We start from the raw sequence: 144,179 nt of genomic DNA on the forward strand, positions 1-144,179 counted from the left end.
ACCATCTGCATATCAGAGAAGACATTCAGGCTTTGGTTTTTTTAGGATTGGCTTATTTCACTTAGTATGATATTCTCCAGCTCCATCCATTTACTGGCAAAATCCATCATTTCATTCTTCTTTAAACCTGATTAATATTCCACTGTGTATATATACCACATTTTCTTTTTAATAATTGCAAATAATCAAAAACAAATGTTCACAGGGCATAGCAGCAAAACACCTGTAATCCCAAGGCTGAGGCAGGAGGATCACAACTTCAAAGCCAGCCTCAGCAAAAGCAAGGCACTAAGAAATTCAGTGAGACCACTGTCTCTAAATAAAATACAAAATAGGGCTGGGGATATGGCTAAGTTGTTGAGTGCCCCTGAGTTCAATTTCCATTACCCAAACAAACAAACAAACAAATTCAATAAAGTTCATCAACAAGAGAATAGATACATTGTTTATTTGTATAATATACTGTTATATGATGTGAAGAGTATGCCTATCAACAACAACCAAACAAGTTGTAAAATTACAAATATAATGTGAACCATTTACCAGATCTTAAAACTTGCTAACAAATGTTGTGCATTGCTTATCGATACATACATAATGAAAGTATAAAAGCATGTGTGGGAATAAATACAAATTAATGATAGCAGTTATCTCAGGCAGGGGAATAAGATCAGAAGGCATTATATGGAAGATATCAGCTCTACCTAAAGTGTTTTACTTCTCCTTGAAAAGTCAGAATAAAGTAGTTAAGATGTTAATGTTTAAATGAGTTGTGTGTGCTTACAAAAGAGTTGTGTTAGTCTCCATTCCCATGTGAAGTTCTAAATTATTATAGCCAGAAAATAAAAGAATATATAGGATTTCTCAGGCAGACACACTAGAGATATATGGTAGGAAAAGAGCAATATATGCAAATCCACAAACCCAGGAACTAGCTTCACTCCTTAAGGGAGCTGTAGATCATTTGGATTTGAGCCACTTATATTATAAGAAGCAGCTTGAAACTCACTGTCAAGGGCTGTGAGCAGGACAGGGCTGCTGGGGGAGTCAGGAGTGACAGATGGAAATAATTTCTCATATTAATGAAATGCAGCTTTAACCAAGGGGCATTCATTGGAAAGCTGTTGGATGGTTTTGAGCAGATACCCTTCTATTAGCCTTCTCTGGCCAATGTATAGAGAACAGTTGGAATAAGTTAAGAAAAAAAAACAGAGAGACTAGAATTAAAAGTAGGTGGGCCTGGGACAAGAGCTGAGGGATCATTTTAAATGCTCTGACAAGGATTTTACTAACGATTCATATTTCTCAAGAGTCACTGAAAACTGCTCACATCCAAAATAGAGTAGTAAAGATAAAAGTATCCTTTTGTTTATTTGGTCATCAGAAAAAAACAGCTGTCATTAAGAGCATTCCAGTTCAGAAGAGAGGAGGCTTTAATACTGCATCTTCTATCTAATCCTTTGGGTGCTTATTATAAATGAATTTTTACAATTCTTTTAATCCCACATGAATGGAAATTGATGCTTTTTATACACATAGGAGAGTATGCAGTGATAAGGAGAAGGTCTGTCACTCTCCTGTGAACTTATTATCTATTCCAGTGTCTATACCCACTGTACCAGCTTCATGCCTAAACATCAGAGGAAGAGAAGTTAAGCCTGGAAAATATAGCTTGTGTGTGTGTGTGTGTATGTGTGTGTGTGTGTGTGTGTGTGTGTGTGTGTGCGCGTGCGCGCATGCGCGCATGCATTTTTATTGTAACAAGGAATCTGTACACTTTGTTTAAAACTGAGCATCATCTTTCCAGTGAAAACAAAAAAGAGAATGTAAAAATGAGCAAAGTAACAATAGAGAATGTCAATTCCAAACAATATCCTACAGGTTCTGCCTCAGTAAACCTAGTGACAGCTAAATTACACTAGACATTATGGTAGCCCCTTAGTGCTAGTTCCACAGACTGCAGGCATCGTGAAAAATCAGACACTTTTAATGCCTCCACAATCACCTAGCAGAAACTGCATAGCTCCCTTAAAGGCTGATAAAGAAATCCTGTCACTCCTAATGAATTATCCACTGCATTGATATTTTCAGTGATTTGAAGTTGATTTTTTTGGTCTTCCTCTAAATGTCCTAACTGTAACAGAATACTAGTATTCTAGTATCTTCTGTGTTTGGAGCTTGGTAAAACAGAAAAGAAGAAAGTTATCTTTGGGCCCTCTCCCTCAGACACACTCGCATACAACCAGAACCCTGACCAAATCCCTATGCCGAAAAACAGCTTGAGTTCCCATCCTGCAGGTTAACCATCTCTCAAATGTTTCTAAATTTGATAAAGTGTATAAATCTACATATCAAAAAATCTCAGCAAGCCAGCAGCTTAGGAGGCAGAGGCAGGCCAGCAAAAGCAAGGTGCTCAGCAACTTAGTGAGACCCTGTCTCTAAATATAATACAAAATAGGGCTAGGGATGTGGCTCAGTGGTTGAGTGCCCCTGAGTTCAATCCCTGGTACAAAAAAAAAAAACCAAAAATCTCAGAAAACTTCAGGCAGGATAAACAAACAGAATAAAAACATTCCCAGACACATCATAACTAAATGAATGAAAATTTGGTGATAAACATAATCTGAAAAGAATCTCATTCCCACTCCTGATCTAATGCCAACTCCTCACAGTGCTCTGGATTCAATCCTCTCTTTCTTTCTCAGAAAACGTACTATTAAGAACTATGAAGTATCTGCTGGGGATATAGCTCAGTTGGTAGATTGCTTGCATAAGGCCCTGGGTTCAATCCCCAGCACCACACACACACAAAAAGTGCTCATTAAAAAAAAAAAAAAAGATCATGCGATCATGTAAAAAAAAAAAAAAAGGAACTATGAGGTTCTTGACAAGTTAATCTGCCACCATTTCATAGATCTTAGGTCAGAGACAAAGAACTTTATGACTTACAGCACAGAAGGCAACATGAACTTCATTTTTGAGTTGGCTACATAGTTCTCCAACCTAAGTGCTATGGGTGGGAAGTGATATAGAGATGGACCCAGATGGATGCTGTGCACAGTGGGTTTGTGTCACAGCTGAGGAACCCTGAGATTAGGAAACCCCAGTCTTTTAAATGGGCCACTAGCAAACATGCCCACCCTTTGCTCTGGAAGGAAATCTTATCCTGAATGGCAAACATATGTGCCCTCTAGTCTAAAGGGAGATGCCATCTCTATCTTTCAAGGCTGTTTCTATACAAATATCTCTGAAAAGGCAACCTGGAACAAAGCTCCCACAAAAGGTACAGAAATGCAAAAGGTCCATGGAGAATTGTCTCCCAGTACTTACCCTATAGCATCTCTTCTTTCTCCTGTATAATCAACAATGTTCCATAAACTGGATCCTATTTCATCACTCTGCAAATATCCTCATGCCTCTCCTAGCTAACTCTACTTCAGCACCATACATCTCCTTCCCCTTACAAACTCCTTGCAAGTTTCTTTATTATACCTTTATTATGTTTATTTAGGTTTTTTTTTTTTTGAAATGTGGTGCTGAGGATATGGAACCCAGTGCCTCACACATGCTAGGCAAGTGCTCTACCAATGAGCCACAACCCCAGCCCCTCACGTTTAAATTATACAAGTTAGCACCTTCTTCTCCATCTGTTTGATTCTCAATTCACTTCACTGCAACTTCTGTTTTCATCTCTTTATCAAAATAGATCCTGCTCAAGGTTCCCAAGGATCTCAATGTTTTTGTATCAAATAAACATTGGTCAGTCCTCTTCCAATGTCAGAAGAAGAAGTTCTTCTTGACTTTGCTTTGACATAGTTGACCAAATCATCCCTCTGGTTATGTTCTCTTCTCTTGCCATGGACATTGAACTTGGTTATGCAATTTGTGCTGTATCAAGATGCCTGGTCTAGGGTGTGATGGGATCAGAAATGTAGCCTGTAGCTGGACTGACCAATGCCCTGGTGTGGAGCTGAATCTTTCTAGAGGAAGGGGAAGCCTAATTCTTTTTGCAATGCCACTGTCTGCTGCCCAAGCCCTGCATCTATAGGAATGCCTCTGCCAGAGGAGATGTGTTTCTTTCTTTCTTTTTTTCCCTTCATACTTGGGATTGAACAGGATTACATCCCAAGTTTTTTTTTTTTTTTGAGCCAGGGTATAGGACTCAAATTTGCCATCCTCTGTCTCAGCTTCCCAAGAGTATGGAATTATAGTTGTGCACCATCTCACCTGCCTGGAGATGCCTTTTAAAAACTTGTCATCTAGAGAAGCACTTCTTTCTAATTCTCATAAAATCTAACGATGCCCTTGTCCTTTATGTCCTCTAGCTTTCCTCTTACTATTCTGTTTACATTTTTCTAGTCTCTCTACTTATTGATAGAAAATTATTACAGTAACCAGGATTTGGCCCTCCTCTGCATCCATCCTGGTCCTTTCCAACCCATTTTCCAAGCAGCAACTAGACTGATCCTCTCACCTCCTGCTTAAACTCCCAGAGTTCACATTGCTCTTAGGACAGAAAACAAAGTTTTTCACCTGGCCCCGCAGGCTCACCTTCTCTGGCCTGCCTTCCTCTCCAGCTTTATCTTCACTCTGCTCTTTGTGCTCATCCATGGGGGCCTCCTCAGGCTTCTTTCTGTTCCTGAATGCTAATTCCACCCATGTGGGTTTGCACACATGCTGGCCCTTGGTTATGCAATTTGTGCTGTGTCAAGATGCCTGGTCTAGGGATCACAAATGTAGCCTGCAGCTGGAATGACCAATGCCCTGGTGTGGCCACCACACCCCCTCATCTCCATCTAGTTGATGCCTAATTTCAAATACCTCAGGCCTTCTTTAACTGGATTAGGTTTTTATTTAAATGTGCTCATCTTTTTGTCTTTTAACACATTTATCCAAGTTTGTAATTACACTTTTATTAGTATGATTATCTTAACAAAAATCTGGCTTCTTGTTTGCTGGGCTATAAAGTCCCCCTAAATAATTTACCATTATAGTCTCAATGCCTGCCACATAGTGTTTTTTTTTTTTCCAGTGGGGTGGTAACCAGGTATTGAACTCAGAGGCACTTGAACACTGAGCCACACCCCCAGCTCTTTTCATATTTTATTTAGAGACTGGGTCTCGCTGAGTTAATTAAGTGCCTTCTTTTGTTGATGCTGGCTTTGAACTCACAATCCTGCCTCAGCCTCCCAAGCCACTGGGATTACAGGTATGTGCCACCATGCCCAGCTCACATAGTGTTTTAAAAAGTAACAGTTGTAAAAACAATAAGTAAACATAGAAGCATTCAGCAGGCTGGGGTTGTGGCTCAGCGGTAGAGCACTGGCCTTGCATGTGCAAGACCCTGGGTTCGATCCTCAGCACCACATATAAATAAATTAATAAAATAAAGGCATTGTGTCCAACTACAACTAAAAAATAAGTATTAAAAAATATAAGCATTCCAAAAATTATATTGTTTATTATCATTAGATCCTTGGGCAAATCATCTAATATTGGACTGCTGTTTGTAAAATGAAAGAAATAATATCTACTCATGGAACTACTATGAGAGTTAAGTAATCACAATTGAATTACATATGTGTATTACAAGAACATGTTTTAAATAATGACAGCTATTCCTGTCAACAAAAATAATGGTTTAAAGTCAAAATACAAATGATAAATTGAGAAAATATATTTGGAATACACATCACAGATAAAGAGCTGATATCCCTAACATATAAAGATCTTTTAAAATTGAAGACAAAAGGAAACCAAAAGTTCTATATAAAAAAGAGCAAAAGACATAAATATATCATTAATAAAAACACATAAAAATGGCCCTTAAGGGCTGGGGATGTGGCTCAAGCAGTAGCACACTGGCCTGGCATGCATGCGGCCTGGGTTCGATCCTCAGCACCACATACAAAGATGTTGTGTCCGCCGAAAACTGAAAAATAAATAAAATTCTCTCTCTCTCTCTCTCTCTTAAAAAAATGGCCCTTAAATATACAAAAGTATGTTCAACTTCACTTATTATAATAGAAATGTAAATAATTAAACCTCATTGAGATAGCAGTTCTTACCCATCAGATTACAAAATTCAAAAGCTTGACAATAAAAGCTTAGAAAGCTTGTGGAGCACAGACACTCTCATATGTTGCTGTGTAAAATGTTGAAAAGTAAAATGATATAAGCTCTAAGGAAAGGACTATGGTAATAGCTTTAAAAAATCTTTTAATTACTATATACACATTTATCTGGTGACCCAGAAAACAGCAACCTCACTTCTACGGATTTACCCTAAAGATATACTGCCAAAAATATGAAAATATACATGTAAAAGGTTCTTAATTGCAGCATCATTTGTAACTGGAAACCACATAAATGTCCAAACATAGGCCAGCTACTATTTCAACACACTATGGAACCACACAATGGAATGTGTATTTGATGGCCCATGCAGCTGTAAAAAACAATGAGGAAGATCTCTGTGAGGTGACATGGAGTGCACTCCCTAAGATACTGGTACTTGAAAGAAGTGCCAAAAAATCATGTAGAGCTTGTCTCCTTTTGTGTGAGAAAGAAGCTGGGGAAGGATACACATGGATCACTGAGCTTTACCAAAGAAACACAGGAAAGACAAACCAGAAAACCATGAAGTTGTTTACTCAGAGGACTGAGTAGAATGGGTGGAATTCCTAAAGAAATGCACTTCTCCGAGTGTGTTTTTTGTGCAGTTTTCACTTTTTGAATCATATTCATGTTCCACAGGCTTGAAGAGTAGAAGTAAGCCATTAAAGATGGGAAAGAGGGGTAGGGGGGACTAAAACTCAAAGTGAACTCATCCCTGAACTAGAAATAATAGCTGTGCCTAACTCACAAAGTTGTGGTAATATGAGTTAACAGATTAAGTGCTTAGAACAGTACTTAGTATAGGTAAGCCCTACACAAGCTAACATTGTTTCTATTATTGTGATTATAATAGGTACCTGAGAGCTCTCCACCCCCGCTCCCCAAGTGTTCTGTAAACCATTTCTACAAAGTTGCTACTCAAAAGTTTGGTCCTCCAATAGAGCATCAGCCTCATCCAGTAGCTTGTTGGAGATACCTGTCTCAGGCCCCAGATCAGACCTACTAAATCAAACAGGGCATTTTTAACGGGGTCTACAGGTGATTCATATGCTAGTTGTTTAAGACGTATTGAGCTACAGGACATGTATGTGACAAGGTAATCTCAAGTTAGCAAAGGCCAAGTGGCAAATGAAAGATACCAGAAATGCATGCCAAGGAGCTCAACTGCTCCTTAGTAATTCTCCCTGTTAGTATTTGTTCAGAGATGTTCAAAAAACTGGAGAAAAGCAAACTCATTTCTATACAAGCGCCCAGATGAAACAGTCGCTTCTGAGCACAGGACATGCAGTGCTCTCGAACCCTTGAAAACAGTGCCCTCTAGTGGTATACAGAAGGAATTTGCGGCCCCCTCTCTCTGAAATAGAGCACCTGGGGCTGAGTCTGGCCTCTGTTCTCTGCCGGTGAGGTACCCTGGTCATAAGTCATTGGTGTCTCTAGGCGGGGTTTTTGGTTTTAAAACAGGCTGCCAAATAGCTAGCTCATCACCTGTGTCACTACAGTGTTACACGCACAGAAATGCACAAAGCAGAAACAAAAAAGTGTTCCTTATAAGCCACATATAATTTTTGCAAAACGATAAAACCAGAAGAAAGTGTCTGAAATAGTTTTCTACCCTCACCTTCCTGGATCCTGGCACTTTGGCAGCAGTGCTCTCCTGAATCCCAGCTGTCAGAAACAAAACAGGCTGCTTCCTTCCTTCCTCTTTTCTTTCCCCTCTTTCTTCCTTTCCGTTCCTCGTCTTCCTTCTGTTTATATTCCTTTCTCCGGAGTAACAGGTTAATTAATTTACATTAAAAAACAAAAAATAAAGGGTTTTTTTTTTTTTTTTTTTTTTTGTAAATTCTAACTCGAATGCCTGCAAAGTAACCTATCAACCATTGCCTTGTTGCACGGTAGTCAGTACTTGTAAGTAAATTGTTAATCAAAGACAGCTCACCAAAGCATGTTTTAAAGGGAAAAAAAATGCATTTTTTTCCACTGAGTATTTTCTAAGTTTTAGAATGTCCCTATGCTTATATCTCCACAATGACTGTCTTTTTAAATGTTTGAATGTTTTCATTCAAATAATAAGCAATGGAGCAATGTTTTGCACTTGAATATTATTGCTCGCTTACTGCGTTTTCTTGAACCTGACCTCTAAATTTGCCTTTTACTCTTCACCCCAAGGCTACAGGAATCCCATCTTGAGAAATTCATGGGCGATGAAGGATGAAAGCAGGTCTCGCTCAGTAACTCCTCTTGGCCTGTAGACTAAAGTGTTCATTTCCAAGCACATCCTAGAAAGTTCTAGGAGACTCTGGGGAGCAGCCGAGCCCAAAGCCCCAGGGTCGGGCGGGGGGCGGCGGTGACGGCGGGCTCTGGGGCTGGCCTTCCGAGGGGCGGGCTGCACGCGGTCCCGGCTCCCAGGCGGGGCGGGACGGGCTCGGGTTACCCGGAGCGCTGCTGCGCGCCGCGCCTCCACTGACCGGCCGGCGCCTCCTCCGAGAGCCGCACAGGGAGGCAGCGGCGCGGCGTCCAGGCGGCAGCGGCGGCTCCGCCCAGGGCAGCCCCTGGCAGCGCCGGCCGGTGAGTGTGCGCGGGCGGCCGCGGGTCGGGGGAGCTCGCTAGGGTACCTCGGGCTCTGCGCCCTGGGGGGAACGGGCGCCGAGCGCTGACGCCACCGATGCCCACGCGACCTGGGCTCGGGCGGTCACCGCCTCTCCCAGGGGGTCTGTCCCTCTGCCTCGGACTTTACCTTCAGGCCTTTCTCACTCCTCTAAAACTAATAATAGCCCACAAATTTGGCTTGCCCACACCTTGCGGGGATAAAGTCTCAGGGTGTGCTTTCCCTTGCTTTCCCTAACTGGTTCCTTCACCCTCTGCAGAGAGATTTTTACTAGACGTTTGCCTCTCGAAGTCCCTTTGGTTCTAACCCAGCTCTTTGCTGTTTACAGTTTCGTGTTCATAATTTCTCATGCGCCCTGACCCTTGCTTCCAAAATATTGTCATACTTCATACTTGCCCTGCTGTGGCCAGAATCGAGTCCCTCTTAGTTCTAGCCTGTTTGTAACAAAATCCAATTTAACAAAACAAAAAACGTTCAGCGATTCCTTTAGCCTTCTCTCTGGAGCCCAGCGCTGCCTCGGGCTGTGTCAGAATGGGTTCTACTGGCATTTGACTGCCTGGGCAATCCACCGAGGGTAAACCGGTTTCGAGACCCGGCCCCTCCGCACATCACACAACACTGCTTGGCCCCTTGCTTCGACTAATCTGCTAAAAAAAAAATTTATGCCCTGAAAGTTGGTATTGGCTTCCTGCCTAAAAATTCATTGTTCTCCTTGTAGCAGGTGCTCTACCATAATAGTGGCTCCGAGTGTTTGAAGGTAGCAAAGGCCGTTATCAGGAAACCAATTTACTTGTATTGATTATGCCTGGTTGGGTACGCACTGGGGACCGGACCCCCAAGGAGACAAACCGGACATTCTCAATGAACTTAAAAAAACTGCAAGGATCTACTGCTGTGGAGAAGGCCACCACCAGATACACTGTGAGGAGGGGGAGATTCTTTTCCTGGTGTGATGAATACTGTGGGCTGATCTAGAGTCTAGATTTTTTTAAAAACTTAATGAAGACTCTTGTCAACAGCAGCAACAAAAATGGAAACGTTTGGAGGGGTTGCTGAGATTCTGCTTTATCTTATTTGAAAACTGGGAACAATGTGCATTATATTTAAACGTATTTACTAAAGTTAGCTTAGGGACTAACCCAGAATGAAAATGGAATGGGGTTTGAAATATGCAATAGGAAATGCACATTTCCTTTTGGAAATGAAATTTGAAAGACCTTTTTAAAATTTTCTTGTGGTGCTGGGAATTGAACTCAGGGCCTTACACCTTCTAGCACTACCTCTGTGCTGCAGCCCTAGCTGAGATACTTTTTGCCAGGTGATCTAATTGCTGTAGGGTAGTATTGTTTTGTACCAGAAGGGACAAGAGGGAGGAAAACGAAATTCAAACTAATTTGCATTAGAAAAAAAACTTAGGGTAAAGAATTCCTGGGTAAGGTTGCTATGGCTGATATCTTAAGTGCACTGTTGGAAAGTGTTCTAGTTTGTTAAGTAACACCTGAGGTCCCAGTTCTGTTGCATAGCATTTCTTTTTTCTCTCTCTCTTTAACTACTCTGAAACTATACAGAGTTACAGGTTCCTCATTAATTTATGAGCGATACCAAAAGAATTTACTCAATCCAGTAAGTATGTGAGTACTATCTGTGTAAAGGCCCGTGGCTAAGAACCGAAGATTGAAAGATTGGGGAAATTTCTAATTAAAACAGTGGGTTGATACAGGTTTGTAGCACCAGTTTGATTGAAAATCAAAATCAGTTGAGTTTTCATCTCATTTTCAATGCCTTGCATGCCTTCTGGTGGGTATTTTATTTTATAGTAGCAGCTAGTCTGCATTTTAGTTAATTCCAAAGTAAGCAGTTTTCTCAGAAATATAAATAAGAAGACACATCCATTTCTCCTGATGTTTGGATTACCATTAAATTAACACAGTTAAAATCAACAAGAAAAGTGGTGAAATGATGGTTTTCCTTTCTTTTGCTTTCAAACTAGTAAAATCTTATATGATGGAAGACAGAATAAACATGGATAACTTTAATCCTCTGGAACCTCCCAAACCATCTTTTATCTAAGTCCATTCTTTTGGAGAATGGACCCAATTTCATTGAATCTTTTAATTCTTCTTTTGGACAGTAATTACAGAGGACAATTTTATAAAATCTTTCATTTTAGATACCAAAAACGATGAATATTATTATCTACTGCTCAACTCAACCTTTGAAAACCAATTGTATTGTAGGGGACTTTGAGAGAGTTGACAGGTCTTTTTCAAAATCTAGCAAAAAGTAGGGATTTCATCTCCAGAAAAAAATGCACACCTATTCAAAATGTTGGACACCTTTCAAAGGATTCCTCATGTCAGCGTTAATAGATCTTGCTTTATAAGAGAGCAGATAGATAGAGGAAAATGAGAATGAAGAAGGATGTGGATAAATCCACAGAGTATTATTCTACTTACACATGAAATAAATACCTGGCCTCTTGTGTAAGTGTTCTGGACTATCTGTGAAAGACTAAAGACACTTTAATTATATTAATTTTTAATTGATATTTAATTGACATTTTAATTGATATTAAAAAGATCAGCTCTTTTTCTTGAATATTATACCATTCTCACTTTTTGTATTTTGTTGTTTTGAGTGCCAGGGATTGAACCCAGGGACACTCTACCACTGAGCTGCATCCCCAGCACTTTTTGTTTTTATTTTGAAAGTTTTTGCTAAGTTGCCCAGTTGGGCCTCAAACTTGTGATCCTCATGTCTCAGCCTCTGGAGTTGCAGGGATGTGCATCACTATACCTAGCTTTATTTTTTAATTTTTCTTGCTTTTCTCAAGAAAAGTGGTTCTAAGATTTGTTCCCATTACTGGTATCCTATTTAGGGGAACAGTTTCTCACACATGATTTTCTACCCTTGACTTACTAAGTATGGGAATGGTTGAATTAAAAAATCAAGGAGTCCATCTCCCTCAAACCATAGCAGTTCACCTTTAGGAAGATTTATTTGTCTATTTATTTATTCAATTTTTATTTATTTTGTAAGTATTAAAGTCTATGTAAACCACTGTGATAACAGTAGCTGTATCTTGGAGTGGGTTGGAATTAGGAATTAGAAATCAATGAATATTTAGGCATGACTTCTAAGAACAAACCAGCAGTTGCTGTGTTAACTCCCTTTCTTCTTTACCCAGGGGAGGAGTGAGCTGTCCCTTCAACTGTCAGCCCCACTAATCAAGGTTTCACTAAACTTCACTGAGCTCCCAGCTGGGGATTCTGTCCCCTGCCTCTTGTACTGCACATTGGTTCTGGGTAAGTAAAGAGCCTTCTGGAACTGGTAAAATGAGACAGTGGGACATAGGTAGTGACAAATTTAATCTAGAGCAAAGGGATCCTTAAATCTCCAGAGGTGTGGTTCATACACCACTATTTGGAAGAAAAATATAAAAGAGAATGCCAAAATCCTCATACCTTATCCTCACCTTTGAACTTAGGTCAGGATCAGCTTAACTTAGATATCAACCAGACTTGGCTGACCTTATTCTTGACTGGCAATTTGCGACTGGTAATCAAGTCTAGAATATTATTGGTAGATGTTTAAATTCATGGAGATCATGGCTTTCATCCAGGCCCTTCTAGGCATGGGTAGCTAGGCATATGATCTTGGGCAAGTCAATTAAATTCTTTGGACATTGGTTTTGCTATGTATAAAAGTAGGCTGGCAGCTGGGCGAGGTGGCGCACACCTGTAATCCCAGTGACTCAGGAGGCTGAGACAGGAGGATTGTAAGTTCAAAGCCAGCCTTAGCAATGGTGAGGCACTAAGCAACTCAGTGACACTCTGTCTCTAAAAAAAAGTAGGCTGACATATGGTACCTGTGTTTGTCAGCTACTAGTATGTAGGTAGGCCCATTATGTTTTCATCACTCGAAAGTTTATTTGGGAAAAAAAAAAAGATTTTGATTTAATTGGACTAAGGTAAGCCCAGACATCTTTTAAAAGTTCCTCCAGGAAATAATAATATCCAGTCAAGAATCAGAATCACTGGGTTAAATAATCACAAAGAACCAATTCTGAGATTCTGTAATCTTAGGACAGAAAGCAGACCCAAAAAAATCTGTTACATATTATCTCACCCTTGCATTACCTACACTCAGGGTAACCAAGCCTGAATTATGCCCTGTAAGCAGCAGTCCAGACCAAGACATTTCAGTGAATTCAGGGAAGGGACTGCTCCTTTTCACCACCCAGAGTGCTTTGAGTTTTCAGCTCCTGGTGCATTTTGATGGGCTGAATTAGATGTAACTCTGCCTATCTAAAATGATCCACTGTTCCAAAAGGCCCCCTGGCACGATTGCATCTCTTTTCTAGGTATCCATGCCAGTGTTTAATAGCCTCTTGAAATTGTCTCCTAGAAGTGATCTGTGACTTGTTGGGGTAGAGAAGAAAGGTGTCAACAAGGGATAAGGATGATCACCTTGATTGTAGCTGAAATGTGAGCTATTGAGGATCTCAATAGCTTCTCAAGTAATCAGACTATCGAGTTACCAAAACTGGGAGAGGGAAAAAAAAAGAGCACATTGTTTACTTACTTGTTCCGGGGACCTAATCTTGTTGCGGTTACATTGAAACCTCTATAGATGCTCATACTTAGAAAACTATTCTTGCTATAAAGATATAAGTTATTAAAGTGTTAATCCATGATCTTTGTCTTTCCTGCTCTTTGTTTCTCCTTCTACATATCTGAAAATACCTCAAAGGCATGTCAGAGAGAAGGACATGAGTTGACAAAAAATGGGAAGGATTAAGCCAGGGTAAGAGGCACGTGCATTACAGGAAATTATATTGAACTTCTCTTTGGGTTAATCCGCTACAAACTTGTTTTCAAGCTTTCTATGATGTAGGCAAATCATCATATCCTATTTGCTCTGTTGGTGAATGTGGGCTTCTGGCCCTTGATTCCTGCTTGTTCCCTGCAGTCTTCCATATGTGTGGAATGGTAGCTCCAAGGGTGAGCTGGTGGCCTCAAACACTTGATATAATCTAGTGTTCACCAATACCAGGGCCTGACTGAATACTAAATGATATTTTAGTATTAGTATTTGTTGGAGAATACTTTTTTCTGGAGTGGAAAGCTACCAGCAGTGGAGTTCTTTGCCTTTGTATCTCAGAGGAGCTGCCCATCCCTGATTTTAAAAATCCAGTGCATATCTACAGAACCAGCTCAGCCTCCACCTTGCCAGCCACCTAGAGCTGGTTTACCCAACGCCATTAAAAAAATGCATAAATAAAATTCTAGCATTGCATTGATTTTATGTCTTTCTCACTGATCATTGTTCCCAAAGATTTTATGGTATTGGCACATGCTGTTTTATGATTTCATAATTTATTCTTTACCTGCTTCTTAAAATGAATTAAGGTAGGAATAAAGGCACTAGGAAAAGATGGATTTGTCACCATAAACTTAACAATGATAACAATTTGCTAAACTCAAAGACTCATTAATATGTTTACATATAAACATTTGTTCTCCAATGCATCTATTTTTTTTTAATTTTTTAACTGCTTTTATTTTTTAAATATATGACAGCAGAATGTATCACAACTCTTATTACACATATAGAACACAATTTTTCATATCTCTGTTTATATATAAAGTATGTTCACACCAATTCATGTCTTCATGAATTGAATGAAGATGAATGAATTGGATGTGATGTCCATCACATTCCACCATCATTGTTAACACCCTGCCCCCTCCCTTCCCCTCCTACCTCTCTGCCCTATCTAGAGTTCCTCTATTCCTCCCATGCTCCCTCTCCCTACCCCACTATGAGTCAGTCACTTATATCAGAGAAAACATTCACCATTTGTTTTGGGGGGATTGGGTAACTTCACTTAGCATTATCTTCTACAAAGCCATCCATTTACCTGCAAATGCCATGATTTTATTCTCTTTTATTGCTGAGTAATATTCCATTGTGTATATATGCCACATTTTTTAATCCATTCATCTACTGATTTAGTTCCTCAAAACAATGAAATATAAAATAATGAGAAATGATAGAATTTCTGAACTAGTCCCTGTTTTATTGAGCACTCTTAACAATCTCCAAAGGTAGCAGGGTTTTTCATTTCTTCCTCTCTTTCCTTCTGCCTTGATTCATTCATTCATTCAACAAATATTTAATGAATTCTAATGTCATTTCCTGTAGCTTCCATTCTCATGAATGGAGGAGGGAAGACAAAAATAAAGAAATAAAATGTAATATAGGTTAGATGATGAAAATGCTAAGGCAAAGCTGGGGAAAAAGCGTGGTAGACTTGTAGTACAATTTTTTAATCAATGCTCACAGAAAGCTTCCTGTGAATAAGTGATATGGAGCTAGAACGGAGGTGGTAAAGGAAAAGATTATGAAGCTATCTGGGAGTAGAGTTCCAGACACAGCCCCTGAGTCAGGTGTACCTGACACAGTCAGAGAGCAGCAAGAGAGGTCCCTGTGGCTGGAGCCCAGGGACAAGGTGAGAGGTAGAGGGAAATTTTTTAAAGTCAGCCAAGAAAGGAGCAGTTGTGGACAGGAGTTTGGGAGGATGCTGAAGAGCATCTAGGGCCTTGTAGTGCCTTGTCAGTGACATTCTTTTTTTGTTTTGTTTTGTTTTCCTAAGTTCACAATGGACCTCTATTTAATTTATTTTTTATATGCAGTGCTGAGATTTGAACTCATTGCCTCACACATGCTAGGCAAGTGCACTGAGCCCCAGCCCCAGCCTGTCAGTGGGATTCCTAAGGGATGATAAGATAGGGTTTCCTGCTGTTTGATCAAAAATAATGGCAGCCCTGTGTTCTGTTCCCTCTGTGTTACTGCCTCTAAACATTCCCTTAGCTTTTATTTTCCCCCACCAAACTGGACTTTTCTCAGTATTTCCTTTGAAGTTCCTTTTCCCCCAGGACTGACTATGGAGTGGGCTCCACTCTCCCTTTTCTTCATTTCTTGTTCCCTGAAGATAAGGCTGGCCCTTCCTGTTTTAAGGAATGTGCTCCTAATTGCTAAAGAATAAAACCCATCAGGTTATTTCATGAGAGAAATTTAATGAATTTGTACAAATCATTCATACTGTAGAACAGACACACAGTGGTTGTGTTGTTGTTGCGTTGAGGTTAGCCTCTCTGTTTTGGGTCTGCACATTGTTTCCTTAAAAATCAGTATTCGTTTCCACCATTAAAGATTAAAAATGTTTTTGTAAAAGTGTAGTTTAAAGTTATCTTTAAAAACTGGATGTTCTGCCAACTGCCAGGTGTAGTGGCGCATGGCTGTAATCCCAGCAGCTCAGGAGGCTGAGGTAGGAGAATCATTAGTTCAAATCCAGCCTCAGCAACAGCAAGGTTGTTAAGGTGCTAAGCAACTCAGTGAGACCCTGTCTCTAAATAAAACACAAAATAGGGCTTGGGGATGTGACTCAGTGGTTGAGTGCCCCTGAGTTTAATCGCAAGTACCCCTCCCCCCCAAAAAAAACCACCTGGATGTTCTATATGAAGTTCTACAATAGGCATAACTAATACATGGTAATAGAAATTAGAACCATGGATGCCAGAAGTGTGGTAGGGATTGACAAGGTAAATTTCTGGGTGATAGGAATTCTACATATAGAAGCCAGAAAGGCACACACAGTAAGACTCATAAAACCATATGCAGATCTGTACAATTCACTCTATGTAAATGAACTTCAAGATAAAGAATGTTTTAATTTTTGAGTTAATAGTATTGTTAATTGACAAATAATAATTATATATATTTATGAAGTATGGTATCATGTTTCAATATATCCATACACTATGGAATGATGAAATCAATCTAATTAACCATCACCTCATTTACCTGTTATTTTGTATGGTGAGATATTTAAAATGTACTCTTTGTCCTTTTGAAGTACACATTACATTATTATTGGCTGTAGTCAACTTGCTGCACAACAGATCTCAAAACTTATTCCTCCTTTCCAACTGAAACTCTGTACTCTGTGATCAACTACTCCCCATTCTCTCTCCCTTTTCCACCTATCTCCTTGCCTCTGGTAACTGTCATTCTGCTCTCTATTTCTGCGAGTTCAGCCTTTTTAGATTCCATATGTAAGTGACATCAGTGGTATTTCTCTTTCTGTGCTTAGGTTATTTCACTTAGCATAATGTTCTTCAGATTAATCATGTTGTCACAAATGACAGGATTTCCTTCTTTTAAAGACTGAATAGTATTCCATTGTGTGTATATAGCACATTTTTTCTGTCTATTTATCTGCTGATGGACCTTATGTGGTTTCCATTTCTTCCATTTCATTTTATTGTTTCCATTATAAATAGTGCTACAAGAACACCCGAGGGTAGTATCCCTTCAACATGTTGATTTCAGTTCCTTTGGATAATGCTCAGAACTACCACTGGGTCATGTGGTAGTTCTAATCATAGTTTTTTTTTGTTTTGTTTTTTTAAGGAAATTCTATATTGTTTTCCATAATAGCTGTATTCATTTACATTCCTACTGACAATATTGCAAGATTGACTCTTACCCCACATTCTCATCAACGCTCATCTTTCTTTTTTATATATATAAAAATAATTCTAACAGATGTAAGGTGACATCTCACTGTGGTTTTAATTTGCATTTCTCTAATAATTAGTGATAATGAACATATTTTCATTTACCTATTGGCCATTCATGTGTCTTCTTTTGAGTATCCATTAGGGTCCTAAGCCCATTTTTAAATCATGCTTTTGGTTTTCTTGTTATTGAGTTCTTTGCGTTCTTACAGATTTTAGATATTAACCCCTTATTAGGTGTAGGTTTGCAAATATTATCTCCCATTCTGTGGGTTACATTCTACTGATGTCACCTATTTGTCTATTTCTGCTTTTATTGCCTGTGCTTTCAGGCTCATATCCCAAAATATCATCGTCCAGACCAATGTAATGAAATGTAATGAAACTTTTCCATGTATTTTCTTCTAGTACTTCTGTACTATTTTCTTCTAGTACTTCTGGGTCTTAAATTTAAGTCTTTCATCCATTCATTTTTATTTGATTTTTTTATTTGGTGTGATAAAAGAATCCAATCTCAGTCTTTTGCATGTAGATAACCAGTTTTCCCAACATCATTTATTGAAAAGACTATTTAAAGAAAAGATTAAATGGAGGCCTTACTCATATTCAGCAAGAGCTGAGTAGCACCTTTCTACTTTGGCTTGGCATATGCTTTCTAGATTGGCATAGACTCAACTGGTTCACTTCATGCATTTTCATTAACTACCTGACCCCTCATAGGTGGCATTGATTTGTGTTTCCTTCAGTAGATGCTTGGTGTTTGGTTTCAATTATTAATAAGAAGCAAATCCAAAGAGGCCTCACATATTTCATAGTAGAGAAAATAGACCTGTCTCTTGGTCAATATGTGGGTCATGCTACAAGGCATAACCCTTAATAACTTGAATCAGTTGAGAAACTCACCTGTATTTCCTTCTCAATTTTTGAGAATATTCAAATTCTTAAATTTTGGTCTGTGGATATAACTCCTACTTTGTGTACACATGCATGGTAGTGGGGATTGAATCCAAGACTTTGTACATGTTAGGCAAGCACTCTGCCACTGAGTTATATCCCTAACCCTTTTTAGTTTCTTTTGAGACATAATCTTGCTAAATTGCCCAGACTGGACTTGAATTTGTAATCCTCCTGCCTCAACCTCCTGAGTAACTGAGATTACGAGTGTGCACCACCACCTGTGGCTCATAATTCCCACTTGTCATTTCAAATGGCAAGGGTCTCCTGTATTTGCAGACTCCTCCTCTAAGAGGATAACAGAAAGTACCTGTTACTTTTGTTATCAGCACTTAACATAGTTTTATAATGTCAGTTTCTAAAATAATAGTATCTAATGTGGAAATCCTAGAATATGCAGATAAACAAAAATATAAAAGATCAGTACCTATAATACCACCATCAACACAGCTCCTGTTTGCCATTTTATGAAAAATTTTTTCAAATATTTCTTCATACATTTATATATTTCATGTTAAAAATATACGTGATGAATTGTAGCACCTGACTACCCAATGTAAAAATGGACCATAATAACAAATCAGGGGTCAAAGATAACAGAGTAAGCACAAACATTTGTTTTCTCTCTATCCCAGAACTCCATTTAAATGGCTAAAAAATTATACAAGAATGGAAAACTCTGAAGACAATGATATAGGAAAATGTCTAGAAGTAAGTTAGTGATGAAACATAACCAAGAATTAGTGCAAGAAAGACCATGGGTAACTAATTAGAACCAATTTAAAAATTTAAATAAATAAGAAAGACCATGGGGTTGCAAGTGATCTTATAAAAAGAACACCAGAGAAGTGGTGAACATGAGATTGGCAGAGGCAGAGGACATGCATGACCAGCCAGGTCTGAAGGCAGAGAGGTGAATGGAGAGTCTTCCTGGATTAGTTATAGTGAACAAGGGCTTCTGATTGTTGACTGTAGGATATAGTTGTGCTTTGATATCCATGAGGATTGGTTCCAACCTTCCCCAATGGTTACCAAAATCCATGGATGCCCAAGCTCCTTATATAAAATGGCATAGTATTTGCATACAGCCTACACAATCCTCCCAAATGCTTTAACTAAGCTCTATAGTACTTATAATATCCTCTTTTTTTCTTTCCCAGTTGAGACATTCTGAGCTGTGAAACAGATCTCTCTAGGAGGACACAGATTATAGCCAGGGTTGTAGACCTCAGAAATACTTGAGAAATCTCTCTTTACTGTGTATCTTTCTAATCTACAGGAGTTATGGTTGCCAGAGTTAGCAAAGAAAAATACAGAATACCCAGTTAAAGTTGAGGTAAACAAAGAATAAATTTCTATGTCACATGTAATATTTGGTACATACTTACACTAAAAATATGTTGCTTATCTAACATGCAAATTCTACCAGATATCATGTACTTTCTCTGAACCCTATGAAGAAAATATGTCCTAATGCTTTCCTGATTCCATCTAATGTTTGAGATCTAAATTGCATTGAGATTTTCTCCTCAATGAAATGGCCTTCAATTAAGGCTGCATTTGCCTCAGACACAGAAGACAGTGAACTGCCCTTCTACACAGAACTCCCTTTTGCTGTGAGAACATAAGCACAGAAGTAAGACTTGCTTGAGAAACCCAAACTAAATAATTCCTCTTTGTAATTTTGTATTAAATATTTCAAAGACACACAAGTAAAGATACTGATACAATGCATTGCACACTAGTTACATTGTATTCATATTTTTCCTTTTTGTTTGTTTGGGAGGGTAGATAGCTGGGTGGGTGGGTATGAGTTTTTGTTTTGCCATCTGCTAAGTCACTAGTTTAGAACCTTGGGTGCACAGTAGCATCACCTGAGAACTTTTTAAACTTTAAATCTCTGCCTGCTTTTCAGACCAAGTAAGTCAGAATCCCTGCCTGTAGAGGTAGGCATCAATAGTAGTTAAATCTGCCCAAGTCACTCCACTGTGCAGCCAGGGCTGAGAACCAATGCCCTAAGTGAAAATAGCAGATTCAGAGAAACATTTTTACTGCTACAGCATGCCCTTATATTTAAAATTCCTCTTCAAAACTGATTTCATGTACTTCTCAGTACGCTTACTATTTTTACCATATTTATTATTTTATGTTGCATGACTCTATTATGTCATATATCATAAAAAAATTTTTTAAAAAAATAATCTAATCTGGCTTTAATTGTGTCACTGATTAATTTGCTTTAAAATCTGTCATTTACTTTTATTTTAAAATGCTGCTTGGTGATTTTCTTGTCTCTTTCATGTCTGTTTCTCTGTCTCTCTTAGGTTATAAACTGGCGGTTCTCCATTCATATTCCTCACTAAAATCATGTCAGGATGCTTTAAGAAACAATGCCTGGGCCTTGCCTCCTAAAGGCTGTCTAATGAACAGGTTGTGTGTGGAACCTGGCTTTAGTGTTTTAGTGTCTGAGGAGAGTCCAGTCTAGCCACAGTTGAAAGCCAGCATTTTAAGTGTCAAGTGCCTGTCTCCCTGGTCATCTGAATTTCTATAAATATATAATTGTTATACATATTATATATATATATATATATATATATATATGTTACATAATTGTGTTATATATTATATATAATTACATATTTATAATTTATATTTATTTTATATAATTTATAATTGTTCTGGTTAATGAAATGAAATGAAATTTGAGGTTCTAGGAGAAAAACAGGGGTAAAAAGTACTCTTCAGATTAATGGGTGTAAATCAGAGATTCCTGATGTTGGGGCTAGCCGAAGAACTCTTGACAATAAAAATAAGGATGTCTAATATTTATTTCTGCTGCTGTATTTTGGTGTATTATAATGGTTCCTAGGAGTGGCCATAAAAGTCAGATGATGGGTGTCCACCCAGACTTGCTAATCTAAAACAAAAAATGTATAATCTTTATCAGATTCTGTTGCAAAGTCTTTCTTCCCCAGACTATCATTCCTGCCTTGGTTCGTTTATGCTGATAAAACAAAATGCCAAGACTTGAGTCATTTATAAACAATATAAATTTATTTCTCACAGCTCCGGAGGCCAGGAAGTCCAAGATCAAGTTGCCCACTGATGAGGGCCTGGTCTCTCCACCTCCAAGATGGTACCTTATTGCTGTATCACCTGACAGAAGGGACAAAAAGGGATAGGATCCCTCCATCAGGCTCTTTTATAAGGCCACCTAATCCCGTTTATGAGGGCCAAGTCCTTTGGCTCAATCCCCCTTGTAGGCCACATATCTTCATTGCATAGGCAATTAAGTTTCAACACAAATTTTAGAGACAACAAAAACATTCAAACCATAGCATTGAAATACCATTCTTGGTGGCACTTGGTCACACTGGCTTGTAGCATATCATTTTATTTGAGGCTCTTGAATTTTCAGTCTTTTTGGACATATGTATTTATTTTGCATTCTGTTTTGTGGCCAGTTGCACAAGACTAGTTTCACTTTGGTGAAAACCTGACTTTTCACCAAGTTTCACTGACATTAGTGACCCAATGCCATAGGCGCCATCCAAACCTAACCATGCATTTGTTAGCCCCGGCTCCTCTGCTCTTGACTTCCTTCTGTTGGGAATATTGGGTTGTGTGACTTTTTTTATATATAGACATAATACCTTTATTTTATTTTATTTTATTTTTATGTGGTGCTAAGGATAGAACCCAATGCCTCACGCATGCTAGGCAAGTGCTTTACCCAGCCCAAGGGTTGTGTGCTTTTTATTATGAATATATAGTTCAACGGTTAAGTCAGGCACAAAGAATCATGTAGCAAACAACAGTTTACTTACCACTCACCACAATAAAATCTTATGTTTGCTCTAATTATGCTAGTTCTTTTTACAATCTAAACATTGCCAATAACAGTTAGTCAGAGCTCTCTGACTATCCTTCCCTAGTCTCATTCCCCTTCTCTCCAGAAGTAACACCATCTGGTCTCACTGTTTACCATTGTCACAAATGCTTTTGTACTTTTGTACTTTTACACACATATATATTAAATATATACTGCTATAACAACATACACTTTTGCTTTGAAAGTTTTTTATTGTAATTGCATCCTGTATATATCTATTTGTGCCTTATATTTTTATTGAAAATAAGGGATTATTTTTTAGTTGTAGATGGACACAATTACTTTATTTTGTTTATTTTTTTATGTGGTGCCTCACACATGCAAGGCAAGCACTCTACCACTGAGCCACAACCCCAGCCCCAAAATTAAGTTTTTGAGATTTATTGATAATGATGTATAGATTTATTTTCTTTTAACTACTGCATAGGGTTCAATTTATGAATACACCAAAATATATTTTTATTGTATAAGTAGACATTTGGTTTTCACCAATTGTTTACTATCATGAAACCATGTGAATATTCTTATATGTATCTCCAGGTACACAAATATGTTAGATTTTTATTCCTCAATTATTTATTTTATTCAAATAAGAGGTATTCACTATGTAGCAAGGAAAAAATATCAACCATTCTAATAGTCTAACACTTGACAGTATTATCACCTTTAAAACAATATTATACTAATGTGCTAAAGTTTTTATTTGTGACCTCACAGGGACTTGCTTAATGGAGACATGAACATCCAGTGTGAACCATAGAATAATTTGAGGAGTAATCAAATATAAGCATGGAATTGGGAAAGGAAGCTGATACACCTTCTTGAAATTGGATATCAATTTAAGTGCAGTCTTACTCTCCATTCTGTTTACTTGACATAAACAGATGGCCAGTGTTGGCCTGCCTTACAGTTCCCCTTAATATGAACTAGAGACAGCATTAGCCACTGAACTTAGGATGAGCTTTTGTTGAAAGTACACTTGTTGCTTTGGGAGGAAATAAATCACGTTTATGTTTGTATTGATTATGACTTTATTCTACTTATTAGTTCCTACTGTATACGGAATAATGTGTTGGGTGCCCTGGATGTCTAAGAAGTCCTCAGAACTTAGGAGTACTGTGAGGAAGAGATGCTTAGGAGCAGTAGGACTTTGGCAACTGACATGAAGCTTTAATTTTCTTCCTTAGTGACTCTCAAGAAATGCTTGTCTCCTGCTGTTAATAAATAATTTTGGAGTACTATGGATCATGCTGAAGAAAATGAAATCCTTGCAGCAACCCAGAGGTACTATGTGGAAAGGCCCATCTTTAGTCATCCAGTCCTCCAGGAAAGACTACACACGAAGGACAAGGTTTCGGATTCCATTGGTGATAAACTGAAACAGGCATTCACGTACGTTGTGTTCCAATCTGCTCCCTTTAAGTATGGTTCCACCGTGAAGTGAAGGGAGAGTGAATTGTGAGCACTCCTGATGTGCAAAGCCAGCCACAACAGTTCAGTGTTAGACATAGGATGGAACCCGGGCTTCATCATGGGTGTCACCATGTTTATTTTACTTTTATGATGCCTTACTTTTGTGTCAAGTTTTACCCAAATGACCCACTTTCTAATTCTCCACCCACTGCTGAAATATTCACCTCTTCCCTCTGTCTCCCAGAATGTCCAGACCACTCACTCTGTCTCCCCCCCCCCCCCCCCCGCTCCCCCTGCTGACTCTGACCCTATTTAGCAACACCTTGAATCATCAATTGTGAATGTTTCTTTCTCACTCATGGATATAAGGAAGGGAAAATGTCATGCTGTGAACTCTGTGAACTCTCCTTATTTATAACTTTGTTTCTGTCTTTATCTTCACAGTTGTACTCCTAAAAAAATAAGAAATATCATTTATATGTTTCTGCCCATAACTAAATGGTTGCCAGCATATAAATTCAAGGAGTATGTGTTGGGTGATTTGGTCTCAGGCATAAGCACTGGAGTGCTTCAGCTTCCTCAAGGTTAGTAGAGTATCTTTCTTTTCTTTTGTTGTTGTTGTTTTTCTTCTTTTGTTTCCCTTGCTATCATCTCCTTGAACAGTTTTGACCCTTTTCCATCATGATTGCAAATGTGTGGTTTTTATCAGATCATTTTTATAACTTTTACCTTCCTAATGGATTTCTTCAGAAACTTTGCCCTTTAAAAGCCCCAGAAGTATTCATAGCAGAAAATGGTGGTTCTATTTTGCAAATCAGTAAACTGATTTGGCACTACCTTGCTAAGTCAATCAATCAACATTTTGTTGTGGTTGTTATTAAAGATTTTGGTTTCTAAATTCATACTCTAATTACAAGGGATCATGATATACTATGATTTTATATTTGATATAAGAACTTAAGAAAATATCAATTTATTCATTCCAGTGGCTTGGCATAGGCAAAGGTAATAATGGCTTGAACAGGTTCTAAGTTAGCTGGTAAAAAATCCATTACTTTCTTAGCCAGTTTCCCAAAAATTAATTTCTAATGATTTTTTTTCTTTTTCTTTCTTTCTTTCTTTCTTTTTTTTTTTTGGTACTTGGGATTGAACTGAGGGGTACTTTATTACTGAGGTATATCCCCAGCTCTTGTTATTTTTTATTTTGAGACAAGGTCTTATTGAGTTGCTTAGGGCATTGTTAAGTTGCTGAGACTGCCTCGAAGTGAGATCCTCCTGCCTCAGCTTCTCAATTCACTGGGATTATAGGTGTACACCACTGTACCTGGCCCCAAAATTAATTTCTAAGAAAAATGCTTCCCCTAACAATCAATTATTGAGTTTTAAATTTTCCAAGTGGTTGATTTGCCACATCTATTAAATCTATTGAAATCTTATACAAGGTAGAGGATAGTTTCACACACCCATTTGGCACCATCACCCCCAAGAATGCAAAAACAGACAGATTCAAAGGCAGAGGCCAGGGCAGGGTAAGGAGAAGATAAAGCCTCAGCATTTGCAATGGCAAACAGAAGCTTACTGACCTTCAGTGGAGCAAGACTGACAACTCAGGATGTGCCTCCAGGGCACCTAATAAACTCATACTTAAAGTAATCCTCAGGATTTTGCCTTGTTGGGTTTTTGCAATCATCTCACAAGCTCATTTTTAACCAGTTGGCTTTCTTCATCTTGCACTAGGGTGATGGCTATAAAAATGGAAACAACTGGGGGCTGGGGCTGTAGCTCAGTGGCAGAGCACTTGCCTTGCACATGTGCAGCACTGGGTTCAATCCTCAACACCACATAAAAATAAGCAAAATAAGGATATTGTGTCCATGTATAACTAAAAAAATATCTTTTTAAAAATGGAAACAACTGGAAAACTGTGTGATATGTATTCTGTAGGTAAGATCAGTAAGACTAGCCATTTAGTGAGAATGAGGGAGGAAGGAGTGTCAAGGATAGCTTTAAGGTTGCTGGGCTATTGAGTTGGATAAGGGGACCATAAGGAAGAGGAATAGTCAAAATGACTCCCAGATTTCTGTTACTGAGGGATGGAAGTATGGTTGCAGAATAATAAAAATCACAGGAATGGAATTAAAGGATAAGTTTGAACTTGTGCATTTTAAGGTACTTGTGAGATAGACAATTGGGTATTTCAAGTTTATATTCAAATGTGATGAACTTAAAAAAGAGGCATGCCTAGAGATGTCACTTTGGGAATCTTTGATAGATATAGAGCATTTAAACCACGGCAGGAGACAAGGGCACCTAGGGAGACAATGTGAAGTGAAAAGAGAAGGGAACCAAGAACACATTCTGTCCAGCATTAAAGGCCAAATAGAGAAGGAGGACGCAGCAGAAGAGACTGAAAAGAAAAGTATCTGGAACACGAAAGGAAAACCAGGATATTTCAGAAAGAAGGAAGCTATTTCAATACATGGAATGACCCAGCAGATGCTGCTAAGAGGTATAGATTATCTACAATCAATTTTCTATTGAAAAGTTATTTTTGCTCATCATAAATCAATGAAGACAGATAAATATGACAAACAAAATGTAAAAAAGATAGAAATCGAAGAGAAAGTAAATTTACTGTGATTGATAAATGATTTAAATATCTGAAAGAATTTTTTGGTTAAGCATGGCAGATCGAATCACTGTTTTGTCTTCATTTAAAATTCTGCTAAAATATCGGTAAAGGAAGGGGAAGTGGTATGAACCAGCCTGGACAAAGAGAATGGGAGAAAAGACATATTGGACCTGGGTGGGGGTGGAAATATGTATATAGTATATGGGCAACTGAAAACTGAAGGGAGGAAGCTGAAATCTGAAATTTATGAACCTACCCCACAGAACCCTGGGAGTGTGGAGGCTCCAAATATTGTCAAAGCTCAGAGCCAGGCAGAAGGACAAGAGCAAGATAATTGGCTGAATGTCTGTGTTATAAGTAGCGCATAGGCACTCAGGTGCCCACCCTATGCCATGCAGGGGATGATAAGGTGATGACACCCAGAGCTGTCAGGAGGATTAAATGAAAGACTGCATGTTCAGCTGTGAGCCAACAAAGGCTCTTCCCTCACCCTGCTCAGCTCCAAAGTGCCTGCAAAAAAGACATAGCCCAAGGCAGATTGGGAAATGTCCCCAGAGAAAAGACAGAGTGACAGCTGGAGGACTCCCAATGAAGAGATTGTCTGGCCACCCAGTTGCACTGCAATAAAACCCATTGGTAAACAAAGCAAGCCAATACATATTAAGCTTCAAGAAAGACCAAACCATACACAGAGAAGGAATTCATCAGAAACAGAAATGATGGAGAGGATAAAATTAAGAAGTTTAAAACTATTGTATCTTTAAAGAAATATAAAAACATGTTGAATCCATGAGACAAGAACAGGGGTCTATTTTTAAAAAGCATCAGATAATAAAAATGAGCTCATAGAAACTAAAAATGTGATATCTAGAATAAAACATTTAACTGAAAGATAAAGAAAAGAAAATATCTTGGCAGTAGAGATAAAAGATAAATAAATGAAACAAGTTTTTTAAAAAATAAATATCAGAGAATCAAGCCTAATGTTCTGTCATGTCTAATAGGACTTACAGAAAGAAAGTAAGTTGAAATAAAACGGGAAGAAATTATCAAAGAACAATTCCCAAAATTGAAGTACATGAGTTTTCAGACTGAGAGAAATCATTAAGTACCCTGCAGACAAAAATGAAAAATAATTTAAAACACGGCACATCACAGCAAAACATCTGAATACCAGGGATAAAAATAAGAAAACATGACTTTCTATAAAAGAGACGGAAACCCATGCAATTATGATATAAGTAATGAGAAACCGAAAGGTAGATAATAGAATAGAAAGTTAATAGTTTATATCTAAAATTGATAAACTGGGAAATAACAATATAAACATTTTACTTAAAACAAGGTTTGTCAATCCTGTCCCTTTTACATATAGTGGGAACTATCCTGTAAATTATAGGATGATTGATAGCATCGCTGTGTAACCCTATATGGTAGCAGAATTCCTCATCATGATGAACAGAATATCTCCAGAGTTTTCCATATATCATTGGTGATGGTGGTTGAGGCAGGGCACCAATAGCACTCTCCAATGAGAGCTGCTGATTTAGGAAAATGAAGAAAAATAGCAGAAAAACAGGATAGAGTTGGAAGTGATTGCTAGCCTGAGCGACACCTGGAGGGAGAATAGTTCTTTGTTGTTGTTGTTTTGTTTTGTTGTTCTTCAAAATATAACAGTGCATTAAGTGAGTTTTCTAGTTGCCCTAGAAATTCAGCTGAGCTCCCAAAGCTACAAAAAAAAGGGTGTTTACTGCCTACCCATTGGAGGGATGCCAGACCATCTATGCAAAACTATGAGTGAATGACATCCAAACTCTTTTATTCTGCAACAGAATATATGAGAAGAGGAGACTGATATAAGATGGGAATGAGAAATTTCTAAAGACCCTATATATTTTCCTCCCACCTAAAAGCAAGAAAGAAGGATGACAAGAGTGCTACTCAGAGCATTGGGCAATGTTCCCAGAGTTTGTGGAGACTGCTTCCTAATCCTACTTATCTAACTTCTCTAAAAAATAGTCCCTTTTTAAAAAATCTGGAAATTAATCTGCACATGGACATTTCTAGCAACTTTATTCATAATTGCCAAACCTTGGAAGTAACCAAGATGTAATCTCTTTTAGTAGACTAATAGGTAAATAAACTGGTACATCCAGATAATGGAATATTATTCACCACTAAAATGATATGAGCTATCAAGCCACAAAAGAATGGAGAAAGCTTAAATGTGTATTTCAAAGTGAAGTCAATCTGACATAGCTACATACAGTGTTATCCCAACCACATCTTTCTGGAAGAGGCAAAACTATGAAGACAATAAAAAAATCAGTGGTGCCAGGGATTTATGAGGAAGGAGGGATAAATAGGCAGAGCACAGAAGATTTTTAGGTCAATGAAACCATTGTGCGTTATACTATAGTGGTGGATATATGTCATTACACATTTGTATAGAATATACAACACCAAGAGTGAACCCTAATATAAGCTTTGGGTATAACAGTGCTTCAGTATAAGTTTGTCATTTGTCACAAGTGTACCTCTCTGATGGGGGATATTGGTGGTGGGGGAAGCTATGCCTGTGTAGAAATGGGGGAAATCTTGAGCATTCCATTCAATTTGTTATGGATCTAAAGCTTCTATAACAAATAAGTTCTTTTTTTTTAAGAAAAAAAAAAGAGTCACAGGTAAAAGATGGTGTAAAGTCCCTGGGACAGCAGAATGAAGAGAGAGTCTTCCAGTAGGTGTAACCTGTACTGCTAAAGTTTCTGGGGGTCAAGGGCCAAGCTTTCCCACTGAAAAACTGGGGACCCTGGAGGGTAACCCAGCTTGGCTCCTTTCAAGGTGCTGCCCAAGAAGCCCTCCCACAGGATGAGCAAATGTCAGCAGAAAGAACCTGGATGACTATATCTTAGGGAGCCAGGGGAGGAATCCAAGGGTCAAGTGGAGGGGCATCACATAGGCCAGGGAGTGGCTTCCTAATAGCAAAGGGGTCTCCACAAACCCACAAAAAAATGGCCCAGTAGAGAAAGAGATGACATTTGTGCATCAACAACAGCCTACAACTGCATCCATCAAGTCAAATAAGATATTTTTTTCCCTGCTCTTATCTAATTTGTGAAAGAATAAAGCAGAAAACATCCACCTAATGGCAAAGCAGAGATAACAAGGAAAACTGTCTCAGCCTGGACTCTGTAGGTACAAGATTGCATGCAAGATTGGGGTGGAAGGGTGGGCAGGTAAGACACATCAGCTTCCATTAAGATGCTTATCAGAGAGAACCAAGAGAAAAGTCCATGTGGCCCCTTGTTTTCTAATAGTCTCCCCATTTCTCTGGCTCTCAACTCCACAGGCTTAGCCTTCGCAATGCTGGCAGCTGTGCCTCCGGTGTTCGGCCTGTACTCTTCATTTTATCCTGTTATCATGTACTGTTTTCTTGGAACCTCCAGACATATATCCATAGGTAAAATCTTACACTTGACATTCTACTACCTTTCTTTTTTGGATTTCCAAGCTTTGCAAGGTGCCAAGGAAAATAGTGTCATAGAACATCCACTTTGTGGTAACTTTTGATACTGAATATACAATAGGTGCTTTAAAAAATAGACTCCTCCCGAGATTTCTAAGGTTAAAAAGTTTTCTTTTTATCTTGGGAAAATTAAAAAGGACAAGTTTCTTGTATAAAAGAGCAATTGTTGAAACCTGTGAAATGAGGTAGATGCTTTATTTCTAATACAATTTGCTTGTGTCTGGTTTTCCTTCTTTATGTTAATAGTGGTATTTTGAGCTCGTAATGGCTATGCATGTATGTCACTTTCATCATATTTTAGGCTCTGAGTTGTACATGTTTTCTCTTGAATATATTTAAGATCAGATGTATGTAAATTTCATCAGAGTAGTGATGGTCCTTAAGACCCCCACAGTGTCTTAGATATCTATTATAGGGGTGAGAAATGCTCCCCAAATTAAGCAGCTTATATTCTGTTTTTAAAAATAAAAGTTTTTAAAATAAATTTAATATAAAGAATAAATAAATAGAAAGCATGAAAAACAATGATTTTATTACCTCTCACAGTTCCTCTGCGTCAGGACCTGGGAAGAGGTTGTCTGGGTAATTCCTCCTCTCTCCCTTCTGCCTTCCCGTCTACTCCCTTTCATCCCAACTCCTCTGTGTAGTCCTAGAAGTTCTCCACGTGGCCTGGTTAGAGCTTTCTTACATGGTGGCCCAGGCTCCAGAATAAGTTTGTCAGCTCTGAGGTAGAACTGGTATCACCTTTTATCACCTAGCTTCCAAAGTCACACAGTGTGATTGCTGCTGTATTCTATGGGTTATTAGTAAGTCATAAGGCCACCCAGATTCAAGGGGAGAGCAACTAGACTCCACCTCTTGGTTGGAAATTGTCAAGGTACAGGAAGAGCCTGTGGAATGGGAGAGATTGTTGTGGTCACATTTGGAAGCACAGTTTGCACACACATCAGGCACAGAGTGCTACAGCAGGTCAGGGAAGTCTTTGTCCAAGGATGACTAATTGACCTCACCTGTGTCTCTTGACATACTGGCAATAATCACATCAGATGCACTGGAGAGAGTTTTCATGTACCCCTGAATAAGGATCATATATGCTCATCACACCTGGTACACTGAACAATTTCCTAAAGCCCCTGACAGTGGACATTCATGTTTCATCATTTCAGGTCCTTTTGCTGTTATTAGCTTGATGATTGGTGGTGTGGCTGTTCGATTAGTACCAGATGATATAGTCATTCCAGGAGGAGTAAATGCAACCAATGGTACAGAAGCCAGAGATGCCTTGAGAGTAAAAGTTGCCATGTCTGTGACCTTACTTTCAGGAATCATTCAGGTGAGACTGGAAAACGGGGAACTGGGCTCTGACTTGTTCGTCTAGTATATGTTGAACCCTCTTGGCTACTTACTAGTAAGCAAAAGAAACCATGTAGTAGGGAAAATCTTACTAGGATAAACTTACTAGGTGGTGGAATAATCTTACTATGGGGTGGGCAGGGCCAACCAGTAAAACTCTAGAACTCAGGGTTTATAGAGTTCAGACTCTATAAACTGCATGCCTTATTGACAATTAGGAGTGATTAGCAGGCTTCAGTTGAGGACTTTAGAAGTCCCAAAAGCAAGACAAATTTGAAACAGTAGGATTGGTTTATAAGGAGAAGAGGACATTCCCTATCTGCTTGGAAGGAATAACTGTGATGCATGACTAAGCATGTCCCTAGGTCAGTAGACAGGGAAAGCATTATGACCACTGCCCCTTGGGGCTCCAAGCCACTCCACAGCTCCCATGGTTTTCTCTATAACCAGTGATTAATTTGTTAACTATGTTAACAGTAATTGTTATCTACTGAACTACTGCAGTTGCAAGCCTGTAATGACAGAAAGTGTTCCAGAAAGAATTTTTACGTTTCCATTGATCATAATTTCCTATAACCTATCATGTGATTTCTTTCTTTCTTTGTCTTAAAAAACAACAACAACATAGTTTTGCCTAGGTGTCTGTAGGTTTGGATTTGTGGCCATATACCTCACAGAGCCTCTGGTCCGGGGGTTTACCACTGCGGCAGCTGTGCATGTCTTCACGTCCATGTTAAAATACCTGTTTGGGGTTAAAACAAAGCGGTACAGTGGCATCTTTTCAGTGGTGTATGTAAGTAAGCAACTTCTGATTTGGTGGTACTGGTTTTCCTTCTTTATTTTTCCTCCTCATCTTTTATCTTCAAGGTTTCTTTTTCTTTTTTCTTTTTATTACTTTTTTTTTATTTTCAAGGATTTCCATAAAAGGAAAAAGACTTAGACATTTTGAGGCTTTCTTTTTTTTTCATATTTTTAGTTGTCAATGGACCTTTTTTTTTTTAATTAGTTTATATGTGGTGCTGAGAATTGAACCCAGTGCCTCACACATGCTAGGAAAGCGGTCTACCACTGATCCATAACCTCAGCCCTATTTTGAGGCTTTCTGAGAATAGTGCCACAAAGAGAACTAAACACTAAAATCCTATTTTATTGATAGTGATTCTTTCTACATCACAGATAATTTTGTGTTAGGTCTTTATTTGGTGACTATATCATTACTCTAATTAGGTGAAGAGAAGGTTTTTCTTAAGAACAAATTTTGTTCTTTTTGGACACTAACAAATAATTTAAAGACATAATGGGGAAACCTCTCTCTCAAAAATTGCTAACTCATGCAGCTAAAAAAAAAAAGAAGGATATAAAAGATTTAATGAACATAATTAACCAGTTTAATATGATAAAATATGCATAGACTCTATACAATTCAGAGAAATCATTTGCAATTTCATGGGGAGCAATGGTAATAACTGTCCATGTTGAAACTGATTATACAAAACTGATTACAAATTCTGAAACTTCAACATTTTTTTCACAGAGTAAAATATAACTAGAAATCAGTGACTAAATATATTTTTTAAAGCCCGATGTATTTGAATGCTAATAATGACATTTCTAAATGATCCATGGATAAAGAGGAAACTAGGAAATGATTAGAACCAATTGACAGTAGAAGTCCTAGATATTAAACCTTAAGAGATGCTGCTACAGCCTTTGTAGGTTTCTCTGCCAGGCACTGAGATAAAACAGCCAAGCTGGATGTGGTGGAGCATATCTATAATCCTAGCATCTCAGGAAGCTGAAGCAGGAGGATCCAAATTTCAAAGCCAGCCTTAGCAGCAGCAAAGTGCTAAGCAACTCAGTGAGACCCTGTCCCAAATAAAATACAAAATAGGGCTGGGGATGTGGCTCAGTGGTCAAGTGCCCCTGAGTTCAATCTCTGGTACCCCCCCCCCCGCAAAAAAAAGTGAACCAAGCAGATACAGCCCTTGTCCTTTGGAACTTACAGTCTAAGAGGAAGATAATTGGTAAATTGTGAATTGCACAAATATGTAAGTAATTACAAATTATGTTAAGTACTGCAAAGAAAAGTTGCATACTGTTCTAAAAGTTGAATAGGGAGACATAGGAAAGTCACTTTGAAGTGACATTTAAATTTGAGTCCTTGACTGATTATAATGGAACTATAAGAATATACCTTAAATAGTTAAACCATTTTTCTGGTAATAGCTAGTAACATGCTTCTTACTCTGAGATTTTTCAAAATGGCTTGTGAGAAAAAGAAAACACAAAATCCAAGCATATCTGAGTTTGTTCTAGGCATTGATGGGGGAGGGTGCGTGGCCTGGGCTTGGAAGGGGTCTTCTTTGTTGGATTTAGATGAGAACTGACTATATTTGGGGTACCTAGACTGTAGCTGTGGGATATAACCCAGTGGCTTTCTTCTCTAACTCTCTTGAGCTCCATTCCAAACTTCATGCCCTGTCCTCACAGTCCACCTAACTTCTCTTTCATCTGCTAACAATAGTTTCTCCCTCTTTAAACTAAAAGCTTTTCTTGTGTTTACCTTCAGAATATTTTGCTGATATCAACCCTTAATTCTTTCCTAATGCTCACAGCTCAGCCTCAGGGTTATTTTTCTAAATTTATAATAATACATTGAGATAGCAGCATATTACAAAACACTACATTTAGAGTCACTAAATACAGGGGTCGTTTCTTGGTATAAGAAACTTGAATAAGAATTACAATTATAAAATTGTATGACTAGATCAAAATGCCAGCTAATTAGTGGATGCTACAAAGAAATTATAGCCAGAGGAAATTTTTTTTTTCTGTGATGCTGGGGATCAAACCCAGGGTCTTGTACTTGCTAAGCACATTCTCTATCACTAAGCTACACTCCAGCTCTGAGAACTTTTACTAGAAATGCCCAGCAATAGGGTGGCTAATCAAGAACTATTTATTCTTTAACTTTTTTTTTTTTTGTAGTGCTAGGAATCGAACTAAAGAATGCTCAGCATATGCCCTAAGACTAAGCTATATCCCTGGCCTTCTTTCTTCCCCTCCCACCCCCTTTCTTTCTGAGCTTATCTGAGACTTTTTTTATTGTGGTAAAATATATATAATAAAACTTACCACTTTATTTTTTAAAGGAAGCAATTCAGTGACATTAGTGCATTTTTTACAGTATTGTGCAGTCATGACCAATACCCATTTCCAGAACTGTCTCATCATCCCAAACAGAAACTCCACATCCATTAGACAGCACCTCTCTCCCCCTCCACCCAACCTCTGGTAACTCCTCTACCTCTGTCTCTGTAAATCACCTCTTCTAGGTAACTTGTATGTGTTGAGTCACTAAATACAGGGATCGTTTCTTGGTATAAACTCCAGTGTTCACTGTGTTACAGAGTACAGTTGCTGTGTTGCAGAATGTTAAAAACCTCAACGTGTGTTCCCTAGGCGTCGGGCTGATGGTTTTTGGTTTGCTGTTGGGTGGAAAGGAGTTTAATGAGAGATTTAAAGAGAAACTGCCAGCACCCATTCCTTTAGAGTTCTTTGCGGTAAGTCCACTCGAGGAGATGATCTATTCAACTCCTACAACCCATGTACCTGTTTCTGTGGGGGATTTTGAAGTGGATGAAAGAGGAGCAGAGAGAGTATATTTTTTCTCTTAGTTCTGTCAAAATAGATAACAAAAAGTAGAAAGAAAAAGCATTAAAATGTAAATATATATGACTTTTAAATATAGGTGTAGACCATAAATACAAATTTTAACTTTATCTCTGAGTGATGGGAGTTTGGAGGATTTGTTTTCCTCAAATTGTTTGTGATATAATTGTTTTTTAAGGAGTATATATTGGTCTCATATCAGAGAAAGATAAAGTTGTCTGCACTTTCAAAATAGTAAAAAACGAAAGTTCCCAAACTTTCTTAGTCACTCCTGAGCCAAAGAAGCACCTCACGGTTCCATTTAAGAAGTAGTTAGATCCAAACACCTTAATACGTATTTATGACTGACAGCTTGGTAGCTTTTTATTAAAAAAAAAATACACAAAAATTGGAATAAAAAATATGTTCTCGGATAACTACAGTTATTTATTCATGGATGTGTACACCTGTTGAGCACTATACAAATTCTCAGACCTTGGAACCTAATTGGACAACACCACCTTCATTTCCTGTTCACATGGATTTTTTTTTTTGAATCATAGCAACCACTAAACACCCAGCTTGCAAAGACACAGTTTTATCAAAATGAACATACTATGAACAATGTTCAAACTATGAGCTTCCTTCAATTAGAAGTCTACACAGTGTCCAACAGATACAAAAAGATGTGTTATAAAATAGAATGCAAAGCTCAAAAGAATGTTTTTATAATAAAAAATATTTTACTTTTTGTTTAAAGGGGATCCTAAAAAGTCTATCCCCAAACTTTCCTATATGGCTTCTATTCTGTGCTCTGTGGATAGCTTTGATAAGAAGTTGAAAAGGCATGGATTAAATTATGATTGAAAGACATTTCAATGACAGAATTTTGGCAAACCATTTCCCTGGAAAACAAAGGAGTCTCTAAAGGGTATCTGGGAAGTACCCAGGCAGGAAAGGCAACCTTCACTGCTCACTTAGTAAGTGGGGCTTTCCTGCCTTATTTCCCATACAAAGAGGGTTAGAATCTCTTGCTGGACTCCCAAGTGGAAACCGGGACTTACATGTCCACTCCCAGAGAAAGAAGGGGTTCTAAAATTGTAAGAGATAGTCTAATTCCTCCCCTCCTGGGTAACCTCTTCAGAAAGCAATATGAGCAGTAGTTATGGAGATGGAAGCAAACTGCCGTCTCACTGTGTCTCACTAAGGGTTGAGCAATATCCCTCAAGTAAATCTGGGGCCTGACCATCCAGGGTGGCCTTCTATCCACCATCACCCTGGGGAGTGTGCACTGTGGCCCTGGAGAAGACAACTGTGGGGTGTTGCTATCCTAGAAACAGAGTCAGCAGGAGGGTTCTAAATCCAAACATTGATTTCTTTCATTTCATACTGATATGCTGAGCCACCCTCACCACACACATCTTACTACCCTCCACTCATGAGAGCTTGGCCAGAGACTCCTTTTACCTGCCCCAAGGTAAGGTCCACCCCTGAGAAGCTTAATGTCCTCTTTCTGTTGCACTGAACCAGCCTGACACCTCAGCAGGGAACAGAACAAAGTGAGAAGAAAATCATTCCAGGCCTCAAGGAAACTTTAAAACCTGTTTGTGTTACATGATGTAGAGTCGTTGAGAGAAGTTAGAATGGCTGAAAGCTAACAAAAACTTCTCATTTTAAAACTGACCATCAAAAGTGAGACTGGGTTAGACTTGGCTAAGAAATTCTTTGAAGCTTATTTTTCTGACATTTGAACATTCATCCCTGAAGGTATATTTGTATTTGTGTCTGTCTTAGGTGGTAATGGGAACTGGCATCTCAGCTGGATTTAATTTGAAAGAATCATACAATGTGGATGTCGTTGGAACACTTCCTCTGGGGTAGGAAAATAGTTGACTTTGGTAACAGGGTGACTTGAATAATCAAATTGTTTCTAACCTCTGATATAAGTACTATTGCGATGAAAATAATCTTTTCCAGCGTACCAAATAACTGAGGGTGCTAGGGGTTGGGAATGGGTGAGTGTATTAATAAAACATATCACTTAACCATTTTTAAGTTGACAGTTCAATAATGTTAAGTATATTCAAATCATTGTAAAACACATCTCCAGAGTTTTTCCATATTGCACATCTGAATTTTTATTCTTGTTAAATGACTTCCTCCTTCTCCATCTCCCAGCTCCACCATCTTCATCTTTCTAGTTCAATGAGAAGGTCCATAGGTACCTCATGTTAGTGGAATCAAACAGTATTTGTCTTTTTTTTTTCACTTGCATAATTTCCTCAGGGTTTATTCATGTTGTAGCACATAACAGTATTTTCTTCTTTCTTTAAGGCTTAGTAATATTCTACTGTATATATACTGTATTTATTTCTCCAAGCATCCATCAGTGAGCATTTATGTTGCTTCTACCACTTGTCTATTATGAATAGTACTTGCTATGAACACTGGTAAAAATAAATATATATATTTGAGACCCTGTTTTCTATCCTTTTGGGTATAAACCCCAAAGTAGAATTACTGGATAATATGATAGTTTAATTTTTTATTTCTTGAGGAAATCACATACTGCTTTCCATAGCAATTGTACTATTTTACAATTCCACCAACCGTGGGAAATGGTTTTTCTTTTGTTTTCCTTAAGAGTTTTTAAAACATTTCCTTGAGTGACACAGGAATTAAGAACAAAAGACCTTACTCATAGTGGGTCACTTATCCTCTTAACACCTCAGTGTCCCTGCCTTTCAATGGGGGCCTGGTAATCCCTGCTTCTCCTAGGGCAGCCATGAGAGGGCAGGAGACCATGCTCACAGCCAGTGTAGCCCTGGTCTGCACATTGCACATTCAAGACAGGCTAACTGGAAGTTCTGAGGTCCGCTATTACTGTGGGTTTTCTAATTTCAAATCATATGCTGCTTGCTTCTGTGCTTCATCTATATTACCTACTCTACATTTTTAACATTGATTAATCTTTCTCTGTATCTGAAAGCAAGAATGACTACCACCTCTGCTCATCTTACTTCGACCTTCTCTGAATCTCTAGGTATATCCCTGTCTTTCTATCTCTTGTACTATTTTGCTTTCTCTCAACACCCTCTTCTCTCTTCCTAACAGAGTCAGACATTTGCCCAGATGTTGGACATTGAGGGAACTTCCCATTCCATCAGGCCTTGCCCTCCAGTCCTGAGTCTCCTGGGAAGCAGAGGGCGCTGAAGATGTTCTCTAAGCCAAAGCTCATCCCATAGTACAAGTGTTGAAGGAGGAAGATTGCACTCTACCTTTAAACTTCATGACAATATGGCAGTGAACATGTTTCTTATAATGATTCGGCGTAAAGCTATGGCACAGTAGAAATACCCTGCTTTTCAGCTTTGACTTATAATTTATAAAATACTTGTATATCTGCCATATCAGTTGAGATTAAAGCAACTCTATTGACAAAATACATTATTATCTCTATTTTACAGAAAAGTTCATTTATTCTTATTTATTGTGCATCTGTTTATTGAATGCAGGAGCACAGCAATTAAAGAGAAAAACAGACACTCAAGCAAAAAGTCCTTGCTCTCATGGAGCTTATATTCTAATGGAGATAGACAATTGATCAATAGACAAATAATGCAAAATGCTTTGAAAACAAGAGAAGGCAAGTAAGCCATCGGAGGGACTGGGTTGAAGTTTTAAGTGTCAGGGAAGTGATAGTTGAGAGACCTAAATGAGCTTTAGTGACTTGGAGAGTCCCAGCCTGGACCTAGAAATTGTCCTTCTTGATACCCAGATGTGTGTGATCTTTCCATTACTTCACACCTGGGTCTCTAACACAGTAACTGATAAACTCTGATCTTCGATTCAACCCAATAGATAACTCTCACTTACTAGTTACAAATAATTTGATTAAATGCAAAATTTTTACACTTCAAATTTTCCTTGTAAAAATATACTGATACATTAAAATTCACATGTCACCATAATTTCCACTAAATGCCTGCCTTTCCCTGTTGTACTATATCCAAATATATTGCTTTAATTTTATTTGTGAGAACTAAACTTGAAGCACAAACAAACAAAAACATTTTACCGTTCTGGAACTTGGCTGCCTAGAAACCTTGTCCTTCTGAAACTTTACCCTAAAGAGGCAGGTAACAAATACTCACCTACCTGCATGTCTACATAGAGTCATACTGTTTCTCTTATCTATGAGTCTTATTGCTACTTCATAACAAACCACTCCCAAACAGTATCTTAAAACAGCAATCATTAATTTGCTCATAATTCTTCAGTCTAGGACGGCTTCCACCGGGGTTCTGGTCTCCCTGGTGCGCTATCATACACCTGGACATATCTGAAGGGGTATCTCATGCTGAAGGATCCAAGAGGGCTTCATTCACATGTTTGTTGCCTCAGCTGGAGTGGCTGGAACAGCCTGGGGCTGACTGGCACCTTTTCTCCACATGTTGTCCCCAGCAGGGTGGCGAGACCTCTTTACATGGTGCTCAGGGCAACAACAAAGAAACGTAGAGAATTTGCCAGGCCACTTTAGGCATTTATAGGGCATCCCTTCCACCACATTCTGTTGCTCAAAGCAAATCAGAAGGCCAACTTAGGTTCAGCAAGAGGGCAAATAGATTTCACATCTAGATGAGAGAAGCTGTCCGCACTTACCAGAATGAGAGGAATGGTTGGTGTAACAAGTAACACCAAACATACCAGAAAGTGGCAACTGACAGTTACTAAGATCCCAGTCATGGTAATGTACCTACTTGGAGTTTACTTTCCTGAATTCATTCCAAAATACATCCATTTCTTACATTTTTACTCCTCAGGTCCAACCCTTGTGCTAGGCCTTCCCTGTGAGTAAATTAGTTGTCTTTCCCTTTGTGCATCAATGGGCAGGGGAAAGACAACTAATTTACTCAGACCCCCTGCATTTAATTTTCTGATCCATCTTGGGGAAATCACTTAGCATCTAAAAGCATCCCTTTTTTAACCTATTAATTAGGCTAATAGTGGTAGCTCTCAAATAGGAATATCGTGAGGATAAGTGAGGTAGCTTATATCAAGTATATAGTGTGTGATCTAGCCTTAACAGATACTAGTTTCCTTTCCCTTCCTCCCTTCCCTTTTTTACCCAAGAATTTGAAGTGTCCCTTCTGTCACTGTGCATACCATGGTGAGAGAAATAGAGAGGCAGGCTCTTCCTGGTTTTGTTGTACCTAGTAGAACTGTTCAGTCTTGGACAAGTTGCTTAATTAACCTCATTTCCCCACCTGTGTAAAATCGAGATTATAATGATGCCTCGTTCACAGGGCTATTGGGGAAAAAAAAAAGTAAGCACAGAACCTGGCACAAAGAAAGCACTTAATAATTTTGTAATAATGATATTATTACATGAATAATAATTTTGTTTTGTAATAATGATATCATTGTGTCTCTATTAAGTGATTGTTATTTAGCACAATGCCTTGATTTGAAGCAGGATGTCTTAGAAAATCCCTGTTGCCTTTTCCCCTATAACATTTTAGGGAATCTCTGTTTTGTTTCAAGTGTCCTAAACTACAAAAGTCAGGTTCCCCTTTATAGAGGCAGGAATCACACTATGGGCTCCTTCAGATTCCCAGGATTCATAGGTGAGACTCAAGGAGTATAATTGGCCGCTGCTCCTTTCCCATGTTAGAACTGAAGGGACAATGACATGCGAAGAGTTAACAGACTTAAGAGTCCTTACCTTGTATAACAGTGAGAGAAGTGAATCATGTTACAATGACAGTAATTCTTCTCCAAGGTAGTCCTTGTCCCTCCAACATCCTCCCCACCCCAAGACTGGTTTAAATGTCTTATGGCATCTGAGCACTTTGCTGACCCTCTCTTCTTCCTGTTTCTGTGTCTTATTTACACCTACCAACAGGGCGCCATGCAGTATGAGGTTACTCCTTTATAAATAAAACAGCATCTAATCTCTGCTGATAATCCATCCAGGTAGTATGCCTGCTTTGTACAGTTTGGGCTTGGAAAGAACCTCTCTCTCTCAAGGAGAGCCCTCATTTTTCCTAACCCAGAGCAAACAACTACCCAAACCTTGGTGACCTCATTGTAGACTCTGCCCCTCTCTAATGCTCCCCAGTGGTTTCCTGGTGGTCAAAGCACTTGAGTTAAAATCAGCTTAACTTTTCAGGCTACTTCCTCCAGCCAATCCAGACACCAGCCTCTTCCACCTCGTGTATGTGGATGCCATTGCCATAGCCATCGTTGGATTTTCAGTGACCATCTCAATGGCCAAGACCTTGGCAAATAAACATGGCTACCAGGTCGATGGCAATCAGGTAAAGATTGTTAGTTTCCTGCAGATATTTCATAGTGGTAAATTCATTCATTACACTCTGTCATGGAAGGCAAATGAACTAGATTTCTATCTTGGTAGAAAAACCTTTATTTTGTTATTGGATGTATTTGAAGCATGTGTTGATTCAATGCTATGATTTCTTTTACTATTCATGAGCATTAGATATCCAAACCTTGAAGTAGAGAGCCCTCAGGGGTTCAGCTAGAAAGGTGACACGAAATCTGTGATTTGCCATACTCCAATTTATCCCTCTGCTTAAAGCCCACAGCCTGGGAATAAAACACATCTCCAGAACCATTTTTGCTCCACAGAAAGGTTTATATTTGTTCATTGAACTTTAGGCATATGATTAATCATCTGAACTCCATAGTATTCTCTCTGATGCCTTTTTTTTAAACAGAGCTACTTATGAGGTAGGTAATCCAAACACCATGAACTATCTTAGCCTAACAGTGTCTTTTTTTAGCACACTATATATTTCTAAGGGAAGACCAGATGCCCACAGTCATATGAGATGCATTCATCAAACTAGAAATTCCCAGAGTAGCCCAAGAGCAGAACTCTCTGGTCCTGGGAAGACATTGGCATGTACTTGTTGATGAGAAATAGCCCGGGTATCAAAATGATGCCAATAATCGTACATCAAAAACTTTCTCTTAACAAATGTATTTTCTCCTTTTTACTGTGATTTTCTTTTCTTTTCTCTTATAGTATTATTCATATATAGGGTGTGTTAGGGTGAGGATCACAGAAATTATAATAACCAAAGTATTTTTATTCCATTGTAAAATATGCCACAATTCCTATTGTGAACTCAACAAATTATTTTATCTGAAGAAAGAATGAATGGGGCTGGGATTGTGGCTCAGTGGTAGAGCGTTCCCCTAGCACGGGTGGGACCCAGGTTCAATCCTCAGCACCACATAAAAATAAAGGAATTGTGTTGTATCCATCTACACCTAAAAAATAAATATTAAGAAAAAGAAAGAATGAAAAGACAAGCTGTACTTCTGAATGTTTATTAAATGAGCTACCATGTTTCCCCCCGCTGAAAAAAAATTACCTTCTCCTTTGTGTTTTTGCTGCCATGTGGAAAAGGAACTCATTGCCCTGGGACTGTGTAATTCCATTGGCTCACTCTTCCAGACCTTTTCTATCTCGTGCTCCTTGTCTCGAAGCCTTGTTCAGGAGGGAACCGGAGGGAAGACACAGGTGGGTATACAACAGGCCTCTAAGAACTCATGTTTGGAGTGGAAATTAAATGTTGATCTCTTGATTAAATTCTGAACCCCAACAAAGCTACTCTGCCTGCAGATCCATGGTCCAGTGGGCTATGTAGTGAATCAGAGAAAGACAATGACTGGTTGAAGCAAATCACAAAAACTGAATCTATAAAAAAGAGGCATATTTTCCAGTTAAATTGGAAAGTTATATAGTGCTCCCTTTGCTACCAGTAAACCTCAAAGTTCAGACATGGAATGTTGTTATGAAAGCCTGAGACTGAGGCCAGGCATGGTGGCGCACTCTCCCAGCAGCTTGGGAGACTGAGTCAGGAGGATTGTGAGTTCAATGTCAGCCTCAGCAATGGTGAGGTGCTTTGCAACTCAGTGAGACCCTGTCTCTAAATAAAATACAAAAATAGGGCTGGGGATGTAGCTCAGTGGTCAAAGTGCCCCTAAGTTTAATCTCCAGTACCAAAAGAAAAAAGAAAAAGAAAGTCTGAGACTGAGTATGGGCAGGATGCCAGCACCATCCAAAAGAACTTTCTCCAGTAATGGAAATATACAATATTTGCACCATCCATATGACAGCCCCTAGCAACTTGAAATATGAATAGTGGAACTGAGACCTGATTTTTAAATGTTTATTTGATTTAACTTAAAAAACTTGTATAGTCACATGTATCTAGTGACTACTGTATTGGGTAGAACCACTTGTTTGGACTCTTCTGGCCCTGGTCAGTCTTAGGTTGGTACCAGATATCTTTCTTCCACTTCTTACAAGGGCTTTTAAGTCAGAATATTTAAAAGCCATAGGAAGAATCAAAACTTCAAAGAGGGAGCAGGATATGGTTATATAATGGTTTGGATTACTTATTTGAATGTAGATTTTCTTGATTTTCCCATAGTGATATGAAAAGAATTAGACCAACCCACCCTCTGCCTCTTACTCTAGTTTCCTAAAAGTCCCTTCCTGTGTCTTCTCTCATTTTCAGCTTGCAGGTTGTTTGGCCTCATTAATGATTCTGCTGGTCATATTAGCCACTGGATTCCTTTTTGAATCATTACCCCAGGTGTGTAGTGTGGACTTGATGTGAGGTTTTTCCATGTGTAGATATTTTACTATTTTATTTCTCTCTGTTTTTATGGCTGCCTTAGGGATTTTTACTATAATCCTAGCAGAAAGGAACGAGAAAGAGCCATGCCTAGGATCAAGATCCTGCTCCATAATCAAGTGTCACTGGGACCTTGAGAAAGCCATCTGAACTCCTCTTGGTCTCAGTTCCCTTATCTGCAAAGTGGGGTTTGAACTGGGTAATCTCCAAGGTTCCTGTGCTCTTTGACCTTCTATGACTTTATACTTTCATTAAAAATATGAGGTGACCTATACTTGTAAGAAATTTATTTGTTGATGTATTTAATCTAGGAGAGTTCAGAAACAACATTTAAAAAGTCTTAGGAAGACCATGGGTGAAATCCTTGAGTATCTTGTTTAATTCTGAACCTCTTGACCACCATGCAGGTTTGCTACTAGGATATAAACCTGGTTTCCCAAGTATATTCTAGTTAACTATGTGTCCAGTATCCAGGCATCCATGCCTCCAAAGGTATCATCAGCTCAACCTAGGAAGTCAGTGGGGAGAAGATGCGGGAAGGGCAGCAGTTGGACTGTGAAGACCCAGCAACAGGGCCCTGTGGACACAAGAAGAGAGGCATGGGTGGATGTGCTGTGTTTCAGGCTGTGCTGTCGGCCATTGTGATCGTCAACCTGAAGGGGATGTTTATGCAGTTCTCAGATCTCCCCTTTTTCTGGAGAACCAGCAAGATAGAGCTGGTAAGTAAAGGTGATAATTAGATTAATAGGTTACAGCAGCAACTATGTGAGAAAGATGTTAATCCAGTTAGTTATTTGCGGTACACACGTAGGCAAGATGAACAAAACTTGTGGGTGTTTAGTTCTTGGAATTTTTAACATGATTCTCCATATAGCTTTCTGACTTCTATTTAGACCATCTGGCTCACCACGTTCGTGTCCTCCTTGTTCCTGGGATTGGACTATGGATTGATCACTGCTGTGATCATTGCTCTGCTGACTGTGATTTACAGAACCCAGAGGCAAGTGCCCAGACTAAAATGGGGAGTGAATGTCCTGGCTGAGATTCCCATGCTGACTTAAAGTACAGTCTGAATTTGAATGGGTGGAAGTGGGGTTGGCATGTTTGAGGTCCATCCATCACGAGCACAGGAAGGGAAGGAGGAATCCCATATAATAACACTGTTGCCCATTTTTATCTAAAAGAAGTTTTCCCCATTTTTATAAAAAAATATTAGTAGTACATCTAGGAATCCTTCAGCCCAGAACTTTGGTCATCATCATTGTTAAAAACATCTAGGGAGTTGAGGGCATAGCTCAGTGGTAGAGTGTTTGCTTAGTATGCACAAGACCCTGGTTTCACTTCCCAGCACCAAAAATTTTTTTTAAAAATCTGTCCTTTAACAAGCTATAGTCTAGAAGTTGAGAGTATGTTGTTGTTGTTTTCTTTAACGAATTGAATTTTATTGTTTCCTATAAATTTTAAGATTGGGGAAGTTTTTTTTAAGTGTTATAATTCTCTTTCTCCCTCTGATAATTAATTAGGTTTGAATGTGTGCTTTGTTGTTGGGTCTTGCTGGGTTTTTGCAGGGTGGAGTTTGGGACCAGCTCTTAGGATACGTGGTGACTCAGCTAGTCTCAGTTCTGTAATTAGGGAATTCTTCCAGGAGATGGCTAGAGATGCACTGGCTTGTTCCAAACACTCAAGTTTCCTTCAGAGCCCACAGAGTCATGAGACAACCAAATTGTTTTGATCATTCAGCAAATAACTCTGATGGCCTCTTCCATGCTAGTACTCTGTGTGTTATATGTGAGGGTTTATTTCTGCCCCCAAAGAGCTTAAAGTTTAGTCTGTGTTATAAAATGTATCAAAATAACTATAATCTTCATTGAGTAGCTATTTGTTGAGGGTTGACTATGTTCCCAGGGACATAGTAGCCTTTCAGGATATTGCAATAAATAAGACATGGTCCTGCCCTTGAAAAAGGTTGTATTCTCCTAAGGATGACAGACTATAATACAAGTGATAATGTTAAGGATGACAATGAAGTAACGGAGCACTGTGCAGATCAATGCTTTATGTCATTTCATCCTTACAACCCAATGACTATTAGTACTCTAATTTCATAGCCATAGACAGAGTCCTAGAGTGATTGGATTAACTTACCAAGATCACAGTATGTGGTGGGATCATGACTTTAATATGCATTTTTGTGAGTTCAGAAGGTGACTCTTAATCATTATTTTGTAATCTTTCTTCAGAAAATTAGAATGTACAGTTTTATGTGCTTCAGTAGATATAAGCAATGTATGGTGTGACAATAAACATAAGAGATGCCCAAATGAAATCCCAGAGGAGTTTATGGAAAGAGACTTCTTTGCTCCTGGTTTCAGTAGGGATGTAGTCAGGACTTGGCCTTTGTTAGAAGCAGTAGGATTTAGACCTACAGAAATGGGGTGTCAGGGTACCCCAGGTGATCAGAAGTCCCATTCCTCCTCTGCCTCTTGAACTCCTTATCCTTTGATGCCCAGTTCTCCCCCCACCAAGGGACCTTGACTTCCCTCTGTATACCTGCAATATCACTTCAATGTGATGTCACTAGGAATGTGATACGTAAGGAGCCCTTTCACAAGGCACTGTGTACGGATCATGTATTCCTGAATGCACTAGCAAATCATGCTGTCATGTCTAAGCACACACTGCCCTTCGGCACAGTAGACTTTAACATGCTCTCCATCTCCAGTCCAAGCTACAAAGTCCTGGGACAGCTTCCTGACACTGATGTGTATATCGACATAGATGCATATGAGGAGGTAGGACCTTTTTAAAAAAATATTTTAAAAGATTATAAGAGTGTGATGTAACTGGCTAAGTGGTATATTTGCCCAGAACAAAAACCAGGGATGAAAGGGAGGGAGGCATCGTGGTCAAAGTGAAAATCACGAGGTTTAATTTACTGTCAGGATTCAGTTTTATAGTTTATTCTGTGCATTAATGACTCAACTTCCTAACATTTATATTTCCTCATTTTTAATGAAGCTAAATATATATTGTTGGAATTAAAGTATATATGTACAAAATACTGAAAGTGGGAGAATGGTATATAAGTGCATGACTTTCTTTTATTTATTTTTTTTCCTGGTACCAGGGATTGAACTCAGGGGCACTTGACCACTGAGCCACATCCCCAGTCCTATTTTGTATTTTATTTAGAGACAGGGTCTCACTGAGTTGCAAAGTACCTCACCATTTCTGAGGCTGGCTTTGAACTCACAATCCTCCTGCCTCAGCCTCCAGAGCTGCTGGGATTATAGGAATGTGCCACTGCATCTAGCATGGCTTTCTCTTGATAGATTTAAACTGATGTTACAATACTAATTTTAACTGTAAAATCTGGAGCTCTAAAATTCTTCCATTTCACTTTTAATGGGTAAAACTATGGCTTCGAGTTCCCTTTATTACAAAGGTTCTTTTCTTCAGTGCAACCTCAAAAACGTTTAAAAAAATCTTTTAAAATTAGTTTTGTCTTCTGCTTGGGAAGAAATTCTCAGACTTACTATATAGTATTAAGAAATGATCCTGGTGTTAGGGTTGCTATCTTTTTCCTCATTCTAGAAAATTATGTGGTGAATTACTTGTTTCCAAACTGCATGTAGACTTCCTCCTTCTGCATCTAGACTTTTCAGTAAAAAGGTCCCTCTGTGTTGCCTGTGTCCACACTAGCTCCTTCCTGCAGTCTGTGGGTCACACCAGTGCCAACCTCTGTTTGCTTTGTTAGCCTACTTCTCCCCATCTTGCTGCAGCTCCCCTCCTATCCACTTTCTTTTTTTTTTAATATTTATTTTTTAGTTCTCGGCAGACACAACATCTTTGTTTGTATGTGGTGCTGAGGATCGAACCCGGGCCGAACGCATGCCAGGCAAGAGCGCTACCGCCTGAGCCACATCCCCAGCCCTCCTATCCACTTTCTTTTCTCTTTTTTGAATGATTATCAGTTCCATCTTCTCCATCTTCTTTGTGTTTAATGGTAAAAATGAAACAAAGATAGATAGTTAGAGAAATGGGAATATGTACATTTTTAGAGACTTTCAAGATAGGTTTGGAAGCATGTGCCTGTGGTCTCAGATACTCAGGAGGCTGAGGCAGGGGCTCACTTGAGCCCAGGAGTTCAAGACTAGCCTGGACAACATAGAGACTCTGGCTCAAAAAATTTTTCTTCCATTTATTTATTATTTTTTAAATTGGTGCATTATAGTTATACATAAAAGAGAGAGGGAAAGGGAAGTACCAAGGATTGAAAGGGAGCAAATTATATGCATTTATGGATGTGTCAAAATGAACCCCACTATTATGTGTAACTATAATGCAATAATAAATATATTTTAAAAAAACTTTTTATCCTCAAGATTCTTCCTTACAAAGCCTGAGTAGATATAGTGACATCATGACCAACACACTAAGAGGGCCATTCTCAGCTTCTGTATTCATTTTACATTGAAGGAGGCAGAAAATTGCAGTTTTGATTCTGAAATATATCCAGGTGTTAAATTCACTAATATTTTATTTCTCAGGTGAAAGAAATTCCTGGAATTAAAATATTCCAAATAAATGCCCCCATTTACTATGCAAATAGTGACTTATATAGCAACGCATTAAAAAGAAAGGTGAGTCCCATGAGATTAAGAGTGATCCTTTCTGGGGAGGGGATGGGTGAATTGGCAGGAATGGGAGGGTCACTTAAATGTCTCAGTATACACTATTAGACTATTTTCCCCTCTACCTCCCCTCTCTTTTAAACTGTGGTAAAATATATATAAGATAAAATCTACCACAATAAGTATTTTCAAGTGTACAATCCAGTGGGTGACATTAAATACTTTATCATGTTGTACAACCATTACTACCATTCCTTCTCTCTTATCATATGCATATGTTCCCTTTTTGAAAAACATTTAAGAAAAGAAAGTAAAAATATAAGTCTTAGATTTCCTACTTTGGGGATCAGGTGAATTCCTTTGGTATGAGTGAAAATCAACCCTACACTGGCCATCAACACACAAAGCTTCTAGTTATCTTGAATAAAGACTAAGAAAGGCTACTAATGTTTTCTTAGGGAGTAGCTCAGGACACCTGAGGGAAAAGTAGAATAAGAATTTGGGGTGGTCATCAAGCACAGAAATGGGTTAAATGGGGGAGATTAGAAGATGGATAACATGTGGTATGTCTCTGGGAGCCTGAAAGTGATTTCTATATGTTGCTCTTCTGTAAAGACTGGAGTGAACCCAGCAGTCATAATGGGAGCCAGGAGAAAGGCCATGAGGAAGTATGCTAAGGAAGTCGGAAATGCAAACATGGCCAACGCAACTGTGGTCAAGGCGGTGAGTGTTCTTTTCCCATTTCTCTTGGTCCACAGTGACCTCCATCTTTATCTGTGGTTAACGTCTATACACAGCATAAAGTCACTAAAATAGAAAAACTTAGAAATAATCTAAGTATCTCACATACTAAAAGTATGTAATAAGGTCAGTTTGAAGATATGTCTGTAATAAAGAGTGAAAATATTGTTTTCAAGGTTAAAAATCACACAGAAGTTGGAAAATTTTACCATTCATATTTTGTCACAGACGTATTCAGCTGATAGTAAAAAGCTCAAAGGCTTTTGCTGTTCAGACTTATGGTAACTTGTGACCTATCATGCTGAAGTTAATGGAACTATTTTAGAAGTGAGGGGGAAATGGAGAAGAGAACTAAGGAGTATAGATTTTAGTGAACCAATAAAAAAGAAGAGGGCTGGGGTTGTGGCTCAGTGGTAGAATACTCACCTAGCATTTGTGAGGCACTGGGTTTGATCCTCAGAACCACATGAAAAAATAAATTAACAAAATAAAGTTATTTTAAAAAGGAGAAAGAGATGAAAAGAAACTAAACTAACCCTAAGAATTATACACATATTCTTTTTGTCATATTTCGAGGCTGTGATGACAAATATTTTAGAAGGGTTCTTGTATAATCTGTGAGTTGAGAATTAAGGGCTTATTTTCCATTATAAATATTTTTAACAACAAAAATGTTCATATAATTCTGGGTTGGTATCATTTTTGACATAGGATGCAGAAGTAGATGGAGAGGATGGAACTAAGCCTGAAGAAGAGGATGATGAAGTCAAATATCCCCCAATAGTCATCAAAAACACATTTCCTGAAGAACTGCAGAGGTTTATGCCCCCAGGGGATAATGTCCACACCATCATCCTGGATTTTACTCAAGTCAATTTTATCGATTCTGTGGGAGTGAAAACCCTGGCGGGGGTGAGCATCACCTTAACCAAGTCATTTCTCCATGTCCAGGGTCTCCATCAGTCACATCAGAAAATTGATGAGAGTCCTTTCAGCTCTTAAAACTCTTAAAATTTGTTGTTTTTTTTTCAACTGATTATGGAAAGTAAATTAAACATACAAAAGTAAAAGCTGGGCATGGTGGCACAAGCCTGTGATCCCAGCAGTTCAGGAGGCTGAGTCACGAGGATCACAAGTTCAAAGCCAGCCTTGGCAACATCGAGGCACTATGCAACTCAGTGAGACCCTGAATAAAATACAAAATAAGAACTGGGAATGTGGCTCAGTGGTTAAGTGCCCCTGAGTTCAACCCTCAATACAAAAATAAGAAAAAAAAACAGCATAATGAATCCCATGTGGGGCTGGGGTGTAGCTCAGTGTAGAGCACTTGCCTAGCATGTGTGAGGCACTGGGTTCAATTCTCAGCACTGCATATAAATAAATGAATAAAATGAATCCCATGTAACTATCACTCAGCTTTAATGGTTACAACTTATGACCAATCTGATCTCATTTATACCAGACACCCATTTTCTGTTCTCTTATTTTGAAGTACAACTGAGTTATCACTTCATCTGTAAATATTTCAGTATCTCTATATAAGAAGATTCTTTCTAAAAAAATCATTACCATAATACATTTATTACACCAAAGTAAAACAATATTTTTGATACCCCTCATTATCATTATATGCAAAGCAAAAGAAGTACAGAATTACTTTTAAGTGATTAGCTCAATAAGGCATAAATATTAAAGCTAAAGGTAGCTCAATGAGTGAATTAGACTGTCTCATATCTCTTAAATACGTATTGGTAGAAAATGACTTGCATCTGGCATAGAGTCAAGAGAAACTAATCTTTATTTCAACATTATTACAGATTGTAAAAGAATATGGAGATGTCGGTATTTATGTATATTTAGCAGGATGCAGTGGTGAGTATATCTTTAGGAATGTCTTAACATTTTAGTTTTCTTTAAGAACTTCCTTTAAAATTATTTTCTGTATTTTAATTTTTTTATAAAAATGAAAATCATTCTTCTCAAAAGTCACTGTAAAGCCAGCTTTGAAATTAGTCACTTACAGGCATTCACCTCTCTGAACAGGTGTTGGAGGGAAGGAGCTGATAAACCATTGCTTATTATCAGTGGCTGCCATAAACATTTTATAAAATCATTCTGGTTGTTTTTCCATCCAATAGTTTTGGAATACTTTGCCTGCTATTTTTATTTATATTATATTTGGGTTAAACAGTACTTGAAAATTAAATCTGCCTAAACACATAATTTTTCACCTGTCAGGTTGACAAAAAGAAAAAGAAAAATGTGACCACTTGCTTCATAGGCAGCTGGTAGAAAAATAGGCATGTAACTGGTGTTAAGTGCAAAACAGCCCCTTTGGAGGGCAGACCAGCATTATCTATTGAAAATACAGAGGTATTTGCCTTTTAATGAAGCAAACCCATGCTGCACGCATTCAAAATGGCACATCTACATAGTTGTTCATCACAAGGTTGTCTATAAAAACAAGAGAATGGAAAAGAAACTCAAATATCAAACAAAAGGGACCAGTTAAATAAACCGGGGTATATCTATACATTAGAACAGCATGTAGTGGTAGGAAAAAAATAAGCAAAAATAGTCAAGAATAATATAGTGTACACCTTTTAGGTAATAAAAGGGAGAAAATGAAAATATATATTTCTATTTATTTATATTTGCATAGAGAAATCCTGGATGATTACACAAGAAGAAATAAAAAGGTTTCCTGGGCCTGGAGGTGTGATGTGATGAACACAGGGATTGGAGTGAGACATAATATAGCATTCATGGAATTATTTTCTGTTCTTCTTTTTATAGCGCAAGTTGTGAATGATCTCACTCGAAATAGATTTTTTGAAAATCCTGCCTTAAAGGAGCTGCTGTTCTATAGCATCCATGATGCAGTTCTGGGCAGCCAAGTCCGAGAGGCACTTGCTGAACAAGAAGCCTCAGCTCCCCCTCCCCAGGAGGACTTGGAGCCCAATGCCACTCCAACCACACCTGAAGCATAGACGAGGACCTTGGCCTGGGATGGATGCCTCTTGAGAAATTCCTACTTTGTACTTTGAAATACTAGAACCTAGATTTTTTTTTTCCCTAAGAGTAATACTAGTAGTTATGGCTTGATTTGGAGGGTGAATGACGTGTAGCATGATGTATCTACTTGTGTTTTTTTAATTGAATAATCAAAGATGAATTGCTCTCTTGCAATGTGTTTTTTGTGCAGTGATATTTCTATTATAGTTTTTAGTATTATCCTTGCAAGCCAAGCACTTAAAAATTTATTTTAAAGTATTTTAAATACTTTAGCTACAAATAGGATATACTGTCACTAGATGGGTAGTGGTACCTACGTTTTGTAGTTGTTTGACTACAGATTGTCTACAGTTACCTATCCAAAAAAAGGAAATCTATAATTTTCTAGAAGTTCTTGTTTTAAGATAACCTTTTAACATTACAGAAGAGATAGAAGTGCATTGTGGACATTTTAAAAAAAAATAGATAAGCAAAATAGAAAGATAAAAACATTGTATTACCACCACTCAGGGATGACCACTATTAACGGCTCAATGCATACATATCCTTCTGGATTTTTTCTATGCATATATATTCACATTTTTAACAAAAACAAGATCATATCTGCCTAGTGTTTATTGTAGTCTTTTTTGTTGTTGTTGTCAGAAATCTCCACATTCTATTCCAGAACATTTTTTAACCTCAGACCATATTCCAGTTTCCTGGCTGTCCCCAAATTTGCAGTTGATTTGTCTAAACTGGTATTCATTCTGTGATTTTTACATTGTACCTGGTCACATACCTTAAATCTTATTTTAACCTAGCATGGTTCCTTTTTTCATTATATTTACTTGTTAAAAAGACTGGGGAAAAGTTGTCTTATAGAATTCCATCTTGTGGCCAGGTTTGATGGCACACGCTTATAATTCTGCAAGGTGGGAAGTTGAGCCAGAGGATCTTGAGTTTGAGACCAGCTCAATAATATAGTAAGACCCTGTCTTAAAATAAGAAACAAGAACAAGGATGTAGCTCACTAGTAAAGTGCTCCTGGGTACAATCCCAGCACCACAAAAAAAAAAAAAAAAAAAAAAAAATTCTGTCCTATAAGTTTGTCTAGTTTTTTTTTCCTACAATGTCAGTTTGTTTCTCTATTCTCTATACTATCTACAGTCTGAAAGTTTCACCTAAAGGTTCATGGATTTGAGTTAAAAATAGATATGAGAGATATATTGTAGATAAGATCCATGCTTCATTTGCGTCACATCAGAAAACATAACTTCTAGTTCATCTACCACTAACAGTATTAATATAGATCTCTGGATCAGCATGACAGTCCGGTCCTTCTATTGGTTTTCCCCTTTGTGACAACAGTGTTATCCATATGGTTTCTTTTGCATTAAACAATATCTAGTTCTCCACTAACAACTGATTCAGAAATTGTAACATCAGGGGATAGTCCTTGCCTAAATCAATAATTGTATTCTGTTTGTGAATTTTTTTGTAGTTCTCTCATTTCTTCTGCATTTATTAGTTGGTTAATCTATGTAAATTATAGTTTTCCCTCAACTTGGAGCATTTGGTCATCCTTAAATACAGTTCTTACAGGTAAGGCAGGATAATGCTTTATTTCCATTTAATTTATCAACTTTAAAGTAAGGAATTGGTTTACTAGATGTGACAAATTAGGATTTTTATATATTTCTCTTTTTTAGTAAAATTGTAGACTTGAGATTGTTAGTAATATTTCACACTATCATTTTCTTTATGATACATTGTCACAACTATGTCCCATAGAATTCCCTAGAAGTTTTGTTGTTGTTGTTAATAGTGAAGTAGCCTCAAAGACTATGGTTTTTAAGAAAGCTAAGGCCCAGGTATAATTTAATATCTTCCTTAGAAGTTGATAATAGTTATCAGTTAAGATCTGTCAAACTCAGTTTTTTGCCGGTGAGGAAAATGCTAATCTTAATGACATTATTTTATAGTTGATACAGAAATGTGGAATGTTCAGAGGTTGAGGGACAGGGCATTTAAACCAATTAGTCATCAATAGTTCTTGCTCTTATAGTTCCTTCTAGTATCTAATTACCACCTCACAAAGCACAGGCGTTAGCCAACATGTCTGAAGCTTCTCTGCTAAGAGTTACTGCTAAGTCTTTTTCTGTTTTCTTACTGCCTCCTTGCTTCAGTTTTCATGAAGGAAAGTAGTCAGACCCTAAAAGGATAGCATAATATGTTAGGTTTCTCAGTGAGTGTACTAATTTGATTCAAAGTAGAGCCCTCTTTTTAAATCAATTCTTTATCTCAACCTAGAATGAAGTTAGATTTGCATCCAGTTATTTCCTTTGTAATCATCATATGCAAGATCAGATACATCTGCATTCTGACAGACTGCCTTCTGAAAGAGCACATAGTTGTAGAACTTCAGTTTATACTAGAAACTTTTGTAAAATGGCCCAAATAATTTCAGTGTAAGAGTTTAAACAATATTATAAAATACTTCATTGCTTATTCTTTAACACCAGTCTTCAACAAATTCCTTCTACACAGTAGATAATGTGGACAATGCCCATTATCCTAGTGGCTAATAAATGTAGTGTACAAATAGTATTTATACTTTACTTTTCTGTTCTTTAATTTTTAACCTGTTTGAATGCAGGTACACAATTTACATAAAAAGCATTTATTGAAAGTGGGAAAATATTTTTGTTGAATGTATCTGATTGTGTTTCAGAAAATAACAAATAACATCTATATGTAAATATGTCTGAATGTTTTACTTGAATTTTTCACACAGTGGAAAACATCCTGACATTTTTAAAAAAATTTTATTTGCTGACCTTTTTTTGGCTTAGTTTTCTCTTTCAAGAAATTAATATGTAAACTCACTTGTTTGTTCTGGGCATTAATAGCTGCTAATGTATGTTGACTATGGTTTTCAGTCCTGATTTAAACTCAAGATTTATATTGCCCAATCAAAACGGGCATTGTCCACATAGTTACAGGCCCTAGAATAACCTTATTTTATGGCAATATGGGGAAACCCTGTTTTCAGGAAAATCTCATAAAGAGAAGTCCTTTGTCGAGATTTCTCAAAAATATAACAGTGGTTGATCTCTGCATTATGGATGTATGGAATATATTTGAAAACAATTATTAGGCCAGGGCCAAGAAAATTCCAATGCATGTCATGGACATTGACTCTATAAAAGCATACGGTAGTTGACAATGGGATCCCAATTGCTGATCTCATCTGGAGTGGGACTCAGAAATCAGTGAAGGGTGTTTGATCCTCTTCAATCCCTGAAAGTAGCTCATTTTGTAGTTTTTAGGTAATGTCTAAAATATCCATTCCATGTGGTTTAATTCTGTAGCCTTACCTGTTTAGCAGAGAAAGGAGGTATTTGCCTCCAAATATTTGAGAAAATGAAATCTGCCCTATTGTGTGCATGAAGAAAAGGTAGCAAACCCAGAGAATCTGCTGCCCTGGAGTATAGGTGGTTTTTCTGTGTGTTGAGGAGTGGGGGGGAGGTGTGCCCTTGTGTGTAGGATGTGGGAGGGAAAATGGGAGGGAAGGGTACATGGTGGGGAAGGCCTTATCTTTATGTGTGCCCTTGAAAAATAGTAAATTAATTTAAATTCTAAAACAAAACTAAACTTCCTTGGTGTGATTTTATGTGCTTTTAGTGAGTGCAAAAATGCTGTTGGTCTTTTTAATGCACCTTTCAGGAATGCTTTTAAGATTCAGCATGTTTAGATTCTTGATAATGTTTTAAATGTTGGTAAGTTTGAAAACTGATAAAAGTATTCTCTAATTCTCCAAAAATATAGCGAACCAAAATGCATACGATAGTTTTGAAACCCCTCAAGTCCCGCCAACAAAAAGGTCAAAAATTCACAATACACTAGCTAACTTATTGACTTGGATTCAATCAAGTTTGAACATCTTAAAAACCCATCTTGTCTTCAAGAAAGGCTTGCCAGTTTTCTTATACTAGCTGGTATTTCACTTTATGCAATAGGTGAATCCAAGGATTCCAGAAATGTTTTTCTTTACAAAATCTAATCACAATTTTTAAATATTAAAGCATCTTTTTAAAGGAATTCAATATATTTTTCTTATGTCATAACCCTGTGCATCTCAATTTATCAACACTTTGATACAGGTATGTGTGTGCATGTGTATATGTCCTTAATATGTATATATATATACACACACACATATATGTATGTGTATATTATATATATATATATAATATGCACATCTGTACACATATGTACAGAAGCTCCTTGGCGTATGATGGGGTTACATCCTGATAAATCCATCATAAACTGAAAATATTGTAAACTGAAATGCACTTAATAGACCTACCCTACTAAACATCGTAGGTCACAGTTCACTATAGAGACAGCATCAGTTGTTTGCCCTCACGGTTGTGTGGCTGATTGGGAGCTGTGACTGGCTGCTGCCTTGCGTCATGAAAGTATCATATTGCATACTGCCAGGGAAAACTTAATGTGTTTTGCTTTTGCCCCATTGTAAAGTCAAAAAATCAAGAATTATCTATATATGCATTCATATATTTTTTACATAGGAGTTACTAGTAAATGTGTATTTTATTTTTTTAAAAGGTACAAACATGCTAATCTAGGTAGTATTGATGCTATCTGCATACATATGCCTAGGCAGAATCATTTTTCAAATAACTTTTGAGTATTTAATGTAGTCATATGGACTTTTCATGTTTCTAAAAAAACAAAAATGTCAAGATTATTTAGTTTTTATCAATGTTAGGCCTATGTGTACAAAGTTGCCTTGGTGTACATGAGTATATGGCTATATGAAAAAGGGGAAAGATCAGAATGTTCTAAATGCTTAAAATTTATTTAATCAAAACATTCAAAAAAAGTACATCTCCACTCATTTACTTGAGTACATTTTATTGTAAGCAAAACCTGGAAATGGTTTGTTCTATTTTATACCTCAAGAAAGACTAGGACAGGGTTAGAAAAAAGAATGTTTCTGATCAAAAATCAAGAAAATATTAGTTGGATTTTACAAATGAAGGACTTTAACTTTTCTATTTGAAAACTTTCATAAATATTTCAGTATAACAAGTAGTTTCTATGCTGTCAACATTTTTTGTGACTTAAACATTTATCCAGCTCTCACTATTTTCAATTTATTTATGAATACTGAAATTCAATAAAAACATTGATTATTGTGCTTTGGTCTCAGTACTTGGGGGACTACAGGTAACTGTGGTAGAAAAGGGGATCTGGTGGTAGTTGCATAAGAAGTAATTCTAAGAGATCTATGGGGAATTCTAATGGAACCTATATTTATACCTCACTATAGAAGTTTACCAAAATTTTAAGGCACAAATTTATAAACTGAAAATAACCACTTCTCTGAATGAAACCAACTCTGGATTTTCTAAATTAATTATGTGTACATTTTTATTTCTGTTTTACCTGCTACTACTTCACTGTTTATTAAAATCACCACTGATGGATGAAGTTAGAGAAGATAATGCTAAGTTGGCCAATCCCAAAAAACCAAATGCTCAAATTTTTTTTTTTTTTTTTTTGATATAAGGAGGCTGATTCATAGTGGGATAGGGAGAGGGAGCATGGGAGGAATAGATGATCTCTAGATAGGGTAGAGGGGTTGGAGGGGAGGGGCATGGAGTTATAAATGATGGTGGAGTGTGACAATCATTATTATCCAAAGCACATGTATGAAGATACGAATTGGTGTGAATATACTTTGTGTACAACCAGAGATATGAAAAATTGTGCCCTACATGTGTAATAAGAATTGTAATGCATTCCGCTGTCATATATAAATTTTAAAAAATCACCAATTCTGGGATAATTTGAAATCAGCCAAACAGCAAAGCAAAATATTTATCAAATTATTTTTTTCACTTTAAAAAAGGTTTGGCCAAAAGTTTATTATTCAACATGGTGGAGGAAAACTATCACAATGCATGTGGTCAATATGTAGATGACCTATTTTAATGGAGGGCAGAAGAGCAAAATAAGTGCATAGGTAAAGGAGCTAACAAACTTAGATTTGAATCCCAGCCCTACCAATGAGTAAATTAGGAAGGAAAAGTTTTTGCATCTATTAATTCAAGATCCATTTCATCTTCTTCACTGGGGAGATGGGAGGATATAATGATATAGCCACCAGCCACCATAACCCTAGAATACATATAGTTTAAGCAAGCACTTTATATAATAATGTGAAGCCTTTAAATGGTGGTGGATCAAAACAAGTCAACATACATTGTAACAAGCTTTTTTGCCTATATACCAATAACTTACACTATGGAAAAAAAGAGATCTGGGGGAAAAGCATACAATTTTTAAACCATTTATTTTTTTTGTGAGGTGGTACTAACAAGTCTTAAGATTCTAACTGAAGTTGTCATTTGAAAGCCTTTGAGGCTCAGTTGTATGTCATATAGCGAGGAGTAGCACTGAATTTGGCATAAGACTTAATGACCTTATTTACAGCTTCCAAGAAATCCTTCTCAGTAGCAATTTTTCGCCGTGCTCGGATTGCAAACATACCAGCTTCTGTGCAGACACTTCTAATCTCGGCACCTGTTAAACAAAAAGAAAAAAAACCGCTTAATTATAGTAGCCCAAACAGACAGACTGGCAAAATAAACAACACCTTTTCTCTTACCAGTGCTATTTGGACATAGTCGTGCTAACAATTCAAATCTGATATCTCTTTCAACACTCATTGAACGAGCATGAATCTTAAAGATGTGAGTCCGACCCTAAAAATGAAGGAATTGACAAGTATTAAAATGGAGGGGGGGACACAGAAAAAAATCAAGAATTCCTTTTCTAAAATGAAATAATTTTCTTACCTCTAAATCAGGTAAGCTAAATTCAATCTTTCTATCCAATCTCCCTGGCCTCATCAGTGCTGGGTCCAGAGTATCAGGTCTATTGGTGGCCATCAGCACTTTAATGTTGCCTCGAGGATCAAAACCATCCAGCTGATTAATCAGTTCTAACATTGTTCTCTGTACTTCATTGTCACCTCCAGCACCATCATCAAACCGAGCCCCTAAGAAAACAAGAGAAAAACATTTCATGTCCACCAAGAGAACCAAGAGTAGCACTACTTAATGGTACTGTCAATCTCAGCTCAAATTACCTCTAGCACAAATGCACATCTTACTTTGAAGCAAATCAGGTACACAAAACTAATTAGAAAGTGAATCTTTGCTTTTAAAAGAATTCACCACAGATTTACTTAACATTGTCTCCTTTAAAGTTTAATTATAATTAATTTAGGTAGTGGGAATTACGCAGGGGCACTTTACCACAGAGATACATAACCAGTACCAGTACCTTTTTTTTTTTTTTTTTTTTTTTAAGATAGGGTCTCGCTAAGCTGTTGAGTCTCCTGGAACTTGTGTATTCTTGCCTCACTGCATGAGTAGCTGGAATTAAAGGGGTGCACCATCATGCTTGGCTCCTTTACAGTATTTTGAAGACCTTTAAGGGATTTTGTTTATAAATCACTTAACCACCTCTATTGTTTGATACTTGGTTAAGGCAACTTAAGCACTATTATGGATGTTTGACTATATGCAGGAAATTATCATACTATTTTAATTTTCTCAAAATTTTCCTTTAAAATGTCTAAATCCATAATATAATAAACCACAGCAGTTTATTATGAAGCTGAACGATATATGAAAATACTCTAGGTTCATGTCTTATTTCAACCAGAATAGCAAAAAAGGGGGAAAAAAACAGCCTGCAAATATACTTCTTTTACTTATAAGTTATATAAATGCATATTATTAATGTATACATTAATAAAACACCAAAAATGGACATTTAAATAAAGATTAAAAATACAAAAGGAAGTTTTAGTGTTTGCTTCCTATACCCTAAAACAATGTTTTTCTACACAATCTACTTTGGAAACCAGAGCCTCAAAGTACCCTGACATTATAAGGTTTGTTATAGATGATATTAGAGTAGAACATTACATCATTACACTGCAGCCAAATAATGGCCTTTGAAAACATTAGTGGCACAATGTCCAAACCCAAAAATGCCCATGCAATCTAAAACCACCTAACATCATTACCCAAATAGTTCAAGTCATTTTTGTCATTCAGTTTATTAAATAACAATTAACTACATGGAAATGTGATACTTCTCCAGCCACTAAGGAGTATTAAAGACTACAACAACAGTCAATGCCTATAGGAGAGTTGAGTGTTTTCAAAGTCTATCACATTCATTACTTAATTTTAACCTCTCAAAAACCCATAAGGCAGGAATTATCATTTCCTTTATAATTTGAGCAAACTGGAGCTTGAAGCTTAGTTAAAATAAGTTACCTAGACTACTAATATAGTATCTCATCAAATCTATGAGGCTAACTTATGTAAACTAAAATAATCACCACCGATCAAATTATAACAAAGAGCTTTCACATTAAGAGACAACTCATCTCAATGTAGGAGTTATTAATGCAAGTGCAGAAATATGTATCACAATAATGATACAGTACAAAAATAAAGGCTTTGAAAAATGTCAATGCTATATAGTATTTCTTTTTTCCTTTATGGTTTAGCCCTACTCTTAAGTAGATCTGTGGTTTAAAGGTCCCAGAGCTCATAAAGGAGTCAGAATTAAAATTTTGCACAAGATGAACATAATAGAACTTTAACACATATCACTTTAGAGCTCTTATGAACTCCAATCCTAAAGAAGTTCTTTAAAATACCATTCATACCTCCAATGGCATCGATTTCATCAAAGAAGATAAGGCAGGCTTTTTTTGTTCTGGCCATTTCAAAAAGCTCACGAACCATTCGAGCCCCCTAAAGAGAAAAACTAATTTATTAATTCAGAGTTGGTTTTTAAATCTTTTAGCATAAAGTACAAAGTTATGTTTTAAAAGTTTCACTACTTAAACTCTTAAAGAGTATTCTCAACCATCTTTACCTAAATCTTTTTTAAAGATTGAAGTTTGCTACTAGTAACATCAAATTGATCTTGTTAGCCTCAAAACAATATTAATTTTTCATGATTCTGTTAAATAATACTAACTTAAGGAAATAAAAGCATCTGCTCTATCACTTGGAATTGCTAATTATCAAATTTGATTTATGAACATGGATCAGAAAATCAAAGTATATCTCTACTTGTGTGGCTCCTTTTCTAATTCTTATTTCAAGTATACTTATCATTCTTAGGTTTCATAGTCCTAGTTAGTGCCTAAATATATAGAGGTGCATATATATATATACACATACATACATACATACACATAGGCAATTGATGTTCTCCTTTTCTCATTAGACCATAAAACACTGTCCCTGAAATAAAATTTTATTCACCAAGCATTTCTGGGTCATTTAGCTCACAAACCAGATTTGTATAATGTATACAAATCTGTATACATTGTATAATCCTTGTACCAGGGATTGAACCCACGGACGTTTAATCACTGAACCACATCCCCAAGTCATTTTATTTTTTATTGTGTAACAGGATCTCAATAAGCCATTGAGGGCCTTGCTAACTTATTGAGTTTGACCATGAATTCACGATCATTCAGCCTCAGCCTCCGAAGTCACTGGGATTACAGGGGTACACCACTGCACCTGGGCGTCTTTGTCAAATTATAAATAGTTGTCTTTTTCCAAATGACCACAAGTGAAGGTTTCTGACTTCTGGATTTCTCAATCACCAATTACAATCACACTCAAGAAATTTTAGGCCTCAATCCCTCATAATAAAATGTGAATTACTATTTTAATTTCATTCATCTTCAACAGACTTATATATTCTTTGATTTTGATGAATTTACTTTACCTCTCCAACGTATTTCTGTACAAGTTCGGATCCAATAACTCGAATGAAGCAAGCATCAGTCCTATTAGCAACTGCCCTGGCACAGAGTGTCTTGCCTGTGCCTGGGGGACCAAACAGCAGCACACCCTTGGGAGGCTCAATGCCAAGGTTAACAAACCTCTCAGGCTGTTGACAGAGACAGAATTTTTTCATTTATCATTTCTGTATAATAAAAATAAGACTATGTCTACATCAATATTAGGCCCATAATTTATAATTTGATATAAATAAGAAATATTACTTTACCTATAAGATGTAAAATAGACTCATCAATATTTAAGGTTGAATTTTTGTTGTTGTTGCTGTTTTGGGTAATTGTAGATGGAGAGCATGCCTTTATTTTGTTTTGTTTCATTTTTATGTGGTGGTAAGGATCAAACCCAATGCCTCACACATGCTAGGCAAGCACTCTGCCACGGAGTGACATCCCCAGCCCATCCTGAATGGTTTTTAAAGGTGCTTTATGAACTTTTATGAACAGTTATGAACAAAATATTTTCCTTTTTTTTTCCTTAAGAAAAATTAGTGTTTAAAGAATGAAAGTATTATTTGGTATTTAATACCTAATTTTTCATGATCTAAGTTTATTTTTTTTCCTCTTGATGTCATTAGTATACGTAGTTTCTTCTATAATTAACCTATAACATATTTAACCTAGTGCTAGAGGTAACATCTCAATTTCCTTTACTGATCTAAATAGTAGGTCTTTCTTTTTTTAAATACAAATTAATCATTTCATCCTTTTTGTTCATTTTGTTTGTTTCATTTTTATGTGATACTAAGGATCGAACCCAGTGCCTCACATACTGTAACTTACCTCCCCACCCTTTCAAAAATTTTCATTCAGGAAAATATTAACCTTAACAGCTTTCTAATATGTAACCAATTTTAGTGCTCAATACACAAAAGATTATTACATCTTTCTAACACAAAAATGTGAATGCAATACTGAAATTACTTACATGAAGTAGTGGGGTTTCAACCACTTCTCTCAATTTCTCAATCTGTTCCTTACAACCACCAACATCACTGTAAGTGACATCAGGTTTTTCCTCTACCTAAGAAAGCAATAACATTGCTTCATAAATAATTACTGACTTTTGATTAACTAGTCCAGTACAGTAGACTCAATATCATAAAAGAAAAATCAGACTTATAAACAAGAATTTTAATAAAAATGGAGTACATTGTCCAGTGTCCTAGAATTATTTGCTCTATATACACATTTTTACTGATACTGATTTTTTTTTAATTTTTAGTTATAGGTGGACACAATATCTTTATGACATTAATAAGTAAGACAAACAAGTAAAATAAAGGTTGATAAGGACTATCCCATCTGAAAAATTATTTTTAAATTTTTGGCAATTTTTTGATACATGCCTATATACTTAAATTTGGGGAATAATGAATTCAATTGTATTAGAAGCCATGCCAACCAATTCTTTTCCCTCCCAGAGTTTCTTACCTGCATCATGGTAACTGTTGGGTCAATCTTAGGAGGCAGTGGAATGTGGATTTGATACTTATTTCTGTCCACACTAAGGAGGTAAAAAACATACTTACTAACACATTCTTTAAGCTTTCTAAGGGCCTTTATGTTTAGTCTTTGATCCTTAAACCATACTTTAAGCAAGCAAGAGAAACACAGTTATGCAAAGAGAAACATTAAAACTTAGGACACTAAAACACCAGCCTGACATGGCAAACAACCTACACAAGTGCAATGAAACCCTAGACCCAAAGGGGAAGGGGAAATTTTACAAAATTTACTGAGTGGATTATTATGTATTCTGTAGACATTACCTCAATCCTTGTAACTCTCTTTAAGCAAGTACCTCCTCTACTTATACCATGTTACCTACCTTAAATGGACCAGTAAATTCAACTGTAAAAATTACGTACTTGCTTTATGACATTTGAAACCACACAGAAAAAGCAAAAGTTAAGAGTGGGAAGCAGGGAAGATGATAAGAAGTTAGGGAGTAGATGGATAGAAAAGAAAGGCTGTTTAACTGTACTATATTATTATTAATACATGGCACTGTATTCATTCATTCATATCAAAGCCAAGGTATGAATGTGACCTGATGTCTTTAATAAAAGAAGCGTATTTATTGTAAATAGAAATCTTACCCAACTCTCATCCCTTCTTCAATGTCAGTAGGTGCCACCTGATCACTGAGGTCTACCACGAACTTGGCAAACTGCTTCACATTGATAATGTATTTTGGGTCCTCTGAATCAGCATTAATTATCTTTGTACACCTAACACAGCAAAAGGCTTGATTAGAGTATGAAATCTAAACCACTAATAATGAATTCAAGTAACTAGATTATCAGGACATGTAGGACACTAATGAGCAAGTATAAAGTTGAACTGAACTGTAGAAACTGGGCCACTGTTAAAGATTCCATTCTATGCTCAGCCCCAAGGATCCACTCAATTTTAGCCAGGCAACCAAATTTTCAAATGATCATACCCCTGGAAAATTAAACCCAAACATTTTATTAGGAAGTTCTCAAATTTCTTGATTTTTTTTTTCCTTTTTATTATTAAGGATACCCCTTTATATCTTGATTTCCTTCTTATTTTTCCTAAAAAGACAGTCATATCATCTCATGTCAAATTTAATAGTAAATGTGTTTTCATTTTTTCATGAGTTTTTTCTTTAAAAACATTTTTACTGCTACTGATTCTTAAAAAATTTTTAGTTATAGGTGGACACAATATCTTTATTTTATTTTTATGTGGTGCTAAGGATCGAACCCAGTGCCTCACGCACTGAGAAAACAGCTATCTTAATCAGAAAAAAGTTAAGCTGGCAACCTACCTCACATCATATTAAAAAAACTAAAACAGGACTGGGATTGTGGCTCAGTGATACAGCCCTCGCTTGGCATGTGTGAGGCCCTGGATTCGATCCTCAGCATCATGTAAAAATAAAGAAAGATATGTGTCCAATTATAACTAAAAAATAAATATTAAAAAAAACTAAAACAACAAAGACCTCCAAGGACCTGTGGTTGAACACAAAAACTCAATGCAAGCATCCATTTTTTTTTCCTCTTTAAACATAATGCCACTAGAACCAGAAAGGAATTTTTAAAAGGGAATAAACAGGTCTGGGGTTTTGGCTCAGCGGTAAGGCACTTGCCTAGCATGTGCAAGGCACTGGGTTTCATCCTCAGCAGCACATAAAAATAAACAAATAAAATAAAGGCACTATGTCCAACTACAACTAAAAAAAAAAAAAAGAAAAAAGGGAAATAAACACATACTAAAGAGACCATACACAACTAAATTTTGGAAAGAAGAAAACAGATGCACATGTGGTAAATGAGAGAATCATCAAGAAAAATTGAATCCTAAAGGAAAATGAAGAAGGCAGACATCTTCCTTGATTAGGTCAAATTCAGCAAAGGCTCAGGGACCAGATAGGATGTAGGTGAAGGCAGAAGATGTGGCCTGTACTTCCCTTGAACAGACAAAAGATTACCTCTACTCTCTAGAGTAGAGATCAGCCAATTACTTGTGGGCCAAATCCTGCTTGTTTTTAAACATGAATATCTACAATTAGTTTGTTTTCTCTCTGATTATATCAATTTAAGTGGGGTAGGGAGGGAGAGCATGGGAGGAAGATTATTTCTAGATAGGGAAAAGGGGTGGGAGGGAAAGGGAGAGGGAAGGGGAATAGCAAGGATGGTGGAAGGTGATAGTCATCATTAGATGACTGATGTCTGCCTTCTTCATTTTCCTTTAGCATTCAATTTTTCTTGATTCTTCTCTCATTTACCACATGTGCATCATTTTTTAGTTGTAGTTGGACACATAAAAACACATGTATGAAGATTTGAATTTGGTGTCAACACAGCTTATATACAGAGATATGATAAATTGTAGTATATATGTGTATTAAGAATTGTAATGCAAAAAAAAGAGTACATATATGTATAATGGCATAATTTGGCGTGAACATACTAGTAATAGTATGTACTATTAATCAGTGCAATACAAATTAAAATGAAAAATTTCTATAAAACTGGCAAAAATCTATCAGGAAAACAGGCATTTGACTCAAACCTTCTTACTAAGTAAAGAGTATAAACCTGTTAAACCACTTGGCTTCACAGATTTTCAGAACTGTAAATGACTCTGACCCCATAAATCACTTCTAATAAACTAACCTATAGAAATGTATGCATGTGGGCTGGGGATGTGGCTCAAGTGGTAACTCGCTCATCTGGCATGCGCGGGGCACTGGGTTCGATCCTCAGCACCACGTAAAAATAAAGATGTTGTGTCAACCGAAAAAAAAAACCTAAAAAATAAATATTAAAAAATTCTCTCGGGCTGGGGATGTGGCTCGAGCGGTAGCGCGCTCGCCTTGCATGCGTGCGGCCCGGGGTTCGATCCTCAGCACCACATACAAACAAAGATGTTGTGTCTGCTGAGAACTAAAAAAATAAATAAATAAAATCTTAAAAAAAAAAAAAATTCTCTCTTAAAAAAAAAAAGAAAAAAAAGAAATGTATGCATGTACACAGAGAAATGTTTAATTAGGACACTATGTATAACAAAATTACAAATTGCTTGCTTGTATCAACAGATTATTTCTTTTTTCCCTTTTTAAAAAAATTAAAGAAGTAAATGTTAAAGATATGTAACACCTATGTTAAAGATAACAAAAGATTTCCAAACCAGAGTAGTTATGTCTTAAAAAACCTTCCACGTGTTTCTCTACATGCTGATACACACATAAAGATATGCAGAGGAATAGGAGGACCAAACTCTTTTCAGTAGTTACATTTAAGGAAGAGGCAATCAAAGAGCAAAGATGAGAAGGGAAGTTTTAATAATAAGCTCTGCATATTTCTGTATCATTTTAATCTTTTACTTATGACATTATGTCTTTTTGAATAATTACATAAAATTTTACCTCCAGATACCTTTATAGAAAGTTTTTATTTATACAGAATTTGAAATAAAAATTCCCTATAAATTATTGCATTATCCCTAAGTCTAAAAAGTGCTTGAAAATACAGGCTGGAGTTGTGGCTCAGAGGTAGAGCACTCACCTAGCATGCATGAGGCACTAAGGATCTATCCTAAGTACCACATAAAAAATAAATTTTAAAAAAAGGTATTATGTCCATCTACAACCAAAAAAATAATATTTTAAAAAAGAAAATACTACATAAAAATAAATTTCCACAGAAAATTGTGTATACCTTGCAACCTGTAAAGGCTGTTCACTCTGGAGAGTTTGCTTGTCTGCAGCCAAGTCCCAGAGTGCTGGTGGGGCCAGGCCAGTGTCAGATTCTTTAATACCTACAGAGAGAAAAACAACAAAATTTACCAAAATGTAATACATTATCCTAACATAAGCTTTCTCAATCTTAGCACTACTGGCATGTTATGGGGACTGTCCTATACGTTGTATGATGTTCAGCATCATGTTTGGCCTCTAGCGACTAGATGTCACTAATATTGCCTTCCCCAAAGTCATAAGAATCAAGACGGTTTCCAGACATTGTCAAAGGCCTGAGGGGCAAAATCACCCAACTTGAAAAATCACTGCCCTAAAGTAATTATCAAACCAAAAAATTTAATGAAATACTTGACATCTTTCATGTAGGTCAAATAATGTAAAACTTCACTGCTAAAGTTCCCAAAAAGAAAAGTTTCCACTTCCAGGCAATAATCTGCTTACTCCAGCAATACTATATGAAATAATGTTTTTATTCAAAATTTTATTTGCTGCATTTGTTGGAGTTTACTAAATAAGGCCTTCATCAATAGAAACATCACTTGCTTAGAGGACGATGATTTTTTTAATACATAAGCATTAAGCCTTGTAAAAAAGCAGTGAAAGAGACTGTTAAGTAAGATCCAATTTCTTAACAGAGGAAGAATAATAATTTCTTTTAAAATTCATAATTTATGAAAGATTAAAATTTGCATTTAAACTCTTACTATAATTAACACATTACATTTAAAGAGAGGAAATGGGATTAAAAAATACATACCAGTGAGCTCATTAATTTTCTTAAGAAGTTGTTGAATGTCATCCTCAACCTGCTTAATCTGCCTGGAGTAAGTACTCTGACCCTGGGTGATGAAGATCAATATAATTAGAACATCCAGATATCAACAATTTACTAAACAACAGATAAAAATTTTTAACAATTACAATCTTATTAGTATTTATTGTCCCAAAGCCCATGAAGTGAAACACAGAGTATGTACCATTTTCAGAAGTATTCCTAAGTCAATTACTTTTCCCCAGACCATTTGCCATTATGCAAGATAACAAATAAAAATAAATCTGTTTCTATGCATTTAAACTTTCCATTTCAAGGGCCGGCGATATAGCTCAGCAGTAGAGTGCTTGCCTAAGCAGGCATGAAGCCCTGGGTTCAACTCCCAGCACCATAAAATAAACAAATACATAATAATAATAATAAAAAACTCTCTATCATTCATACCTCAGTTATATACATAATAAGTATAGTAAATATTTCTGTAAATTATTTCAAATATTTTCCCATGTAGTACCACACTTTAATTATGAAAAGTATAAAAAGTATGTATAAGCAGCTTAGATTGCTGAATGCGCTGATCTAGTCTAGACAGTCTTAGGTCATTAACTTTTCAGTGAAGATTACTGTGAACTACCTGACATCCTCCTCTAATTAGTATGGAAGAACAAAACCAAAACTTTTTTTTATTTTAACATAAAACATTTACATTTTCCAGACATTTTAAGGACTTACGTAAGTTTTCAGCAAGGCAATGTCCCCCTCATCCAGAGCTAAAAGAAAAATGACAACAAATGAAATTCAAACAACTTTTCTGTTCAATTCAAATTGTTTTGAGTGCCAAAACTTGAGTAAAATTACAATGATATAAATACAACCATCAAATAGTTCCTGGATTTAAGAAATGACCTAATTATTGGGAAAATGAATAAGTAATTCATAATAAGTAGATGATACATAGTATACATGATTAACATTTATGTACTTTATATAATATGTACCAAAACAACCATTAAGGATCTTTTTTTCCCATTAAGGATCTTGGTTGAATAAATTACACTATGTTATTACAATGAAATACAATGTAGTCATTAAAAATTATAACAGTACAGTAGAAAGCTAAAAGAAGTACCATTTTAAGTAAAACAAGCAGGTTTTAAAAAATACAAGACATGCATATAATTTTTTATATAAAAATTCTTTAAAACACATATGAAGATTAGCCCTAACTGGTGTTCATCTAAATGTTAACAGTGGTTATCTGAAATTTCAGGTGATTTATAGTAAATCCCCATTAAATGGCAATTCTGCATTAATGAATGTGTGTAGTCACTAAAATTATGTGTAAATCCCCCAATGTGCATTTGCAATCATTTGTGATCATGCACAGAATGCTCTCCTGTTTCAGCTCTTATACAGAAGACCACAGGATGGAGAAGGCGGGGCAACGCAATATAGTTCAAGAAACTTAGCCACCAGTTGGATGGGTTTGAATCCCAACTCTGGAATCTGCTAATGGGAACAGCATTAGGTAAGTCAATACTTTTGAACCTGTTTTCTCTTTTTTGTAAAATAAAAACAACAATCTAACAGGATGAGTCACTTTTAGTATCTAAGATTATACTCCATGTGAAATATGTGTGTATTTCCCCTAGGAGCAATGGTTCAGTATTTCCTAGTTCCTATTTCCTAGAATTTATAAAACAAACCTACTATGAGTAACAAAAGTCAACTCTATATATTTCAAGAAAAAACTTTTTTGAGCCTACAAGGACAAGCTATTTTCACAGGGCAGGATCCCACCTTCCCCAATAAGTATGAGTAAAAGTAAGAAAAACATGCAGGTTACTGCCAACTAGACCAATTTAACTTAAACATAGTATGGTTAGTGAGTAATTAAGTAGTTGGATGTTTGAGGCCCTGGTGAGGTAGTCCAAGAATGCTAGAGTGAATTAAGACAGGACATGGCACATCTTGACATATAGGAACTGTACCTTAGGAAGAATTAGCTAACGTATGGAGAACAAACTGGAGTATGTGAGGCCATTTGGAGGTCACAAGAGCCTGACATATGATGGTGGCAATGAAGAGAGAAATAAGGAGCTAGATAAAAAGTCCTTGGAGGAGAAATCTGCAGCACATGGCAACTAAATGCCAGGAACTAAGGAAGAGAAGAATCAAAATGATGCCCAGGCTTTGCACTGCATATCCCAGAGAAGGTGGTAACTTTTAAGAGAAATCATAAGAAAAACTGGATAGTAAAGGGTCTTGGATTAAAAAAAACAATGAAAATAAAGGGGGAAATCCAGTTCAGTTTCCATTTTCTTAAGTTTGCTGTATTACTCTACCTCTCAGAAGAGTTACCATGGCATCTGAAAGTTCTGTTTACAAGGTTAACCCTTGAATGGTATCTGAAAACATGAATTTTTGAGAGTGTTCCCACCATTTCCAGAACTGACAATGAGTAGTAGTTCACTGTCTAAACCCTTTGTACAAACACAACTGCATTTCTTCGAAGAGTGTGAAATTTGGTATGTGGTAGGCAGATGGTGTCTACATGATCAATCCCCAATAAAAAAACTGGGCAATGACTATCTAACAAATTTCCCTAGTTGGTAATATTTTACGTGCTGTCACAATTGTTACTGTGAAAATTAGGAGCACCTGTGTGAATCCACAAACACAACGAACCTTTGAAATTTATCCCTGAACTTCACTCATGTCTCATTTTCCTTTTGTCTTTACTGATTTTGCTTTGTATCCTTCTGCTATAATAAATCAGAGTAATAAGGAAAATAGTATGCTAAGTCCTATGAGTCCACCTAATGATCATTTACTGAATCTGAGGACACAATCTTGGGAACTCCGTAACACCAGTGTATCCCAAAGCAGCAACCTGGAAGGCAGACAGTAATCTGGCTCTATAATTCAGATACCAGTGTATGAAGTAAAAAAGATTAGGGAATTACATTTGAGAGGCAGCAGTGCAAGATGAGAATGAAATCACCAGTAACAAAAATGCAGAGAAACCATGTGAGGACAGGGAGGATAACCAGAAAGATTCAATATGAGAAACCAAAGGAGGCCCAAGTGTAACAATGTCAAAAACATCAAGATTAGGACTGAAAAAATAATAAAGGGTCTTGGATTAAAAAACCAGTGATCAATTAAATTTACAGACACAGCAACCAAACTTCAGGAGGTTTAAAACTTAATAAGAGCTACATGCAGTGACACAAGCATGTAATCCCAGCAACTTGGGAGGCTAAGGTAGGAGGATCACAAGTTCAAGGCTAGCCTGAAAACTCAGTGAGACCCTGTCTAAAAAAAAAAGAGCTGTGAATGTAGTTCAGTGGTTGAGCATCCCTGGTTTCAATTCCCAGAACCACCAAAAAAAAAAAAAGAAAGAAAGAAAGAAAGAAAAAAGAAAAAAGGAGCAGTAGTGAAGAAATGGACTAGTGAGCATAATAGTAATAATAGCTGCCATTTATTGAAAAGTTCACTGATTACAGATAAATAAATGCCATAGATATAATATTTAATCCTATATAAACTTGTAAAGTGAATACAATTGTTTCCATATTATACATTAGAAAAACTGAATGTGACTCGTCCACTAAGTAAGAAGCAAAGTCAACATTCAAATCTTCCTAACTCTCATGTCCACCCTTTCAGCCACTTTCAGATAAGAAAATGGGTTGTAGCTTGAAAGGATAGATAGAAGAATAGAAAGATCTTTTCAAGGGCTGGGGTTACAGTTCAATGATAGTGTTCAATTCCCAGCACTTCCAACATGGGCAAACACACACAAACACACACACACAAAACAACAACAAAAACACTAATCTTCCCAATTGTATGTGGTTTTAAGATAAAATTGATATTAGTATATTCACAGGAACAAAAGGAAAGCCCATAAGAAAACAAACAAAAGAGGTGGTAATTGATGAAACAAAGTTCTAGAGGAGGAAGGGAAAGGGTCAGGAACAGATATGGGAAGGTTAAGACTTGACAGAAAATAACATCACATTCTGAGGCAGGACCAAAACAAAAAATGGAATATAATAGAAAAGTTAACAGTGCATTTTCAATCTTCTCAGCAGAGAGAGAAAAAAATCATCAGCCAGGAAGACTGGGACTAACTGAAGACTTGAGAAATGTGTAAAAGATTTGAAACAACCACAAAGTGAATGGGCATTAGTAATAGTTCTCAGTTGAGACCTGAAAGATGGAGTTTGAAGTAAATTCATCAATGAGATTTCTGTGACTTGTTGAACAATGTTGGCAGCCTATGAGCAGAGAAAAGACAAGAAACACTGAGACTTTCAGAATTAAACAGAGAAAAAAAAAATGCAATGAGCAAAAATTGGGTATATTAAGTTACCACAAAAAAATAGGAACGGTCTGAGCAGGGAAGAATAAGATACCAGATCGAAACAGATCAAAAGTGAGGTCAGGTTAAGGTTCAGTGATAATGAAGACTGAAGAGCAAAAGGTTGTGAAGGAAAAAGAAATGTGAAGTTTAATAGAAATTAAGTAGCTTCTGTTAATAATAAAGTCTAATAGTATCAACTTCTTAGGTGGTTAAAGGGCAATGATAACAGAAATTACCAGAATTGAGGTGATCAATGATCATCAACACAACCACTGAAAATACTCAAAATGATGCCACAGAATAGCAGGCCAGAACAACAAGGGGTTTGAGAATGAAACAACCTGGGGCTAGGCCTAAAAATGTCATGTATTTGTTAGATAACCTTGTAAAAACAATAAAATCTTAGTATTAGTTTCATCACCTGAAAAACAAGAGATAACACCATTTTACCTTCAGTGTTTCCGTAAAGATCAATTAAGATACCGATTAAGAAACACCTGAATTTCAATATACATAATATTAGTTGTAACTATGTCCAAATTTGTTAATTTTACAAAACAACATAGAGAATCACATAGATCACTATGCATATCAAATAGCGAATTTCTGTGATTAGGTTTTCTCACAGGTACTTAGTACCTCTGAAATGTTCAGTCTTACAAGACTTTCAAGGAGTGAAGGACAGAAAATGCTTTTTCTTTGGGAGGAGGGTGTAAATGGTGAAAAAGGGGTTCTAGTAAAAGTTGAAATTACAAAAGGGAAGAGAAAAACATTTCAAAACACCACAATGACATTTTTCAATAGCTCAAAAGAAATAAATGGCAACACCTCTTCTAGAATTTACACTACAACTTCACGTGGAAGTTATATGAACAAGGTGCTTTATAATGGTGACCAGGGAAATCTAAACGTCATTAATGCCTTATTAAATATATTATCGTACACCCACACGATGGAATACGATATAGATGTAGAAAGACAAACAGCATTACAATGAAATTATTTCTAAAAATATATTTTTAAAAAGAAAGATGTTGAAGTATGTAGAGCATGCTGTATTTATGTTAAAAAAAAAGAAAACACAAAAGTAGAATTGTTTGTATAGAAAACGTCTAGAAGGATACGTAAAATGTCAACATTAGCTGCTTCCGCGGAGAAGCTGGTGGCTGGGACCAAGGATGGGAGACTTCAAAACGCCTCTTTCCTAACTCTCGAATTTTGAAACTTGTGAATGCATTATCTAGTCAAATAAGTTGTTGTTATTTTAAAGACAATGTTGTCTCAGGATTCTGGCTACACAGTTATAATACCAAATTGTCACACTTTGGGGGCCGTTGGCGGAGGTTCAATAAGAGGATGAGGTAACCAAATACCGCCAGGCGAGGGAATTTCTGCAGGCCTGTAAGGCCCTGCAGAGTGCGTAACATCTTCAATTCCCGTGAGATGGAAATTAATTAAAAATTTGACCAGCAACAGATGAATTCACAACTTGAAGCGGGAGGAGGACGAGAGAGAAGGCAGGCCCGGGATTGCCGCCCCGGTCTAAATTACTGGGTCAGAAAGGAACAGAACACCGAGCCAGGACGACAATCTAGCTCCTCTCCAGTGCCAAGGCTGGTCCCACCCAGCTCCGAGCTCATGCCTGTCTCAACTGACCTCGGATGGGCTTGTCGTCCTTCTCTTCTTCTTTGGTTTTCCGCTGATCGGCACCGAGGTAATCCGGCATTTTTAGGATGCGAGTGCCTCCCTTACTTTCTCAGTGATTACACAGCATCTTCCTCGCTTCCGGTGGTGCTTTCCCTTTCCCTTCCCCACCGGAAGTAGAACCGGCTCCTGGTGCCGGTTTGCTCTGCACCTGAGAGATGACGAGAGCCTTGTAAGGAAACACGTTCTAGCCCCGGTCGTGGCTGGAGGAAAGCGTACTTGTTAGAAGGAAACGATGGTCTCTTCTGTCCCCTCGCCGTCTCTAGTCTAGTAAGATCCCGTAGCAGTAAATTCCAGGACCAACCCTGGCTCAGTCGATGAGTTTAAATCCTGAGTTAGTGTGGCCAGTTTGTGTAATGTGTTTAATCTCTGAATTTTAATTTCCTCCTTACCTCACAGGATTAGGAAGACGCCAGATCAAACAGTGTTTGCAAAATGCCTGGAACAAGTGATGGATAGATGTATAAACGAGAACAAAGAATATTTTTCTCATAGGGTATTAATATCCAAACTATACAAAGAATTCCTCCAGCTCAATCAGAACAACTTTATTTTTAAGATGGGCAAAGGAAAAGAAAGGCAGGCAGGGAGGCAAAGAACTTGAGTCTACATTTCTCTTAAGAAGGTATATAAAGGACAGACTACATGAAAAGGTGTTCAACATAGCTGCTTAGGACAGGCAAATCAAAACCACCTCAAACCCATTAAAATGGTTACTATAAATTTTTTTTTAAAGTAAGTTTGGCAACGATTGGGGGTGGGGGTGGGGAATGAAATTACGTATACCCGATAGGACTGTAGAATGGTGTGATAGCTTTGGAAAAGTTTTGGGGGGCGGGGGTTGCACGTTTTGAATTTTTTTTTTTTAACCTCAGTCATAGAAGGACGCTTATAGTAGAAATACAATTGACTTTTAATATACATCAAACAAACAAACAGAACCCTGTCATTGGAAATATCTTGAAATAAGAATTCATTCTATTAGGACAGGATAAAAATAATGCTGGCCTTGAAACAGAATCTAACGCTAGAGGGTGTTTTTTTTTTTCTCCAAATGATTATTAAAAGAGATAAAGCTGGTAAACGAATAATAGCATGACAGATTGCATCACAGGTATACGTACATAAGTATATGTATTTGTACAAGTAGAGCTACTGGTAAAAAACAAAAATAAATCAGTGGTTAGGTTCAGGCTAATACATAAAGAAGGATCTTGAAAATTACAATCTAGAAGTAGCTGTTTTACTGTGTGTGTGTGTGTGTGTGTGTGTGTGTGAGAGAGAGAGAGAGAGAGAGAGAGAGAGAGAGAACATATGCAAATAACTTTTAAAAGTTATTTTCTACAGCTTGTAAAAATAATCCTTTCTACATGGGTACTAATAAGTCTAGGAACCGTTCTTTCGTGCGCCTTGGTCTCCAGCCGGATCTGAGTGGGTAGAGGAACTAGGTTGCCGCACACGTTGGCGCGGATGGGTGGGGGTGGGATTGGCGTCCACACCACGAAAGACCCATCCCGGAAGTGCTTGCTGCTCGTGTCCACGCGCCGGTTCCTGGGAGTCGTAGAGCCTAGGCGCGAGGCTCGGACGGGGAGGTAGAGCTGGAGGGAACGCAGAGGGCCTTCCGCCGGGGACGTGAGCCGCTGCGCCCGCGGGGCTAGCCCTAGCGCCATCATGCTGCTCCTGCCGAGCGCCGCGGACGGCCAGGGCACCGCCATCACCCACCCTCTGACCTCTGGTACGTGCCCACCAACTCCGGGTCCGTCCCGCTTCAGCCGCCCCTACCTCAGTTTTCTCTCTTGCAATCATGTAATTTCTCTACCCTTGACCCCGGCGTTTAGCTCGTGTTCTGTGGGGCAGTCACAAGTGCCCTTTTGCTCCCTGCTTTAAAGTAATCCTGCTCTAGATTGGAAGACTGAGCGGCTTGGGGGCATCTTTCTGCCCCTAAGGTTGTTTCCTTTTCTTGGGGCTGCTGACTCATGGATCCGTCTGAACACTTCGGGACCGAACTCTCCAGTACCCCAGAAAGATACCCATAAGCATCTCCTTGCTTTCGGCGAAGAGACTACCAGCTGCAAACACCCCACGTGTCTGGGATTGTACAAAGCCTTAACACTTTTTTCCTCCTGTACGTTTGCTCCGGCTTTGTAGTTTAAACGTCAGAACTCAGACACTGCTCTAAAGTATTAAAAGACCCCTCCTTGTGCTGCTGGAAAGGTTGGCGGAGATAGACTTTAAAGGCAGTCATAACAAGTGAAACTTGTTCTGCTGCTGTAGATTCTTAGATTTATAGCTCAGGAAAGTTGTGGAAGTCTCGGGTTTCAAATTCCCATTGCCACTTTCATTGGTGCTTGTTAAATGTGGTTTTGAGTGTATCCCCCTTCCCTGACCTAAATTGCTATTTTTCAGTTACCAATATACAGATATACAATGCTTTTCTTACAACAGTGTAGTTTGCAGAGTTCTTTTATGCGTTCTCAATGTTTCTAGGAACTAAATGACGTACGTATTGTTCCCATTTTATAGTTGAAGACCTCTCTGAATCATTTCAAGATACACTGTCAAACCTAGATTAAAGCTCATAGCTTCTGAGTTTAGATCCCAAGGTTATCTAACAGCACAGCAGCATTAGTAAGTCCCCATCAGCTGCTTGTAAAATTATCTTTAGGAACAATCTTGCTAGTGAATCCTTAAAATTATTAGGAGCTATTTTAATTCAAGATTTTAATAATTGAGATAGTTTGAGTTGATTTTTTTTGGAGGTTAATTCCTAGTGACAGTTTATTATTATGTATTGCTTCATTTCCATTATTGGTATAAAAGTAAAGCAATTTGCAACATTTCTTCCTGTTCCCTACCAGTCTTTTATCCACAGAAAAGTATTGGTTTATTATGGACATTATTGAATGGTTTTATATTTTTTTAGTTATCTGGACAAGTTTGATGGAATACTCTGTAGATACTAGAAATGATAATTTCTTGCTACCCCTCATGTAAATAGGATGACTGCAATTATTTTTATAGTTGGTGATTTTAAAATTATATTCTAATGGCATCACTGTTTTAATCTTCCTAAGAAAATATATTGCCCTGAAACAGACTTGTTTCATGTAATACATTGAAGCCTCTCTTACCAATTTCAATCACAGCCTCCGCACTCTGTCAAGTTGAACCTGTGGGAAGATGGTTTGAAGCTTTTGTTAAGAGGAGAACCAGAAATGCTTCTGCCTCTTTTCAGGAACTGGAGGATAAGAAAGAGTTATCAGAGGAATCAGAAGATGAGGAATTGCAGCTGGAAGAGTTTCCCATGCTGAAAACACTTGATCCAAAAGACTGGAAGGTATTTAATCAAATCTTTTGCTCAGTCAGTGCATATTGACATAGGCAATATTCCCATGATTTTCCATCCATGTTTTTAAGTGGTACAAGATAAGCATAATTGAGCCCTTTTTGATTGTTAAGCCCAGAGTTGGGATAGCACTAGCCATAGTAGAAATCCAGAAAGGTTTCACAGGAAAGATTATTTTTAAGCTGTCTTCAAAGGATGAGTGGCAGTTAGTGAATCAAAGAAAACTAGATAGGTATAGATACAAAGGAGAAAGAATATGTTCCACTGTAGAGGATTAAAAATGAGTAGAGTGGGATACATAGGGATGGTTGTGAGGAATTAGGCCTAAAATGTACTCTAGACCAAACTCTGTTGTATCCTTTTTATGATATGCTGAAGAAGGAGTTAAAATTTTATTTTCAGGACAGTAGGAAGTCATCAAGTTTCTAAGCTAATTGTAGAAAAATGATTTTCCTAGTAGAAGAGAAAAGTGCTTGAAAGTGGGGACAGACCTAGAGGGAGAGTGAATAATTTACTGAGATAGGGCTGGTGCAGTAATCCAAGCCTGTGAATAAGGAGATGAACTAAAATTGTGGCTGGATTTCAAACAAGAAGAAACAGGTTTTATTTATTTATTTTGAAGACATAATTGCCAGGCCTTGGTGACCTTACTTGTATGGTACAGGAGAAGGGGAGGTATTCAGAAGGTTTTCAGCATTCTGACTTGAGTGACCTGCTGGAGTCAGTAACCAACACTAAAACGTAGGATGAGGAATTTTGTAGAGAATGTTACCTGTATCCAAATTTAGCTTTGTCAAAAATTGAGGTTCTAGGGGCTGGGATGGGATGTAGTTCAGAGGATCTAGCCAGGCATGGTGGAACCACTTGTAATCCCAGCAATGCAGCAGGCTGAGGCAGGAGGATTATAAGTCCAAAGCCAGCTCCTGCACCTTAGCAAGACCCTGTTTCAGAATTTTAAAAGCTGGGGCTGTAAAGCTCATTGGTAAAGGATCCCTGAATTCAATCCAGTACTTCAGGGTGGGGGGTGGGGAGCTCTAATAACCACATTGATATAGATGGTCTGTGACCCCAAAGAGATACTAGAGCCAAAGACATTTGAACTCATTGGCACAGGGTGGTAGTTGAGGCTGTGAGAAATTGAATAACATCAGCTGTGGAGAATATAGACAAACAGGTATTATATGTGTATGTTGTGGAATTAGAATGCCTGAATTTGAGTCTGTTTCCATCACTCTGTGCACTGAGACCTTGGGAAATTTATTGGACATCTCAATGTCTCATTTCCCTTGTTAAAACAGTAAGATTATTAACAGCTTCAAGGGTGTAATGGGGATTAATGAAATGATACATATAAGGCATTTAGTGCTTGGCACATGATAAATGCTAAACAAATTGTGGATAATAAGGTTCCTGTGTCTTAGGTTGTTTTGAGGATTAAATGGGGGAAAGCATGTAAATAAAACCCTCAAGAGAAAAGCAAATAAGCACTCAGAAACTGTTAGCTGACTCTCCTGTCATCAATTTCAAAAGAAAAGGACTGAACATTGAAGAACATGGTTATTTGAAGGGGAAGGAAGAAAAGGAACAGCAAATGATACTAAGGAGGATTGAAAAAAAAATAGGGAAATAAAAGAAATGTATTGGTTCAACAAAGATTTGTTGAATTTTAGGCACTATACTCTTCTAGAAACCAAGGGAGGAAGAAGTCTCAAGAAGGAAAAAGCATTCATCAGTGTTACTGCTTCAGAGAGGGGTTGCTCATAGAACATGAAATGATGAAAGGTCATTGAATTTGAGAAAACAAGTATACATGGCTTCATTGAAAGCTATTCTGGTAAAAGGATTGAAAACAAATTTCTTGGTGGGGTGAGGAGTGATCAGGGAATGATGATGTAGAGATGTAGATATAAAATACTGTCATAGCTGGATTGTAAAGAAAGAGAAGATAGTAACTTGGGGTGAAGGCAAGCTCAGGAGAAGATAAAATAGGGGAATGTTGAAGTTAAAAAAAAGTCTTAGGTATAGAAATGACATCAGAAGTAAATGACATCAGAACATAGTAATGGTTGATTCAGTGTTCAATTAATTATTTTTATTCATTAAGTATGAATCAAGCCTCTGCTGCTTGTCAAACACTATTATAAGTACCAAGGATATTATGCCATACAAAACAGCATTGTTGCTTCCACATAGTTTATGTTCCATTGAGCGGACAAAAAATAATGCAGAACATGTGTCCAGTAAGCTCCAGGCAAAGAATTAGAATAGGGTGATATGAATAAACTGTCTAGGTGACTAATTTAGATTGAGTAGATGGGAAAGGACCATGAGTTGACATTTAAGACAAAACATGAATGATTTGCAAAGATGAAAGAGAATAGTATTGCATGTAGAGAGTTTATGCAAAGGCAGAAAGAAGAAACTGAAAGAAGGCAACTTGCTGTGACAGAGGGAAGGGCAAGGAGTAGTGGTCAGTGGAAAGCCGTTAGAGCATTTTAAGGCCTGGTCATTTTCAAGAACTTTGGAGGAAACAACAACCAAGTCGAAGTGCGGGTCTCATTTAAGGATAAAGGATAAGAATGGGGTGGGTACAAAGAGAATATGCCAGGCAGGGAGAAAAACTTAGGAGGCCTTGAAGTGAGAAAAGGCTCAGCATTTTCAGTGAACTAGAATACCAATAGAGAGTCAGAGGCCAGAAGGTTAGAGAGAGGGAGTTGTTCTATACCTCTGGCCATCAGAAGGGAGGTCTGTACTAGAGTTAGTTGGGGGTCTTCAGCATGTACCGAGTATTAGGTATTATATCATCACGTTGGATAAAATCCCCCAGAGGCCTTGTTTGCACATTTTATACAATGTGAGAGATAACCCCGAAAACTGATCTTTGAAAGTCTTCAGGAAGCCAGTAAAGGTGACTAAAAATGTCTGCTGGAAGGTGGAGGGGAATGTGGAGAATGGATTCACATTAACTCTTAAAAGAGACAATGTTTCAAGGACAGCCAATGGAAGTTGAAGTCAAGTGAGGGTGAAAATACCCATGGAAACAAATCTCAGCACCTGTGGTGAGAATGGTCAAAGCAGACTAGATTGAAGTGGGTTGAAAAATGAATGCAAGAGGATAAGAATGTGGTGTGAACAGCTTTCTCAAGAAACTTAACTGACAAGCAGAACTTTGGGGAAGGATGGCCTCGGAAGGGTTTTTAAGGATGAGAGACAATGGCATCTTATGTATTGATGAAAATAATCCACTTGAAATTTAGAAGAAGGTGAAAGATGCTAACCTGAGAAGCTTAGGATGGATTTCAAAACAAAGGAAGCTGAAGTAATTCATCATGACAGGAAAGGCTTTCTCAGTTGTGAAAGTAGGGAAGGAGAACGTGTCCAAGTGCAAGGAGGTTGGTAGATTCTGACATTTAAGTAGGATAATACTAATTTTTAATGGTTTTCTTCAGGTATAATTGATATACAAAAAAACCCTATTATACATCTAATTTAGTTTGGGATAGCTTCGCTTTTTAGTTAAGCAGCAGTCACGACTGTCAGCTTGGGGATGGAGAAAGGTGTGTGAAGTATGAGGGAAGGCTAGAGGACAGAATGTTTGAAATAGCTAGGAAGTAGAAGAGTGAACTGATTTCCAGACATAATAAAGGATCTATCCATGTGATGTTCATATCTTGAATTTGAAGGAAAACTAGTCAGTCCTATTTGACTTTTTTCTCCAATGTTGTGTGCCCTCAACTCCTCTTCCTCTTCACCTGATAGCTATCTTCATTCTCCAAGATGGAATGCACAGTTTGGGTTCTGTAAGGAGCCCTCATTCTAGTTGCTACCTCAGCTTATAAATTCACTAGATGTTAACCAAAGGAGAAATGAAAGCAGGTACTTCCTATCCACAGAAACCTTTTCCCTTGGTTTGATTTTTACTCAGTCTACCTTCTTTACTCCACATGGTTCCTCATTTTGTGCTGTCATTGTCCACTGACCCAATCAGAGGAGCTCCTGTAAAAAATGCTCCCTTTGGTTCTGAAATATTCCTAGATATACCTTGATTTCAGAGGGCTACAGGGTATTAATAGATGTTGAGAGAGAAAAGTGTACTTTCGAGTAATTTTAGAAAATGCTAGGTGTTACAGGCCTCTTTGTGTTTGTTTTCCTTTTTGTAATTGGAGGACTTTTTGGAGCCCTTATTAGGCTTATGTGCATAGAAATTATCAAGAAGGCTATACAGTAATTCACATTTCTGAAACTTACATGACCAGAGAGCCTATTCAGAACTTCTCACTGGACTCCTGCCATGAAAGTTTCACTGTGGGAAATACTGTTTTAGGGTACCATAATATAAGGGATAGGATATATCGCTCCGTTTCAAACTTGACTCTCTTGTGTCTTATCAGAACCAAGATCATTATGCAGTGCTTGGACTTGGCCATGTAAGATACAAAGCTACACAGAGACAGATCAAAGCAGCTCGTAAGTACTTAGTTATTTTGAAGTAATTATATATTATAGAAAATGTTATTTTGAAAAAATATGCAGGGTCATAATCTGTTGCCATAACTCTACATTTAACAGTATGTGTAATAATTGTCATAGCAATATAAAATGTAAGACCAAGGTCTCCTTTGCTTCATAACCAGAAAAAAATTAATGATGTATGGACTTTCTCATTAGGGATTAAAAAATCAGTTTGGGTGTGTGCGTGCGTGCATGTGTGTGTGTGTGTGTGTTTGTGAGAGAGAGAGAGTGAGTGTGTGGGAGGGAGGGAGGGAAGGAGAGAGAGAGAGAGAAAGAAGTGTGGGGAGCAGGCAGGCAGGATAAAAAAATACTCCAATAGCAAGCTATTAAAAATATTTTACCTCTCTTTGGAAGTATGGGCAGCTGTATTTAGTGGGGGCCCTGCTTTGTTTCTTTGGGTTTTCAATATTATTTAGTGGTTTTAGGTCACACCTTTGTCAATATCACCCTTTCCTCTGCCCAAGAGTCCAGTGCTTTGTTATTATTTTATTTTACAAGATTAAATATTGGGGGAGGAAAATGTTGGGAACTGAGACTTCATATACCTTAAAAAGACACCATCCTTTAATGTGCCTAAATGTCCTGTTCTTTTCATTTCTGTGGACATAATTCCTTAAACACCTTGATTAGTGAAGTTTAATGAAAAAGGTGAAGGTGATTAGTTTTCTGTGTTTTATCTTAGGAGAATGTTCTGCCCTCCACTGTAGAGAATGGATATTGAGGTCAGAGGAGGTAAGATTGTGGCCATTTGGAAAAAAAGGAATAGGGAGTCAAGTCCAGCCAAGAAGAGAAAGTACTGTGCTTGGATGAACATGGCTAAACAAGAACTTACGTTGAAAAATGCTGGTTGAGACTTAGTTTAGTAGATAAACTCAATTTTTCCCATTAATGCTTATATTTAGGAAAATCACAAATATTTTTTAGTAGTGAAGGGATTTATCAGATTATTTTATACTTATTACTGGATTTCTTAAAAGGCTGGCATGATTTTAGATAGAACATATGCTAGTGTATACAAATAGTTATTGCAATATACATAAATGCCAGGAATTACCATGGGAAAGTATTTGCAGAGTCTTACTATAAAAATAGCATATAAGTACTACATATGTCATGATGCACACAAATTTGTAAAAAAAAATTAGAAGTTATTTTTGAACTATGAAAATATTTGCCATTTTAAAATGAAGGAATTCTTTTGTCTTTCTCTAAAGGATAAAAAATGAGCAAAAATTATAAGGAAATATTCATTTTATTTTTGTTAAGGCCACACTTTTTCTTGACAAAGTAGAAATTAATTTTTGAGTATTCTGTAGTGGAAGTCTTACAATACCTTTGCAGATTGTTAACCGTAAGAAAGGAACTGTAATTCACTCCACACCACCCTGGTTGAATATCAGTATTTATTCAGAAGGAGAGTGTCATTTTCCCTACCTCTATAAACTATATAGTTTAAACAGTTTAAATAGTTCTGTTAACTAGAGAAGTATAAAATAGACCGTTGCTACTTACTGCTTTCTGAAAGTCTAGTCAGAAAGTGAAAATGCAGTTAGTGTTTGCAAATCCATGATTATTATAGTATAAGCATAATAAAAATGTAAGTCTGATAATACTTAAGATCTTTTGCGTTCTTAGATCATATTACAAACACACGGTAGTATTTAAATTGTGTATAGCCGGGCATGGTGGTGCATGCCTTAACATGCCTGTAATCCCAGTGGCTCAGAAGGGTGAGGCAGGAGGATCACAAGTTCAAAGCCAGCCTCAGCACTTAGTGAGGCCCTAAGCAACTGAGCAAGACTGTGTCTCTAAATAAAATATAAAAACATGGGTGGGGATGAGGCTCATGGTTCATTACCCAGTACCAAATAAATTACGTAATTTTGTTCTTGAGGTACACATTGGCAAATGGTGTGTAGGTTTTATAATCTTTTTAAAACATGATGTTGAACAAGAGAAGCCAGATACAATAGCATATTATAGCTTTCATTTGTTTGAATAATCAGATAATTTGGATATTCCAGATTTATTTGTGATATTTTAAACTAAAACCTTTCAAGCTTTTTAAAAATAAAATTATATTTAAATGCTTTTTAAAAAATATTTCTTCTTAGTTTCTGGTGGACACAACAACTTTATTTTTATGTGGTGCTGAGGATCGAATCCAGTGCCCCACGCATGTCAGGCGAGTGCGCTACCGCTTGAGCCACATCCCCAGCCCTAAATGCTTTTTTTAATAGTACCAATGTGATCATACAATAAAAGCCCCTTTACTGCTGTAGCCTCAGAATACCTGAAAAATTTGTTTTTCATGGGTGAGGGAAGGGAAAAGAAAACCTGAAATTACTTATTTTTCCCTTCCTTACTGTAGTATTGAGGATTGAACCCATGAGTGCTCTATCACTGAGTTACATCCCCCAGCTCTTTTTATTTTTTATATTGAAACAGGGTCTTGCAAGTCTCCTGTCTCAGCCCCCCTAGTCACTGAGATTATAGGATTATAGGCAATGTGCCTGACTGAAATTTCAGTAAATGTATAATAGCTGTTCCCAGATTACTTTTGTTTCTTTTTTTGTTTTCAAGTTGGCCAGTCTTTTGGCTCTCTTTACATTATTTTCTTAAATTGGGTAATATCTTCAGTCCCTCCCAGGAACAGTTTTATAAGTAGGATGATAGAAGCCTCTAATACACATGGGTGACTAAAGATGATCAGGCAGAAAAATCAGTGTAGGAAAAAATAGTGCATCCTAAAAAGAGACAAACTTGATCCTTTTTACCAAAAAAAAGTAAGATATCTTTCAGACTTTATCCTGAGGTTTAAAAGAAAACCTAAGAAGTGTCTATGTTGTCAATGAAATACAAAGATGCTGTATTACAGTGAGGTCAGCATTGCAGAGGGAGATTAGGGAGAAATAAGTAGAGGCTGCATGAAAACTAAAAACTTGAGAGCAGAATATAAAATTACAAAAAATTGCTGATGTATAATTAGAAAATACAGTAAAGCCAGGGACAACCTTAAAGAATGTTCCCAAGATTCAGATGAAAAGAATAAAGAAATGCAAGATGTCCCTAAAGAAGAAATAAGAAACAACTACAAATCAGAAAGCTTAACCTGATTTTTATAAATATGTATGGCTTGAGATTCAGAATATATAGACAAATGACTTAGGTTACTAATCAGCACACACTTCAGAGTCAAAGGAGAACAACAGGCTGTGCTGCAGGAATCCATTTGCTGGCAAGGGGGGAAGAGCACTGCATAGTGAAACTTAACGCTTTCACTGGCTACATGACAGGGGTCATAGCTTGTGCTCAGTATCAGCAGTTGTGGGGCACAGTGATTGTGTCAGTGGTGGGATAAACATATTTCTGAACTTTCCAGTAAAAATTGAGTCATGAGCTTCCAAACATGATAATCTGGTTATCATGAAAGTTCTGTGAACTGGGCTGGGATTGTGGCTCATCGGTAGAGCTCTCGCCTTGCATGTGAGAATCCCTGAGTTCGAGCCTTAGCACCACAGAAAAATAAATAAAATAAAGGTATTGTGTCCAACTACAACTAAAAAATAAATATTTAAAAGAAAAAGTTCTGTGAACTATCTAATAACATTTAATAAATTTCTGTTCTGCTTGAACCAGCTAGAATTTTAAAATGCCTGTTTTCCAGTGCTAGTAGAGAAATGACCACAAAACTAGAAGGAAGATCTTGGACTTCAGGAAAACAAATGTATTTGTCACACTTCTGAACCCTTGTAAAAATGAGTAAAAAATTTCCACACAAATGTTCATAGCAGCCTTATTCAAAATGTTCATAAATAGGAAACACCCTAATGTTCACCAACAGGAAAATGGATAAGCAAATTGCTCTTAGAACATAGAATCCCACTCAGCAATAAAAAATAACATTACTAGTATACTCAAGAGTTTCAAAACATGGTGTTGAGCAGGAGAAGACAGACACAATAGCATACTATAGGTTTCATTTATATGAAGTTCAAGAACATAAAAGTAATCTGTGGTGATATAAATCAAAAAGTGGTTGCCTTAGTTGGTAGGGGATGGGAGTCACCTGGAAAGGGGTGCAAGGGAACTCTGGGTAAGGGAAATGGTATACATTTCTTTTGATTGTAACTGTCGTTGCATATGTATATACAGTTGTTAACTCATTAAATTGAATACTTAATATCTGAACATTTTGATCTTAAATGTATTTTTTAAAATTTTATTTCAACTGGATGAATAAGATGCAAAACAAACCAGAGAAACAATCACTGGGAAATTTTAAAATATTTGGGGGCCTAGAAAAATTAAAATTGTATTTATGGATGCAAAAGTAAGATTAAGATTGTTGCCTGTCAAAACTTAAAGGAATGGCAACTAGAATTGTACCATAGCAAGTTCATTGCCTTAACCTATTATGTTACTTTCTTTAAAACAGGGGAAAAAATAAAGTAGACTTTCAATTCATTGTTTAAGAGAACAACACTAAGGAAGATGGAGGAAGGAAATAGAAGAGATAAAACAAAATGGGTTTTATAAAGAAGAAAAAAACAAATCAAATAGTGAAATATACAAAGGATGAAAACCATTATAGAAGATACTTTTAATTGAAACTACTCTTATATGCAGTGAATTTGAAAATTTCAGTAAAAACTGAAGAAGAAATTTTTAAAGTTACCAAAGAATTATCTTCTAAAAACCATTTTTAGGCCCAGGTAATTTTTCAGGTGAATATTTCATATGTTAAAGGAATTGAAAATGCTCATGCTGAACATAAACTGTTTTGGAACAGTTCATTTTGTTCTTCCTTTTTTTTTTTTTGTTTCTTTTTTCCTGTGCCGGGGGTTGAACCCAGGGCCTCACTTGTACTAAGCACGTGCTTTGCCTGTGAGCTACACCCCTAGCATGGAACAATTCATTTTGTGAAATTAATGCAGCCCAAGTATGAAAACTTAGCAAACAGAGCTCAAAAGAAACTATGAATAAATTTTATTTGTAACACCAAAAAATAAATAAGTTAAAATGTAGCAAACCTATATTTTTTGGCAGTTACCATCAAATATATTAGATAGCTATAGCCATTTTAAGGACAATCCTGGGACAAGAATGAGTAATCAAAACAAGCCCTTATAAAATTTGCTGTGATAAAGGAAACATTACAAATCAGTGGAAAAGGGAAGTATTATTGATTATATTAGGATTTTAAGAAATGACAAAATTTTAATACCTCTTTGACTATTAAATTCCAGAAAAGATTTAAGGGATTCATTGTTTTTAAATCTAAGCATAGGAAATATTTGTGATACTAGAAGAATTATAAATACTGGAAAAAGCTATAGAGGAAATGATAAGTAATTGTATAAATAAAAATGAATTTTAAAAAACGAACAACACCATTTGGGGGAAAACATTAGCAACAGATATTGAATGTAAAGAGTTGCAGCATGCATATAGGCTGAGGATTCATAGACTGCTTGGATCAGAGCCTGACTTGGCCATAACTTTGTGCAGGTTGCAAAGATTGTGGTTGCTTAACTTCTCTGTCTCATTTTTCTCATCTGTGAAATGAAGAAACAAATAATGCTTTTCTCATAGTTATTGAGATAAATAGGCCTGGTTCACAAATGCTCAATAGCTAATATCTTATTGTGAAGTGACACAAACTAAGGATAAAAACAGATAACCCTTCTATCTATAGATGAAAGGTACAAACAAAAAATTTTGAGCACCAGTGATAATTTTTATATCAGTGATATTTTATATCTCTAGTGATAAATTTTTTAGACCCTGTGCTAATTAAGACTATGGTGAAAAGGATGTACACATAAGAAAATGAAATAGTTTAATTTTTGAAATGCACCTTGTTCCTATATTTTTATTCACTAATTTCACTTCTGTATAAATTTATCTTCAGAAAAAGAGTCCTAAATGTGGAAAAATAGTAATATTCAAGATGATTCAGATTGGAAACAATTCCAATTTCTATCAGTAGAGAAATGCTTACATTATGACAATTCTACTTGAAATGCAGTCCTAAACAGTCACTAAAAGGGAAGTTTGAAGAGTTGACAAGAAAAATGGAAAAAGGCAAATGATATAATATTAACTTAAAACAAAAACAATATAAATTTATACATACAGTATGATCACACTTAATTTTTTATTTTTTCTTGTTTTTTTTGCAGTGCTGGGGATTCAACCCAGGGCCTTGTTAATAAGCAAGGGCTCTACCACTGAACTACACCCCTCAGCACTCCTAAATTCTTTAAAGCATATCCTTAAGGGAAAAAAATACCTATGTATAAATATACAAAAACATTATATATTTGTCTTTGGGTGCTGGCACTTTGGCTGATTTCTTAAAATAATTGTTTCCGTTGCTCTTTAATTTTCACACTTAATAAGCACGCATTTCACCTTGGAAGAAAAGATTTTAAAATTAGCATTGCAATTTTGGAGATGGTCTGTATTTAGCTCATCCTTATTTTTGGTTTTGATGCCTGAAGTGACAAATCTGACTCATTTTGTAGATAAAGCAATGGTCTTAAAACATCACCCAGACAAACGGAAAGCAGCGGGTGAACCAATAAAAGAAGGAGACAACGATTACTTCACTTGTATAACTAAAGGTAAGAAAATATTTTACAGTCGGGAATTTCTGAAAATTGGGTTTCCTATGTGTGATATAATTCATTTACTATCACATGATATCTTTAAATACTTTCAGTTATATCAGGTTATTTTTTATTTATTTCCCCAAAACCTCACTATACAAAGTGAGGTTCCCCCAGCCAGCAGCAGTAACACCTGGCAGCTTGTTAGAAATGAACGTCTCAGGCCCTGCAACTACTGATTAGAATCTGCATTTTAATGGATCATCAGATGACTCTTACCAGAAGCTTATACAAGCATTGTATTTAGTGATGAGACTACTAAGATCTTTTGCCTATCAGTTTCTTTGTGAGAGTAAATTGTTCCTTAGATCTTTTGCTAATTTAAATTGGGGGCTGGATGTGAACTCAGTGACAGAGCACTTACCTAGAATGTGTGAGGAGACCCTGGGTTCCATCCCCAGCACTAGGAAAAAGTAATAATAATTAAGCTAATTATATCATTATACAATAATTATTTATTGCTAATTTACATAGCAATATGCTCATTAAGCAAGTTAACATAGGTAACCACCATTTCTAAATGTTTCCTAAATGTGATTTTATTATTTTTTATTTTTGTGGGTACCAGGGATTGAACTCGGGGGCACTTGACCACTGAGTCACATCCCAGCCCATTTTTGTGTTTTATTTAGAGACAGAGTCTCCTCGAGTTGCTTAGCACCTCACTTTTACTGAGGCTGGCTTTGAACTCAGGATCTTCCTGTCTCAGCCTCCGGAACCACTGGGATTACAGGCGTGCGATACCACGCCCAGTGTGATTTTACTTTTCAGTGATACTTGTTAAATAATTATATGTGCATTTTTCAAAATTCTTCATCTTAGCCCACTCATATTACACATTACTCTAGAAACCTAAGAGCCTTCCATCTTTTACAGCCATGAGATCCAACAGTTAATTTTCTTTTCCCCCAGAGTCGTCATCATCTTTTTTCAGTTACTGTTTAAAGATTTTTTTGTTACTTTCCTATCAGAAGTACTTAAAGGAGTTGCATCCACTCATATCCAGAAGTGCTAGAGCTGTCCTTACCTAAATTAAATCCTCCCCACCCCCCAAAATTTTAAATATGAAAATTAATAACTTAAAAGAGGGGGATATTTGTTTTCTCTTAGGAAAAAAAGGGTAAACTTATGGTACTGTAATCTTGCTTTTTTTCCTGGGGTAAACTTAATAGTGCTATAATGTTGCTTTTTTCCCCCCTCAGCTTATGAAATGTTATCTGATCCAGTGAAAAGACGAGCATTTAACAGTGTAGATCCTACTTTTGATAACTCAGTTCCTTCTAAAAGTGAAGCAAAGGATAATTTCTTTGAAGTGTTTTCTCCAGTGTTTGAAAGGAATTCCAGGTGAGTTAAAGCATTTCCACTTTTGATCATAAAATCCTCTATTAGCTTGCTTTGTGCAGTCCTCCAGCTTTTTGCTATTTTCCCCTGATGTTAGTTTTATTTATAAAATTGTTTCCGCTGTCTTGTCCTCCTCATCTTTTATTGAGCCCTTCCGGTAAACTTATTATTCTCGTTTATTTTGTTCTCTAAACAAAATTCTGCCTTTCCATAGTGAAATTCCTTTATCGTTTATGGGATATTTTCCTTTGGCTAAAAAGTTATATCTGGCTTTATGTAATGTGATATTGATAGTTAGGTGATAGTACTTTTTTTTTTTTTAACTTCCTCTTTATCTATGGGTACACTCTTTGGCTCATTATGAGTTTAAAAAAAAAAAGAAAGAAAAGAAAAGGGCTTATGGTCCTTTTTCTTCTTCTTTTTTTTTTTTTTTTTTTTTTTGGTATCAGGAGTTGAATCCAAGCGTGCTTAACTACTGAGCCACACCCACAGCACAGTCTTTTTTATTTTAATTTTGAGACCAGATTATTTCACTAAGTTGCTGAGGCTGGCCTCAAACTTGTGATTCTCCTGCTTCAGTCTCTATTATTGAGATGACAGCATGTGCCACCACACCTAGCTTGATCCTTTTTTTTTTTTTTTTCCCATACAAGATTATCATAAGGTATCTCTGACAAAGGATGATTTACATTTAAGATTAAAGCATACATAATTTATTTCAGTAAAATGTTTTTTATAATAGTATGCATAGTGTCAGTATTCTGCATTTTTTGTTCCCTCAAAGCCTGTTTTGGTTGTGCGTTAGATTCATCTGGAGAGCTTAAAAAAAACTTTGTACTGCCTATTGCTTGCAGAGAGATGCTTATTAACGGTAGGAATTTTTAATCCTCTCTGGTGATTCTACTGTGCAGCCAAAGTTTTGAACCTTTTTCCCCCCCCCCCCCCTTTGGTACTGGCGGTTGAACCAGAGGCACTTACTCACTAAGCCTTTTTGAAATGTTTTATTTTGAGACAGGGTTTTGCTAAGTTGTGTAGAACCTCTCTGAATTGCTGCAGCTTGCTATGAACTTGGAATCCTCTTGCCTCAGCCTCCCATGCTGCTGAGATTACTGGCATGCACCACTGCAACCAGCTGAACCACTTATTTAATAGTTTGATGAGGCCTACTGGTTGCTCCTCTCTGTCTTCTCACATTTATTTTAAAACAGTACTGAAGGTGATATAAAGACATAGCTTTTTTTGTTTTGTTTTGTTAGTGGTACTGGAAAGATGGAACACAGGGACATTCTACCCCTGAATTACATCCCCGGCCCTTTTTATTTTTTATTTTCAGTAAGTTGCTGGGGCTAGCCTCCAATCTATGAACTTCCTGTGAGCTGGGATAACAGGCATGTGCCACTGTACCTAGTTAGGATATAGTATTTTTGTGTGTAGTGATTTAATAAAGTAGAAAACATGGGTCAGTAGCAGCCATAGAGTCCTTTTCAGAGGTGATGAGTGAAATGCCAAGCCTAGAAGTCTAGCTCTTAGGCACAGGTGGTGGTGATAAGGGATTGAAAGTTTGTTCTTTCTGTAAATATTAGCATTTATTTTAAAGGCCAGGCCTTACATTAGTGTTGCTTCTGTGCTACCTATTTAGGGGAAGGAGTAAGTGAGCTTGGGGAAAAAAGGCTAGTTGCCATTTTTTCCTAACCTGTCTGACAGCTACTATATCATTATATCTTGGGGCTGGGAATGTATCTCAGTGATGAGTGCAATGCCATAAATGCAGTGACCAGCACTACAACAAAATCATTAAACTTTTTTGAACTGAAGATAACCTGAAAGTTATTCCATTGTCTCTTGCCACCTTCTAATCCACCCTTCCCCTCACATTCTTCACACCTACATTGTTTGTCATGTGACTGTTGACCTTCCAACTCTCATCTTTTAATTGCAGAGATTATAGGGGAGGGAGGTTAAAGGGGATTAGTAAAGGCCCTTGTTGTTTTTAATAAATTAGGCTGTAGGTAGAACTTTTGTGCAAAATTTTTCAGTTAAATTTTTCTTTTAATATATCAGATGGTCAAATAAAAAAAATGTCCCTAAACTCGGTGATATGAATTCATCATTTGAAGATGTAGATGCATTTTATTCTTTCTGGTAAGTAAATACTTCTATGAAGTTGTCATTTTTTTAAAAGATTCAATAAGTACTTGATGCTTTATAAATTAATTGAGGGATGGGTGACTTACTGAACAAAAAGCACTGTTCCAAAATGAATAAAGGTTTCACATGTTTTATGTCTTCTCTATGATATTCAGGCTTTTATGAGTGTTTTATTTAGCTTGTTTTCTATTAATGAGATCTAGATAACAAGCACACACTGTAGCAGTTAAAAAATAAAATCATTTGAATTCAATGAAAATTAACACATTTTCACTTAGCAGTTTTCCCATTAAAAGTGTTTGTGCATTTGAGGAAGACATTGCTTTGTGTTCAAGTTTATTGATTTTCAGTAAACAATATTTAGCACATTTTATTGTGTATTGTTTCCTTATTAAATATCTAATAAATAATGGAAGCATAAATTCACTGTAGGAAAAATTATGTAAGATTTAGTTGCCAGTTCAGTTGTCTATACATTCAGAAATAAAATAACCATTACTGGAGTTACTTTAAGGCTTCACAGAAAATGAGAGTAAAGGCAGGGAAAATTTAACAAGTCCTAGGCAAGAGAGAAACAAACCTAAGAAAGAAAAGAGGACAGTGAGGTGTGACTTCTTTTTTTTACTTAAGCGTGATGAATGTATTTTCAATTTTCATACTAAATGTCGAGTCATTTAACACAAGATGATGACATTAAGGACTTGAGCATAGTATTGGTTTAATACCAAAGGGAGGGAAGGAACCATTCAGACTAACTTATTCACTTGCCATTACTATTTTTAAAAATTATATGTATCTAACTTAATTTTAAAAGGAATGTTATTCTGTGTTAATTTTTTTTCTATCTATATTAGGTATAATTTTGACTCTTGGAGAGAATTTTCTTATTTAGACGAAGAAGAAAAAGAAAAGGCAGAATGGTAGGTATGCACATCATTAATAAAGGAATATATTCCTTTGGTACCTGTGATAATATAAAAATAAGGTGTGTGTATATATATATATATACACGTATTCAAATATATGCGTTTGTGTGTGTGTGTATTTTCTCTTGGTGCTGGAAATTGAAAGAAGGGCCAAGTATATGTTGCACATGTGCTTTACCACTGAGCTACATTCTCCAGTCATTATTTTCTCTGACACAGTATTTTGAAATTCCTCTATATAAATTAAACTAGATGGGGCCAAAAGAGTAACTGGTTAGGCTTATGCTTAAGAAATTACCAAGAGGGCAGCACACACCTATAATCCCAGCAGCTCAGGAGTCTGAGGCAGGATTATCACAAATTCAAGGTCAGGCTCAGCAATTTAGGCCCTGTGCAACTTAATGAGACCCTTTCTTATCATTAAAAATATAAAAAGAGCTTGGGATGTAGCTCAATGAGTGGCAAAATCCCTCTGGGTTTATTCCCTGATTACCCTCCTTGCCCCAAAATTGCCAAGATAACTCAATTCAGCAAATTTTTCTTTTGGTTGCTTAACCTAGGTTTTATTATACTTTTCCCAGAGTACGGAGGAAAAATTCTTTTGACATGCATGTCCAAGAAAACTAACCAAAATTGATAATAAACAGAAGCACACTTCAATGTTAGTAGTGATATAGCATTGTTAATTTTGTAAGACATTATAAACTTATAAAATATTACTCTTTCCAGTTATAATTTGTTTCCAATATTTACTATTATATAGTCGTGATGAGAGAAGATGGATTGAAAAGCAGAATAGAGCAACAAGGGCACAAAGAAAAAAAGAAGAAATGAACAGAATAAGAACATTAGTTGGTAAGTATAATTAATGTTTTTATAACTGATGTTTAAAGTTCTTTAAAATGTTAGAATTTAAAAGATTCACTAATTTTTTTGGGGTAGACAATGCCTATAGCTGTGATCCAAGAATAAAAAAATTTAAGGAAGAAGAAAAAGCCAAGAAAGAAGCAGAAAAGAAAGCAAAAGCAGAAGCAAAACGGAAGGAACAAGAAGCTAAAGAAAAAGTAAGGTGACATTTGATTATGTTGGACTTTAAATATTTGTTAATCATTGAAAAATAGTTAAAATAACTATAATCTGGAAGCAGGAAATTGGGTACTACTATAATTGAATCTTAACAAGTTGGTAAAATCAATAGTTAGATCTTCCTTAATAGCAAATAGTTATTGAACAAAAACATAATCTCATATAAATATTTATGTCATAAATCTGACTTTATATTATGCTTATTTCTAACATGTTTTGTTTCCTCATAAATGCTTGTAGAACTTTGGTAGCTTGCTTTCTCTCCTAGTTCAACCTTCAATTTTCAATAAGTTGATGAGCCATTAATTTGTTAATTTCTAATTAAAAGATTTAATTTTTAAATCATTACAGAGCATTTTGAAATCCTAATTATCAAAACAATTTTGCTCTTCATTTTTAAAGCAAAGACAAGCTGAATTAGAAGCGGCTCGGTTGGCTAAGGAGAAAGAAGAGGAGGAAATTAGACAGCAAGCGTTATTGGCAAAGAAGGAAAAAGATATCCAGAAAAAAGCTATTAAAAAGGAGAGGCAAAAACTTCGAAACTCATGCAAGGTATGTCAGATTGACATCAGGCACCAGTACAGCAGGCAGCTGATTAAGCTTAAAGATTATTTCTTTTCTTATATTTTGTTTTTAGATTAATTTTTTTCTATTCTGATTCCTCATCCAAATTCAGATCTGATTTTCTCAGTGTTATTTTTAATAGTTGATTTAAACAAATTAGAATTTAAATAAGTCACTATAAAGCCTTCAGTTATTATAACTTCTAATTATATTTCTTAAGACCCTCTAATTCTGTCACAACCTACCTACCATCACTTCTCCCCACCACATGGCCATGTTTGTTGGAGAAACCAAATTATTTTCTGAGAACATGCAACAGTTTGGTTTTAGCTGGTTGCTTCCTAATGAACAAAGTTAATTTTTATCTTAAAAAAAGTTTCTTTGGAAGTTAATACTTTTATCTTTATCTAAACAAAGGGATATCATTTGGGTGAGTACTGGTAGTTTTCATTCAAATACAATTTTTACTAAAAATATTGATAGAAAAACCCAAATTTCTTATTGTAATTTTGTGTAAGAGATATTCTTACATTTTTAAATCGGTAAATTCAGAGAGCAAATTGTACTTTATTAAACTGTGTCAAATAAGTATATTTATGAAATTCCAAGCTACAACAGATTGCTACAAGAGAATATTCTGTACTCTTCCACTGTAGTTAAATTCAAGAAATATGTAAATGCTTAATATGTATAGAAAAATCATGTTATCTTTCACATGACCATCCAGAAGGCTTTAGACACTAGTATGTTTAGTATAAAATATCCTAAACATTCAGTTAATAACACAATTGAAATTAACCAGCCCCTCAGGTTGGGGAAATAGCTCACTTGGTAGAGTATTTGTCTTGCATGTACAAGGCCCTGGGTTCAATCCCCAGCACCACAAAAAGAAAAAAAGAAAGAAAGAAAGAAAAAGAAATCAACCAGCCCCATCAGTAAATTTAGAAAGAGAATTAATGAAAACACAAGTACTGGTTTGTCTCTTTAGGCATTTTAGTAAACTGGGAAAATTTAGAAAAAAATGAAGTATTCTATTCACAGTTTTCCTGGGTGGAAGATTATTTTTAGGAGAATGCAGTATATCAAAATGGTTAACGGCATGGACTCAGGATAGGCTGTCTGGGTTTGAAGTCATTCTCCACCTATCACTTACCACCTGTGGGACCCTCTGGAGGTTACCTAAACACCTTAGCGCCTTGCTTTCCTCACCTGTTCTGTAGCTGACATAATAGTTAGTCATAGAGTTGTGAATGTTGAGTGAAATGATTCACTTATAATTGGCACATTCAGCGTATGATGAGAATGTGAAAAAAAAAGACCAGATATCAACTAGAAAGTGAATAATTCTTAAGAGATTTTTGCATAAGTGAGGGAACAAATTCTGATATTTAGTAACTTTGTTTTATTCTCCTTTCCAGCATGAGTTAATTTATTCAGTCATCAAGTATCTGATGAGCATTATACTGGGTACCAAGCAATTTTAATTAATGTGGGTATAATGATAACACAGTCCTTGCCTTCAAGGAATCCACTGATTCCTTGTAATAGAAAACGACAGGTAAACTAGCAATTCGAAGACTTTAAGATGAGCATGAGCACTAGGATGAAAAGATACCAAAAATGTAGTCAAGGAAGGCTTTCTCTTTAGTATCATTGAGCCGGGCAAAGCAGTGTGTACACCAGATAAAAGACTGAGGAATATTGAGTGAATTCAGATATGTAGAGATAATGAGGTTTACTGAGTGAGAAGCACCTGAACATGTAGGAGGAGCAAGGTTTGAAGGGCTATTTAATATGTCTTGCTAAAGAGTTTAAATCTGATCCTGAGTTGGTTTTGGTTAGAGTGTTCAGAGAAGATAAGAGGCTCAGAGACTAATCAGGAATTTTTGGTACATTCCAATCGGTGTGGCTTGAAATAAGGTAGAAATGGTGGGAATGGGAAAAAGTAAATGAGATGAAGTATTTCGGAAGTATAATATGTTACTGACTGTTGGGACTGATTGTATATTGGGGGCAGCATGGAAGAAATAAAGTTTATAAATACCTTGGTTTCTGGCATGGTATACTGGATGAGTAGTGATAGCATCAATTGAAATAGAAGACAGAGGAGGAGGCAAATGATGAGTCCAGTTTAGGGCACATTGAAACTATTGGGACACCCAAATGAAGGGACCCTGGGCATATAGATCATATTATAGAGTTCACAAGCAGGATCAACATAGACTCATGCACATCTTGTGGCACTAGAAACCGTTCAAGTAGACTAGATCACTCTGGGAGAGAATATAGAGTAAGGAAGGTGGAAGTTGGGACCCTAGTGAACACCAGTCCTTGAGATACTGCTATAAAGGAAGAGAAACCTGAGAAGTAATCAAATTGCTAGAAGAAAAATCAGTAGTGCTTTTAGAAATATCAGCAGTAAAAGAAGTATTGAGACTTTGATGAGAGCCAAATCAAACAGATCAAATGGGCAAGAAGAAGCAAGGAATAGGAGGTATGTCAGTAGCAGCTTAAACATGAGAAGTATTTTCCAGTTACTTCCTATAATCCAGTTACATTATGGTGTTCAATTCTGATCTTAATATTTCGTTAATCATATTTTTTGATAATATCTCCTGTCCCTTAGCCGGATATATTATTATATATTTCTTTAATTTCACATTTTCAGTAGACTTCTCAGTGAAGCACATGTGGGAACAGGCAGCTGAAAAAAGAATTTTAATTTGAGTCAGCCTACACATTTCTTTAACTTTAATTGGTTCTTTGAGGTCCACTTATAACTTGTTAGCATTCAGAAGGTATTGTTCACCATCTCCTTTTCTGTTTTACTCCCCTGCCTACACTTGGCATAATGCCTTTTTTTGTAAGCTAATAATAATGGAGACCACTGGACAGTATGCTGGGAATATAGTTAGTAATGGGCACAAGGACATTGTATACATCTACATGAAAAACCTCCTGAAAAGTTTATGCTTATCATCATATTTATGTTGTATTTGCATCAGTGTTATATCAGTAGATAGAAAATAAAAATGTTTTTTTTGTGTGTTTGTGTTTTTAGACCTGGAATCACTTTTCAGACAATGAGGCAGAACGGGTTAAAATGATGGAAGAAGTGGAAAAACTTTGTGATCGCCTTGAACTAGCAAGGTATATGTATGGAATAACCATTGAAGTCTTTTTTGGGACTTAAAGTTTCTGTTTTGTATGTGGTGCTAGAGAATTGAACCTAGAGCTTCATGTATCACATGTTCTACCACTGAGCTATACTCACAAGTCCTCATTCCTTTTTTCTTTAGCTTACAGTGCTTGAATGAAACACTCACATCATCTACAAAAGAAGTAGGAAAGGCTGCTCTGGAAAAACAGGTAATAGAAGAACATGTAGTTTCTACTTATATTTAGCATTTAATTATTTTACCTCACCCTTCTTCACCTAATACTAGGTTACTAAGGGTAAAGATATCTGATTTCTCTTTGTCTCCCAACTTTGTTTTGTTTATATAAAGTGCTGTTGTTGATTTAAATTGGATTTAGTATGTTTTTCATACCAAATGAAATAGTAAAATGTTAGATTTGTGGTATCTAGCACATTAATCACTAGGGTTTTTGTTTGTTTGTTTGTTTTTGATACTGAGTATTGAACCCAGGGATGCTTCACACTGAGCTACAGTCCCAGTCCTTTTTATTTTTTTATTTGGAGACAGGGTCTCAATAAGTTTCCTCAAACTTGTGATCCTCTTGCCTCAGCTTTCCAAATTTGCTGGAATTACAGGCATGTGCCACCATGTCTAACGCTTTAATCACCAGTTTTTATAAAATAATGTTAAAAAATAAATTTTTAATTTCCCGAATATTTTCAGAGGATAACACTTAGAACCAAAAAAGATTTTTGTTTTGTCTAGTATATCTTTCATTTTATAGATGAAGAATCAGGCCCAGAAGTTAAATTCAGTTCAACAAGTATTAGTATTCTATAGATAAAGCATATGCCTAGGCATTCTTGGAGAAACACCTAATGCTACTGCTGCCACAAAGGGATTCAGAAAGTTATGCTGAAAGTAAAGCCTCAAGGATCAAAATATGGAGGACCTATGCTAAATGTCAGAGAGAAGGGGCAAGTCCACATCTGAATAGTCAAGAGGCTCAGTGAAAGGTCTGAACCAGCCTTGGAGGAAGGACAGTGCTAAAATGGAAGGTTGAGAAACAGCATAAATTGTAAAATAGAGGTAAGAGTAGAAAGTTAAGAGGAGTGGAAAATGAGGTTGGTTATGAAGAGAAGAGCCATAACTTTTTGTTTAATATTGTGACCAGTTTCTGTTACTACAAAACCTTTGAATTGCAGAAGATTCAACTTTATACTAATTATTTGGCATTTATGGGTAGGATGCGTGGGGTAGATAAAAAATAACTAGTTTTAATTATATCAGTAAGGATCTGTACTATAAAAGATGGGAAACAGGAAAAGCTTTTCAAAATTGGAATTATAGGGACTTCATGACTGGTTCTAAGTATTGAATGAGAGAACTGAATTAAAGATGGCTTCATGATAGCTGCCAACAAAAGTCTCATGCATGTTTTGTAAAGGAACACCTGTGGAGGAATACCTGTGAGGAAGCGCATAAAGAACAGACAGAGACACAAAAAGTAAAGCAGGTAGACAGGATGGAGTGGATAGGAGTGAAATGAAGTGGTGAAGAAAAAATTCAGAAGTGAAGTGTCCACTCCTTCCTGCCTGGGAGTTTATTAACTCAAAGAACACATACCTCCCATTACCCTGACTATATTCTAATTAGTATTTCTTTAACCAAAGTGCTAGCTAACTGAGATAAGGTCCAGGTTAATACAAACACACAGCCCCTTCTCTCCAAGGACATTGCTAAGGAAACCAGATAGTGCCTGCATAGTTGTCTTATTACCTCAGAGGGAAGAGGCTCCTGGGAATCAGGGCGCCAATTACTCCCTGGGAGTTTGCTCACCAGGGGAACACTTCCCTGGATGTTTGCAGGTCAGAATACCTACAACATTTTGAAGGTAGACTAGAAGGTACAAGGATAGAACTTCAAGGTAAAACAGGACATGTTCCTCTGTTTATCTTTTTGTGACAGATAAGTGGTATTATTTGCTAAGAGTGCATATGAGCTTAAAGAGAGGTTCAGTATGGCCTTGTGTATGATAATCTAGTGACCGTCAACTTGACAAAGTTGTGTCTAAAGCATAAAGAAATCTCATGACGTGAGTATTGGGCAGGTCAGTCTTTGGGTGGCTGTTGGTTCTTCAAGCAGACCTATGCAGCTGGAAGCCAGAGTGAAAAGCTGATACCAGTTTGGCCTAGGAGGAGTATAGTGTCAAAATGAGGATGACATTGAGAATTGAGTAAAATTTAAAGTTAAGGATCACAAAGTTCCAGCCAGAAAAGGTGTGTAGAGTACAGGATGCTTTAAGTCCCTGACTTATCTATAATATTTGTGTAGATAGAAGAAATAAATGAACAAATTAGAAAAGAAAAAGAGGAAGCTGAGGCTCGTATGCGACAAGCATCGAAAAATGCAGAGAAATCAACCGGTGGAGGTGGAAGTAGTAGTAAAAATTGGTCAGAAGATGATCTGCAGTTGCTAATTAAAGCTGTGAATCTCTTCCCTGCTGGAACAAATTCAAGGTATTGGTTTTCATGAAATTTTTCTTCAACACATACTGGAGCCCAGAGATAGTGTCAAAAATCCAAATTGCAGCAATGATTATAGCATTAATTTGCAGGGATAAGCCTGAGTCTGTAAAAACCGCCTTCTATTAAGTTCTGTTTAACAATGCATTTTTAACCTTATTAGTCTTATCCATTACACCAGCACATACATACAGCAAGATGTTTTATCAATTAGTTGCTCCCCACCACAAACCAGAGCTTATTTTTGATTCTAGGTTGAGCATTCAAAGAAACATTAGAGACCCAGCCTCTCTTATTATATAGAAATGGAAACTAAGGCTATTTTCAGTGATCTCTCCTTTTCTTAAGAAGTATGTGTTAATTTGGCAGTATACATAAATGTATGGTTTTATTTTTGTTGGTTTATACACAGAATCATAAAGTTTTAGCAAACTTAAAATCAAGATTATAGATAGTTGATTTCAACATGTGAAAAACAAGAACTATGTAGTCCAGGCAATAGTAAGGTTGAGTAATAAATTAGACCACCAATGTATAGCAATAAAAACGTAATGGTATCTGTTTTGTTTTTTTCTTAATATTACTAAATTCTTATGTTGATTGTTGTAGATGGGAAGTTATTGCTAATTATATGAACATACATTCCTCTTCTGGCATCAAAAGAACTGCCAAAGATGTTATTGGCAAAGCAAAGAGTCTTCAGAAACTTGGTGAGTGACAGTTTTGAGAAATCAGTTTGGTACCTTGGATACATTGTTTTTAAGTAATTTTTTATAATTTAATTAAAAATTAAATGATGGGGTTGGGGCTGTAGCTCAGTGGTAGAGGGCTTGCCTAGCATGCATGAGGCACTGGGTTCGATCCTCAGCACCACATAAAAAATAAAGGCATTCTATCCATCTACAACTACAAAAAAAAAATTTAAAAAAAAAACTAAATTAGGTGTTTTGTTAATGTTACAACATTTTTTTTTTCATTCCTCAGACCCTCATCAAAAAGATGACATAAACAAAAAAGCTTTTGATAAATTTAAAAAAGAACATGGAGTGGTACCTCAAGCAGATAATGCAACACCTTCAGAACGATTTGAAGGTAAGTTCTTTTTAGAAGTAGAAAATGCTAGCCAAGATTCCAGGCTATTTAAGGACTTAAAAAAACCTGGGGTCTGTGTTCAGAATGATTGGAAAATAAAATGTTTGACAGGAAGATGTAAAGCAAGCATTTTTAGACAGTTGCATTGTTTACTTCTGCTGACCATTAATAGTTGAGAAGTGCAGTTCTTCCCATTCAGACGCCATAGAGGAGGGGCTGTCCTTGTTCACCAGATACTACAAATGACTGTTGGGTATTATTGGAGCAGTTGAAGAAATAATAGTATTTAATCAAGGTTAATTTCCTGGTTTTGAAACATTTATGAATGCCCTTATTTTTATGGAAAAAGTATTAAATTATTTAGGGAAGGTATTCATGTCTAATAAGGTAGTCTAAAATGATTCAGAGTACATTTCCAATACATAAAGAAAATAAGCAAATATGGCAGAAATGTTCACATTTAGAGAATCTAGTTAGAACTAACAGGAATTTTTTACTCTCTAGACAGAATTTCAAAATAACAAAACCCATTAGAATGCTGTCACTGTTTTGAGATTCTTCCTAATTTGATTATCCTGGACCAGTGTTTTTTAAACTACAAATCATGACTCACAATAGTTACAAAATCAATTTAATGGGTTGTGAATACAAAATATTAGCAAGTGTTAAACCTGCAAACAGGTTTTATATGTACAGTTTTGTCTGCACATGCGAGTGTGTGTGTGTGTGTGTGTGTGTGTCTGTCTGTCTGTCTGTCTTTGGGATGATACAAAGTTGTGGGGGTTTCTTTAACTGTGAGAAAAGCATTTGAAGAAGTTGTTTCACTTTATGCATTTGTGAGCCTCCAACCCTTTCTCTTCTTAAACTAATCTTGGGTATGCTTTCTATATCATTCCAAAAATTTTTTTTTAATCTAATAGACTTCATTCTACATAACAAGTTGTCTCTGTGTTCTAACATTCCCAGTTTTTTCTGTATTCTTAGACTGGCAATTATCCCCAAAGGTAGTTTGAAAATAGAGGAGACTTAGAATGTTCTAGAAAGGAAGGGGAATCATTCTGTCCTTATAAAAATCTAGAACGAGTTGTTTGAGCTAGATTTTATTTTGGCTTATGTGAAGATAAGTAACCAAAGGGGAAGTTTCAGAACACCTCTTAAGAGGGCTTTTTTTTTTTTTTTTTTTACTTTTCAAAGTCATTTTTTATTTTTAGTTGTAGATGGACACAATACCTTTATTTTATTTATGTGGTACTGAGGATCAAACCCAGTGGCCCAAGTATGTGAGGCAAATGCTGTACCACTGATCCACAACCCCAGCCCTAAAGGGCACTTTTTAAAAGTTTATTCCTCTCTTTTATCTCTTCTATAAGATATCATTGTTCAGATACTAGCACACTATTCCCAACTCTTCCTTATGGAACTTTTCATGTTGGAGAGAGACACTGATGTTTGTGCCCAAATCCAGTCTTCTATGAGAAGTGAGTGACCCTTTGAGGGCAGGATTGACTGGCAGTGTTGCTGTCTGTGTGTGACTTCTTTATCTCCTTATTTATTTTTATGTGGTGCTGAGGAACCCAGTCCCTTACCAGTGCTAGGTGAGCGCTCTACCACTGAGCCACAACCCCAGCCTCTTGAATAATGGTTTCTAATAGGAATTTTGCAACACTGTTTCACTTTATTTGGGTATTAAGTAACTGGAAAACTTCAGAAAATAATTGCATGTTACTTCCATCTTTTTTCGATGAGGAAATGAACTAAATGTGTATTAAGGTGGGCTTTAGACCAAGAAAAAGAAATTCAATTAAAGGCTTCCTGGAATTTAAAAGCTACCCTCAGACAATGCTAATCTCCTTCAAATATGGATATGTTCTTTGCCTTGTTTTGAGTTAGGTGTCAGTTATTTTTTTTTAATTGGGAAATACTTTTTTAAAGCTTAATATTGTACCCAGTCTTCTCACAGAGTATAATTTCAAACAGTTGTCAGATTATGGATAGTATATAGGGGTTACTGCATGATCTGAAGCAACTAGATTGCCAGTAGTCCATTAATTTAGAATAACCAAATTAGCTCATCATTTTAATACTCATTTCATGTGCAAAAGTGGGCTGACACTTACTATCCTTAGGAAATATATTTGTCTCTGACACATGTATTAGATGTTTTGCGAGTTTTTAGCAGTCTACTCCACAAGATTTTAGCAGATGTGGTGACAACTAATCTTAGCTTGTCCCTATAGCACTGAAACTTTGGGCACTTAATTTTGATAGGCTTGTTTCCTCCAGTGTAAAATGAGTGTTTCCCAGGAACCTATCCAAGAAAACATTGTGTAACTCGAGGCAGTTCTTTGTCCTCTCCTACATGTAAGGATTAAACAAATCTTAAATGTCTTAGTCATGGTTTTGAGCCCAAGAGTACAAGTTTTAAATCTAACTTTAAAAATGAGGTGTTAGACAAGTATAATATTAGATTTTTAAGAGAACAGCAATATGAGGTAGATGTTTCCTATTATGCCATGTTTAAAAGGCCCTTGAGATGTTTCATTTTCTAGAAATGTTAAGAAATTGTTCTAACACTTAGAATGTATACATGTCTCAATCTCTAGAAGTTTGCTCAAAGTTTCATTAGTGTAGGCACTTGATTACTGTTCACCAAAAGATTTATCTAGGAAGGCATTCCAAGATAATTTTCTATCAGTTGGACTAAGATTTTCCAAATAAAAATTTTTCTTAAATAGTTCCATGCACAGATTTCACCCCTTGGACGACAGAAGAACAGAAGCTTTTGGAACAAGCTTTGAAAACATACCCAGTCAATACACCTGAAAGATGGGAAAAAATAGCAGAAGCAGTTCCTGGCAGGACAAAGAAGGACTGCATGAAACGATATAAGGTTGTGTTTGAGTTTATAGATTCCATTATAATTAAAATTATAATTTGTAATGTAATTAGCATTTTAGTTATAGATGTTAAATGGGTAATAATATAGATTATTGTGTTTATTTCAGTATCCAAAGTTATGGGCCAAAATTATTGCAGAAACCTAGCTTCTAACCCTAGCAGTTAGTAAAATCAGGTTTTTCCAGCACTGTCTTAATTTTTAGATTCATCCAATTTGAATTATTTACATATTTATACCAAGTACTGGATATATCTGTTTTTAAAGTGAGTTTCTTAATTTAAATCAACTTTCTATTCTAGGAGCTCGTCGAGATGGTAAAAGCAAAGAAAGCTGCTCAAGAGCAAGTGTTAAATGCAAGTAGACTCAAGAAATGACATAATGACAATCTTTATTGTGTGCATTTTTATAATAAAACTGAAAATACTATATAAACTTTCATTTTCAAAATTACACTTATTGTATCAAAGTGCTCTTTCCAAAATAATTTTTCAGAGCACAAAGATCTACCGTTAAAACGATCATCAGGGCTGTAGTCTTATATGACGCATATTTGTTTCAAATTTCCAAAATTTGTATTTTCCTTTAGGGATCAGTAGTTTAAAACTTGCAAATTCTTAGTTTCATAAATATATGTTTAAAATATTTCCATTATGCACTTCTTAATCACGAAGCCAGCGCATGTTACTGCAAATCTGGTTAAAATCTGGTAGCTGCTCAATGGGACCTATAGATTAAAAAGAAGATGGTTAAAACTGACAGAAGTGCTTAGCCAACTTTCTACATAGGAGAAAAGGAAACCAGGCTTACCAACTGCAGCAATAGCTGGACTTTTATCATAAATATATTTGGTACATACTTCTCGAACTGTCTTAGCATTTACAGCCTGAAATAAGGAAGATACTGTCAGAACTTTTTGTAGTAAGAACAAATTCTATCCCTGGAACCTTAAAAACTAAAGCTCTTCTAACAAGAATGCTTTTACAAGGGATCCAATAATATCTAAAGACAACTTACATCAATTCTTGCTTCAAGCTCAGGGATAGGAATTCTTCTATTATAGCATAACATTTGCCTACCAATATCTTCACAAATTGGAGTTGAACCTGGTTAAAGAGAAGAAACAATTTAAGTATTAGATTTTTCTTTTTAAAGGTGTTTGGGATCAAACCCAAGGCATTACATTAGGCAAGTGTCCTACTACTGAGCTACAACCCTAGCCCCTAAATATTTATTCTTACCATCAAGCTGCAACAACATGTTTGTTTTCAGAAGATTTTTGGCTCGGGCAACTTCACTCTCAGTGACACTTGTACAGAGTCGCATCCTAAGAAACATTGAGAAACTGGTATTATACAGTGGCTTGGAAATGTTATTGTGATTTTATAAATTAGTGGCTTAAGGAAAGAGGTAACATTCTACATACACCACATTGTGTAAGCAGTTATGATTTCAACTAAGTAAAAAGTTTAAATTATTAATAATTCTGATGGTAAGCAAAAGCTAAAATAATATTGTTTTTTCAGGTATTGCTACTTTTGCAAATCACATATAAATTTGTGTAATTGCTCATTAGAAGACTAAGGTTCAGCACAATATAAAAATAAGCTGCCTATCTCCTGATTCAAATACTAGTCTTCAATTAAAACACTAATTTTTTTTTAAGAGAGAGAGAGAGAAAGGGAGAATTTTAATATTTATTCATTTTTTTTAGTTTTCAACGGACACAACATCTTTGTTTGTATGTGGTGCTGAGGATCGAACCCGGGCCGCACGCGTGCCAGGCGAGCGTGCTACTGCTTGAGCCATGTCCCCAGTCCCTAAATTTTCTTTTAATGAGCAATTTCTCATTCAATTTTCATACCCTGCCTTTCCAAGTCAGATTACTTCTAGATTTTTCTGAACAACTTTTGGTTAGCTTAAGTTTTAGGATCTTCTTTATGAAGTAATCTACTTATAAAAGATTTACAAATTTTCTTATAGTATAAAGCAGCTTATATGAGACTTGGAGGAAACATATCTATGATCTTTAAAAACATGGTAACTGCTGCTACTACTTTAAAAGGTAAAATTACCACCACAAAATAATCATAAAATATAAAAAGGAAACTGGCCTAGAATATGAATCCTAGACAATAAACTACTTAAATTTTTTTTTTCTCACCATTCTCTTTGAACAACATGTAGCATGTCTGCGATTGTGGCTGGTTCACAAACCATATAGAGTCCCCATAATCCTGTATCTGTGTAGGAAGTGTTGAAAGACTGGAAGCTATGACAAAGATTGCCATGACAAGTGAGCTGGGCCAGCTTGCTAGATAAATTCTATAAGGAAAACAATAGTCTAAGAGAATTGTACACGTCTAAATTGCCAGAAAGAAAAATGAGATAGCAAATGCCCTAAGAGGCATTTCCTAGTTTTATCCAGCAACATTTTAGTAATTCAAAATTGAACTGAGTCTAAGAATTTTGCTCATCTGGTTCAATGCACAATGTAAAAGCAATGAATCTTTGTAATTAACAGAGTTATCAACCCATATGTAGGGCTGTAAGATCTGAAATTGCATTGTATGTGAAGCCTAACGTATTTATTTGAAAAGTAATTCTGATTTACAGAAGAATTATAAAAACAGTACAAAATCAATGAGTTACAGCCCCAACCCCTATCCAAATTTCTTTAACAACTATTATTTTCAACAGTTTGGGAGAAAGCTTCTGACAGGATTTTACTGCCTTTATTTTATATTTTTGTGGTGCTGAGGATTGAACCCAGTGCCTCACAATGCTAGGCAAGCACTCTGCCACTGAGCTATAGCCCCAGCCCTGTGATTAGGCTTCTTTGTCCTTAAATTCTTTAGTGTGCACTAATGAAAATACAAAGGTATTCATTTTCTTACATCACCTCGGTACTTTTAAAATTTATAAACACTGATATAATACTATTAACTATTAGTAACTTCTCTATTATAGTTACTGCATTACTATTACAGTAGTAACTAATAACTAATTCTGTCCTTATTTTGCCAATTATTCCACTAATAAACTGTATGGCAAAGATAGTTTTTTCTAGGCTCAGATGCAATCCAAGATCAGTTTATATAAGTCAAAAGTCATAGAACAAAAGCTCCGTTTTTGCATTTCAAAGGGAAGATTCTTACAAAGAATTTATATTCAGAAAAATACGGTAATCTTCTAATTAGCATGGGAAGTAACTCTTAAAATCACTCACCATTCCTCCTCCAAAAGAGCGATCCCAGTTGCCAATCAATGTGTTGGCAACCATGAGACAAATTGTATCTGGATGTGCCCAACCAACAGCTTCAACAGCTATTGCAAGGTGTGCCAAAGGCATCTTGTCATCCCTCACTCGAATCTAGTTAAAGAAAAAATATACTGTAGGCAGAACTTAGCCAAGAGTAAACCCAAGGTAAGAGTCAAAATTTGGGATCTTTTATAAAGTTATCGTTATATTTTACCATATTTAAGTGGGTACAGTGCCAAAGAAAAAGCACAAAATGACCAAATATAATGCTGCTCTTAAGACCTTGCTTCCTTCCAAAAGAAAACCAGGCAGTATTAAATAATATGGAATAGGAAGCAATGTAAGCAAAGGCACCCATTCTCTTGCCTTTTCTATGTTTCAGTTTAGATTTCTTCCATCTAACTATAAGAAATATGCACATTTTGCCAGGCAGTGTGGAATAGGCTTCTTGGGAGCCTGAAGCAAGATTCTCCCAAGTTCAATGCCAGCCTAGGCAACTTAGCCAAGACCCCATCTCAAAATCCAAAACTATAAAAGGCCAATTTCTAGCTAGGAGGCTTACCATACCTCACTTCCTGTGAATTTGCAGGGAGGCAGAACCGGTACTTCTCCTTTATGTGCATATAAAGAGTCACCAAAATGAAACTTTGCTAACTCAAGCAATTCATCATGGGAAACACCTAAATTGAAAAATAAAAAAAATTTTTTTCATTTGTATCTAATAGCAGTACAATCTAAGACTGCCAACTGCTAATACTTTGCTTTACAATAAACTCTAGGTGGTATGTGATGTACACTACACATGAACTGTTCATACAAATTCATTAAAAGCCATTTAAGAGTAAATGGCTCACAACATTCATTTCCTTGGTGCAATTAAGGCTTGTGTTTGCACAGATTTCTCATTTTGTAAAACTGACAGTTTCCATCAATATGAATTTTACAACTTAAGGCAGTAATTCAACTTGAAAAATAGAATTTTCTATACAAACATTATATTAAGTTATAAAATTTGTAAGATGCAACCTAGCAAATAAGGTCCATTTTTAATGTTATTTTTTAAATAGGAAAGAATACAAATAAGGGTTCCATCTCATTTAAAGAAAGCTGGATAGACAGATATGCTTTATTCTTTAAATCTTATTAGAACCCAGCAACAAAAGTTTCATCTAAATTTCTGAACACATTCGTAGCTATCTACCTGCTCACTACTTGATATACAAAACTGATTACTTAGATTCTATATTCCTTACTATTCCAACTGGGAACCAAAACAGATTCAGTCAGGGAAGGATTCTTAAACACAAATATAAACTTACAAACATGTGCAAGTGCTTTAAAAAAATAGTGTCATAAGATTTCTTTAAGCAAACTATTAGAATATAAAAGACAACTTATACCCATATTTTCCAAATCTGTGGTGTGATAACAGTGTACGATGTGACAGGGCTCACCTGCTTCCAAGCACCCAGCCAGCCCACTGATTCCTGCCAAGAAGGTGCAGTAGAGCAGCAGAGCAACAACTGTGGTGGGCTGCAGCTGTGGAACCTGCCATGCCTGTGCAGGCCTGAAGCAGGGATGGGCAGTGCTGCAGGTGAGCCAAGGTGCACCAACCAGGGTTCTGATCAGCCCAGTACAGACACTTGCTCCATGCAGCACTGCAGCTCCAGATACCCCTCCCCCACCAAGCATGCACAATTCACTGACTTCAATCTCCCACTTCCTAAGAAGTGGGGAAAAAAACGTAAGGTGAACCTGAATGGGATTCAGGTCTAACCAACAACATTAGTACTTTTCCAAACCCTAATTAGCATAATTGTGGACCAATAGTGTTGACCTCAGTGCTGTATAAATCCCTAGACTAGCAGACTCAAGACAGCAACGCTTGTCAACTCCTCTCATCCTTCGGGAGTTGTTTCTCTTTGCACGCTTGAGTAAATCCTACTCTTAAACTCACTTATCCTGGTCCCTGAATTTCATTCTTTGAATTCTCAAAACCAGAACCAAGAAAGAAGAAATTGGTGGTGAGCTGCTGGGGTCTGCTGCAACACTGGAGGGCACAGTCGACCATTAAGAGTGTGTCTCAGCTGCAGACACCAGCAGCTTGTGCAGACTTTACCTGCCAGCAGAAACAGAATCAAAGTTTCATCTCAAAACTACAGTTTCAATGTTATTTTTGGAATCATTATGTAAGAGAGTCACCTTGGATTATCAATCCAGAGGACAACACCACAAACAGAAGACTGTGACAGTAAAAGGTTCCAGTTACAGAGTGAAAAACCCTGAGGCACACAGTTCTCAGCACCTGATGACAACACTATTTTATTACCTTCACTTACTAATAACCCTTTTGGTTGAACAGGACAGATACTTACCTACTGCTCAATCCCACCTCCAGCTACCCCAATTTAAAAATGCAGGTGAACCTATGATTTTTTTTTTTTTAAATGAGACTGAAATACAAAAAATTCCTGAAGATTAAAAGCTAATGGTAGGGACTGGGGCCGAGGTTGTAGCTCAGTGGCAGAATGCTTGCCTTGCACATGTGAGGCACTGGGTTCAATATTCAGCAATACATAAAAATAAATAAACAAAATAAAGATATATTAAAAAAAAAAAAAGCTAATGGAAGCTGAGGCGGTGGCACACGCCTGTCCTCCGAGTAATCAAGAAGCTGAGGCAGGAAGATCACGAGTTCAAAGACAGCCTCAGCAACTTAGTGAAGCCCTAAGCAACTCAGCAAGATACTGTCTCTAAGTAAAAATTAAAAATAAAGAAAAAAAAAGGACTGAGGATGTGGCTCAGTGGGTAAATACCCCCTGGGTTCAATCCCTGGTACCAAAAAGAAAAAAAAAAAGCTAAGAGTAGCTGAAATTGTTAATCAGAAGAGGTCAGCAGAAGATTAAAATGGCCTATTTCATTGAATTTAAGATGCCATTATTCATAAGGCAGATTAACAAATGAAATACAAATGCTAATTGATCTGACACATTATTAACATACCTGAACTTCAGCAACTTCAAAATGAACCAATAAGCCAAAATAAAACTTATTGTGTCCATGTGCACAGAGGACCCAGAGAGCTTTCCTGCTAACCAAATCCCAGTCAGCAGTAATCATTTTAGAAACAATGCTGGCCACTTGAAAATTTCAGTGCTACTGTCTGCCACACAAAGGTAACATGATTTAGCTAAGTGCCACAATAAAAAACACATCTTAGATATTTAACTTCACTTTCATCTTCTCTGTCACCCCCAAATAATTAGCTCAGAAGTATATTGAGGGCAACCAGACTTTAATTTACTGTAATTTCTAAAAAGAGAAAAATTAAAATAACACGAATATTCCATCTATCTTCATTGTGCTCTAGTATTAAAAGACCAAGAAAACCAATTAAAATGTACTGTTTGGCCATGCATGGTGCCACACACCTGTAATCCAAGCAACTCCCAAGGCTGAGGCAGGAGGATTATAAATTCTAGGCAAGCTTCAGGAACTTAGAGAAACCCTGTCTTAAAAAAGGGCTGAGGATATAGGTCAGTGGTAAAGCTCCCTTAGATTCAATACCCAGTCTGCCCTGCCCACCTCAAAAAAGTACTGTTGATCTAAATTCACATTGCTAGGAAATATAGCAGAAGTGAATTTTCTATGATTGATTAGTTTCACACTCTCCAAGGAAATCTGATGCTACCTGCATGTTTGAATTCACATTATACATTCTCATGGCTCCCTATGTGCTTCCCCTACTCAGTCATCAGTAGAACTACTGCATGAATGATTGAGTAAATGAAAAGAATGAATGAACATACCCATTCCATACTTGACCAAAGATGAAGCTGCACCTCAAGGAATAATTTACAATCTCAAGAGAGTCTCAAATTTTAGAACAGCTAACTTCCAAGGTAACTGTTTCCCAGTTCCCAGTTCACTCATTAGCCCTTAGACTTGTAAGTAAATTCTACTGTGTATTCTTATGTATGGAATAGTTCATTAAGTTTTTCTATAAATGAAACCTACTACAAAAGACAGAGGGAAATCCCTAACACAACACAAACAATTTGCTCTGTAAATAAAAACTCTTTACGATATATCTCCCAACAAGATTAAGTTAGTAAGTACATAACTCTAGCAACTTGTCTTTATAGAAATTTAAACTGACTAACCTCCAGCAGCAGCAAGCACTATTCTTGGCCCCTTATAATGTGTGGTTATATAATCCACTAAATCCTTACGATTTATAGATCTGTAAGTGAGGAAAAGCAATTTTAAAGGAAATAAAAAACACAGATCTTATAACATTAATATACTTGAAATCAAATTAAACTGAACCCTACTATTCTAAGAGTTACAAGCAATCAGATATAGGATATAGGCAACAAGTATCAAAAACTTCAACTTTATATCAACAAAGACCCATATGACACCATTGTTTATTCCAGAAGTAGTTATGAGCCCAGACACTTAGGAGTTGTGTGATGTTAAGTGTAGCTGTATGATTCCATTCATATTATCAGAAAAAAAAACATTATTGAAACATATTTCTTGAAAGTTTGATTTTAAAAATATGGGAATTACACCTACTTGATATTTTCAGTTGGTCCCAAAATTGTCCGTCCAAGTGCAGTATTTTGATAAGCTGTAGCATGAAGATAATCAAACACAACTTCTTGTAAATTGGTTTCAACTTCTTGCATCTCTCTAAGGATTACTCCACGTTCACGTTCAATCTCTGCTTCTCCCAGTGTGCTATTTTGTATTATATCAGCAAGAATTTCTACAGCTAATTGAAATTAAAATGTAAGTAGAAATGCTAAGAATCTAATTTTTGTTAAGATCTCAAACCAATATCAGAAACCATGACAATGACCATCATTTTGATATTAACTAAATGATTAACCTGAGAAGAAAAAAACTTCCATATATTCAATATACCTAAAAGGACTGTATTAAAATTAATGTAAAATATAAACCGCTGTAGTACTGAAGATTTTGGGGGGGGGGGGGAATCCTCAATTTGCCACCATTTTGTAATGACTTTTTTAAAAGCTCTTGGAAATCTGTACATTAATACAGATTGTTCTCTATGAAAATTACAAAGTAGAAAATTATCTGTGTAAGACCAAAAACATGTAGGTATATACAGAAGCATTCATATCATCCAATTTTTTTTTAATTTCCTAGAGCAATAAGGCTGCTATATAAAGAAGCAAAGAATCACCATAGTCTAAAATATGCCTCCAATGAGTCACTTACAAAATTGTGTCCTCTTAAACCCCAATTTGCTAAAAAGCCAAAGTAATTTTACAAAACCATATACCTCTCAAAAAATGTTTTAAATCTAATTCATGTTTGTTGTAATCACAATATAAATTTTATTAAATATAAACATCTTCAGATTTATTTTTTGCCCTTACAGTAAACTTTTGTTCCCTATTTTAAGTTTACTTGCCTCTGAACCAATTATATTCAAATACCAAGAACATAACAAAACAAAGTGTTAATGTAAGATGGGATTGAGCTCATAACCAAAAGGAAAACATCAATAAAATTACTTTTAAAAATTATCAAACTGCCGTGTGGTGGCACACGCCTGTAATCCCAGTGGCTCAGGAGGCTGAGGCAGGAGGATCAAGAGTTTAAAGTCAGCCTCAGCAAAAGCAAGGCACTGAGCAACTCAGTGAGACCCTGTCTCTAAATAAAATACAAAATAGGACTGGGGATGTGGCTCAGTGGTCAAATGCCCTGAGTTCAAACCCTGGTAACCCTCCAAAAAAATTATCACTGAAAGCAAATAAAACCCATCTGTCCAGACGGATGATAAGATAAGTAGGGAAGAGCTCACAGACATATGGGAGCCGAATTCCTTTGTGAAGATTCTCTTGGGGTTAAGTGATCTAGAGGGACTGCCTAGCATGCATGAGGCTCTGGGTTCAATGCCTACCATTAAGGGGAAAAAAAAAAGATCCTCCTTTATGTGGGAATGGTAGTCTAGCCTGACAGGTTTCTAAATAATAGGAAATGAGAGTTCCTATTCCTAGTATTTATAATTTTAATCTAAATATTTTTTCATTCTAATGTATCTTTAATATTGCATATTAGAATAGAAGTACATGTATTTAACATAAATATATAATAAATACATAACAAAGCTGCATGACAAAATTTCATATTGACAAGAAGATGGATGATCATAAAAATTTTCAAACATCTAATTATTACCTCATACACCAGCTTCCTCTAGCTCCGGGGATAAAAATCTCAAGCAAATTCCCCAAATAGGAGATGCTTCAGAGCATACCTCCACTTCAGATTGTCAAGGAGCACCCCCCCACCCCACATTATTCCACATCCAATGGCAGGGGCTCTGTTCTTCTCAAAGATTGGCTAATTTTTTCATATTTCTGGGGGTTATTCTTTATGACACACATAAAAACTGGAGAAAGTTATTTTTGAACCCCCATGAAAATTACATTATCTGCAATATAAATAATACCTCTTGGCAAATCTTTAGAGAATGCTTTGGCATAATATACAGTCTGCTCTCTGGAGGTGTAGGCATTGAGATGAGCACCCATATTTTCAATCTCCAGTTCCAGGTCTAACTGCGATCTTTTTTTGGTACCCTTGAAATAAAAAAATAAAAACAAATTATTCCTTTATCCTTCATCTACTCCAAGCACTTCAGAAAATGAGCATGGACAGGCTGGATTTGTGGCTCAGCAGTAGAGCTGAGAACAGTTTCCTTCCTTCCTTCTGACAAATGTTTTCAGTTTAGGTTTCTCACACGTGCGAGACCCTGGGTTCGATCCTCAGCACAACATAAAAATAAATAAATAAAGGTATAAAAAATTATTTAAAAAAGGAGAAAATGAACATGGAGGACAAAGGCATCTCAGTTTCTTACAGGGACAAATTTGGTTTCTAAAATAGATTAGGCTTCAAAAATGATATTCATTCCAATAACCCTTGCATCCGAAGAAAAAATTTATTTCAGTTTTACAAAACAATTATCAGTAATCATTGCAGATATTGCTCTAGATAAAAATAAAACATGCCATACTATTGAAGTGTAGTGCTTGCCTTTAAAGCATGAAAATTTGCACTTACTGCCTTTTTAAAGAGAACACATTTTTGTAAAGTAAGTCTATAACTTGCCTTGAAAGCCATATGCTCCAGAAAGTGAGCTGTTCCATTATTCTTTTCATTTTCATACCGACTTCCAGCATCAATCCAGAGCCCAACCTTAAGCAATCAAAGAACAACTAAGTAAAACAATCACTTCTTCCAGGAGCGGAGAGAACAGTCTCCTTCCTTCTTCTGACAAATGTTTTTCAGTTTAGCATTAAGGTTTTCTTCACCTGAGTAAACTGAGACATTCATTCCTATGAAGTGAGACTTAAATTTTATGACCATCAGGCTAGTGTTAGTTGCTACAAGTTCTACCTATTAGCTTCAGTAAGGACCCAGATTAGTCTAACTCACTACTACTGCCAATTAATAATTGTGGTATAAAGGACATGGGGAAGGAGGTGTTAGGATGTAGCTCAGTGGGAGAGTACTTGACTAGCAGACACAAGATCCTTCCATCACCACAAAAAAATATATAAAAAAAAAAAATCAGGGATTATCAGAAAGCTCAGGTTGAAATCGATGTATTAGCTGCATGACAAAACCATTTAACCTCTCTGAACCAGCTTCCTCAACTATAATACAAGTGGGATGATATCTACTGCAAAGAAATGTTTTAAAAATCAAATAAGCAAAATATATGCAAAAAAAAATCACATAGAGTTGCCCAAAAATATACCTCTTTCATTATCATCAATACAAGTAATGAAATCATCAACAATATAAGTAATGCAATAGTCTACAAGAAACATATACAAACAATAAAACAGGATATGCATGCACCTGGTATAGAATAACTGAAGAAAAGTTCACACATCAGAGAAACTTAGCAAAGCAGAATAACAACCACTGTTTGGGTTTGTTTGTTTGTTTTTTTTAACTACAGCCAACTGCAAAGTTGAAGGTTAAATGTTTGCTCTTCCCTAAATGACACATGACTCAAGAGAAGGTTGCCTTGAGTCACTTACTGTGCATGTTGAGAGCCCAGAGTCTTCAGAGGCTACTCTGAGTCCGTTTTCCAAACATGTTACTCGTGTTTCAGGAACATTCAGAACAATTTGTGTAGCAGCCTGTGTACTTCTCAATCTGGTCCCTCCAAAATGCAATGACTGATTGGGGTAGAAGGAGGAAGACAGGGAAGCAAACCACATTACTATTCTGATATTAAATGTTGATTAGAACATCAAATCAATCTCTAACAGACTCTCTCTGTAAAATACTCCTTCCTGGGCTAAGGGTTTAACTAAGTTCTAGTAGAACACTGAAAATATAAGGAAGGCCTGGTTAGATCCCAAGTACTGAAAAAACAAAATCTTTCCTCATTGACTTTGGTTCTACTGGAATCCATCCCTTTGCTGAGCCTAGAAACCTTCCTTAACCAATCACTGTCCTAAAGATAGCAACATGATTATAAACAAGCCCTTCCTTTAGAAAAGCTGAGTAGCTATTACCATTTCCCAGAAAGAAACAAATTTTACTTCAAAACTTCTCCTAGAAACATTTCGTTTTCTTTATGGAGAAAACAAGCAGAGGAAGAGGGGAACCAGGAAAATATATAAATACCTACTACAACACAGAAATGAGACTTAGATTGTCACTGCTGAAGAAAAGCAAAACGATTTGGAAAGGTAATGGAAGCACATAGGAGGAAGCTCAAATATTCCAACACACTCTCGATAAACCAGCTTGTTGACTATGAACTATTCACCTTTCAGCCGTTTTTTTCCTTTTCCCTTTCTCCACAACAAAAAAACACACATATACATATTAAAGTCCCTTTGGAGAAAGCTAGAAACTCTCCCATTGGAAAATGTAAATACAATTTTTTTACTTTAGCTCGTGGGAAGCCAACTGATGATGGAGCTCAGTCTTAGGCTGAGGTTTTTCCCAACTGGCAAACACTCCCTTCTCGGTGGTCAGTAGGCACTCTTTACAGACTAGCTGCGGAAGATGCGACCGGGGTCATCCTACACCTCACTGACTGCTCACGTGGCGGGCAGTCGGCCCCGCCGGCCTTCGCGCCAGGTGTCCCGGGTCCCAGGGTCCCGGTGCCGGAGGCCGGACCTAACCCGCGGTCGCGATCCAGGGAGGTTGGGTCTGCTGCGCTAAGGCGCGGGCCGTCACGGCCAGCCCCCAGCCCCCAGCGGGTCCATATCAGGGGAGGGATGCTCACCCTCCTGGCGGCGCCTGGAACTAGGAGCCTCTGGGTGAAACCCCACAACCGCCGCCTCGCTGCCGGTAACACCAAGGCTCGGGCCGCTACCGCCGCCGCCATCTCCGCTGCGGGCAATTGGGAGGGTGTGCTTCCGGGGTTGTGACCCAAGATGCCAGAACAGACGGTGGGCCCCACCTTGTGGCGGTGATGGGGATAACATTCCTTGTAGGGGTCATGGAAGGATTAATGGGACTAAATCTTGACAGGGTCCATTAATATAAAGCTAGGAATTTTGGCTATAAGTGTCTCCAATTGTCTAGAAAAGAAGATTCCTTTAGTAGTGCAGGTGCACTAAGGTAACTTCTGATCAGCAACTGACCCCTATGCGCATATTAACATGGCATTGACTTACAGATTAAGCCCCCTAAACAGGATGGCCACCATTACAGTTCCAGCCCTGGAGTGAAGCAACTAAGGTCAAAAACTCCACCTCCCAAGTGAAGGAGGAGTTAGACACTTGACTGGCGAAGAGTACAGAAGGTGGTCCCCAGTTCTGGTAAACTTTCCTTTCCAATTAATTTGTTAGTATTTATAATCAATATGGTAGAACATAAAACCTACAGAAATTAAGTGCACTAGAACTGAGTTAAGAAATCACAGTGCTTAACTGATACCAAAATGTCCTTATACCCCTAATAATACCCATTATTACTATTATACCCCCATATAACTGAATAAGACTTGATACTTGTCCTGTTCATTCCTGTAATCAAGCTCAGAAAAAAAAAGATTTGATAATAAAAACACTTAATATATGTTTCTTTATACTTTGACATACTTTTATCCCCCCCTGTTCCTATAGAGCTTAAAGTTAAAGATTGACCATGGTGGTGGGGGTGTGGAAAGTCAGGAGAAAAAAAATACTAGCTGTGATTGTTTATTACAAAGAAGAGCCAAGAAATTGCTGGGAATCAGAACATTTTTAAGAACATCTGTAGGATAATCATTTTTTTCCTTAGAGTGTTCCTAAGACTATTGATTATTTCACAGGTGGATGGAGTAAAGTAGGAAAAAAATATAAATATGCATATTGAAATTCAGAAATTTATGAAATTAAGAATGATGGTAGAGTCAGGGCCATGAAAAATTCTCTCCTCCATCAAAGAAATTTAAAAAAGAACTCATTAAAAATCAGAATTAACATCTTCAAACCTCTGGAAATTAAAGATGTGCAGTAATCTGGGGAGAATTTAATTCAATTAAAAAACAGCTAAACTTATAAAAGTATAAAGGATAATGATTATGGGTACCAGAAGTTGGGGAGGGAGCTGGAGAGGGAAAAAGGAGATGTTGATCAAAGGTTGCAAGTTTTCATTTAGATAGGAGGAAAAGCTTAAGTGATCTATGGCATAGAATGTTGACTAGAATAATAATGCATTGTATATTTCAAAATTGCTAAAGGGGTATATATTAAGTATTTTCACTACAAAAAAATGATATGTGAAGTGATAAATTTATTAATTAGCCCAATTCAACCATTCCTCATTATAAACATATTTCAAAACACATTGTGTCCCATCAACATATATAATTATTTGTCAATTAATAATTTTAAAAACAGCTAAATCTTGGGGCTGGGGTTGTGGCTCAGCGGTAGAGCACTCGCCTAGCACATGCGAGGCCCTGGGTCTGATCCTCAGTGCCACATAAAAATAAATAAAATAAAGGTATTTAAAAAGATGTAAGCATAATATTTAAAAAACCAGTAAGAAGATGCATTTTGTAGCATTTTAATTTTCTCTATCCTGCATCCTTTCCCCCAACTTCATGGTCACATTCCAAAACCATGGTGAAAATCATCAGTGTAGTATTCACCAAAGAGTATAGAAAATAGCACTGGAGTTCCCTCAAACCCTCAAATTTGGAGAGCTGAAATTATCCCACTCAAATCCAAAGCCTTTTTCTAGGAGTGTTAGTCAAAAAATATTCAGAGGCAATTGTTTAGCTTCATGACTGCCTGAGGTGGTGGATAGAATACAGGCAAATAGTAGTCTAACCAAAAAGCTTAAAGGGAAAAGCTAAGGCATGAAACATTTATGGAGGCTTTGAAAAGCTCACACCTATTCCTGGCTATCTAAAAGGCCATACACCCACAAAGGACTGTATGAAGTACCCCAGGTCTCATACTTTCCCAGGAAAGATTTGAGAAGACCCTTACACCCTTCCTGTGGCTGACCTTGGGACTCTGAGCAAGCAAAAAGCAAAAAAAGCTAAAGCATAGTTGTCAATCACCTGGCTGAGTTGAAGGTATGACACACACAAAGCTCCCCAACAAGACTATTGAGACTGGGACAAAAAAACTAATAGCTGATTATCACCCAAAAAAAAAAAAAAAAAAGGAAAAGGATAGATAGTACCCCATCAACTGGTTGCTACCAGTTAGGGTAGCTAGCCCAAAAATCCATATGAGGCACATGTTTGAGTTCAAGCAAAGATTTATTTATTTTTAATGTTTTAGCTGTAGATGGACAATACCTTCCTTTATTTATCTTTATGTGGTGCTGTGGGTTCGAACCCAATGCCTCACACCTGCTAGATGAGTGCTCTACCACTGAGCCACAACCCCAGCTCCTCAAGCAAAGATTTATTGACAAGAATATCTGCCAGGATACCATTCTGCAAGGCACAGCAGCCAGAGTCACTTGAATAGAGATTTTTATATCTTTTTTTTTTTTTTTTTAACAAGGAACAAGAGCAAGCTGGAAATGACCTTGTATGCAACAAGTTAGAATTGACCTTGGGTGCAGGGGTTTGGCTAGCAACAGATTTTGTATTTAGGGACATTGGGGGGCAGTATGGGAACAAGGTACCTTAAGTTTCTTTTTATTGGCAGTTTATAAGTTTTCAGTTTGGGGTTAAGATGGAGTTCCAGAATTAAAATGGACTTATTAATGTCTAGGGACCTAACACTAACTGGGAGGGGAAGGATGCACTTCCAACACAAGCAATCACTCCCTGGGTGGCTCCTTTCCCGTGTTTCAGTCACTTTAGGCAAGATAAGAGGAGGAGGGGGTATGAGAAGAAAGGACACCTAAAATGTATAAAGGGGCAAGACACCCCACTCCCATGGGCACCAGTTCTGGACCCTCTTCTGTACAGAAGAGTCAGTCTCTCTCTCTCTCTCTCTCTCTCTCTCTCTCTCTCTCTCTCTCTCTCTCTCTCTTCTGTGACTTAAATAAAACTTGTTTTCTTTCTTCAGTGTTTCTTGGATGTTTAATCTTCAACATAGGAGATTGGGGATGAGGACCTAATCCTGATTTTCAAGACTAGTATCACTATGAAATGTATTAAGGAATTTAAGGAACTCTGTGTTCAATTGTTAGCTAATAAGCTAATGAGCAGAGACTTCTATAGCTACACATGATAAAGAATACAGACTTTAAGGAATTTATTCAGAAAAGTCCCTACACAAGCAAACGGCAAAAACAAGCCCCAGGAAATAATTCCATAACCACAATTGACATATTATTGTCAGGTCAGCAGCTTCCCCTTCCCTTCCATTTTCATGGTAGCTGTGGGTGGGGACTTTCCACCTGGCTGAGGAGACCTGAAATGGCCAATCAAAAGCTGACCCCAACCACAATGGTTGCCCCCTATCCCAAGCAATCACCCTGTCATTTCACATCAGCTCTGACCAACCCGTGGCAGACATGATCCCTCTAAACTGAACTCAGCCAACTGCTGTCTATAGCTGCAATTTAGATGGCCTAGGCCCTCCTACCTCTAGCTTCTCTTATTAGCATTGTCCTTGCCTTTCCCGCCCGTGACTTCCCAGGCTCTTACCCTTCCTCGACCAGGAGTGCCCCCCAATAAACCTTTTGGTGCCTCATTCTTGTTCTGTGGTTCCTGATCTCAGGCGCCCCTTTCTGCTTTACAATTATATTAATTGAAGTGTCCAATTCTCAAAAGAAAAAAAATGTATGTATAAGACATGCAAAGAAGTAAGAAATATAGTCATACACAGGAAAACAAGCACATACACACACACACACACACACACACACTCCCCATACACACAATCAATAGAAAATGTCCCGAGGAAGCCTAGCTGTTGGACTTATTAAACAAATCTTTAAATAAGCTCTTTTAATTTTTTTTTTTTTAAGAAATAAAGGACACTGTATAAAAGCCAAAAAAGATTCAAGATGGTGACTAAGAGGAAGGCTACATCCTTAGTCACTCCTTGATTCAAGCAGCAGGAGTACTGCTTCTCTGTGAGGTGGGTGAAAAGGGGATTTCACTAAGACTCCATATTGGACAGTCAGAGTGTCTCAGAGACTCAGAAATTTGGGTACATTGAACAAAGAAGAAAGAGTACATTGGAACAAAGCCAATGTAAGCAGAGGCAGCAGTGACAGCACTGTTTCAGCAGAGGGAGGAAGAACACAGAGAAACACAACAGACAGATTTAGTATGGAAAATCCTGAAATCAGAAAAGTAGCCTGCCCTTAGCAGATCCAGAGGCTGCACTGTACATTGGTGTTTCCCAACCAGCCATGGAGAGCTGAGGTGGAGCCATCTCGAGGCAGCCATGCTACAGCTGCAGCTACTATTGCAGGAGCCAGGAGATCTGGGCAAACACAGCTACCATGTGGCATAGGGTGTAGCTAGCTGACCCAGAGCAAAACAGGCACAGAGAATATTTTAATCAAGGGGATTCAAGTGCAGGGGAGCCCAACTTGCTTTTCTCTTGAGTCTGGTGTCTCATGTGGTTAGCTGAAGCAGGTCGGGTATCTGAACGGTGGGTGTGAATATACTCAATGACTAAGCTCCAGAAGCCTGGAAAGGCTGTGTTCTTGTGCAGCAAAGGGGGTAAAGTATTGGCTCCCCCACTCCACACATGAGTAGAATCCTAGGGAGACTCGTGAGTTTCAGACTCTCAGCAGAAATAGGCAATTACCAGGCCCCAAGAGTGTGTTAATCTAATCTCTCCTGAGCAGCCACCACTCAACAAAGTCCCTGAGACCTGATGAGACCCAAGACCCACCTGCAGGAACTCCACTCCTAGAATCTGCAGCGTCGTCATCCTAGGAGTGAGTGCATCTATCTGGTCTGTGCAGACAAAACTCCAGCTGATAGTACTCCCCCCCCCCCATTTTATCTCATACTGGTGAGAAGTGAAACAGAATTTTTGAACTCAAACTGGCAGCTAGTTGAGCATCACAAAAAGCATCACAAACTCAGCCCTTGCTCTCCCACTCAGTACATAACTCAAGAAGAAACAGAAAGACAGTCAGGCATAAACAGTGACCATCATCTAGTCTCATTGACTATTTTGATCATCTCAGTGGAAACAATTCCTCAATTTTTAATTAAGAATCCTTTTTTTTCTTTTTGGGAGTGTTTGCTGTACTGATTGATTCATGAACAAATCTACACATACATATTTGTTTCTATTTTTCACATTTGTAGTAGTTTTTTAAATGTAATTATTTTTTCTTATCTTGTTTTTGGAAGATAGAGTTTTTGATTAGTATATTTTGGATTGGTTTTGAATAGTTTTCATTTGTCTGTTTCTCTTTCTCTCTTTTCTTCTGTTAGCCAAATTCTATTGTTCTTTCACCCTTCCTTTGTTACTTCTATTTTTTCTCCTCCTTCCTTATAACCACCACATCTTACATCTCTTCTATATTCTCTATGTTCACTTTTTGAGGTTTTAAACTCTTTTCTACCTGCCTTTCACATTTTCTTTTGTCTTAAAAAACTATTCTTACCATCTTTTAAATTAATGGTTTATATAACTCCTGCCCACACCATTAGTGCTGTCTCAATTATTACTGCTGTGGATGCCATAGTTAACACCTGTTGTTTGCTTTAATGTCAGATACAGTTCATGGTTACATATTGGTTTTGCTAATGGCAATTGCTGACCCTACCATTTCTGTCTTTTGTGGCAATTAACTTTGTAGATTTCATAGCAGGAACCAAGTATTTAGTTTAATGCTATGTATTGTTTGCATTGGTTGTTGCTATTTTTTGTTTCCTATGAATACAGGAACCTACAGGGACACTACAATTTCACAGCATAGAAACTCTCCTGTTGAACTAAAACCAACCAAAAGATAGCACACCTTGTTCCACACTGAGGTATACTTTAATACAAAGAATAGAAGAGACAAAAACCAAAACTAATGACCAGGCCCCAAATAGAGACAGCTAGGGGTAGGCCCCCAAGTGCCACCTATGGAAATTTATTTCTACAGCAAAAATAGAGAGAAATAATACAAAGGCTGTGGACACTGCACCTACAAGGAGATCTCCATCCAGACCATTCTAGGATCTTTAGCAACTTAAGACCGTACCCTAAAAAGGCCCACACATAAAAGTGGAAGAGAAATCCCTTTGAACAGATGCATAAGCCCCCAAATTAATACAAGAAATATGAAAAAGCAAGCTAGCACAATACCTCCTAAAGGTCATAATTCACCAGCAAATCACCCCCAAAATATTGAAGTGGATGAAATATCAGATAAGGAATTCAAAATAATTATTATAAAATTGATCAATAAATTCTGAGAGAACACAGGAAAACAACTGAATGAATTAAGGAAGTCAGTACAGGATATGAATGAGAAATTCAATAAGGAGATAGAAATATTGGAAAAGAACCTAATAGAAATATTGGAAATTGCTAGTGTTGTGGGTCAGTGGTAGAATACTCACCTAGCACATGTGAGTGCTGGATTCAATCCTCAGCACCACATAAAAATAAATAAATAAAATAGATATTTTTTAAAAAATAAATATTGGAAATGAAAGACACAATAAATCAAAATGTTTTCAAAAGTCTCTAATACAGTAGATTGTGCTGAAGATAGAATCTCAGAGCTGAAAGACAAAGTGGCCAACCTTTTACATTCAGATTGTATTTTTAAAAAATGAATAAACATGATCAGAATAGACAAGAATTCTGGGACAATATGATGAGACCAAATTTAAGAATCATTGAAATTGAGGGCTGTGAGATGCAGACTAATGAAATGAATAAACTCTTCAGGGAAATAATAATAAAAAAAAATCCAGCTGTCAGAATGAGATGGACATTCAGATATAGGAGACATTCAGAGCCCCAAATAGACAAGATCAAAAAAAAAGAAGCTCTCCATGACACATTTTATAATTAAAAGGCCTAAATACAAAACAAGGATAGAATTATTTATTTATTTATTTATTTATTGGTATCAGGCATTTAACCCAGGAGTGCTTAACCAGTGAGTCATATCCACAAACCTTTTTATCTTTTAGTTTCAGACAGGGTCTCACTAAGTTGTTTAGGGGCTTGCTAAATTACTGAGGCTGGCTTTGAACTTGTGCTTCTGCTTCCTGAGTCACTGGAATTACAGGCATGCACCCTGCTCTAGTCAAGGATAAAATTTTAAAAGCCTCAAGAGAAAATTCACATCCAGAGGCAAGCCAGTCAGAATCACGGTTGATTTCTCAGCACAAACTCTACAAGCCAACAATATGTTTCATGTTCTAGGAAAAAAAAAAAAAAACAACTGTCAACCAAGACTGCTATATCCAGCAAAGCTATCATTCAAATTGGAGATGAAATAAAAACCTTCCAAGATAAGCAGAAACTAAAAGAATTCTTCACCACTAAACTGACACTACAGAATTTACTTAAAAAAATACTATACATAGAAGAAATAAAAAACAAATCTCAGAGCTTGCAAGAGAACAAATCTCATTTGAAGAGTAGCAAAGTAAATGAGAGACAGGACCAAATTAAACATGATAAATAAAGATGGCAGGAATTAATAACATCTCTCTATATAACATTGAATGTTAATGGTCTCAATTCTTCAATTAAAAGACATATACTGACAACCAACATGGCGGCGGGCGCGGAGAGATCAAGTCTCTGACCTCTTCAGCTGTGCAGGCATAGGGAGTCGTAAACAGCCTAAATCTGTTTGCTCAGGATCACTAAGCAATGCTGAGCTGACGTGGATCTGGGGTGATCAATCTGGACCTCTCAGAACACACACTGAGCCCGGATCGGCTGAATTCAAGCTCCCATTCGCCTGATTCCCGCAGACAAACAGCTGTGACTCAGCACTAATCCATCCGGCTGAAACAACTGGTCAGCCCTTCTGATCCTACGGAGGTAATGGCAACCGAGCCTTCATAGGTAGTGGCCACAGGTTTCAAACGGGGCTTGGGAGAGACAGTAAGGACCCACCCATTGCTTTGGTCACCCGGCAAAGGGAAACGAACTGTCGCCATTTGCAAGAGATACCACCATGGCAGAGAACTGACGTCATCAGACTGCGGCGGAGGAGATAACTTCATTGAATCCTGCGGCTACAGGTGTGTAATCCCCTAGCCTTCCCTCTCCACACATCGGGGAAACCTTAAGGGCCCCTCCCAGCTCTCCCGTAAGGGCCCCTCCCAGCTCTCCTGTGAGAGCGGTAGCCAGACTGAGGGAATTAGAGGTGGCGAGGGACCAGCGGCGCGGAACTACCACTCCCACCAGAACTGACAGCTGAGGTCTCGTGCACCAGCTACTGGGGGCGTGGCTACCGGAGGGCAAGTAAAATTTGCTGAGGATTCTCAGCCCTAAGCTCCACAAACTTAGGGTCTGAGGGACAGGCAATCTGGGAGAGTGTGCCCAATCGTCCATGAAAACAGGGCTCCCGGGAGCAGCAGACCTGGCGTGTACCCAGTATTGTGGTGAGCGGCACCCGTGAGAGGGGCCTGGCTAGAGGAAAAGTGGGGAAGTGACTAGACACAAGAGGAGGCCCTAGGCACTCAGGATTGGAGACTCGCCCAGTCTGGGAGGAGGAGCTGCTGCACAGGGATTGGTTCCCGCGTATTGACAGGAGAAACTTGGCCTGGTGGGCACAGCGCCACCTACTGGAAGAGAAGTTAATCAAACTCTAAGACTGCATTTATTAGTGTTTTTTTTTTCTTTTTTTTTTTCTCTCTTTTTTTTTTGATTTTGATTTGGGGTTTTCTTTCATTTTCATTTTTCTTTCTTGTTTTTTAAATTTTTTTTACAATTTAAAAAAATTTTTTTTCTTCCAATTTTAATTTTAATTTTTGTTTTATTCTTTTTTTATAAATTTTTTTTCTTTTTCTTTTTTTATTTCCTATTTTTTTCTTCTTTTGTCTTTTCATTTCTTTTCAATTATCTTATCCCCCCTTCCTTGAATTCTACCTGCTTACTCTCATTCTCTTTAGTGACTTCTTCCCTTCCCTTCTAATACCTTTCCTCCCAAGCATCGAATAAATTTATAGGAGTAAACAGTAACTCAGCAGTCAAACAGAACAAGAAGTAACATGAGCAGCTTCAAAAAGCAAGGAAGAAAAGGAGTACAAACAATGCAGGACAGCCTAAATATTCAGGAGGACCTAGAGTCATCGGAAAAATGTTCATATAAAGAACTCAAGGAACACCTTAGACAGATGGAATGGAACCTTAAAGAGGATACGAGACAGCAAATTCAAGCAGCAAAAGAACACATTGAGAATGAGTTACATAAACAGATAAAAGAAGAAGTTAAGCATCTTTATCAGGAGATAGAGATTATAAAAAATAATCAAACAATAATTCTAGAAATGAAGGAAACGATAAACCAAATTAAAAACTCAATTGAGAGTATCACTAACAGAGTGGAGCAAGTAGAAGCCAGAACGTCAGATACTGAAGACAAAATATATCATCTTGAAAAGAGTCTAGCCAACTCAGAAAGCCTGGTAAAAAATCACGAGAAAAACATCCAAGAGTTATGGGATAACATAAAAAAACCAAATTTACGAGTCATCGGGATAGAAGAAGGTACAGAGATTCAAACCAAGGGAATGAGTAACCTGCTGAATGAAATAATTACAGAAAACTTTCCAGAAATAAAAAAAGGAAACAGATATACAAATTGAAGATGCATTCAGGACACCGAGCACACAAAATCACAGTAGACCAACGCCAAGACACATTGTTATGAAGATATCCAATATACAGAACAAAGAGAAAATATTAAAAGCTACAAGAGAAAAGAGACAGATTACATTCAGGGGTAAACCAATAAGATTAACAACAGATTTTTCATCACAGACACTGAAAGCAAGAAGGTCATGGAACAATGTATTTCAAACACTGAAAGACAATGGATGCCAACCAAGAATTCTGTATCCAGCAAAATTAAGCTTCAGGTATGACAACGAAATAAAAATCTTTCATGATAAACAAAAGTTAAAAGAATTTGCAGCCAGAAAACCAGCATTGCAAAGCATTTTGAGCAAAACACTACACGAGGAAGAAATGAAAAACAATAACCAAAACCATCAGAGGGAAGTGCCTCGGTAAAGACAGAGGGTGAGGGGAAAGATAATCATGGAGAAACAAACTAAATTTTTTTAAAAAAGGATAAATAATCAAACATGGATGGAAGTACAAACCATATATCAATAGTAACTCTGAATGTTAATGGCTTAAACTCTCCAATAAAGCGACATAGGCTGGTATCATGGATTAAAAAAACAAATCCAACAATATGCTGCCTCCAGGAGACACATCTGATTGGAAAAAACATACACAGGCTGAAGGTGTAAGGATGGGAAAAAATATACCACGCACACGGTCCTCGTAAGCAAGCAGGGGTGGCCATCCTCATATCGAATAAAATCGACTTCAAGACTAAGTTAATCAAAAGGGATAAAGAAGGACACTATATACTGTTAAAAGGAACCATTCACCAACAAGACATAACAATTATCAATATTTATGCACCAAATAATGGCGCTGCGATATTCATAAAACAAATTCTCCTCAAGTTCAGGAATCAAATAGACAAAAACACAATAATTATGGGTGACTTCAACACACCTCTCTCACCATTAGACAGATCCTCCAAACAAAAGTTGAATAAAGAAACTATAGAACTCAATACCACAATCAATAACCTAGACTTAACTGACATATATAGAATATATCAACCATCATCAAATGGATATACTTTTTTCTCAGCAGCACATGGATCCTTCTCAAAAATAGACCATATATTATGCCATAGGGCAACCCTCAGTAAATATAAAGGGGTGGAGATAATACCATGCATTTTATCTGATCATAATTGAATGAAACTGGAAATCAATTATAAAAGAAGGAAGGAAAAATCCTGCATCACATGGAAAATGAACAATATGTTACTGAATGATCAATGGGTTACAGAAGACATAAAGGAGGAAATCAAAAAATTCTTAGAGATAAATGAAAATACAGACACAACATATCGGAATCTATGGGACACAATGAAAGCAGTTTTAAGAGGAAAATTCATCGCCTGGTGGTCATTCCTCAAAAAAAGAAAAAACCAACAAATAAATGAGCTCACACTTCATCTCAAAGCCCTAGAAAAGGAAGAGCAAAACAACAGCAAATGTAGCAGAAGGCAAGAAATAATTAAAATCAGAGCGGAAATCAATGAAATTGAAACAAAAGAAAATATTGAAAAAATTAACAAAACTAAAAGTTGGTTCTTCGAAAAAATAAATAAGATCGACAGACCTTTAGCCATGCTAACGAAGAGAAGAAGAGAGAAAACTCAAATTACTAACATACGGGATGAAAAAGGCAATATCACAACAGATGCTACAGAAATACAGAAGACAATTAGAAATTATTTTGAAAACCTATATTCCAATAAAATAGAAGATAGTGAAGACATCGATAAATTTCTTAAGTCATATGATTTGCCCAGACTGAGTCAGGAGGATACACACAATTTGAACAGACCAATATCAATGGATGAAATTGAAGAAGCCATCAAAAGACTACCAACCAAGAAAAGCCCAGGACCAGATGGGTATACAGCAGAGTTTTACAAAACCTTTAAAGAAGAATTAATACCAATACTTTTCAAGTTATTTCAGGAAATAGAAAAAGAGGGAGCTCTTCCAAATTCATTCTATGAGGCCAACATCACCCTGATTCCAAAACCAGACAAAGACACCTCAAAGAAAGAAAACTACAGACCAATATCTCTAATGAACCTAGATGCAAAAATCCTCAATAAAATTCTGGCAAATCGAATACAAAAACACATCAAAAAAATTGTGCACCATGATCAAGTAGGATTCATCCCTGGGATGCAAGGATGGTTCAATATACGTAAATCAATAAATATTATTCACCACATCAATAGACTTAAAGATAAGAACCATATGATCGTCTCGATAGACGCAGAGAAAGCATTCGACAAAGTACAGCACCCCTTTATGTTCAAAACATTAGAAAAACTAGGGATAACAGGAACTTACCTTGACATTGTAAAAGCTATCTATGCTAAGCCTCAGGCTAGCATCATTCTGAATGGACAAAAGTTAAAGGCATTCCCTCTAAAATCTGGAACAAGACAGGGATGCACTCTATCACCACTTCTATTCAATATAGTTCTCGAAACACTGGCCAGAGCAATTAGACAGACTAAGGAAATTAAAGGCATAACAATAGGAAAAGAAGAACTTAAATTATCACTATTTGCAGATGACATGATTCTATACCTAGAAGACCCAAAAGGATCTACAAAGAAACTACTAGAACTAATAAATGAATTCAGCAAAGTGGCAGGATATAAAATCAACACGCACAAATCAAAGGCATTTCTGTATATCAGCGACAAAACTTCTGAAACGGAAATGAGGAAAAACACTCCATTCACAATATCCTCAAAAAAAATAAAATACTTGGGAATCAACCTAACAAAAGAGGTGAAAGATTTATACAATGAAAACTACAGAACCCTAAAGAGAGAAGTAGAAGAAGACCTTAGAAGATGGAAAAATATACCCTGTTCATGGATAGGCCGAACTAACATTATCAAAATGGCGATATTACCAAAAGTTCTCTACAGGTTTAATGCAATGCCAATCAAAATCCCAACGGCATTTCTTGAAGAAATAGATAAAGCAATCATGAAATTCATATGGAAAAATAAAAGACCCAGAATAGCAAAAGCAATTCTAAGCAGGAAGTGTGAATCAGGCGGTATAGCGATACCAGATTTCAAACTATATTACAGAGCAATAGTGACCAAAACAGCATGGTACTGGTACCAAAACAGGCGGGTGGACCAATGGTATAGAATAGAGGACACAGAGACTAATCCACAAAGTTACAACTATCTTATATTTGATAAAGGGGCTAAAAGCATGCAATGGAGGAAGGATAGCATCTTCAACAAATGGTGTTGGGAAAACTGGAAATCCATATGCAACAAAATGAAACTGAATCCCTTTCTCTCGCCATGCACAAAAGTTAACTCAAAATGGATCAAGGAGCTTGATATCAAATCAGAGACTCTTTGCCTGATAGAAGAAAAAGTTGGCTATGATTTACATATTGTGGGGTCGGGCTCCAAATTCCTTAATAGGACACCCATAGCACAAGAGTTAATAACAAGAATCAACAAATGGGACTTACTTAAACTAAAAAGTTTTTTCTCAGCAAGAGAAACAATAAGAGAGGTAAATAGGGAGCCTACATCCTGGGAACAAATTTTTACTCCTCACACTTCAGATAGAGCCCTAATATCCAGAGTATACAAAGAACTCAAAAAATTAGACAATAAGATAGCAAATAACCCAATCAACAAATGGGCCAAGGACCTGAACAGACACTTCTCAGAGGAGGATATACAATCAATCAACAAGTACATGAAAAAATGCTCACCATCTCTAGCAGTCAGAGAAATGCAAATCAAAACCACCCTAAGATACCATCTCACTCCAGTAAGATTGGCAGCCACTATGAAGTCAAACAACAACAAGTGCTGGCGAGGATGTGGAGAAAAGGGTACTCTTGTACATTGCTGCTGGGACTGCAAATTGGTGCGGCCAATTTGGAAAGCAGTTTGGAGATTCCTGGGAAAGCTGGGAATGGAACCACCATTTGACCCTGCTATTGCCCTTCTCGGACTATTCCCTGAAAACCTTAAAAGAGCATGCTACAGGGATACTGCCACATCGATGTTCATAGCAGCACAATTCACAATAGCTAGACTGTGGAACCAACCCAGATGCCCTTCAATAGATGAATGGATAAAAAAAATGTGGCATCTATACACAATGGAGTACTATGCAGCAATAAGAAATGACAAAATCATAGAATTTGCAGGGAAATGGATGGCACTAGAGCAGATTATGCTTAGTGAAGCTAGTCAATCCCTAAAAAACAAATACCAAATGTCTTCTTTGATATAATGAGAGCAACTATGAACAGAGCAGGGAGGAAGAGCAGGAAGAAAAGATTAACATTAAACAGAGACATGAGATGGGAGGGAAAGGGAGAGAAAAGGGAAATTGCATGGAAATGAAGGGAGACCCTCATTGCTATACAATATTACATATAAGAGGTTGTGAGGGGAATGGGAAAATTAACAAGGAGAGAAATGAATTATAATAGATGGGGTAGAGAGAGAAGATGGGAGGGGGGATAGTAGGGGATAGGAAAAGTAGCAGAATACAACAATTACTAATTGGGCATTATGTAAAATTGTGGATGTGTAACTGATGTGATTCTGCAATCTGCATTTGGGGTAAAATTGGGAGTTCATAACCCACTTCAATCTAATGTATGAAATATGATATGTCATGAGCTTTGTAATGTTGTGAACAACCAATAAAAAAAAAATAAAAAAATAAAAGACATATACTGACAGATTGGATTAAAAAAAACAAGACTTAACTATTATGTTGTTTGCAAGAGATGCACCTTACAGGGAAAAGACAGCCACAGGCTGAAAGTGAAAGGGTGGAAATTTATATATCATACAAATGAAGCTCAAAAACAAGTAGGAGTATCTACTTACATATCTGAAAGAGCAGATTTCATACCAAAATTAATCAGATGAGACAAAGAAGGTCATTGCATATTGATAAAGGGAACAATCCAAGAAGATATAACAATAATAAATAGTTATACCCCAAATGCAGGTGCAACTAATTACATAAAAAAGACACTACACAAATTAAATGCCCAGATAGACACCAGTTCGATAATACTGGGTGACTTCAATACACCTCTCTCACCATTAGATAGGTCATCCAGATATAAACTCAGTAAAGACTTTGTACATAAAAATATTATAAATCAGGTAGACCTAACAGATATATATATATATATATATATATATATATATATATATATATATGTAGTATTTCATCCAAAAACAGCTGAATACACTTTTTTTTCCTCAGTGGCTCATGGAACCTTCTCCAAAATTTTATGTGGTGCTGAGGATCAAACCCAGTGCCCCCTGCATGCCAAGCGAGTGCTCTATCACTTGAGCTATATTGTGTTGAAATATGTATATGTATATGTATGAAAACATAACAGCAAATCCCATAAATATGTATAATTATAATGCACCAATAAAAAATTGTGAAAAAATTTTATTTAGGAACCCACCCCTCCAAAATTTGTGAAGTGCTACAAGAATGCAGGATGCTTCTGTCTTTGGGATGAGAGGCTTATGAAAAGCTTCTGAAAAGAGCTAATTTTGAGTCAGAAAACTAAACAAAAATATATGAGTGATATCTCACTAACTGCAGGATATCAATAAAGAGATAGAAATCATTACAAAGAAGCAAATCAAAATTCTGGCATAACTAAAGCAACACATTCACTAAAGGTACTCAATGACAAATATTAACAATTGGAAGAAAGAATCAGAGAATTTGAAGATAAATCCAATTATGAAAATTATCCAATATGAATAAAAAATGAAAATTAAGAGTCTCAGAATCCTGTGGGACACTCTCATGTGTACCAACACACATGTGATAAAAGTATCAGGAACAAAGGAGCAGAAAGAATCTTTAAAGAAATAATGACAAAAAACGACTGAAATTTGATGAAAGACATATGTATGCACCAAATAGCTCAACAAATTCCAAGTAAAATAAGCTCAAAGAGATCCACATCTAAACACATCATAATCAAACTATAGAAAGTCAAAGACAAAATGATGAAAGCAACAAGAGTAAAATAATTCTTTATATATACTTGATTCAATAAGATCAATACCTGATTTCTCACTGGAAACCAGGGAGGCTGAGTGGGAGAGCAGACTCAAAGTGCTGAAAGCAAATGATTGTCAATTAAGAATTCTATGTATGGAGGCTGGATTTGTGGCTCAGCTGTGGAGCTCTTGCCTTGCACATGTAAGGCACTAGGTTTGATCCTGAGCACCACATAAAAATAAATAAACAAAATAAAGGTATTATGTCCATTTACAACTGTGTGTGTGTGTGTGTGTGTGTATCTAGCAAAATGATCCTTCAAAAATTAAGTAGAACAACCTGAATATGAAATTGAGAAAATAATTCCACATACAGTAGATGGGGGATATAGCTCAGTTGGTAGAGTGCTTACCTCACATGCACAAGGCCCTTGGTTCAATCCTCAGCACCACACACAAAAAAATATGTATTTAGGAATAAATTTAACAAAAGAAGTGCAAACTTGTACTTTTAACTACTAAGTTTTTTCTTTTTCCTATTTTTTTAATTTTTTATTTTTAGTTATAGGAGGACACAATCTCTTTATTTTATGTGGTGCTGAGGATTGAACCTAGTGTCTCACACATGCTAGGCAAGCGCTCTACCTCTGAGCCACAACCCCAGCCCTCCTACTTTTTTTTTTTTTGGTGGGAGGAGAACTGGGGGTTAAACCTAGAGGCACTTAACCACTGTTACAGTCCCAGTACTTTTATTTTTTATTTTGAAACAGGGTCTCACTAAGTTGCCTAGGCTGACCTTGAATTTGCCTTCCTTCTGCCTCCGTCTCTCAAATCACTGGGATTACAGGCAAGTGCCACTGCACTTGACAACTACAAAACATTATTGAAAGAAACTAAAGAAGATCTAAATAAATGGAAAGACATGCCATATTCATGTATCAGATGACTTAATGTTGTTAAGTAGCAATATTCCACAGATCAACATACAGATTCAAACCAATTCCTATTAGAATTTCAATTGGTTTCTTTATATAACCCTTGTAGAACAAGCTGATACTCAAATGCATATGGAAATGCAATAGACCAAGAGTAGTCAAAATAATTTTGATATAGGAACAAAGTTAGAGAACTCACACATCTCAGTTTCAAAACAAGGGTAATCAAGCAGGACAGTGTTGGCATAAGAATAGACAGATACAAATGGAATAGAATGGACAATCCAGTGGATCTAGAGACTATCACTAAGTGAAATAAGCCAATCCCCCAAAAACATAGGTCAAATTTTCTCTCAGATATGTGGATGCTAACACACAACAAGGGGAAAAAGAATAGAAATTCAGTGGATTAGACAAAGGGGTATAAAAGGAAGGTGGGGGATAGGAATAGGAAAGACAGTAGAAGGAATTGGACATAACTTTCCTATGTTCGTTTATGGATACACAACTAGCAAAAGTCTATATCATGTACAACCACAAGAATGGGATCCTAAGTAGAATAAGTTATACTCCATATATGTATAATATGCCAAAATACACTCTACCATCATGTATATCTAAAAAGAACAAATAAAAAAATGAGTTAAAAAAAAGAATTGACAATCCAAAACACAGCCATCACACTTATAGGCAATTGATTTTTGACAAAGGTGTCAAAAAAATTCAATAGGGAAAGAATGATCTTTTCAATGTTAATGCTGAGACAATTAGATATCCACATGCAAAAGAATAAAATTGGACCCTAACCTCATAACACATGGATCAAAGATATGAATGTAAGTGCCAAAACCATAAGACTCTTGGAGGAAAATATATGTATAACACTTCATAATCATGGATTAGGTGATTTTTTTAAAAGAAACTAAAGAAGATGTAAATAAATGGAAAGACATCCTAAAGCCCAAGCAATGAAAGAGAAAATAAATTGAACTTCATCAAAAATTTCAAATTTGGTGCTTAAAAGAAATCTGTCAAGAAAGTGAAAAGACAACCCACATAATGGGAGAAAATATCTGAAAATCATATCTGATAAGGGATTTTATCTATATTATATAAAGAACTTTTGCAACTCAAAAATAAAAGGTCAACTAAGCCAAAATTTACAACTCACAAAGGAGGGCTGGGAATGTAAGTCAGTGGTAGGGTACTTGCCTAGCATGTGTGAGGCCCTGAGTTCAATCTCCAGTACCACCAAAATACATATAATATTTTATATTATATAATATATGCATAACATATATATATTTATATATATAATATAGTTATTATTAAAGGCATGTACCACTTACACCTGGCCAAATATTGGCCAGATGTGGTGGTGCAGGCTGTAATCCTGAGGCAGGAGGATCAGAAGTTCAAGGCCAGCCTCAGCAATTTAGCAAGCCACCATCTCAAGATACAAGAATTGAAGATATGGCTGGGGATATGGCTCAGTGGTTAAGTGCCCTGGGGTTCAATCCCTGATTTTGAAAAAAACAAAAAAAAAAACTGACAAAGGAGGTTTATAAATGGCCAATAAGTGTATGAAAATTTATCATTATCATTAGTCATGAGGGAAAAGCCAAATTAAAACCACAATAGATAGCACTTCATACTCATGAGATGTCTTTAATTTAAAAGAGAGAGAGAGAGAGAGAGAGAGAGAGAGAGAGAGAGAGAGAGAGAGAGAGAGAGAGAGAGAGAGAAAGTAGTGGTGAGGATGTGGAAAAATTGGAACTCTCATTCACTGCACTCTTGATTCTTCTCTCTTCCAAGTGGATTCTCCAGAAGCCTTGGGTCTCAAACTAGTGTAGTACCCTTGATCCTTCTTGTTCTTGTCCTTCAGCCTCTTGAACATCACAGGTACTGATTCCTCCAGCTCTCCAGCCTGCAGACTGCCTTTGTGGACTATCCTGCTTCTGGTTGTGTAAGCCAACATAAAAAGTCACCCTTTTATTATTATACTTCCTGTTGATTCTGTTCCTCTAGAGAACCCTGATTAATAAAAACTTCCTAAAAGCTACTGGTTAAGAGATCTAAAGTTATGTTTGTTGAAATGTGTATTTTTTTTAAAGCTCTCTCTTAGAGATTTTTAAACATGTGTTTCAGTTTGAACAATAGTTCTTGAGTCTTGTTTTTTGATTAACATAAAAGCTTTGTGTCTGCATATTCAAGTTGGGTCATTTAAGGAGGGCTTAATAAAGGGATTGTTTACTGATACAGGTTTAGAGAAAACAACAAGAGGGATTATGGTGTTCAGAACTAGCACCAACAGAGATCTGACTCAACTTAAACCCAAAGAGAAAGAAAATAAATGGCCACCAGACCCCAGAGAAGATAGCTGTATGAAGTTTGGGTCTTTGGTAGACCAATGCATTGACCCTCAGGAAGGATGCTCAGGGAATTAAAACGTCTATTTCACCTCACCAGGATTTTGTTGCTTTCATTAGCTAAACCCACTTGTAAACCTGAAGAAAAAAGCAGTTTGTGCTGGTCACTCCCCTAGAACACAGAGAAGAAAAAGGTAAAGAATGAATCTGGAGAAATACAAGGAATATATCCAGGCATTTTTTAAAAAGTAAAGTAGCTCTTATTATTGAAAGATAAAGACTTTTAAAATCTCACCTTTCCTTTGATCTCATTTCTCCATCTCTTGATTTTTGTTAGTTATTATTTGCCTTGCTCAAATTAATTCTATTCATATTATTGAATTCAATTATTTGGTATTGGTAATAATATTTTTTTTAAAGAGAGAGAGAGAGAGAGAGAGAGAGAGAGAGAATTTTAATATTTATTTGTTAACATTTGGCGGACACAACATCTTTGTTTGTATGTGGTGCTGGGATCGAACCCTGGCCGCACGCATGCCAGGCAAGCGCGCTACCGCTTCAGCCACATCCCCAGCCCCCGGTAATAATATTTAAATGAATCAATGTTTATCCTCAATTCTTTAAAAAAATTTTTTTTTATTTGTAGATGGACACAATACCTTTATTTTATATTTATGTGGTGCTGAGGACCAAACCCAGTGCCTCACATGTGCAAGGAGAGTGCTCCACCACTGAGCTACAACCTCAGCCCCATATCCTCAATTATTTTATGTGATTTTTCTATTCCTAAATTCTTTATATATTTTTAATATAAATGTTGGCAATTGTTTATTTATTTTTTTATGTGGTGCTGAGGAGCAAACCTGGTGCCTCACATGTGCTAGACAAGTGCTCTACCACTAAACTACAACCCCAACCCCTAAATTCTTTATTTTGATTGATTTATAAACTGACAATTTCATTATCAAACAGTTGTTGCTATTTTTGTTGTTTTGATTTTTCAACAGATGTTGCTGTTTTAATAGATACATAACATACTCCTCTAAATAAACCTCACTCCCCATGTGAAAATTGAAATGAATCAGGGGGGCTAGTATGTAGCTCAGTGGCAATGTGATTGCCCCTCATTTGCAAAGCCCTGGCTTCAAACCCTCAGATACCCTCCACCCCCCAAAAAAGAATCCCACCAAAATGGATCGTGGTAAATTCCATAGTTTTACATTTTTACACACACACACACACACACACACACACACACACATATATATATATAATATGATAAATATATACATGAGATATATGATTTAGGATATTAGAGATAAGCAATGAATCTTTAGACATGGAGGGATACAAGGAATATATCCAGGCATTTTTAAACACTAAAAGTATAATCCAGAAAAGAAAAAAATTGATAAATTGGACCACATCAAAATTAAAATTTTTGGTTCTGTGAAAGATGCTGTTAAGAAGATGAGAAGATCAGCTACAGACTGGGAGGAACTATTTGCAAACTATATATTCAACAAAAAACTTACTACACATATAGTAGAATGGTCAAATAAAAACCTGCAATAATACCATATGCTGACAAGTATACAGAGAAACAAGATCACTCATGCATTTTTTTAAATGGGAATGTAAAATTCCAGAGTGGTATGGCCACTTACTAAACAACCTTGTGTAGTCTTAGGCATTTATCCCAGAGAGATGAAAGTTTATGATCACGGGAAAAACATACACATGAGTATCCATTGCAACTTTATTTATGATAACCTCAAAACTGGGAATAACCCAAATGTCCTTCAAAAGGTGAATGATTAAACAAACTGTGGATTACCCAGACAACAGAATACTACTCAACATAAAAAGGAATGGCTATTGATAAATGCAACAACTTGAATGGACTTCAGGAGCATCATGCCAATCTCAAAAGATTGTAAACTATACAATTCATTTACATAACATTCTTGAAGTAACAAAATTATGAAGATAGAAAACAGATTAGTGGTTTCCAGGGGTTGAGATGAGGAGAGGTGGAGGTGAAGGACAAGAAGGAGATGAGCAGGAGAAGTCCTTGAGACAATGAAACTATTTGACCAACCATTCTCTATCTTCATGTGTGGTTACATGAATCCACACAAGTGATATCATTGTATATCTTTGAACACACACACAAATGAATGCATGTGAAATTGGTGAGCTGTGAATAAAACCAGTGGATTGTCTCACCATAAATTTCTCCGTTTATGATATGATATTATAGTTACACAAGATATTACCATTAGGGTAACCTGAAAATAAAAAATACATGAGATCTCTCTGTATGACTTCTTACAACTTCAGGTAAACCTAGAATTATCTAAAAAAATTTTTTTAAATGTTTAATTAAAAGAAAAAAAATAAGGTTACATTTTTAAAAATATTTTTTTATGGGAAGGGAATAGCAGGAAAAGAATACTGCCTTGTTTCTTCTGAGCATGATCTATCATGGCCATGCGTTCAAATACTCTGATGTGTCTGTCAGTCTGTCTCTATCTATCCCTTACACACACACACACACACACACACACACACCAATCGCAGGGGTTTTTACACAAATTGAAATAGGAAGGGAATTTCAGAATTGTTCATCTGGCCATAACTAATAAGGTAATAAAGAGAACTGCAAATGAATTGGAGCAAAAAATCTGTGCATGTTTCATAAAGCTTTCTTGATCCAGCCTTTTCTACAGTGGCCCCCTGGTGATGAGGTAACGATTAGTGTGCTATGAGATGTGTAATGTGACAGTTTGAGTAGCTGCCTCTGTCTAGCGGTGGTGCTGACAGCCTTTGTGCAGTCTGGACTCACTGAAGTGCTTCGGCTTTATTCCTTTTGTATCTTGCTTCTTAATGGAGGTTGTATTGAGTAGGAAGGAGGCCCTGAGCTGAATATATAATCACCATGGGAACTGAGGCTACAATCCATCCCTGGGAATGTGGCCCAAGGCCCCCACATGTCTATTGTCAAAGTCTTTCTTGTGCATTTTTCTGTATTCTGAATGGTTCTGAATTTGAGTGAGTGCATACATCTGCCCAGTGTGTGTACATGTTTATAGGTTAGCTGATTTGTCCTTGAGGACAGAAGCAGAAGAAAAGGTGGGACACTGATACAAACAATTTCACATCCTTTCTGGTTTGTGCCTGTCAACTAGGAATAAACTAGAATCAAGTACAGTATAAGAAAAATAGTCTCTGAAAAACTCTTCCCTCACCCCATGCAAGCCGCCATGTCTTCCAGAATAAACTAAGTCCAGTATTTGTTATACTCGTAAAATCTGATTTTCTGTCTTCTACATCTTCATTTTCCCCAGTCTAGATGGCCCCAAATTGTGAATGTATGTGCCCTAGTCTTTCAGGGTACATGAATCTCAAATTGCTTCCTCATTTTGTTTTCCATTTAGTGCTTCTTGATTGACACTGGATTGATGTATACTGAAAACTTCTGCCTCTAGTTTCCAGTTACTCCATAACCCTCCTGGAAATTCTATCTGCAGTGGTGACCAGCAGGGCCTTCCTTCTAGATAGAATCTCTGTTCTAGATGTCCCCAGTAGTACCTGTAGCAAGAGGCCTGGTAAAGAAGAACAAGGATGGGGCCATGATCTGAATGTGGGTAGCATCCTCCAAAGGTCCCTATGTTAAAGACTTAGTCTCCAGGCTGGTGCTCCTGAGAGGTGCTGTGAACATTTAGGAGATTAGGCCTAGTGGAAGGGCCTTAAGTCATTTCAGGTATGTCCCTGAAGAGGACTGTAGTATGCTGGCCTGTCCCTTGTCTCTCTGCTTCCTGGTTCCTATTTGTTCTACCACATGCTTCTGCCTTAATGGGCCACCATCACCAGAGGCCCAAACAATGGGGCCAACCAATCTTGAACTTGAATTTCCAGAACCAGGAACCAAAATAAATTTCTTTTCACTTCGTAAGTAGACTGTGTCAGGTATTTTCTTATAGTGATATGCCGCTGACTAATACAGATGGAGACAGAGTTCGGATTTTACCTTAATGTGGGAAAACTTCAATAAATATCTTAAATGTAAATGTTTCAAATCACTTGGGTTCCAAGATGCTTTTCTTAATAAAAGGTCATGTTTTTACAGTAGATTGAACATACTTTTAACATCTGCTCATTTTTTTGTTATCTGAGAAAAGAATAGGAGATTCAGAATTGTCTGAAGATATTCCAGAAATTAGAGCATTGTTTTAGTGTCAATTTCTAGGGAGAAAAGTTAGTCAAATCAGTTTGATTACCTATCTGCTTGCACCCTTCCCCCCCCCCCGTTGTTGATAGACCTTTATTTTATTTATTTATACACGGTGCTGAGAATTGAACCCAGTGCCTCACACATGCCAGGCAAGTGCACTATGGTTGAGCCCCAGCCCCAGCCCCTTTTTGACCCTTGCTAATTTCATAAAATTTGGATACAGAGATCTAATCCTAAAGTATAATTTTAAAGTTATTTTTTAAAAACTTCTTAACCATAAGATGAAAACTAAAACTATAAGATGGCATGACCTTCTTCTATTATTGATCTTTTAGTTTCAGTTTGTAATATGCAGATTTCTAACATGAACCCCTGTGACCCATGCCCTTGTAATTCCCCTCTCCATAAAATCCCATTCTTGTGATGAAGTTACATGATAAGGCAAAGGTGAAGGGATTTTTCAGATGGTGTCAAAACCCCCTAATTGGTTGAGTGTAAGCTAATTTAATAGGAGATTATCCTGGGTGGACTTTAATTAGATGAGCTATTGAATAGAATGTCTAGAACTAAAGAGTCTTCTGGCCTTGTAGAGGAAAGCCTCCAAGATCTCTACAGTAGCAAGGAAATGAATCATCCAGCAATCATGCACACTTGGGAGAAGACTCCAGCTTCAGACGAGATACCAACTCAGTCAACACATTGATTGCTGCTTTATGAACCCCTGAGCAGACTCCTGACCTACAGAAACCGTGAGATAATATATTGTTTTATTTTTTAAATTTTTTTTCTTAAAAAAGCAAAGTTCAGCTTTTTTTAAAAAAATTTATTTTAGTTGTAGGTGGGCACAATATCTTTATTCCATTTTTATGTGGCACTGAGGATTGAACCCAGTGCCTCATGCGTGCTAGGTGAGCGCTCTACCATTGAGCCACAACCCCAGCCCCCAAAGTTCAGCTTTTCATTAAACATGTTACAAGAATTTAGTCAAAAGACTAAAGCCTATGTCATCATCAGACTCCTCAGATTCTTCTTTCTTTGCTTCCACTTTGCTGTGGTGGAGGACCTCTTGCTGGTGTTACAGCCCCTACAAATGAGGCTCCCAATGTTGACATTGGCCAGGGCCTTTGCAAACAAACCAGGCCAAAAAGTTCAACATTTACACTAGCTGCTTTAATGAGGGTATTGATCTTATCCTCCTTGATGGTCACCTTGTCATCTTGCAGGATGAGGGCAGAGTATATGCAGGCCAGCTAGGATAAAGGACAAAGTGCTGATTGCAGGCTCACTGCTAGTTGTGGTGAAGTGAGGGCCTCACCCCAACACAGCCTTAGCTTCCTGGTGAGGACCGAGCACCTTGGCAGCAGCTGAGGAAAGCAACCTATTGTTTTAAGCTAGTTGGTTTGCATTGGTTTGTGATGCAGCAATAAAAAAACCAAAAGTTTAATTTCTAGAAGTTTTGATACCAAAAGCTCAGTCCTTGTCCCCAATGCCAATCTAATAATGATGACAGTTTTGAGAAAAAGGGAAAAGAAGTTTCATTGCTTTGCTAACAAAGAAAAGCAACCCTCACACCACCACAGAGGCTGCCCTTTTGACAGGGAAAACAGAGGGCTTTAAAAAGGGGGAAAAAAAGGGGCTGTTTTCCAAATCTCGTTATCAGTAGATCGAATTAATGTTTAACTGCTATCCTTGAAAGAGCTGTTGTTCCAGTCTCTAGGTCTGGAGTTTCTTTATTCTTGTGGACAGTGAATGGAAGTGCAGATAAGTCGGCTTAGGGCAGGAAAAATGTTAATCTTGTTTCCCCAGTAGTTGGGAAGGGGAAGAGGAAGAAGAGGGGGAAAAAGAAAACCACATCAGTTTTAAAATAAGCCACCAGTGGTCCAGCAGCAGGGTTTATATTCAAAGCATGATGTGGACTCGGATTACAGGAAAAGGTCCCCTGTTACAGTTTGGCTGGCTGTTGCAGAATGGCTGTTTTACCTTTCTTTATTGTTAGTCTCTTTCAATATGTCCTACAACTAACAGGGATACACAGGGAAATAAACACTCCTAACACCAGGCTCTGAGCCTGTGTTGTGCATATGATAGACAAGGTGGGGGAGGAAACAGTAGAGATATACACTCTTACTTTGATCTCCCATACCCTGCCCAAAATATAAATTTTCCCCATGACAGATTATTCTTTACCAAATTCTGTTAATTCTACTTCCAAAACATATCTTGAGTCAAAAATTCAATGCCCATTCCACCCTAAACAACTGTTCCTTATTGCCTACATAACTATGAGCCAGATTCTTGTTTTTCCAGCATCTTTTTTTCCCTCTTGTCTTTCCTGACCAGTCCACAGTGATATTACAATACTGAGAGGAGGTTTATGTCACTTTTCTGTTTAAAATCCTTCAATGGTTTCCTATTGTCCTTAAGATAATTTTCAGAATAATCTGAGCCTTCTCCAAAGTAATCTTGACCCGGTTTCCTCTATTTCACAATTTTCTACTGCTGCTGATATTCTTTTTGTTTTTCTTTGCTTGGAGGCCTTTATACATGTTCATTACCTGAAACTGGAATCTTCTTTGTCTTATTATTATTACTATTATTATTATTATTATTATTATTATTATTTTGTGGTACTGGGGATTGAACCCAGTGGCACTCTACCATTGAGTCACATCCTCAGGCCTTTTTATTTTTATTTTGAGACAGGTTCTCACTAAGTTGCCCAGGCTGGCCTTGAATTTGTGATCTTCCTCAATCTCCCAAATTGCTGGGTTCTTTGCCTAATTCTTACTCAACTGTCAAGTCTTCATCAGAATCACTTCTCAGGGAAGCCTTCACAGATGCTCTGGCAGATACTATTGATGGCCCATCTGTCACCTATACCCAGCTAATGCTTCCATCCTTACACTGCAGGCGTGGCCACTGCTAACTGCTCACACATGTACCTTTCTTCAGAGCTTTGGCTTTGGCTGAGGGAAAATGCCTTGTTGCAAAATGCCTGGAATTTTACTCTGAGAGGGCGACTTGAACCACTTACCAACTGATAAGGGGGAAATGCTTCATCCTCCATGCCCAAGTGGAACAAATTCCAATCTGCCATTCATGCTCCAGAGCTGTGAGATCAGGCTGAGCTGAGAGCTCTTTTGAAATCATATTCAGAATTCTCCCCTGCCTGAACCTGCTATTTTCACTCCCTTACACATTTCCTCTGTGAGTACTCCCTTAATGAACCACTTGCACAAGCATCTCCATCTCAGTCTGAGCTTCAAGAGGACCTTCCCACAGACATCCCCAATATAAATGATGCTCCCCATTATTGTCTCATACACCTTCATTTTCTTCATTGCTCTTCTCAACATTGCAATTTTATATCTGCTTGTGGATTCATTCATTTTCTATATCCTATTAGCCATGAGACTGATGAGCTGTGAGCTCTGTGAGGGTGGAAACATACCTGTTTCACCTACCACTGTGTCCTCACCAATAAGGCCAGGCCCAGTACCATGGGGAAGCTCACAGGTTGTTGAATGGATGAACCAATGTGCAAATTTGTTGTCTTTCTTCAGGATAAGAATTGCTGGCAGTGGATGCAAGGTCTTAAGTTTTTTTCTTGGACCATGATTTGTATGAAACCCAGATGGTTCTCAAAGCCCTACTTGGATTTAGTCTTTTGGTGGTACACCCTAACCAACTGAAGTGCCTCTCCACTGGCACCAAGGTAGATGTCTCTTCCTCCAGAGAGTACAAAATACCCTCTACACTAACAATAATATCTTCTGTGATTCAAATAAATTACTTTAAGTCTATGTTCTTATAGAGATTTTATAATAATATGAGCCCTTTCAGTTCTTTGTTCATTGATATATAAGATATTATTTAGCTTTTACTAGGAACAGGCACTCTTTTGGTTATTGTAGCTATAGCACCCAACAGCAGCTGCCTACTCTTATGAAGCTTCCAGTTTCCTGGGAAAGAGAGTCAATTGATAAAGAAACAAGCGTGACAAGCAGTGATGAGTGCTC

The 144,179-nt window shown here is 37.0% G+C and overlaps 4 protein-coding genes across 12 annotated transcripts; 2 read left to right on the forward strand and 2 right to left on the reverse strand.

Annotated features, from left to right (window-relative positions):
- The first annotated feature begins 23,393 nt into the window (after positions 1-23,393).
- On the forward strand, positions 23,394-52,081 carry Slc26a5 (solute carrier family 26 member 5). Of its 4 annotated transcripts, none has more exons than XM_077796722.1 (18): positions 23,394-23,545; positions 24,011-24,150; positions 29,548-29,658; positions 30,891-31,057; positions 31,706-31,870; positions 34,488-34,640; positions 36,523-36,605; positions 40,901-41,048; positions 42,167-42,280; positions 43,284-43,361; positions 44,027-44,122; positions 44,297-44,403; positions 46,126-46,195; positions 47,954-48,046; positions 48,653-48,766; positions 49,490-49,690; positions 50,596-50,650; positions 51,575-52,081. In XM_077796722.1, exons 1-18 carry the CDS (start codon positions 23,394-23,396, stop codon positions 51,766-51,768), a joined length of 2,241 nt encoding a protein of 746 aa, XP_077652848.1. In that variant the 3' UTR covers positions 51,769-52,081. The 4 variants fall into 4 exon arrangements, with proteins under 4 accessions (XP_077652848.1, XP_026240745.1, XP_077652849.1 ...); XM_026384960.2 differs by having other exon boundaries at positions 48,653-48,760; XM_077796723.1 differs by lacking the exon at positions 44,027-44,122 and having other exon boundaries at positions 48,653-48,760.
- A 6,059-nt stretch (positions 52,082-58,140) lies between these two features.
- On the reverse strand, positions 58,141-73,902 carry Psmc2 (proteasome 26S subunit, ATPase 2). The gene is made up of 12 exons (XM_026384962.2): positions 73,755-73,902; positions 68,459-68,496; positions 67,712-67,793; positions 66,914-67,013; positions 63,818-63,949; positions 63,150-63,222; positions 62,644-62,739; positions 61,643-61,807; positions 60,558-60,645; positions 58,663-58,865; positions 58,473-58,569; positions 58,141-58,387 (listed from the first exon to the last, which is right to left on the reverse strand). The coding sequence occupies exons 1-12, from the start codon at positions 73,822-73,824 to the stop codon at positions 58,230-58,232; spliced, it is 1,302 nt and encodes a 433-aa protein (XP_026240747.2). The 5' UTR covers positions 73,825-73,902; the 3' UTR covers positions 58,141-58,229.
- A 75-nt stretch (positions 73,903-73,977) lies between these two features.
- Positions 73,978-104,448, forward strand: Dnajc2 (DnaJ heat shock protein family (Hsp40) member C2). 4 transcript variants are annotated; one of them, XM_026384964.2, is made up of 17 exons: positions 73,978-74,072; positions 77,038-77,139; positions 81,540-81,615; positions 88,191-88,289; positions 89,537-89,678; positions 91,737-91,817; positions 92,678-92,743; positions 93,513-93,604; positions 93,692-93,813; positions 94,238-94,387; positions 97,461-97,549; positions 97,699-97,768; positions 99,874-100,058; positions 100,674-100,774; positions 101,049-101,156; positions 103,892-104,046; positions 104,355-104,448. In XM_026384964.2, the coding sequence occupies exons 2-17, from the start codon at positions 77,107-77,109 to the stop codon at positions 104,427-104,429; spliced, it is 1,644 nt and encodes a 547-aa protein (XP_026240749.2). In that variant the 5' UTR covers positions 73,978-74,072; positions 77,038-77,106; the 3' UTR covers positions 104,430-104,448. The 4 variants fall into 4 exon arrangements, with proteins under 4 accessions (XP_026240749.2, XP_026240750.2, XP_026240748.2 ...); XM_026384965.2 differs by lacking the exon at positions 73,978-74,072 and adding an exon at positions 74,291-74,298; XM_026384963.2 differs by lacking the exon at positions 73,978-74,072 and adding an exon at positions 75,240-75,537 and having other exon boundaries at positions 76,949-77,139.
- Pmpcb (peptidase, mitochondrial processing subunit beta) lies at positions 86,964-116,746 on the reverse strand. Of its 3 annotated transcripts, none has more exons than XM_077795969.1 (14): positions 116,616-116,746; positions 115,411-115,551; positions 114,470-114,556; positions 113,808-113,937; positions 111,896-112,094; positions 111,478-111,557; positions 107,882-107,994; positions 107,282-107,425; positions 106,217-106,377; positions 105,294-105,379; positions 105,070-105,158; positions 104,863-104,938; positions 88,699-88,737; positions 86,964-87,218 (listed from the first exon to the last, which is right to left on the reverse strand). In XM_077795969.1, the coding sequence occupies exons 1-14, from the start codon at positions 116,715-116,717 to the stop codon at positions 87,124-87,126; spliced, it is 1,542 nt and encodes a 513-aa protein (XP_077652095.1). In that variant the 5' UTR covers positions 116,718-116,746; the 3' UTR covers positions 86,964-87,123. The 3 variants fall into 3 exon arrangements, with proteins under 3 accessions (XP_077652095.1, XP_077652096.1, XP_026240752.1); XM_077795970.1 differs by lacking the exon at positions 86,964-87,218 and adding an exon at positions 88,043-88,077; XM_026384967.1 differs by lacking the exons at positions 86,964-87,218; positions 88,699-88,737 and adding an exon at positions 104,427-104,779.
- Between the last annotated feature and the right edge of the window lie 27,433 nt (positions 116,747-144,179).

The sequence above is a fragment of the Urocitellus parryii genome, chromosome 3 (genome assembly GCF_045843805.1).
Source record: "Urocitellus parryii isolate mUroPar1 chromosome 3, mUroPar1.hap1, whole genome shotgun sequence".
Classification (NCBI taxonomy): domain Eukaryota; kingdom Metazoa; phylum Chordata; class Mammalia; order Rodentia; family Sciuridae; genus Urocitellus; species Urocitellus parryii.

What these genes read in the sequence shown, in the direction of transcription:
- Slc26a5 (XM_077796722.1), top strand. Translation starts at nt 23,394, where the DNA reads ATGGATCATGCTGAAGAAAATGAAATCCTTGCAGCAACCCAGAGGTAC. An exon ending in GAACCGGAGGGAAGACACAG is followed by an intron (nt 42,281 to 43,283) that starts GTGGGTATACAA and finishes TCTCATTTTCAG; the next exon opens with CTTGCAGGTTGTTTGGCCTC. An exon ending in GAGTGAAAACCCTGGCGGGG is followed by an intron (nt 49,691 to 50,595) that starts GTGAGCATCACC and finishes ACATTATTACAG; the next exon opens with ATTGTAAAAGAATATGGAGA.
- Psmc2 (XM_026384962.2), bottom strand. Translation starts at nt 73,824, where the DNA reads ATGCCGGATTACCTCGGTGCCGATCAGCGGAAAACCAAAGAAGAAGAG. An exon ending in GAAAATTAATGAGCTCACTG is followed by an intron (nt 67,014 to 67,711) that starts GTATGTATTTTT and finishes TTCTCTCTGTAG; the next exon opens with GTATTAAAGAATCTGACACT. An exon ending in GAAGAAGGGATGAGAGTTGG is followed by an intron (nt 63,223 to 63,817) that starts GTAAGATTTCTA and finishes TTACCTCCTTAG; the next exon opens with TGTGGACAGAAATAAGTATC.
- Dnajc2 (XM_026384963.2), top strand. Translation starts at nt 75,474, where the DNA reads ATGCTGCTCCTGCCGAGCGCCGCGGACGGCCAGGGCACCGCCATCACC. An exon ending in TTGATCCAAAAGACTGGAAG is followed by an intron (nt 77,140 to 81,539) that starts GTATTTAATCAA and finishes GTGTCTTATCAG; the next exon opens with AACCAAGATCATTATGCAGT. An exon ending in GTGTTTGAAAGGAATTCCAG is followed by an intron (nt 89,679 to 91,736) that starts GTGAGTTAAAGC and finishes TTAATATATCAG; the next exon opens with ATGGTCAAATAAAAAAAATG.
- Pmpcb (XM_077795969.1), bottom strand. Translation starts at nt 116,717, where the DNA reads ATGGCGGCGGCGGTAGCGGCCCGAGCCTTGGTGTTACCGGCAGCGAGG. An exon ending in TGGAGCATATGGCTTTCAAG is followed by an intron (nt 113,938 to 114,469) that starts GCAAGTTATAGA and finishes TTTTATTTCAAG; the next exon opens with GGTACCAAAAAAAGATCGCA. An exon ending in AGTGCTTGCTGCTGCTGGAG is followed by an intron (nt 107,995 to 111,477) that starts GTTAGTCAGTTT and finishes TTTTCAATTTAG; the next exon opens with GTGTTTCCCATGATGAATTG.